Raw genomic sequence first — 144,179 nt, 5'->3', positions numbered from 1 at the left:
AGAGTATTTTTGCTTACATAGCTTTCATATTCATGTTCACAGCATAGAACTAAATTTCCATCTAATAAATCAGAAATAAAAAGTTTTCCTCAAAATTCCACTGGTGTTTTGGAGATTAAATAACATGGTCAGGTCAAAATCACAAGAAAATTAATTTAGATTAAAATAAACCCAATTGGATATTTCTTGGGCATTTCTATTTGACATAAAATATAAATCTCACAGCATCTATTGGCAAGACATATGACAGTTATAAGACATGGTCAAGGTGAAATAAGTTTAAATAACCAACCATTCTAACCAATTTGTGTAGGTCAGTGTTCTGTGGTCTGTGTGAGCTTTAAATAAACAGGGATAACTCAGTTGCATTAGATATTCTGTGATTTACAATCTAATTCTCCTGCCACTGCCACAGTTGAAAAAAAGCAGTATTGAAACTGGTGTTCCATTGTATTAAAACAAACAAACAAACCAAACCAACACCAGAGGGAAAGGGACAGAGAAGGAGAGGGGAAGAGGAGTGTGAGTGAGGGGGAGAGAGTGATGGGAGGGAAGAGAACAAGAGGGGAGGAGAGCCTGAGAGACAGGAATGAGCTAATAGCACTTTTTCTCTTAGCAACTCTCCATTTTTTTACCCTTGTCTTGGTATGGTAGAACTAGGATTAGTCAACTTTCAGGACACACTGAAAAACCATTTTCCCCTAAATATTCAATCAAGGCAGCTCTAGCACTTTGAATTTATACTGCTGATGGCAAACATACTGCATTATTGCTATACTTTTTTATTTTAATTTAATTTATTTTAAGTTTATTTAGGTAGATGCTTGTTTTTACATGATTGCACACTGATCAGTTAAATAAACTAAAAAACCAAAATTTTCCTAGAAACTACATTAGAGAACAGCTATCAAGTTAGAGATCATATGATTTTTATAAGTTTGTCAAGAGTTTTAGTATCTTAAACCATTTTGCTAAATATGTGCAAATTTTCCTACGTAGTTGAAAGGTGGTTTGTAATCTCTAACTAATAAAATGCACTAGCATGGTCCTTACCTAAGGAAAGGCTCTCATTCAAATCACAGAAAGAAAAAGAACCGTTTTGGAAAAACTTTGTTCTGCCCTTTCTATTATAATTAGCAAAAGATTCAACCAGATAAGTTAACAGGTATGTTACAAACAAAACAAAACCAAAATCCAAATACAGATCAGAAAAATATCTGAAGCGAATTTTGGTATTTTTTATTTCCATAACATTTGAAATGTAGAACTGAGGCTTAATAACGGAGTATACCTTTATTCTAGCCAGGAAAGCTAGTTCAGAGTAGTAAACCGAGAGAAAAAAATATACCAAGGTCACAACCGAAGTTAGACTTCTGTTCTATCCTGACCACTTGGTTTACATCAAAAAAGGTTAGGAATGGTAGTGTTACTGACTAATATTATTTTTTGTGAATAACTACTCTTTATGGTCATATATAGGGTGCACTGTAGGCAAGTTTGCTGATGACACCGAACTGGGAGGAGTAGCTGACATGTCAGAAGGCTGTGCTGCCATCCAGTGAGACCTGGACAGGCTGGAGAGTTGGGCAGGGAAAAATGTAATGAAATATAACAAGGGCAAGTGTAGAGTCCTGCATCTGGGCAGGAACAACCCCAGGTTCCAGTATAAGTTGTGGAATGACCTGTTAGAGAGTAGTGTGGGGGAAAGGGACCTGGGGGTCCTGGTGGACAACAGGATGACCAGGAGCCAGCACTGTGACCTTGTGGCCAGGAAGGCCAATGGCATTCTGGGGTGTATTAGAAGGGGGGTGGTTAGTAGGTCAAGAGAGGTTCTCCTTCCCCTCTACTCTGCCCTGGTGAGACCTCATCTGGAATATTGTGTCCAGTTCTGGGCCCCTCAGTTCAAGGAGGACAAGGAACTGCTGGAGAGACTCCAGCGCAGAGCCATGAAGATGATGGAGTGGAGCATCTCCCTTATGAGGAAAGGCTGAGGGAGCTGGGTCTCTTTAGCTTGGAGAAGAGGAGACTGGCGGGTGACCTCATTAATGTTTATAAATATATAACGGGTGTCTTGGTGACAACCAATGATAGGACAAGGGGCAATGGGTACAAACTGGAATGCAGGAAGTTCCACTTAAATATGAGAAGAAATTTATTCTCAGTGAGGGTAACAGAACACTGGTACAGGCTGCCCAGGAAGGTTGTGGAGTCTCATTCTCTGGAGACATTCAAAACCTGCCTGGACACCTTCCTGCATAGCCTCATCTAGGTGTTCCTGCTCCAGCAGGGGGATTGGACTAGATGATCTTTCGAGGTCCCTTCCGATCCCTAACATTCTGTGATTCTGTGATATATATACCTCAGTTCTTTGTATGTTCAGCTCACTTCTTATCCACTATTGAATGTTATTTATATAAGGACACAAGAGATATATTAGTTTTCGAAAACACTTGAAGAATATTTAAGGTTTTAGAGAACATTTTGACAGCTCTTTCACAATTTAACACAGGTGTCACATAGGTTTTTATATAATTGCAAAATATCAACCCCACTTTTCTCTCATATGCCAGAAAATTAATTGTTCTCTTAAATCAATTGCTGAGCTATTAAGAAATACGCACATCAAGCAACAACACTGTGGCTGCCTCCTAAACTTAACATACAAATAAGTTAATATGCTACAGTTCTGACACTAATTGCTCTTTATACACAGCTATGCTTTATAAGAAAAACAAACATTATGGATAAATCAGTCTATTTTAATTATTGTTCACTTGTTTTTATGGAAATACAAAGACTATAGCCACTAAACATTAAGTTGATGAGTTCAACCTAGATTTGGTGCACCAAAATGCCAGACTTCTACTTTTTTCTACCCCTTTCATCCTCAGCCATTTTTTGTCTTCCAAAAGATATATATAAGCATATGATAAGGAGAACCTTGAAAGTGTAGAATTCAACTGTGGTGACAGTGGAATCTCTATCTAATGCCTCTGGGCCAATATCAGATGGATCTTTTCCAAGAGGGATCTTACAGTAGGCATCTGCTACAAACCTCAAAACCAAGACAACAGGGCCAACAAAGCAATATTTGGGTCACTTAAACAAGCTTTGGCTCAACAGAACCTAGTTCTTATGTGTAATTTCAACTACTCAGACATTTGCTGGAAGAACAATACAGCAGTTCATATGCCATCCATCAAGTTCCTGGACTACTTCCTTATACAAACGTTAGATGTGCCAATCAGGAATGAGGCACTGCTGGACTTGTTACTCACAAATAAAAAAAAAACCCACTTTGTAATATTTCTGTTAGTGATAGCCTTGGCTGCAGTGATCTCAGTATTTTGGAGTTTGGGATCCTGTTGAGGAGGTTGAAGGTTAGTACTAAGACAAAGGTTTTAGATTTTAGAAGAGCAAACTTCAGCTCACTCAAAGCTCAGTTAGGAGGCATTCTGTGGGAAACTTCCATGGAGGAGATTGGAGTGCTGGGAGTTTTTCAAGGACCCTCTCTTGAAAGCACAAAAATAGTTTATCTCCTTTAAGTGTAATGGAAGTAGATGGATCAAGATACCCCCTTAACTTAAGTGTAAGCTTCTGAGTCTGCTCAAAACCAAAAGAGAAGTGTACCAGAAGTGGAAAATTGGATGAATAACCATTGAGCATTACAAGCGCATTTCCAGAGTATGCAGAGAAGCAGTCAGAAAAGCAAAAGTTCAGCTGGACAGAGATGTCAAAAAACACAAGAAGGAGTTCTTCAGATATGTAAACAACTAGAAGAAATCCAAGGAAAATATTGTCCCACTGCTAAACAGGAAAGATGAATTAGTGCCCAACAGTGCCAAAAAGGCAGAGGTCCTCAACACTTTATTCATCTCTGTCTTTACCAGCATTGTTGGGGCCCAAGCCTTGGGAACAAAAATCTGGCTTGATGCAAACACAGACCAACTGTCAGTTTAGGAAGAGACCCCTACAATTTGATCGTTCCTGGCATTATCTACCTGAGCATGCCAAGAGACATGGCTGACGTTGTTGCGAGGCCACTGCCCATAATCTGAGAAGTTGTGGAGATCAGGGGATGTCCCAGAAGACTGGAAGAAGGCTAATCTCACCCCCATCTACAAGAAAGGCTTAAAAGAGGGTCCAGGAAATCATAAGCACATCAGTCTTACTTCAAGTCCTGAGAAAGTTATGGAATAAATCCTCCTAGGAGTTGTCACAAGTCAAATGAAACACATGATTAGGAAAAGCCAACATGAATTCACGAAGGGCAAATCATGCTTGACAAACCTGATCACCTTCTACAGCAAAGCAACTTGCAGAGTTGATGTGGAGCAAGTGATGGACGTTTGCTACCTGGATTTCTTTAAAGCTTTTGTTATGGTTTCCCATAGCCTCCTCCTAAAAAAAACTGATGCATTATGGTCTAGACAACTGGTCTGTGCAAAAGGTGGTGAACTGGCTGACAGGCCACACCCAGATGGTAGTGATAAATATTTCATTTTCCAGCTGTCAATCTGTCATGACTGCAGTCTCCAGAGCTCTATATTGGACAAAATGCTGTTCCGCATCTTTGTAAGTTATCTGGATAATGGGATCAAGTGTGCCCTGATCAAGTTTGCAGATGATACCAAACTAAAAGGGCAAGTGCACACTTTGGAAGGGAGAGCCACACTGCAGGAAGACCTGGATATGCTGGAGGAGTAGTCTACCAAGAACCTTATGAAGTCCAACAAGGACAAGTGTAAGGTCTTGCACCTGGGAAAACATAATCCAGGAGTGCAGCACAGGCTGGGATCTAACCCACAGGGAAGCAGTTTTGTGGAAAAGACATGGGGGTCCTAGTGGACAAGTGGCTCAATGTGAGTGAACAGTGTGCTGCTGTGGCAAAGACAGACTAGGATGCTGAGTTACATCAACAAGGGCGTCACCAGCAGAGACAAAGAAAGCAAACCTGGAATACTGTGTTCAGTTTTGGTCCCCACTAAGCAAATAAGATGTGGACATGCTGGAGGGGGTCCAAAGAAGGGCCACAAAGATGATCAAAGGGCCGAGAAGCCTGCTGCATGAGGAAAGGCCGAGAGAAATGGGCTTGTTCAATCTGCAGAAAAGAAGGCTTAGGGAGGACCTTATCACCATGTTCCAGTATATAAAGGGTGGTTACAAAGAAGATGGAGACTCCCTTTTTACAAAGAGTCCCATGGAAAAAGTGAAGCATAATGAGTACAAGTTACTCCTTGTGAGACTGTGATTGGACACAATTTTTCATTATAAGAACAATCAGAATAATCTCCCCAACATCAGAGACTTTTAAGGTTCAGCTGGGCAGGGTACAGGGACATTTTGTCTAAACCATGATTTCGCCGAGAAAGGTTGGACTAGATGATCCTTGATGTCCCTTCCAACCTGGTATTTTATGATTCTATGATAAAAGGGCTTGTTAATCTTTCTTTAGACACAGCCAAGTTTGGGGAACTTTACATTTGTTGACTGCTGTAACCCCTATTAATTTATTTGGCAAATCGCCACTTCCAAAGGACACAGTAATTTCCAACTCTTTAAATAACTTATTCAGTAATTAATTTAATGAGTTACTTAATTGCATTGTTTGCTTCTTTGAGAAAGTTGTTGTGACTACTTTCCAGGCTTTTTGTTTCCCTATGTTATATTTTGTATGTGTGTATTACAATGCAGTTCATTCAAAATATTTTTTAATCTTGAATATGTTCAGCTTTTTCCGAGATTTTCCCTATATTTCCACATAATCTCAAGTAAAATATGACTTTCTTCAATAGCCTTAAAAGGGTTTACTCCTAGATTTAGTCTTTATGCCAGGAACCTATCATTATTTATATGAGTTACATTAGTAGTCACATTATATTAACAATTGAAGTAAACAAGTAGAAACCTTTTGGGGAACATAAGACATCACTAGGGCATGGCAACAGTGGAAGTAAGTCAAGCAGCCTGCAATATGTTCTCTTATGTTTTTTGTAAGATAATACAACGAATACAAAACCCCTTTTCCCATGATGTGATGCAAATACATTTCAAGAACATCAGTAATGAAAAGAGTTGGGGTTTTGTTGTTGTTCTTGGTATTACAAAAAGCTAACAACACTGACACAAAACAAAGCCAGCACCCCAGCTATTCCAAAAACATTTAGCTTTGAAGAAGGCAATCTCAACAATAATAACTTAATCAGACAGTCTGGCAGTTTAATACATAAACACAGCTATTACAGTAGAATAAACAAACAAACAAACAAACAAACCAACAACCCAAAGCCCAGTCTTCTCACTCAGTAGGCTGAGTGGTGTCACTCCTGACAGTAATTATATGGTTCTCTGCTACATACAGCACATAATTTTGTGTTTAGTTGATATTTGCAAGTTACGGAAAAGCCAACCCAGCAGCCATAGTTTTGAGTCATACATTTTAATCATTGTTTACCGCAAGCATTTGCAGCTCATATTAATTTTAAAAAAGTGCACAAGCACTACATTCCTAGTCATCACTTTTAATTAAAAAAAAAAAAAGAGCAAAACCAACCAGCCAACCAAAAAACAAAACCAACCAAACAAAAAAGACTCATTAAAGTAACTTTATTTATGCATCTTTATCTTTTTTTCAGTGCTTAGAGTTTGATGATGACCTCCAGCATAGGAAAGAATATCACTCTGGAGATTATATAACAGAAAATCACAAGGATACAAGCCAATGTTAACTGGAAACTCAAGAAGCATAACTGATTTCGCAAGCCAGACAAGGCTGTCTACAAGGCTGCCTACTACCCACTCTCTGAGAGTCTTTACTAAGCCAACAAAATATCACAGTCCAAGAGACCTAAAAATTTGACTGCTTACTCTGAAAATTATACTTTTATGAAATATTCCCATGTACTTCTTTTCTCAATGTGTTCAAACTGTTGCCTACATATTACAAACGAGAATTTCTCAATGCTACTGGGAAAATCAGTGCTATATTCAGATGAGAATTCCAGATCTTTCTTACATAAAAAAAGAACAAAACCACCTAAACCAGAACTGTAGATTAACTTACTGTTAGTGCTGAGAATGTTTAAGAAAGCTCTTTAGCTTCTGAAACAGAAAGAAAATTATGAGAAAGTTAATGTATGCTATAGGTACTCACCTCTCAAATTATGTTTTAACCTCAAATGGTATCAAATTTCAGAACATATGACAATGTCACGTAAAGACTTGTTGACCGGTGTATCATCTTATGTTATAATAACAGGACCTGTAGGTGTTTAGCCTGGAGTCACTAAGAACACCTAGTCTTTGAGTGTTCTGAAAACTTCTCATTTTATAAACTGCTGTCATTTGCATCACAAGTCTGGCAGACAATGGAAGCCATGTTATATTTTACCTGCAGTAAGTATGAATGTCTTGAAGCTAAGCAAGCATGCTTTCTTCCATAACTTTGTTTCCTACAGATGATAGGACAGAAAACATTCAACTTGATTTTCCAGTAGAAATTCTGAAACCAAAAATCTTGGCAAGATTTGGTTCCTTCCTATGTATTCATCAAAACTAAAGAGAGAAAAAAAAAATGCTGATACATTTGACCATTCAAATTATTTGAGAGTACTTGACCTGTGTAGTATTTCCACATGTAATCTATTTCCATTTGTTTACATCTCGAATGAATCTCTTCAGCATTACATTCCTAATGGCTTAAATGTAGGAGGTTTGAAGATTACGTGCTTTAAGAAAAGAGTGAAAATGAAAAGGAAAACACAACTTAATCATTCACTGAGGAAAGGTTACAGGCTGACATTATATGTATCTCTTGTTTTTTTCTCAGTCACCACAGTATCTCTAAAAATAAAGTTAGTAGTTAAAAAACTACAGAAAATTTATGATCAAATGCTTTTGACAGAGTATCAGTATAAGAAAAAGTCTCTATTTACTTATTCAATTAATTTGCTGCCAAGTAACTCCACTGCAGTAGAGATAATTTAAAAATAAAAACATACTATTTTTTGTGATTCAAAACTATGACCAAAAGCTCTAGAAATTAGTATTTTTTTATATCCAAAATACTATTACAGTTACTATTTGCAAAATAAGAGATCTTCTGTACTTGAATGCTCACAATGAATATGATTTGACAGACAAGAAAGGTTACTGCAGAACTGAGGCTGGAAAACACACTGAAATAGGGGCTCAAATGTTTGCTTTTTAGTTTCATGGCTGGAACAGCAAATTGCTAATCTGAGTAAAGCAAAGCAGGAACCCAACCCATGGTCTCTTGATGGGGATTCACATCACTGGGGTATTACAAGGTGACAGAAACACATAGGAAATTTCAGAGTTTATTACTTTTGCAAGGAACAGGTATTGTTTAAGAACATGAGCAACTCCTACTTGAAAATAACCAAGAACAAAATTCCAGTGAAAAGACTTCTTTCCAGATATGCTTGTAATGATATAACTCTCATTTGGCTAATGATGTGGGTCTGATTGGCAGAAATACAGTATTATATAAAATAGCACAGTATGTCTAATATGATCCTGTCTCAGACTGTTATTAACAGATTGCATTTGATTATCAGTATTACTTATCTGAAATTCTGTATTTAATCATATCTACCTCTAGCCTTAGGAACAGTGCATAACACTATTTGGTTTGCAGTGGTAATTTTCAACCTTCCCTTCCCCTCTAACTTTCTCTAGGACCTAGTCTTGGGTGACAGTTTTGTGTGAAAGTTATATTCTTCCTTTCTTCACTTTCTGCATGCTTGAACTTCATTATTTATTCTAATATTTGACATGAATAAGTTCTCAGTTACTTTTAGGTATGAACCATAATAATAAAATGCAACATTGTGAAGAAACTGGTTATTATAACTCCCATTATAAATGCAGGGTGAAAGTTCCTTCATCCTTGCTTCAATTCACATCAGTGTGTAATCCTAATAAGAGGGAGCAAGGGAAATAAAACAAGAAACAAAAAAAAGGAAAAAGGATTCCTTTTAACTAGTGAGCTGGACACAATGTGACTAAGAAAGTGATTTCAGGATGCTGTTTCATAGAAAAATAATTTGGAAGGTAATAGTAGTATAAAACTAAGATACCATCTGAAAAATGACATAGACAATATTCCATTGTATTTTGCTCACCTTCTGATGAAAGTGCTTCCATACTAGATTTCCACAGTGGGAAACTATTTGTTAGTAACCTTATGCAGTGACACAACTAATACCATGGATTTAAATCCTGTATTGATATGCAATGTACCACTGAATCTGTTAAACACATCCAGATTTCAGTTTGGTAACTATTTTTCCTTTCATCCTCTTGGAAGCATAATTGGAAGGTACTAGAAAAAGACTGTAAGTTTTCCTTTCAGTCTTTCAGCTTTCTGCATTTTGCAAATGCAAGCATTCAATCTGAATTATTTAGTTGGCTGCCTGTGTTATAAATTAGAAATATCAAAGCAAAGTAAGGTTATGAAGCTATAAATATGATAGTAGTCTTGAAATATCTAGATAGATATAAAATTTGGATGTCAAGTCTTGCTCTACAGAATATAAAGTCTGTTCTGAAAATGAATATTGCTTACTGGAAACAATTTATAGAACAGTTCGAGTTTTTTGTTCACATATGCCTTGAGGTGTCATGTAACTAACCTTCCTCTGTAGCGTGAGTACTTATTTGACTACAAAATTCATACAGGCTTATGCACAAGCTCAACTAATTCCAGACTAGACATGACTGATGGAGGTCTCCACTTTACTTTTATTTAACTATTTATCCCTCATTCTCTTTCTCAGCAAAAATTTCCATCAGCCCAAGTTTCATGCCATTACTTTAAGTTCTATATAGCCTCCTCTTGTGCTATGTGTTGTTCATTAAGTGGCACAAGACTTCTGGATCTTATGTCAGACAAGTGCCACTGGTAGCAATGACACCTCAGTTAGTTTTATACCACATCCATTTGCTACATTCCTAGACAAAAGGTTTCTGTTCTCCAAAAATCTGTAGTTTCAGTTTTGTTCCAAGAGGAACAAGTGTGTTTTGCATTCGTCATGGAGCGTAAGACTTGGGAAAATAAATTTTTGGAAAAGACTGCTTTTGAATTCTCACTTCAAGAAAGACAACCTTGCTTGAAATCTGGCCCTGCTGAACTCATTGACTTCAGAAGACCAGGATTTTAACCTGTCTTTTAAGAACTGATGTTTCCCCATTAGCTTGTCTCTTTTAGTAGGCTAGTTTCTGAATAAAAATGTGCTTTATCAGAATGCATACATTCTTTCCACGTAGGAGGAAAATGGAGGTCCTTTCTGTATTATACATTTGCATTTAAATTGCTGCTATGGAATATGGGGAACACATTACTAGTTAACTTTTTCTCTTGTATTAAAAATTCATACTATCAATATTCAGTTATTGTGCTTCCTTCACTATTAGTACGGCAGTACAGTGAGTGAATTAGTCATGTTAATAAAATGTGACTGCTCCATAAAAGATAATTATTAAGCAGAAAATAGCAGTTTATCAGTAAAATATTAGCTTTTCCTCCTGATTTTTTAAAAAAATTGATTTGTCACTATAAAAGATTATTCGATAACTTTAATGTCCTCATGTTTTTCTTTATTTATGCTAAAATTGGACAAATATAATTTTTCCCACCTCCCTTTTATGGTTTATTAAGAATATTTAATAGAAGTAACATTTTTACTCATTAGTTATGTATGATCATTGAATGCTGATGTGAACATACAGCTTCGGGTTTATGAAATGAACGAAAATTACTTAAATTACCAGTTCAGTGCATATATTAAGTGGTCATTTTTCATCTTTCCAGTTTCCTGAAACAAAGCTTACATTGGGCACAAGATCAATCTTCACTTATTCTGATTAATATCATCTAGAATTAGGAAGGAACAACACTTTAATAATGTAAATTTAAATTCCAAAGAAAATATTGCTGAGTGATTTTCTTTGTCAACACTTAACGTTTACATGGTTCTTTAGGTGTGTATTTTTTAAAAGTAAGGTAGGGGAGAAAAGACCTTTGACAATACGTTAAAACTAAACAGAAGGGTCACTGTAGACATATCCATTTCTCCATCATTTGTTTTACCATTAACCTTGCACTTAAATTAAGAACCACAGATCAACTAAGAACAGTTAATGTCAATTCTGTGCTTCTTGTGTGTTTCTCCCCTCCTATTTTTTTACCTTTGCTTTGTCAGCTAAAATTCTAGATAAAAATAGTAGTCCAATATTGGCATAAAAATTGTCTTCTGGATCATTAAGCTCATATAGGCTTAAAACACATTGTTTCTCTTGAAATTTAAATGTATTGAATAGCCAATAATTTGAGTTATTATTATTTAAAAACCAATCCAAACCAAACCAAAATCAAAGTCTTCTTCTTCCAAGAGTGTGAAAGTGCTATGAGCAAAATAGACAAGAGAAAGACATTATTTCGTCTGTGGTTTTTGCTTTAGAATGTTTCTTCTTCTGTTCTATTTTCTCCTTGTGTTGGCCACACTTTGACTGACAGGAGTGATTGGTATAAAAATGTAACTAGAGTATTACATCAATCTGCTACCAGTGTTCCCATTTCAAAAACATCTATATTTCTGAAAAAAATGAGTTCTATGTCGTTCAGCTCTTCATTTTAGACATCTTAGTAACAGCTCCTTGTATTAATTTTGAATGGCAGCCTATAATGAAAGGCTACTCCATTTAAATGGAATGGTAAATGTGTTTACCTATGAAATTCATTTAATCATTTTGCAGATGGAACATTTAGTCTTGGGCCACAGGGAAAAGTGATACAGTAAGCATCCATGATTTGGACAGCTGCTGAAATGATGTCTGTTTATTTTAAATGACAAGGCAATTGTTTTGTTCAGAAAACAAACTCCAGAATGCTTTCCGCATCCTGACCCACTGCCCCCCCATGCCCCAATCTTGAGAAACAAATTCATTTTGGCATGCACCAAGAATTTATATTTACCACAGAAAAGCCTATACGATGGTATTGTTTATCTTGCCTCTTGTTCCAGTTCTAGCCCATCCATCTTGCCCTTTTTCTCAGTGCTAGAGACAGATCACCTTCCTCCCTGACTGTAGCAGAAACAGTATCAACCCTAATCCCCTTATATAGTACCAGGTATCTGTTTCTAAGTTTCAGTTTACCATATATTGTGTTTAGGATGGAGACTGTTGTTGAATGCACGCATGTAAAGTTCCGACAAAAGAGGTTGCCTGGAGAAGTTGTGGGGTCTCTGTTGCTGGATACATTCAAAGCATTAACTGGGTAAGCCTCTGAGCAACCACATTTATTCCTGAAGTCAACTGTGTTTTGAGCATAGGGTTGGGTGAGATGTCGTCCTTTTCTTAGGTCCTCTCCAACCTAAATTATTCTGTGATTCCAAAATGCTACTGAAACTTCCCTGGAATATTTAGGTCTGACTAGAACATAAAACTTCAGATTTTCTTTCTGCTGAAGAAGTAATGATTTCTCTGCTACAACTTGCCCATATGTCATATCTTCTGATAAGAGCACTAGCCCTAGACTCCCTGCTGCAATACTAAAAGAAAAAAACAATCCAAATCAAACCAAAACTGAAATCCAATCAATGAACTAACCAAAAAGACCCCAATAAAATAAAATAAGAAACCCCCAAAGATAAAATAAAATAAATAAGTACAACTACTGATTCCATGCATTTTACATTACAATGCAAACAAATAATCTGGTATTAACTTCGCTACTGTAGAGACCTTTTTGGTTCCTGACATAAAAATATGGGGGGGGGAAAAAAAAAGCTAATGAAAATTATTAATACACAAATAAAAGGAATGAAGGAATCAGAGTTCTGTTTTTTTTGACTAACTATGAAAAGATAGGAATAGACGCATGCCCAGATAATGATGCTGGCTTCTGGAGGTGGTGACATACAGGAAAGGAGAAAACCAGAACAAAGAAATAAATTTATCTTATCGGTGCTTGCATGTGCCAGCCTGGTCTTGAACCTGGATACTAGAAAGGACTTTCTGATTTGGTTCCAGACTGCACATAGTTTCTGGAAGTGGTATGAGTCTAATTAATCGATTATAGAAGCCAATAGAATTTGAAATGATGAATCGGGCTCTTCAGAAAAAAAAAAAAGTATCAATAACCAATACTATTTTATGTCATAACAGAAAAATATAGAAGTTCTAACAAACCCACAAAATTTCTGTGGCTGCAGATCAACCTTAGATCTACAGATTTATATTGCCAAACTTTGAACTTGCAGAGTCATAAAGCAATGTATTTGAATAGACAAGGCTCTCAAAGTGAACTAACAAACTGATGTGTTAGAGCAATGAGACTAAAATCCATTTATTGGAAATACTATTTCCTAGAACAAAGAAAAGAAGAAGACATGAATAATCAAACTGTCCTATATGGAATAAATATTGAACTTGGAAATCTTAAACACAAAAGCAAGATAAGTATGAACTTCTAGCAGTTTAGATACAGTAAGTATGAATTTTTATGCCATAAACTGAAAAGCAACATTGACTTTATATGCAATGAGCAGATTTACATAAAACTAATGAGCTACAAAAATTAAGTTTGGAAAGCTCAGACAGTGTGAACTGCAGCTGAGTCTTGGCAACTAAAACCACAGTATTTAATGCTTTATGAGGGATTTAATAAAAACCAACCAAACAAATGTAATAATCCTAAAGCAGAAATCACTGTTAAAAAGGGGGAAGGAAAAAAAATACTGCATTAAATTACATGATGTATTAAATGTAGAACATGAAGAAATAACAACAGTTCCTGAGATCTAAATATTTCTTCATTCTAAGGACTTAAATGGGAATACAAAAGCACCCTGGAATTTACTGAAAATACTATATAATGCAATGTCATGTTTTTATGTCAAACAAGGTGTCACTAAAAAGAACCACTAAGTATTAGGAATATGAAATACATATGTATCACATTACTTGGGCAAGCCTATTAAATGTGAAAGTGTCATAATCCATGAAATCATTGGAAATAACTAGAATAACTCTGTGCAAATGTAAATTTCAGTTCAAAAAGTTTTGTTATAGCCAGGACCTTTTTTTTTTCCTTGTAATTTATAATTCAAAAAAGCAGACCATAAAACATTGATGGATTGAGACCTCTTACCTTGAGCAGGAGATAATTCTTTGGTGGCAATTCATTATCCTTAAAGGTTTGAAAAGATATTCTGTTTTTAGGGAGGCCTGTTGTATACATTACATATAGGTGAATTATTTCAGAGGTTAGAAGTCAGGTTGTAAAAGATCTAGATTCAATCCTTCTCTGTCTAAATGGATTTGAACCCATGTTTTCCACTTAATGGAACTCTCAGTTACAAAATAAATGGCTAAGTAAAGTAAAATTGATAGACTATGTGTCAAAATAGTTTGCTTCTGTAATGAATAAATTAAACTCCAAGGCAAGAGTAAACAGGAATTTCATGGCTAATGTTACTCATCTAAGAGGACAGATTCATTGATGCTGTCTTTCATGAGGACTGTCTCACTGTTTCACACAAAATTATTATTTGAATATAAATAAACAGAAATAGATAATGGACTTCAAGTCTGCTCTCTCTTTTCTAAAAGTCTATTTTTAAAACTGATTTTTTCTTACAAATAAACTCAAATATATCTGGTAAAACAAATGCTTCAATTAGTTTGATGCAAGAATGAAGCATCTATGGTAATAAACTTTTCTCATCAAAATGACTGTGGAAAGGAAATTAGGAATCAGAATAGAGACTAGGCTAAACATTAGAAGTTTAAAAATTAGTTTTATTAATTGACAAGGGAAAAAGCCCATTAGGAAAATATATTAACAAATTGCTTTGGCGGCTTGGACTGAATGGATGCTGCGCATATACACTATAAGATACATTATTGCACAAACTTAAAGGGTAATTATGCTTTACTCTTCTTAGACAGAATTATGCAGATATTCAGTGAGAAGTTTTCTTAAGAACAGAAAAAAAAAATCATTCTTATGCTCCTACTTTTGATAAGAAATATTTCATTGGAAGTACTTAGAATATATTTTGAATCAATTACAGTCCATATACTTTTAAAAAGTGTGTTTATCAGAAACTGGTTCTGGTTGGTAACCATTAAATTTTTCTTATTTTCTTTCTTCGGTCATTTATGTCATCATAACCATAAATGTTTACATTTCAATAATTATAGGAAAAAAAGGATGCATCTGTAGGCATGACACACGCATTATCTTTGACTGGTTGAGTAGTTGTATACATTTGACAGCATTGTCAAATTATGTCTCTGGTTTTCTTTATTGTTTTTGATAGACATGAGAATGTTGGCATTCAGTTTAGCCTTACAAATACAGGTAGTTATTATCAGCTAGACAACTGCTAGTTAGTAACTGTTAGTTTCAAGCTGGAGCCAGCTGGTATTCAGCTAGAGATGCTTAGTAATGTGAGAAATTACTCTCACAAACAAAACACATTAATCTTCTCTAATAGCTGGATTCAAGCCTTTTTAAGTGGAATGCTACTGTCTTCTGGGAAATGTGTTTCTTGCAAATTATGATAAAAACAATGTATGTATTTCTAAGTAAAACAAAAGTTATCAAACATCAATATTATTACTTTTATTTGCTTTACGCTGGCATTTTCTGCCATTTACAAGCACATTGGTTACTTCCTTATATAACCTATATGTTCTATTTACAGAATATACATGAACATTCAGGTTTTCTTTACATTTCATGAATTTAATTTCAAAACTTAAATCTTAAAAAAAAGTTCATATGTAAATTTACTTTTTTTCAAGATAGAACATCTCTATTATTCTTCATAACTCATTAGAAGTATACTGTTTTTTCCAAAGCTGCTAAATGCTTTTTTGATCAATTGCAAAGAAGATACAGCATTTGTAGGATCAGACACAATAAATACTGCCAACTGTAGAACAGCAGTGAATATAAATTAAAAAATTACTGAAACAATTCAGCTTGATCATTGTGTTTCTGTATAGTTCACAGAAACATAACAGAGAGTCTAAACCCATGAGTTCCTGAAATGCTTTTTCTCCATGCAATTCTAAAAAAATACATAAACACTTTGATACATAAAAGATAATTAAATGATGAGAGGAATTAAAGGAGACACTCATTAACTATACAAGGGAATGTGAAAAGTTCTTATTATCAGACTGAGTAGTGCTGATGTAAATGCTGCCTCACTGCAACAATGATTTCAAATAATTTTGTTTTATTTTAGAAATAACATTAAGATTTAATGTACAACCTGATTATTTGTTCATAAGGCTTGACTAAGTCTGATTTTTATTTTAATCCCTTTTTGACATAAAGAACTTAGGCGGTAGACCATGGAGTTTTTCTTTATGCATTCTTCCGAGACAATTTGTGCAATAAAGTTGGAAAAATGTTTATTAAAAAAAATAAAAAATAGAAAACACAATTGCAAAATGATAGAAAGAGAAGTTTCTTCCTTGCTGAGATTTCTGCTAAATGGGTTTCAAAGCCTCTGTTAGTCATAAATCTTTGTCTACAGATAGAGGTTTGTAACAAATACTAAACAGGACCATCATGCACATGTATAAATCTATGCTCATCTACTAAACACAGCCATAAACTTTGAAGATCAAACATATAATATCTTGGGCTGCAACAAAAAGAGGGTGATAAATAGATTGAGGAAGGTGATTCTGCCCCTCTGCACTGTTCTACTGAGACCCCACCTGGAACACTGCATCCAGCTCTGGAGTCCTCAGTACAGAAAAGACATGGACCTGTTGGACAGAATCCAGAGAAGGGCCACCAAGACGATCAGAGGAATGGAACACCGCTCTTGTGAGGACAGGCTGAGAGAGCTGGGGTTGTTCAGCCTGGAGAAGGCTCCTGGGAGAATTGTTGTGGCCTTTCAGTACTTAAAAGGGGCCTATAATAAAGATGGGGACAGACTTTTTAGCGGGGCCTCTTGCAATAGGACAAGGGCTAATGATTTTAAATTATAAGAGGGAAGATTCAGGCTAGACATGAAGAAGAAATTTTTTACAGTGAAGGTGGTGAAACACTGGAACAAGTTGACCAGAGAGGTAGTAGATGCCCCATCCTTGGTAACAATCAAGGCCAGGCTGGACGGGGCTCTGAGCGACCTGATCTAGTTGAAGATGTCCCTGCTCATTGCAGAGGTGTTGGACTAGATGACCCTTAAGGATCCCTTCCAACCCAAACTATTAAATGATACTGTGATTCTATATTCAGTTAAAATCTGCTCTATTTTATACTAGCATTAAAGGCAAAGAATTTTGAAAGGCAAACTATTCAATACTCTATTCTCGCCTTAAATAATCAACATCTGCAGACTCGTAACAGTCTACTGAATGTGCAAAATGTTTGATTAATTTTTAGAATATTTTGTTTCTTATTATTCTACTCCAGTTCTTTTTTACCTGACTTTTTTCATGAGAGGTTTTACCTCATCTATGATTTTTGATTGTAATAACACCAATGCACAGCAGCATGAACCCATTTTTCAGTATAACTAAAACTGGATATCAGGTCTAGATCACTAAAGACAATATGTTATAAAACTTATACTTCTGTGAAGAGAAGTCAAATCACATTTGTGTAATGATTTCTTCCTTAAAATCCTACCTGAGAGTAGGACTGAGAATGAATACAGAATTTAAAGGCAACAGGAACACCCATAGCTTTCAAACATTCTGATACATAGTATTACTCTAAGGTAGTACAGGTTATTTTGGCAGTGTCTATCTAAGTTATTTCAAGTTTTCTGTAAAATTATTTAGTAGCAAATTATTACATAAAAGTGTAATATATACATGCTAACATACAAACACTTGCCTTCTTATCCTGCCCTGCAAAATTTTGTCATACATACTGAGTAAAAAAATAAGCTTTAAATAAGCATATCTAAGTTTTCTCTTTTAAAAATTTCCATCCATGAAAATATAAATACTATTTCGGAAGTCTGGCTTCAAGTCACAACTGCTGTCTTTGTAGAAATTTCAGAAAACAATAATAAACTTGATCACAACATTTATTACACATAAGAGAGCGTGAAACACAGCAAGTTGAACCATTTTTATAAGATTCGTCTTAAAATTTTATGGAGATCAAATGGCTGTATGGGCAGGATTTCAAAAGTCAGACTCAAAATATGTGAAGATACAGGGGTAACAATCTAGTGAGAAAGAGTACATCAAATGAGAACAGTAAATTTTACTGAAGTTCAGAATTATCTCACAGAGGAAGCAGCATACTACTCAGTGCTTACAGGTGCGTTTCATGGACTCTGACCCTGATCTCAAGGAAGAACAATATTTTAGAACACACATAAAAATATATAAATGGTTGGCTATTAAAAAACAGACTAGTTGGCAGAACAGTGTCCTAATGAGAAAATGGGAATAAAAATGTTTCTGGATAATTTATTATCAGCATCCTTTTTAAAATGAGATAGAATGCCTGGAGAGATACAGAGTCTACTCCTTGACCTTGCTGAGATATGTCATATAAACAGCTGAAGCACAAAGTGCAATCTCAAAGGAAACAAATAACATATTTATGATTTACTTGACTTCATTTACTAGAAAAATGGTTAGCTAGTGTTATCACCCTACCTTATGAATTAAAGTACTTGGGAAAGTTAGTAAGACCATAATGCACTGAGAGTTATTGATATATATAATCCATAGCCTAGTTAGTATTACAAAGAAGGCTTCTACATTGAGTCAGTGAAAAGTAAATCTAAACCTTGAACACATTTATTTCTTTATTTTTTAATAAAGTGAGCAGAGTTATAGCAAGGAAAGGACACACAGAAAATGTATCCATACAGAGAAACTGAGCCAAAATGAAACTATCAAATGTAATCTAGCCCACCTATCCTTCCTAGACTCATTGTAAACTTGGTATCACAATACAGTACTATTTTTGATTTTTTTTTAATAAATGTATTAGTAATTTAACTATTATTAGAATTTATGTTTTAGTGGAAGATTGAGATTCTTTGTTACAGCTAAGTTACAAGTAGTTACAGACAAATACAACTCAAACTGAAATGAGCCAATCAAAATATTTTTGTGTTCTTGGTGCCAAATGTAGCCAGATTGATCATAGAATCATAAATTATAGAATGTTTTGGGTTGGAAAGGACCTTAAAGATTATCCTATTTCTAGCCCCCTGCCATGGACAGGAACATCTTCCACCAGACCAGGTTGCTAAAAGCCCCATTAACCTCACCTTGAACACTCTCAGAGATGGGGCAGCCACAACTTCTCTGTTCCAGTCCCCTTTAAGTACTGTAAGGCTGCTATAAGATCTCCATGGAGTCTTCTCCAGGCTGAATAATCCCAACTCTTTCAGTTCGTTCTCACAGTAGAGGTGTTTCATCCCTCTGATCATCTTGGTGGCCCTTCTCTGGACCTGCTCTTATAGTTTCATGTCCTTCTTATGTTGGGGGCTCTGGAGCTGAATGCAGTACTTCAGGTGGGGCCTCACCAGAGCAGAGTATAATGGGAGAATCGCCTCCCTTGACCTGACGGTCACACTTCTTTTGATGCAGCCCAGGATACAGTCAGCTTTCTGGGTTGCAAATGCACATTACTGGGTCATGTTGAGTTTATCATCAACCAACACCCCAAAGTCCTTCTCCTCAGGGCTGCTTTCAATACATTCTCTTCCCAGCCTGTATTTGTGCTTGGGATTGCCACAACTCATATTCAGAACCTTGCACCTGGCCTCATAGAACTTCACGATATTCGCAGGGGCCCACCTCTCAAGCTTGTCAAGGTCCCTCTTGATGGCATCCCTTCCATCCAGCATGTTGATCACACCACACAGCTTGGTGTCATTGGCAGCCTTGCTGAGGGTGCACTCAATCCCACTGCCCATGTGGCTGACAAAGACGTTAAGCAGTGCCAGTTCCAATACCAATCCCTGAGGAATGCCACTCATCACTGGTCTCCAGTTGGACATTGAGTCATCGACCGCAACTCTTGAGTGCAAACATCTAGACATTAAAGAAAGATGCACAATAGTACAATACTGCTTTTACCTAAGCAAATCCACATAGGTGAAATACCCTAGGTACATCTAAATGAAAAAGAAAGGCTTATTTGGAATGGTCCTTAATCATAGTTTAAGTATATTCTCATTAATCAGACTATATGTGTTACTCAGCATTACATTTGACAAATTTAAATCACTCTTTGAGTGAGTTCTGCGTCTTTTGCTGCAAATGTTGCATGTGTTTCCACTTGCTTAAATAAGAAATTTAAGCCTATTGTTTCACAGTCAGAATGAGGTAAAATAGGATTTTTGTCCAGTAGTTTCAAAAACTGAAAAAGACATAATGCTTAGTGAACACCTGAGGAATGTTGTTTAAACTGTGAAATTGTACTTGGTTACAAAGCTGTGAGATATTAATATAAATATAGCAGAACTGAATTTGATAGAACAATCAAAAAATGGATGGGAAAAGAGTCTGTCAGTTCTGCTTAATGTATGTATTTCAGTATAATGAGCACTACCTCTTGAGCTAATTTTGAGGATGAAGAAAGAATACCATTTCTGTGTTGTTGGTGGTGGTTTTTTTTTTTTTTTTTTTAATTATTTTGCCTGCAAGTAGAAGGCACACAGAATTCATTAGGTTTTCTACCAGATGTAGCAGTTTTATCTGGCTTCATTTCCCCATACAGAACAGTCTCACTTTTATGTTTTGACCAAATGTGAATAGGTCCCTAGAAAAACAATGTAGAAGAAAATAATGCTGAGTATATAATAATTATCCAGGTGGTTTCTGCACACAAGTATTCATAAATTTTTCTTCTCATGTCATTATGTGCATATCCTAGAGCTAATATATAACTCATTGTTTTCACAATGGAAATAAATCTTGATAATTTAGACTTTAAAAAGAGAATTTTCTAAGAACCATTCACAACAGTGTTTTGGCACAGTGTTTGGGACATTAGCAGTTGACATGGTATTCACCAGACTCGAACTGGAAGGAGCAGAAAACAAACTCAGTGTAACCAACTTGATGCCCTCTCCTTTCTTGTCTAGATGCAACAGACAAGTTTTCGGTTTAAAAGATGATATGCTCTTGTCTTCATTCCTCAAATTACCTCCCAACAATTAGCATCATGATTCATTAGCCTCTCCAAGTCTGCATGAATGTTACTGGCAATAACTCGTGACACTACTGGTGATGCTGGTGGAAGCAGAAGTCAATTTTTGCCTTTTCTTTATGAATATTCAGTGTACAACAGAGTTCCTCCTACACATAATGCATGTAGGGGATTTCACTGTATACAAAATATATCAAATGGCTCATTTCATTCAAAGCATGTGTGCATCATATCCTGTAAGTTCTTTTCACACTGGAATAACATCTTCATCTTATCAAGGAGGATCTAACTATCATTACAGAAAGTTTATTGCAAGCAAAAGCCACAAAAATGAACCATGTTAGCATAGTCCCTAAGAAATAATAAAATATGTCCCAGACAGATGGTTAAGTCACAGTAAAGGAGTCAAGAGAATAAAACCCTTTAAAAGTGGAGTAATTAAGAAAGCTAAAGATATGTAACTGTCTTTCCTAATCATGACCTTGGGAATCCCTGCAGTCGTACTGTGAATTTCTGAGCGGTTTCAGATAAATGGGTTCTATGTGTATTCTACATATAATTTAATTCCTTATTATAGTGAATCTTCAGCTCCAAGTCACTCTCAATATCTCCTTGAGATCATATTTAGAAATACACTAATTTACATTGATTGCATCAACTAAATGTTAAAGTTAAACCTGAAGACTTTTGGTGGGGTACATACTTTACGATTTGTAATGATGTATGATGTTAAGAGGGTAAAAATTAAAAAATATATAAATATACAGAAACTGGAAAAGCTGATAAGTACTCTGATGTGATGGTCTCCAAATCACTTGAGATATTCATCAGAACTCAGCCTTCAAATCCAAAAATTTCAGATCTCTGTATATCTTCATGTGAACACAGAAATATGAGAACATAGGAATCTCACTGTTGTTGAAATTAGCTTAAAGCTAAGGGTCTATTTACAGTCAAACAGTGAAGACTAAACAGTAAACCCTTCAAAACAGTATCATTAGTATCTGGTAAAAATCTGAATACTAAGTGAAAATTCTTTTTTGATACCTGTGACAGAGGTTAGAGGAGGAAGAATGGGAATTCTTCAAGGACTCTGAAAAGGCTATTTCTAAGATAACATTAAAAGCTATGAGATCAAGGCTTTCACTAAGTCTAGAATTAGTTCCAGTAAGGTTTGCAATAATTATAAGTATTAATACTTTTGCAAGAACTTTGTTAGTCTATGCTTAAATGTATTTTTTTCTGCACATAGAGAGATTGATTTCCTGTACTCTCATTTCTTTACATGATTATTCTGGATATTGCTTTCCCATAATATTTCAGGCTAGACCTACAGCACAATTTTCTTATTTTGCATCTGTTGTTCCTAACTGCAATTATGAAAGGAGTTAAGCAAGCCAGTAGCAATGCATTTTGGAACATAAGTTATTTTGATCATAAAAAGTGTTTTGTTTCTTCTGCCTTGTTTTATGTTTTGTGTTTTGTTGTTGTTATGTTGCTGGTTTTGTTGGGTTTTGTTGTTGTTATTGTTATGTTGTTGCTGCTGTTGTTGTTTTGTTTTGTTTATTTTTTCCCCAGATGAAATAAATGTTATTTGATGGCAAGATGATTCATTTAAGTTTCTCTACAAAGTACACCATCCTTAATTCAGTTGGGTTGCAGGACTAGAAGTGGTGTCTGTTACGGTGGTAATGCATTTGACAGTATATCAACAGAGGTCCCAAACAGACTTTAATATATTAAAAGTGTAACAAACTAATGAGACTCTAAGATCCTCAAGACCCGCACTGTGTCTAGTTCTGTTTAGAGACAGATTCTTAGCAATAATATGAACATGAGTATGCTGAATTGCTACAAATAAAAAATACTGGTTTAACTATAAGAACATTTAATATACAACCCGTACAACAGAAACACAGGTTCCTCAAATATGAAGGCTACTTAGCAATGTAGGGAATAAAAAATACTGAGCTGTATTGAAAGTGTACATAACTGTAGTTATGTAGAACACAAATCCAATTTGGAAGAAGGCCAGGGAAACATAAGACAAATTCTGCTGTCTGTTACGGTCATATAATCTGACTAAAATAAATCGTCAGAGTTTGGCTCAACACAAGCTAAATCCTTTGAGTCATGGGACTTAATCACTGCAAGTGGTCAGGACCTTGGATCTGTGTTTCTTTTAAAGAAGGAGTAGATATTTAATAGATTATCTTTAAACAACTGACTCTCATAGAAACACTCCTGATCTCCTAAACAGTAAGAAAATTCCTACTGTCACACAAACTGTATACCACAATGAGCATATATTAAAACAATCTACCTTGTGGAAATGGTTGAACAAAAATAAATACATCTAGTCAGTTTTTTGTTAGTATTTGTCTTAATATGTAAGGGGTGTAAAGTTTCAATGGCCTTCAAAATAGTGAAAAATAGAAATATAAATCTGTAAAGATTTTACTATTAGGTCTTGGAAGGTTTACTCAGAAAATATTGAGCTAAATATTAGGGTATTATTTCTTGAGGCATGAAGGACATTATCACTTATTTTCAGGAAAAGCAGTTAATAACAGAAACAGTACCAATTCATTTTTCCACCCATAACAAGATCTGACTGTGTAATGCAAACTATTTAGATTCTTCCAGCTAGAGACATTCTTTTTTTTTTTTTTCTTCCTTCGCAGGAACAATAATGCTCCTAAGAGCCTTGTGGATGGCCAAATAGTCAGCTAACAGCATTACTGATTAAAATCAAATGCTGTTAAGTAATGCCAAAGACCACTCAATCATTTCTTATGTTTGGATATCGTCTTCTAAATTTCCCTTTTATTATAATCAAGTATGTGCAGAGAAGTTCCTGCGGAACTTGTTATGCAGACTCAGAGTCACCTAGAATGCTATATGGCAAGTTGAGCTAATCAGAAGGTAACTGTTAATTTTTCTGTTACTTCTACGAAGTTTTTAATATTGTTTTCCTTCCAAATTACTGTGATTTTTCTTTTTTTCTTCCTACTTTTTTACTTCCCAACAGTATTAAGATGGACATCCAAGGTACTTTCTCCAGCCCTCCTTCAGAAGAAGCATATCTTTCCACTCTAGACAGTCCAAAGAATCCTTAAAGTAATTTTTCGAGGGGAAGGGAGGGATTAGGGACCTCACTGTCTGCTCATCCAGTCCAAACATCAATAGCTTCTCTACAAGGATCTTGCAGGAGACAGTGTCAAAAGCTATCCTGCAGTCAGAGTAGACAATATCCACTGCTCTCTCCTCATCTGCCACATTAACCAGGTTTCTGGCCTCTTTTCCCTCCAGGGCATGATCCCATGAAACTCTACCAAGATGATCCTTGAAGAGGCCAAAATCTGCTCTCCTGAAATCCAGCACTATGATCTTGCTTTGTGTCCTTCTCCCTCCTCTCGGGATCCTGAACTCCATCACCTTATGGGCTTCAGTCTTCACAGTCCCAATGAGTCCTCCTTGTTTGTTCATCTGTGGTACAGCAGAGGCCAACGTCTCCTCATTGGTTCCTCTGTTGCTTGGGTCAGGAAATTGTCAGTGGTGCCCTCCAGGAATCTCCTGGATTGCTTGTGCCCTGCTGTGCTGTCCCTCCAGCAGATATCGGGGTGGCTGAAGTCTCCCATGAAGACCAGAGCCTCTGAACATGAGGCTGCTTCTACCTGTATGGAGAAGACCTTATCCACTTGTTCATTTAATATCCCTAAAGCAAGATCTTACCAGATCTCATTTTCCATCCATAGATCTATTGCTCTTGTCCTGCTGCTTCTCAGTTTATAAAGTCCTACACACTTTGTCTGTGATATACTCTTTATTTCTCTATTCCTCACCATCCCAACTGCCAGTTTTCAGATTAAGTGTAAAGAGTCTCATTCTTCACTGAGATTAAACTCAGTAAAGATGATGCTTTAACATACCTCCTATCTTTGAAAGACTTAAATCAGTTCAGCTACTTCCATGAAGCACAAATCTCACTGCATCCTTAATTGCAGATTACTGTCAGAAAATACATGAGACAGGCTCAACGTAACTCTTGACATTTTCATTCTTTACACATTTTTATTGGTTAAAGTGAAAAAAAAATATTTAACACAAAAACTTTTGGAATGATGTAAACATATTTCCAAAATGACTATGTGAATAAAACACCCCAATTAATTACTCATTAACAAGACAGACTGTAAGACTATAAAGCATAGAGACCAAATGACAATTCATGTTAAAAATATAAATTATTTAATGAAGCAGTATCCTACAACGCCCTAGCAGTATTATAAAATACTAGTGTTTCTGATTTTACTTATTGACAGAAAAGTTTTTTTGCAGCGAAATTCTCTTCATTTCTTACCAGCTCCTCATTATCTTGTTTTGGCAATAAAATATCCTATTCATTTGTAAATAACTGCTTTTTCTTACACTTTGTTCAGCAGGTATACTTTACTTGCATAAGTGTGTTTATACAGCAAATAATATTTGATGTACATTTTTAAAGGAGTATCTCTTTCTCAGCTCTCAAAAGAAAAATATAGTTTTCCCAACTCAGCATAAGAAAGTTCACCTACAACTACATGATTAGAATCTAAAAATTTATAACCATAGGAAAAAAAGAAAAAATACTCCATTGTACAGGAAGGTGTTACAATAATGAGCTATTACCTTGTTGGAAACATTATTTGCAGCAATATCTAGAGCTGTACATAAACATAGTTTCACACACAAAACTTAAGTGCTGCATATTGTTACCACACATTATAAAATGCATTTCATTTGAGAATAACAAATCTAAAGAAAAAATGCACCCCTTTATCCTTGAGATTGGAGAGTTTACAATCAAGTCACTGACAACTGTGTTTGGAATCACACTTATCCCAGAAAAGCCTTGATCACTTCAATGATTCATGTCTTAAATAGTACAAAAAATAATGAGAAATTCTGACAACATCTCAGATTGCTGCATTAACCTGCATAAATCAGATTAAGTATTATCAGCATGTCAAATACGCCTTCAAAACACGCTAGGTTAGGTGGTGGCTATATAAATGTACTTCTAAGAGGGCCAGTGAAATTTAATATACACCATATAGTAAAACACAGTCGGAAAGACTGAGAACTTCCCATCTTCCTATGAATATGAGAATCCTATGAATATGAGAATCCAGATACATTGCATGTATCTGGATACACAAGATAATTTCCTGTCAATGAAAAAAAGAAAATAATAAACTACTTTTGTGGTGTGTTAAAGATATATTGCCTGTAGTGTTAAGTACAATTCTTTTGTGCAATGTACATTAACACTGAAAATACTGTAGTTAAGTGCTATCTAAAGAAACTTACCACTTAGTCTTCTCCTTGTATTCCTACGACTCAGATTTAAAGTGAAAATAGGACCTTTATACTTTTGCTAAATCACTGATAAACTGCTGCATTAGGGAAAAGAACACAAGTAAAAATGTGATAATTTCCCTAAAAATACAAGGCATCTCTCCCTTTATATAAGAGTTTTTTTTAAAGCAATAAGAGAAAAAATATTGGTCCATTACTGGAGGCTTTTTTCCTTTGTTCTACTTATTACCCCAGAAAGACTGAGAAAGAAGACTATGTGTCAGGGAATTCAGTAGGTAAACAACATTATGGACTTGAAATCTGTCTTTTCCACACAACAAAAGATGTTCAAGATGAGGTGGAGTTTTATAAAATCTCCTTACAATACTGTAACTCGTATATTTGAATAAAGGAAGTTAAATTATTTTGTATTAATTCCTTACATAAATCCTTTCATGACACTTCTAGAAAATGTGACAATTAATTTCAGAGTCACAGAAGTGTAGAGGTTGAAAGGCAGCTCGGGAGATGGTCTAGTCTGGCTGCCTCAAAATACTTTTGATCATACACTTTTATCAGTAAAAAACGTTTGAGCAGGCACTCCCAGTATATGTATATTTGTTTATCATGAACACCTGTACGTTATTGATACTGTACACAAATTATTGATAAACATTACAGAGACATGACTCCTACTGCATTCTGCAGTCAGTGTCTTTTCTCTGGAAAAAAAACCACTACTGTCTGTATCTCAATAGTCAATGATTACCCAGATTCTTAAATAGCTTGTAGCCTGTGGCAGTTAAAGTTATGAACAGTTCCATGTGTGCAGTTAATCTACAAGCAAACTCTTGGGTAACCTGTTAAAGCAGAGGTGCGGTTCAGATCAAGATTAAAGTTGATAACGAACAAGCAAGCTATAGTACATATTTCCATTTTTCCAGCTAAAACAGGGCAACTGAAGTTTTTAAACAGAAATATATATGTAGAAAGAGATTGAACTTAAAAACAAACAAATAAATAAATAAAAACACAACCCCCAAAAACCTAGAAATGACCACCATCCTGTGTTTTCCTATTATTCCTACCATTCCTATCTTTCTTTGAGATCTGTTTGCTAGGGTCTGGTTTTCAGGTGTATTTGCCTATCAGAGGGTTAGCTACAGGATATCAAAAACCTTCCAAAAAAAGTTCAAGAAAAACCCCCACTTATTCTTCAGGATAAGGGAAGAACATATTTTTTTAGTTCACCTTCATATGAGTTTTTTACATGCTGCGCTATTTTTAAGGGTCATATTTTTTGATAAGAAAATATTTATCCTTACACACTTCTATACAGGAAAAACTCAAAGGCGCCTGGTGGGAAGAGGTCTTTACACTGTATCATGACTATGATTACAGAAAGGCCTTTTATAGGTTTCAAAATGTAGCTAGCGGTTCATCTCTGTCTGCAGATTTCCATGAATTTAGAAGAGGTAACTTCCATGCACTTTGGGAGGAAGAGTGAACCTTGAAATGAAATGTAATAATGCAAGTCCAGCCACTTTGTAGAGGATGGGAAAGATGGCTACTTTCATGATCAAAGAATACTTCACTAACAAAAAAAAAAAAAAAAAACCAAACAAACAACAAACAAACAAACAAACAAACAAACAAAAAATCTTTACTCTGAGACTGGTGAGAAAGCATTTTTTAAGCCAGATTATTTTCAGAAAGAGGACAAACAGAGAAGAACGAAGAATGTGTACCTTGCACAAAGAGTTTTAAAGGCAAAGATTAATCTCTCATAACATCTCTTTTGAAGGATGTATAAAATTAAATATTCAAGGGGATCTTAAACCTGCATTTAAAGAAACTGCAGTTATAGTTAATTAACAAAGGTGCATTATTTCTGCCCAATATAATTTTCTAGATACCAAACTCTAGTTTAATTCCCATTTCATTAATAATTTTACTTTATAACTCCTTCAGTCCCCTTCAAAGTAAATAATTCTGAGGAGACCTGAGCAAAAATCAACTTATTTTAATTAATACTAACATGACTGTTGAAACTTAGTTAATTATATTTTAAAACATGTATTAGTATTCTACCATCAAGCAATGCAGTGTTTTACAAATTACTCTGTCATAGTCTCAATGACGTATACAAACATTGACAAAAATTTTGAAATGTATCAATACACACACTGCGAGATAGGAAAGCAAACAAATGTATAGAAGAGAGACATAGGAAGAACAGTATCAACAATGGATTAGACTGATTCTTGTCTGAATTCAGAGTATAATGCTTGATTGATTTCCAATAAATATATCAATCTTATAAATTAAGAGTATTACTTTTTCATTTGTCAGTTAACTGCTTCTGACAAAATAGTATACTGCTTGTCACTTCTACTTTGATCTATCTCAACTTCTGACTGATTTAGCTCCCTAAGACTTCCTAAGGATTCTCAATATTTCAACTTCCATTTCATGCTGTTCTACTTCTTTGTTTGCATACATCAGTTGTGCTACTTTTTCTTGATATTGGAGCCACTTTAACTTAAGAACAGAAAAAAATACAACTGAGACTCCAAGACCTTATCCAAAGTAATGCCAAAAAATTTGCCTACTGCTGGGAAAAAAAAGAAAAAAGAAAGAAAAAAAAAAAACAAAACCAAACAAACAAACCCACTTTGTAATACTTCCCAGCATGTATGGACATGTACACTGTATAATGGTACATAAATGAAATATGTATTGAATTTTTATAAATCTGTAGCTGACCACAGTTGCTTTATTTTCTAGGATAAAACATTCAGAGACAAAGACTCAGGTATTATTTAAAGAGATTCCTACTTCATTTATACTAATGAAGTTTATTTATACTAACAAATATGTTTTTGTATTTGAAATGTAAGCAATAGCCAGAGACCATTTGGAAAAGGGAATGAGAATTAAAACAAACAAACAAAAAACAAACAAACGTAAACTAAGAAAACAACAACAAGAAACCCACACACAAAACAACACTACAACACTGTGACATATTTGAAGCTTGTGAAAATTGTCAAAGGTCACTGCCACAGTTTATCACAGCATGTGATTCCAGACACTGACAAAGAAAGAATAGTCTTTTCAGCAGAAAGATTATAGAACTGTCTGGGTATAACTATTATCTTGTGCTTTCCTACCAATCCTGTGCACAGTCTGCTATTTCCTCCTAAGGTCTAACGTTGTATATGTACATGAGACAATACCATACCTCCCTTGTGATAAAGTTGGCACTTTTAGTCAATGCAGGTAGGGAAATTATAACCGGGCTTATTTTATATCTTTAGTTTCTAAAGCTAGAGCATATAACCAACTTTTAAAAGAAGGAAAAGCAATACAGCCTATATATGTGTGAAAGGTACTTAAACCATGTTTCTTGTTGTCTTAGTGCTTAATACTATTAGACTACAGTGTAGAGCTGTTACACTCTGGTAAGAGCAAACAGAAAAAGTAATCATTACCATGAACAACTGAGAATATAAATAAAATTAAACTTGACTGAAAATAAAATCTGAAGAAAACTGGCCCATTAGCTGCAAAGTTGAACAATTGTTGTTGACTACCATACTGTTCATTTTTCTTAGTATTAAAAAATGAATGATTTTGTAAAATAAATGGTCCATAATTCCTATATCCACCATCTATTACTGCAATTTTCAGCTCCTGTAGTTTCCAAATGGTTAACAATATGTCAGAATGGCATTTGTAATGACAGAATTGAATAAAATTTGTTTTGAGGCTCTAAGTGCAGTCAGCTAATAATTTTTAGACCTTGTACACTCATACTTCATCCACTATGTTTATTTTGCATGTGTGACTTACTAAATAACAGAATTTTTCAGAGCCACATCCACTTTAGGATTAAATGAACTGTACCCTAAAATAGCCCATTCCACTAATTTAAGTGAAATGACTTTCATTATTTGTATCCAAAGTTGCATTTGAAGCCTGAGCTGTATTCATGCAGGCAAAGAACTTGCAGACAGAAGGAAAGAGAAAATGAATATTTCTATTCAGTTAAAAGTGACTGAGAAATACTGCTGTTATGGTGTAAGATAGTAAATGGCTTTACTAAATGTTAATACATTCTATTTTTCAGTTAATTGTTACCCGCCCACATCCACAAGATCAAGGTTATGCAACCCGTGTCCTTTCTGAGCTAAGGCATAAAAACATTCACCCTCCTTCAGACAGCAGACCCTTACTAACAGAAATAGGTTACTGCATCTATGACTTCCAAAGCTGGCAAGATTCACTACAGATACTTGAGTTTGCAGGCTCTTTTCCTGCTGGGGGACTTCAGACACCATGACATCTACTGCAAAAATACCATGGTGAATTGTCCAATAGTCTCCTGGAAGGCATTGAAGCAAAATTCTTAAACCAGGTAATAAAGAGCCCTTCCAGAGGGGATGTGATACTGGACCTGCTAGCCCCCAATGCAAGTGAGCTATCAGCGATGTCAAGACTGGAGGCAGTCTGGGCTGCAATGATCATTCACTCATGAAGTTCACAGTCCTGAGGGTTGTGGGACAGGAAAAGAGTAAAGTCAGGACCCTGAATTTAAAAAAAAAATTCCAGCTCTTCAAGGAGTTGGTCAGTATGACCCCCTGGGAGACCACTCTCAGGGACAAGGGAACAGAACAGAGCTGGCAGATCATTAAGGACACTTTCCACAGAGCAGAAAAGATCTCTATTCTCAGGTGTAAGAAATCAGGAAGAGAAGGCGAGAGGTCAGCATGGCTGAGTTGAGACCTCCTGTTCAAACTGAAGGGCAAAAAGGAAATGCACAGGCAGTGGAAGCAACGATAGATATTCTGGAAAGAATATAAGGACACTGCCCAATTTTGCAGGGATGGGGTCAGGAAGGCCATGGCGCCGCTGAAACTATACTTGGCAAAGGATATGAAGAACAATAATGGCTTCTACAGGTATGTCAACCAGAAAACCAAAAAGTCAAACAAAACATACTCCCCTGATGAATGAGACTGGGAAACTGGTAAAAAAGGACTAGGAGAATGCTGAAGTACTCAATGGCTTATTTGCCCCTGTTTTCACTGTCAAGCTCTCTTTCCACACTTCTTGAGTGGATGAATAGCAAGGCAGGGACTAGGGGAGCAAAGTCTCTCCCGCTGTCAGAGAAGATCAGGTTTGTGACCACTTGAGGAACTTGAACGTATATAAATCTATGAGACCTGATGAGATGAATCCCAGAGTCCTGAGGTAACTGGCTGATATAGCTGTCAAGCCACTCTCCATGATATTTGAGAACTCATGGCAGTCAGGTGAAGTCCCTGGTGATTGGAAAAAGGGAAGCATCACACCCATTTTAAAAAAGGGTAGAAAGAGAACCCCAGGAACTACCAACCTGTCAGTCTCATTTCTGTGCCTGGGAAGATCATGGAACAGATCTTCCTAGAAGCTATGCTAAGTCACATGGAGCACAGGGAGGTGATTCGGGACAGACTGCATGACTTCACCATGGGCAAGTCCTGCCTGACCAGCCTAGTGGCCTTCTATGATGGAGTGACTACATCAGTGGACAAGGGAAGAGCTATGGTTCTCCCATAACATCCTTCTCTCTTATCTGGAGATGTATGGATTTGATGGGTGGACTGATCAATGGAAGAGGAATTGGCTGGATAATCACATCCAAAGAGTACTGGTCACCAGCTAAATGTCCAGATGGAGATTTGTGACAAATGTTGTCCATCAAGGGTCTCTACTGGGACCAGTACTGTTTAATATCTTCATCAATGACACAGACAGCACCCTCAGCAAGTCTGCAGATGACACCAAGCTTTGTGGCTGACAGAAATGAGAGACAGGATACCATCCAGAGGGACATGGACAAGCTCACTGGGCTCATGTGAACCTCATGAGGTTCAATAAGGCCAAGTGCAAGGTACTTCACCAGGGTCAGGGTAACCTCCAGCATCAATATGGGCTAGGGGATGAAAGGATGGATATAAGCTCTTTGGAGAAGGAATTGGTGGTACTGTTGGATGAAAAGCTGGACATGAGCTGGCAGTGTGATCTTGCAGCCCAGGAGGCCAATTGTATCTTGGACTGCATTAAAAGAAGCGTGGCCAGCAGATTGAGGGAAGTGATTCTGCCCCTCTGCTCTGCTCAGGTGAGGCCCCACCTGGAGTACTGCATCCAGCTTTGGAGTCCGCAGTACAGGAAAGTTATGGACCTGTTAGGGAGAGACCAGAGGAGCACCACAAAAAAAGATCAGAAGGATGGAACACCTCTCCTATGAGGAAAGGCTGAGAGAGTTGGGGTTGTTCAGCCTGGAGAAGAGAAGGTTCCAGGGCAACCTTATTATAACACTTCAGTACTTAAAGGGGGTTTATAAGAAAGATGGGGATGAATTTTTTAGCATGACCTGTTGTGATATTACAAGGGGTAATGTTTTAAAACAAAAAGAGGGTAGTATTAAACTAGATCTAAGGAAGACATTTTTTACAATGAGGGTGGTAAACCACTGGAATAGGTTGCCCGCAGAGGTGGTAGATGCCCCATCCCTGGAAACATTCGAGTCCAGGTTGGATGGGGCTCTGAGCAACCTGATCTAGTTGAAGATGTCCCTGCTCATTGCTTGGGGGTTGGATTAGATGACCTTTGAAGTTACCTTTCAACTCAAACTATTCTATGACTCTAAAATACTTATGTCCTATTCTCTGACAGAACCAGAAAGCACCTTAGGGATAAGTGTCCGTAAAAATCGTGATTAAGTAAAGAGCCTTGCGGAAAACTAGTATATAAAATTTCAGTCTGTAATTTCTGAATGTAAACAGGCACATAATTTTAAAATAAAGTTTTAATTACTTTATGGGCCTGTATTTTATTTGCTGAGAATTAGTTCAACTGCTATAAACATGGCATTAATGTGCCTGAAACAGGTTATAGTTTTCTGTAAATCAGTTCTGCATTCTGTATCAATTAATTCAAGACTATTGACTAGATCAGGATAACTGTCTTTACTTATAAAGTAAACTAGAAAAGTATTTTACATAGATGCTGTGAATGTCATGAGACCATGAAGAATCACAGGAAATCAAATAAGTATTGATCCTAGATCATCGCTTATCAGAAAAGCAACCATAAATGAGCATCTATTCAGGTTCTTCAACTAAAGCCAGATAAATAAGATTTCCTTAGTAGCTGTTTATTTCTGGGGTGACTGAAATAAAAGATTTTTCTGAGAGTGATAGTACTTGGCCTTTTCTTTGTAAGTCATTCCCAAAAGAGAGGAAGTAGGGAAAGAATTGAGTATTGACATGCAGTGACACTATTTATCCAAACTAAAGTGTTTCAGTCCTACAAACACATGGCAATCTAATTTTAGAAGTGATAGCTGAAGAAAGAAACAGAAATGATCTCACAACATGGCTCTAATTTTCAATCTGGCAATTACACCAAAACCACTTTTATCAGTTCAGTAGCACAAGTTTTGCCAAGGTTTTGTGCAATGCGGACTATACTGAATATACTAGGTGTGTCAAGACACTCCAGAAACACTGCCTTTTGCTGCCTCCTTTTGCTTCACAGATGCGAGACTCAATCATATCAGTTTAGATTGTGAGATAATGAGCCATCCTGATAGCCTTAGGTGTGTTATCTCCTAACTTTTCTAATATCCTTTTGTCACAGAAAGCTGGCTGTTTACATGACATGATAAAACAGTAATTAATATTAAGAAGCCAACACAAAAAGAATATGACTATAGCTAAGCCATGAAGTGAAACCGATTTTTGTTTTAAAATAATGGACAAAACAACAGCAACAAAACTGACTGCTGTTTACAGTTATCTCTATCACAACTCTCCATGGCACAAACAGGGGTTGCAAAGAAATCTGTCTGGGAATGCGTGAATGCAAACACTCCGTGTGTGTGTGCATGTGTATGTATGCACATGCATGTGCTTGTGTGTAACCATGCAATAGAACAAGAGAAGCAACAACATAGGAATAAAACAGCAAGGTCTGTATTACAGTATGCACACATCAGAATACAGTAATTTCATTTTGAACTGTATAATTCTTTGTAAGAGAAAGTGCAAATCTTTACACAGATACTTATTTCAAATCAGTCATTACTCAAAAGCTGTCAAAATATCAGCATCAATAGTTCAGCTCTGCTGCATTTAGCTGTAATGTTTGAAAATGTTTCTGCTATCTCTGACCCTCTCATGTTTTGGTGTCTACCCCCACAACAGAATTTGAAGGAAAAAATACATGCCTATGTTTGACTCCTCTAATTCATAATTTAATTGTTAATGATGTTGGTGAGAATTTGAACTTTTATGCTACTTTGTGACCTTAAGGGGTTCAGGCAAAAGTGCTAATTCCTCTCAGGCCACCTGTACTGCAGATAAAGGCACTAGCATATTGAGCTAACACAGATTCATTGAATCACCTCTGCACACTTGCAGTATTTCTCCTAACCCTACAAAACATCCACCATCACTGTTACAGTGGAGATCGTATTTTATGTTTAGGTCAGCTTTACAGTGGTCAGAATATTCTGTGATACCAGAAAGTACATGTCATACATACTGGAAGAGTCCCCTAAAAGAGGAAAGAACAACACAGTAAGGGAACTTACTTTTTTTTTTTTTTTTTTTTTTTTTAAACAGACATAACAGTGAATTTGATACATTGTAATTTTACAAGTGCTGCACACCATGGGCCCCTGACTGAGAGCTTAGCTACTACAACAATAAAGTAAATACTCACTTGGAAGTACATCTTTGTCTCACTGATCTGCAGTTAGCAATTGGCCTTTTAGATTAATTATTAAGTATCTATTAATAAATATTCTCATATGAGTATGAAATGGAGAATACAACAGAGCTAAAAACACCACAATAAATTTAAAGTTCGCATGTAAGTATTACAGATATAACTACATCCAATATATGAAATGATAACAAAATTGAGAGTTTTCACTAATGAAATGCCATTCCAAATTTGAAATATAACTCCTAACATCAAGCATCAGGAAGCAAAAGATGAAATTAATCTATTACAGAAGTATCAGCTGTTGCCTTGGACAACTTTCCTGGAAATCTAAGAAACCTACAAAATCTAACCTATCATCTCCTAATAAAGCAGAATCAGTGACCTTTTTTAACATCTGCTACTTTTCAATATCACACATGCCATAACGTAAGTCTGCACCTCAGGCTACGGGCAACTGTGAAAAAGTTGAAAAAAACTTATACAGAATGTTCTAATGGGAAGAATACAACATCATAACACCTTTCTGTGTTGTGTGATGAGTATCATAATTTCCATTTATCAGCCAAAAAAATTCCTCCTTGAAGATGAAGTAATAATTTTATTTTCAGAAGGAGAAAGAAAGGCCTTCTTTGAGGTTCAAAGAAGTCACATTTTGACAGTAGTCTTTATTTCGGCCAAGAAATTGAGAAACTACTAATTCAATTAATGAAGTTTGAAATCAACCGTACTTTAAGTATTTGCCCAAAGTACAGTTTATAGTTAGTTTACAGAGAGTGATTCAGAACTTGGTTACAAAAGAGAAGTGAGACAGTAACGTCTACTATAATAACAAGATATATTGGGGTATGTCCTTTTTAAAATTTATTTTTATTTGGCTGTTATATACAGACATTATGCTGCTGGTTTTGGTTGGTTGTTTTTTTGTTTTGTTTTGTTTTGTTTTTTTTTAACATCCATTGCTGGATTCAACAGAAATAATCAATGTTGATCTTCCTTGTTCACTTCATTCTCTTTCTAAGAGTAAATGGTAACATAAGAGGGATGTTTGCCTTTTGTCTTATTTCCACTCATGTTTTTTTTTTCTTCCTCTACTCTGGCTAATTTTTGGTAGTTTTTAACTGCTATACTTTAAAAGCTGAATAAACAGTAGACAAGGTCATAGGAAATTTAAATTTATATAATTCATAAATGTCGTTTTTATAAAGATGTTTAAGTTATTTTTGGTTTTGACATGATTAGGGACAAAACTGGATGAAATATATGACATTCAAAAACCTTTCTCTGACAGAAAAGGTAATAATTTTTTTTTTTTTTTTTGAGAGAGTTTGGTAAAAGGTAAGAGAACGATCCAGACATCTAACTAAAAAAATATGTTTGCAGTAGAACTGAAAGTTATGTATGGGAGCACACAGAGTTGGATCATCAGAAATGTGCTTTTTGACTAACATGATTATGTCAGACCCATATGATAAAAGGAGTACCATCTGCAGTTATAACTGTATATTTATGACATTTTTCAGGGTAAAACTGTTTGCAGGTAAAAAAGAATGCTTTGTTCAACAATTGTAGTGGAAATCTACTTTCAAAACTGTGTCCTGCTTGACTGCATTGTGCTGATAACCTTGCTACACTCCAGCTGGGTTTAATAGGGGACATGTACAGGAACAGTTATTCTTCCATGGAAACAAGTTGACTCAAGTGCAGAATGTGCTAACGCCATAATCAAATCTGTTCATTTGAAAATGAATTAGACACAACAACCATAAGCCAAAAAGAAGCACTTGACAGGAAAAAAAAAAAAAACAACACCCCAGCAGACAAAGCATTATGAAGAATACTGAAGTACCTTTGGGCTCAGTGTTATCGTATTCTAACTTTAGCCAAGAATACCAGCATACATGAACTTCATTAAGAGACAGTTCAGGCACTAAAAAAAACCCAACAACAAAACTCAAAAAAGTAGTAAAAATTCTCTTCAAGACTTTTTTTTTTTTTACCCACTCTCCCACCATTATTATGAAATAGATTTGTTTGCATTTAGAATTACATTTATCTTATTTTCTATCTGATTTTAGAAAACCTACAGTAAAAATTCCAGAAGTGTTGGCAGAAGGAATCAAGAGAGCTAATCAGTAAAAAGTGATAACATGCTACTCACCTATCATCAAAACATTTTTTTTTAAAGAATGAATAAAACAAAGAAAAAAACATGTCAAATGAACTCACATTTTAACAGCTTACTAATATTTGCAAAGGGAGCATAGACATACTGAAGTTTTATTTGATAATTAATCTAACTTCAGCCCAAGTTTCAGTTCATACTTTGTGAAACTATCAAGCTGCTCAAGGAGATTCCCAAAGTACATCTTTTAATTGGAAGAGATCATGTTATTCGTCAGCTTCAAAATGAGAAAAAGTATGCAAGACTGAAATTCCTGAAGAGAAAGGGAAATAGGAGTTTAACCATCAAGGACTAGGAAAGAATAGGAAAGAATAGTTGAATGCAGTATTTCCAACAGATTTATTTTTACAAAAATTATACCAAGAAAATAACTGCTATTATTCATTAATTAATTGCATAGTACCACTGTTTTAAAAATGCTATTTAAATCCATACTCTCAAATGCTTAGTCCTGTATCTGACTTTATATTTGTTCTTGATTTCTGTCCTTTCAAGTTAATTCCTCATTCTGTAATTTTACAGAACTCAAAAATCAATACAATATTTTTCAAGTAGCTTCCTCAGTATTGTCTTCCATTTGCTCAGATATTTTCCTGTATCATTTCCCATTCTAACAGTACATGCTACAAAAGCAAAAAATCTCACATACTGTCTTTATATGCATTAACTCAGCAACAAATATATCCAGTGTTGCCTCTCAGCTGTATAATGACCATATTAGTTTCCTCATTTTCTATTCATTGCTGCTTTACATGGTCAAATTTACACTAAATTAGTGATAGTGACATATAGGATCACAAAAAGTGCCATGCTGAAGTAAGTTTCCATCCATTCTTTCTGTGTGTCTGGTTCTTGCCAGTGATGTATCATAAACACAATGTTAATCTGTAATAGCTGCTAGGTTGGGGCTCTGCAACCATTTTTGTTACTGATCACAGATGCTAAAAAGGTCTCAAGTAGTTCAGTTGCCATGTTATATTCAGGTATTTTTTCCTAAGAATATAGTTCTCTTGTCACAGCAGGAACTTTTAATTCAGATGTTGTAGTACACTATGCCCCCTCTCTTGTGACAGTACTGCTTTGATTCCTTAATCAGAAAGTAAAGTATTCTGCATGAATTCTTTAATGACATTCAGGGTTTAAAGAAATGCTATTTTTAAAGATATGCTTTCTTAGAGCCTTATCACACAGCAACTTAAGATAACTGTAATGGTTTAAGTTCCTTTAGACTATGAACTCTGGGTAAGTTCTTACTGCCAAAATCCTTCTAGGGTTTAGAAGGACTTCACCAAAAGTCCTTAATCTTCCAAATTCTGAATTGTCCACTAATATTTAATTTAATTAATTTAATTTAATTTAATTTAATTTAATTTAATTTAATTTAATTTTATTTTATTTTATTTATTTTAATTTAATTTTATTTAATTTTATTTAATTTAATTTTATTTTATTTTATTTTATTTTATTTTATTTTATTTTATTTTATTTTATTATTTATCTTTTTAAATCTGGATAGTCAGTTCAATGTTCTACAACTCCAGTAAATTTACCTTCATGTAGATTTTAAAATCACAAGATTGTTCAGAACTTCATGCCATTATCAGGGTGTGCAGTTCTGCAAGTATGGTGGGGTATTCTGCTTGTATCTCTGATAAACTTTTCTAAAAACTCCAAATGAAGGATGTGATCCAGCCAGAAGGTACCAAAATTCTCAAAAGCCAATAACCTAGATTTGCACTCTTAAAGGGAACTTGCACACTTTCTTTTGAAAGTTATAGCTGGATAATATTTCTTCAGACCTTTGATTTACAGTTTGAGGAATCAAGTTTAAATGTTACCTTCAGTATGTGAAAAGCAATGCAAATTAGATAGGACTAATACAGTCAGACTAAGTCATTCACTAAGACATGTTTAGTGACACATACCTGTAATTGTAATGCCTTTTTTTAACATGGTCCATAACTATTTAGAGGTCCCCAGGAAATACTGTAACCTCCAGGAGAAATAATATGGTCCACTTCTTGAAATGGTTCTGCTGGCATATTTTTATGCCACAGCACACTACTGTAATTTCCCACATTTTATCCAGGATCGCTGTGATTGTTACCACATCTGTTGTGGCCCAGCACTGCTCTGAGTAAGGTTTTTGCCCTGAATAATGGAGTCAGGAGGAATGAAGTATCTTTTTATATGTCATTACCATGAGAACTGTGCAATATCTCTACACTTTATTTCTGGAATTGATCTAGACCAGCCTAAGGAGTGACAGAATTGTTATTACCTGTTGCATCAATACTACAAGTTCATGCTTGCCTTGCTTCAAGCACTCCATCAGGGTGCTGCTAATGTAAAGGCCTGTTATTAAATATCTTGTGTACAGAGGATAGAATCTGCCTTCACAATAATCACTGTTCAAATTCAGAATCTACTAGCCCAGAATTCACACTTTTCCTGCTGAAACTAGGAACTCACACTTAAAATGCATTAAATTATAAGATAATGGTCACATGTTTGGCCAGACTGCACCAGAAGAAAACATTTTTTGCATCTGTGACCCTTTTACCTGGAGGTGAAGTAACCGGTATTTTCTCCATCAAATTTGCTCTCTTTCAGTTATGGTGTTGCTAGATTTTGATGCATTGGGACTTTAGATGAAGAGAGAAAGTAAAAAAAAAAATCACTGACCCTAAAGAAACAGAACAAAATCACAGGGCTTTCAGCCAAACTCTTGAGAGTCCACAAAGCTTCCTTAGTTTTTCCTGATGGCCTCTACCACAAGTCAGTTTTTAGGAAGTTTTCCACTAGGTGTCACATCTTACTTTACATTCATGGACAACAGGCCTATGCCCTCAAAAGAGTCAACAAAATTGCTCTAAAGTGACTAGTATACTACTTGCCTACTTCACAGTAGAATATACACTTTCTAATTCTTAAACAAATGGACTTCTTAGGGCAAGAATCTGGAGCAGTATCTACTTAAGCCATAAATACTCTTTGGCTGACTTCTGCACGTTGTGTGTTCTTTCTTCACAAAGTAAGAGAAGTAAAGGTAGTTAAAGGGCTCTTACACTTTAGTAAATAACTGCCTACCCAATGAGCTAGGCAATGGCTCAAAGCAAGCAATTACTGAGAGGCACAGGCTAGGGAATGTGTAGTATGTGAGAGCACACATGGAGTTGGGTGCTAGTGCAAGATCGGGCAACTCATTACTAGTTTATGTCAGTAAGGTCAGGTGTGGGATTTGGAAATACAACTCATTTTGCTATCATGAGTTAGGTGATAGCAGAATGTAGGGACTGTGGGTGTTGGAGACATAGCTCTGCCTATTGATGCCCCAACCTTGCTGAGTCAGGTACTGCTATGTTTACCAAGTGTCAGCAGTGCCTGTTGCTAATTGTATTACCTGAAATACAGAAAGTGTTAACCAACCCACCACAGATGCAAAAAATAAATACTGTTCAAGAAGAAATAACAAATCAGCTTTTAAAATTCATTGTTCCAGAAACCTATTATACATTATGTAGATTTTAATTATAACAGTTTTCCATTCTCCATATTTCACGTTTCTTTGTGGTTATAAATTCAAAATATACAGGAACTTTGATAAAGTAAGCCAGTTCAAGTTTACTTTTTTTTTTTTTTTTTTTGTGTTAGGTTCTCCAGCACTTTATAGCTTACAAAAAAGTGACCTGAATTTCAGGATATTTCCACATTCATTGAGCTGTAATATTTTAAGACCAGTGAGTTTATTACTTTACTTCCATAAATGATTTCCTAATACCCAAAGAGGCTATAGAAAAAGTATGCAACTGCTACAGATAGTGCTAGTCTACAAACCCTTCCCTTTTAGTGCCTTAAAAACAGATAGTAAATGGACTTGCCTATACCAGTACTCTGAGACCACCCTCTGTGGACAAAATTAACTGCGTAGTCTTAGTATTATTTCATCTACTTGCTTTTGTGCTTTGAAACTAAATGTTTTTCAACTCTCACTTTTAGTTAAATAAATAATCAGTCTAGTTAATTCTGAACACATTCATTTACTGTTTTGATCTTCACTATACATCACTTTATATCACAAGAATATATATGTACTCTTGAGCAAACAATTTTCTTGATTTTGCTCTCCAACCCCATTTTGATGTTAATGCTAACATGTAGCCCCCACATTGACCTTGTACACAGTGGTGTAATCAGGAATAAATTCTTGTAATAATAAATGTTCATCAAACCTGATGTTTTCCTATTCAGACAGAAAACTTCCTGAATGCAGATGACTGAGTAGTGAAAAAATAATATACAGAACCTGCAGACTAAAATACTAATTGATCAGAAAAGACAGAGGGGACCTTGAATATCCAAGCACTTGGTGAAGTTAAAGCAAGGAGGAGAAGGAACATAACATAAGTGACTGAAGTTTTAATTATCATATGTCAAAGGACATTTGAAAGTGGACAGGAAAAAAATCCATAAGAATAAAGTTTTTTTTCAAAGTCTTGCATATCTCCAGACAGCAAGTAGTGGAATAGTCTCATGGGATTGGAAATGTGGTCAAGATGTTCTGGAAGATCACAGATATTCTCTGGGAGACAGAAGAGGAAGGACATGATCAACAAACTGAAAAATGAAAAATGTATCATGAAGTCTGCATCTGTTACATCTTATTTTATCACACTAAGGAAAGCTTGAACAGATATACCCCCTCTCCCACTATTTGGAAAGTAGGAAAGGTAACAAATGAATAGGTACTTACAATCCTCATCTTAGACTCAGTCCCTGAGATTTTTATAGCCGGTAACTTCTCTCACCCTCTGATACAATGCACATAACGGCATTATATGAGTTCATCTCTTCAGATAAGCTAAAGTAGCTATTGGTCATGTAAGTCCTTGTAACCATTTTCTACTCTTCTGTACAGCTACTCACAGTGCATAGACCCATCAAATTGCAAAAATTAATTTTCCTTTAGTTTTCTAAAGTACCGTATAAAATATTGCATAGTAAATTAGACAGAAAATTTTAACATAATGTACATAGAAAGTCAGAGTACAGAGAAAGGTCTAGCTTTACCAAACTAGAGAAAATATTGTTTGTTTTAGAGGAAAAGAAAAGCAAAGAAATATTTTAATCTCTGCTATAAATTTTCATCAGTTTATGAAATCTTTTATTATGCCTAGAGATTCCCCAGCAGCCTGAAATGAAATGACCTACCTCTGAGGTGCTATTAGGATAAGAATAACTTACAGAATAAGCTTTGCAAGACACATACAATCAGTCATTTTTACTATTATAACCAAGACAAATTCCCATTAGAAACTATGCTACACTTAAAAGCATCTATTTTAAATTTTTATATACTTGGTGTGCCCAATATAGCAGCACTGTGTCTCAAATTGCTTTTGTAAATCTAATTGATTTAATAAATTCACACTTAAATTGCTATTCAATTACTTACTCTTCTCTTCAGCAATTTTACAATCTTGAGCATATAGCAGAACAAGAATATAATTAAAGGGCTTATTCATTAAAGAAGTAGTTCTCTGCTGGTAGGTCATCTGTGTTTTTCTCAAGATATTCAAGCTACACCACTTCTCTGTAAAAAGGTTGTAATGGAAAACTGGAAAATTATAAATAATTGGTAATACACAGAAGGATACATACCTCATCATGTAGTGAGAATAGAGAGTTTTTATTTACCTCATATGAACATATAGATTCATTACAGATTCATTCATAACTTTTACTAAGTGTATATCTGTAGCTGACTAGGTCTATATATATTTTTCCATTTTTTAAAACATAATTTTCAGCTTTAAAAGGGCAACAGATTTCATAGAATTATGTATATGAATTGTGTATAGCTAAAATCAAGCTGTGAATCTCATCTCTGCATATGCATCAGAAACAAAAGGTAAAGTTCCTCACAGCCATTTACATGTCACACAGGTGAATTGCTTAAAAGCCAAACAAACCAGTGGGCCAGTTACATGGTAGAGATCACAAGACAATGAAGTGTTGGTATGAAAGTGTGTAGAGGTAGTGGATATTAGTATCTCACGTTTCTCTCTGGTACTATGGACTCATTGCACCTAGAGGCCCTAGGGGCAATACTTTTTGTTCATAACAAACTAACAACGTAGGAAAGTATCGTCCATTTTGATTGATGGGGAATCTGAAGCAGGAAACTATTACCTGCCTTCTTCAAGCCTGTAAAAACCTGAACATACAGCACAGATCAATTAATCATGAGGACAGTGCTTTGATCAAGACCACCACATCCTCTTCTTTTTTTTTTTTTTTCATGAAGAAACCTTTTTCAGCTTGAAGCTGCAATAAATCTTGCTTAAGTGAGATGTTACTCCTCTGAGCAAAGCCAGATTGTTATTTCTCACAAGCAAACAGTCTGCTTGCTCTGCAATTCCAACTTTCTGCTTAGCATTGCTTAGAGTGTTTTCCCAAAAAAATCTCTGCTACCTAAAGTAAATATGGAGAAGGAAACACTGGCACTCCTGACTATGGGCTAAGCAAACTTCCAAAGAACAGCTTGACTCTGCTAGTAGTTGGTGGATAAAATAATTCAGCTTTTCCCTCCTTTGCACTTGTCAAGAAAGTTTGTATATTATATGTTCTACTATTTAGATATTCATACACAGATAAATACTTGATACTGCTCTCTGCATTTGACTATATACATTTTCTTTTAATGTGATATTTACAGTGCTTAAAGATTTCAGTTAGATCCAGAAAGAGAAAAATTTTAAAAGCCCCACACACGGAATACTACTTTTTCCTCTTAATACATGCAGGTAATAATCTTGTTGATTTCCATGAGCCCTGAATTAGAGCATTCACTCTCTAAATGTGATCAATCCAAAATAAAATCAACTCTGAAGTAAGAATTCTACAAAATTATTACAATTGCATTCACTGCAATTTTAATAGTGAAATACAGACTAGTAAAAAAATATCAGAATATTTTGTTAGAGCTCTCTGAACGCATTTCAGATATATATAATAATTCAGAATATATAATAATTCTCTAACTAACATATATCCTTCTTTCTTTAAGCTAATATTCCCTAAAATAAAAACTAAAGCAAATAGCAAATTTAACTTTTACCTAAATAAAACTGCTTAGGAGTATTAAGAGCTTTTTTTTTTGTTTTGAATCACTTCACAAACAGTACAGACACTTACACAAAGTCTGTATTTTAGACCAGTAAGAGATTTAATGCTACAGTTTTTAAGCTTGGGTTTGACCAAAACTGGGTGTTTGAATCATACCTGACTTCTGCACGAAGTTTTTATACCATAAATATGCTTTGGAAAGTGATGGGTTCAGGGGTTTCATATGTTATTATAAAGGAAATGTTTATTATCTTCGACGGTATCTGTTATCTTGACATTTTGATGTACCAGTTGTTTGTTGTTTTTTTTTTTCCAGACCAAACAAGTTAAATTTTGATATGATCTTGTCTGACAGTTAAATACATCTTACAAAAGGATTAGTGAGGCTATGAGGAACGATGCCTCTGCTCTATAGAGTTTTAACTGGATCATACCCATGCACTGAAATCTGGACTACTTGTATATAGGATACCATGCTTTTAATATTTTTTTTTTGTTTTCTGGAAGTTGTTGTGCTTAATTGGTAACATAATAATATAATAATTATAAAATCATATATTTTCTAATAGTATCTAAGCAACCCAGACAAAAATATAGAAATATGCTGTCACTCTTGCTTGGAATCTTCCTTACAGAAGACAATTCCACAAGCTTTTTATTACTGTTTGTTATGTTTTATCCTTTTTTTACTTACCTAAGAAAATTATTTTCTTGTCTAGAATAGAATATGAAGTCACCTGCATACACATATGTACTTTTTTGCACCCTTGTCCCCACAAACCTTTATAAACCAGAAAATGAGTACGTCAAAATGTTAAAGAGAAAAATAATAAAAAAATATTCCTAAAACATCAGCATCTTTTTAATCTCAGACATACTTCATTGTCTTTTGCTACCTTCATGAACAAATAATTTCAGTATTATGAAGATGACAAATTCCTGTTTTGAATAAGGTGAAACCCTAAAATAGTGACTCACAATTTTTCTTCTTAAAACAAGGAACTAAGAGCTTACATACAGAAGAGGAATGTGGTTTCTTATCAGAAAGAGCCATTTAGCTAGGACTCAAACTGCTAAGTCATTTTAGGTCAAAGCAAAACATTTTAATCATCACTCAACAAATTGATTAGCAGTCAGCAGTGACTGAGGAACTCAGTGATCTTTTTGCTTGAAACACCGTTTAGTAATTGGACTCCCTCTCATTTTACAAATCTCATCAATCATGAGAACCATGATGAAAGCTCATTTTCGTTTCTTCTCACATAGAAAGTATTACACCATTACATTCCATTGAGCTTCTGCCAAGTAAATGTGACTGTGTGGAAACATATGTGCAACAGCCGAAAAAGTGAGATATAAGCATTAATAATTCTGTAGCCAGAGCCTGAGTATCCAACAGTCCACACTTACTTCAAGCATTCCTTTTTTTAGTCCCTGCTTTTCCCACTGAAAAGAACAGATAACCAAATGTGAGAAAAAATGCCCAATGTTACTTTTCAGATATATCATCCACAAAGCACAGACCTTCTAAAGTTAGTAATTGCTGCTGCAGTCTGCAGTTTTGTCAGCAACATCTCACACTTGATTGTTTCCATGGTAACCAACAAAATAAAGGAACTGTTGATATTCTGCTGTTATCTGTTGCCAACAGAATTTTAGTATATTTCATTTATTTCTTTATTCTATCCACATCCAAAACCTAATTGATTGAGGTTAAAAAGAACTTCTGGCATTGTAAGAGCTGTTTTCTGGTGCTGACTCCTCAAACAATCTTCACCCAAGAGTGGGAGATGGAGAACAAAGCACTACTGAGTGTTGTACTGGAATCAAACATTTTTTTCTTTATATAAGCATTAAGAGGTGTTTGGAACAAGGGGCTCATGTCTCCCCTACAGCCATGATGTCTAAAGCAAAATAAATGCTATGTATGGATGTAATTCTCATGTAATCCACTTACACAGAGCACAAACTGTCACAGAGTAAATCACGCTATGATGGTTTTTATATTTCATCCCCTGCAGTCCCTCCCTTTCAAATGCACAGAAACCTGCTTCATATAAAAAAAAAAAAAAAAAAAAAAAAAAAGACTAATTGGACACTTTATAATTAAAAAGAAGAGGAGATAAAACCAGATTGCATTAGCCAAGGCTCAAAGTGATGGGTATACTAGTTAATTATTTTTGCACAGCTATGTTAAGGACCAAACATATTTCTATGAATAGAGGAATTAGTCCACTGTTCTATGGATTATTTGCTCTTTAACTTCTCTTATCTTCCATGGGACATGTACTGGATAACAAACAGTACATACTGTGATTAATCCAGAATTTATATGCAATGCTGACCAGGAGGTCAGCTACTACCAGAGGTTACAAATATTGTCAGATTTTGTCTGTTTTCTTTACTCATTCCCACTGAGGAACAGAAAAAAAAAAGAAATTTGAGTCTTTTTCCTCTTGCAGGCAAGATGATTTTCACAAATTCTGTAGGAACCCGGTTCTCAGGAAGCATTTATCATTTGGTTTAATCATTTAACTGTTATTGACCAACAGGTTCAAAAGTTATGGGGAGGAAAATGTAGATACCTGTAGCTTTACTGTCATTACTCAGCAAAGCAAACAAAAAAAAAAAAAAAAAAAAGAAAGAAAATACTGTGGTGACAAATGAATGTGCGGTGAATAAATTAAAAATCTCAGCAGATTGTTCAGTTGATGAAAACATACCAGGATCTAGGGAGAAACTGATACACCTAGGATAGATAAATGGTGGAGGTGAAATGGTGGAGCAGCACAGAACCATTTATCTTCTTGCAGGATGGCTGTGACAACTAATCAGCAGTAGACATCTGCTGCTGCTTAGCAATAGATGGAAAGCTTGTTTCTGACCAAATCAAGAGAGCCATCTGTTAGTAGGGCAGTATTCTTCAGGCTTTCACAACTCTAACAATGTTATATTTTGCTTTTCCATCTATTCAACGTTTTGTTGTAATACTCCTCTGAATGGCACCTGAAAATGTCTGAAGAGTTTCCGAATCGCATCTGATACTATGGAAAGATGATCCTCTCCACAGTTTTTTTAATTGCTGTCATATACAAGATTATATTAGCTTCCGGTCTTTGATTTTAGTAGCTGTACTTAGTTGTAGAATATTTTTTTCAATATTACAATATATCCTTACTTTTGCAGAACAGAATATAGATAAATTTTAAGAGTTCATTTACCAATGCTAAATCAAAGGCTTGCTGAATTATTCAGCTTCATTTCCTCATGTCAATCTTTGCCATTTTATCAAAGTTTTTATATTTTCAGCATGATCAATATGCAGAATCCCAATGAATTCAGTATAGTTCTTATAAGTTAAAAGTCACAGATTCCAGCTTTAAGCTTTATTGGTACTTCAAATAGTTTTATATATCACTTTGAGTATTTAAATGTTGCTTTTAAATCAAAATTATGAAAATAAGGAAATATTTTTATAAATAAAATTCAGTTAAGAATCAAGATTTTTTTAAAATGCCTCTTTGCTTAGGAGAACTGTCAGTGAAGGCTAGCTAAGCAAAACTTAGGTGAAAACCAAAATATAATAATTTGAGAATCTATCTTGTTCAGTTAGTTGCGGACTCCCTGCTAATTCATGTTATAAGGTTATTCAGGGAGAATTTGTTTACTTAAGCCAAAAGAAAAGATATAGAAACTTCAAATCTAAGAGTCATCTATTGAAATACAGCATGCTAAAATGCAACTGAATGTAGAAGTTTTACTGATGATACCCAGTATGATTAAAGTTCTCAAAATGAAAATTCTTCTCCTGATTTCTTCAATATTTACTTTGACAGAACATAAAGATGTACATGTTTATGGCAGTTCCTCATACCAAAGGATCCACCATTCTTTTGCACTATTTTTCTTTGATTTCTTATACTAGTACTCAGAGAAGAATCACAGTGATTAAAAAATTTACCTATCATGAAAAGGACTGTAGCAGCACCTAGAATTACCTACACAACCAGAAGTTTAATGCTTAAAAAAAATCACTACCTTGCAGCCGCCTGCTGAGTTTATTGCAGTTACTTACAGTATAGCATATCAACACTAAATCAAGCCAAGAATCTTCTTTTCACTTTTATTCCTACTTCATTCATAGTAATATCTTCTTTGCAATTTATTACCTTTGAATGATCTCTCAGTTACAGTTGCCAGATTGTGTAAAATCAAAATTAGTACCAGTAAAGCACAGAGCACTAAACATAATCTCAAAGACAAGCTTTATTGGTGTGGGTATTGTTTCAATCCTTATTCAGATATTATATCTTGGAACTACTGTATATACAGGAAATAGTGCAAATTATTTAGCACTACTCATCTAAAAACTAATGTTGGCTATTAATTATTACTGATAAAGATCAAATTCTGAACAATGATGAACTGAATATTTTACCTTCTGAGTGTATCTCTTAGGCCCTCTGTGTTCTGATGTTAATTTGGGAAGTTCTACCTAACTTTGCAATCAGTTTTATGAGATAAAGATATTCAATAATCAGAATTTGAGGTTTTATGAAAGATTAATTTGTGCTGAATGAATGATGTCCTTTAGATACAGCAAACAGTCTCTGTTGATCCTTTAGGCCATTCATTAACTTTTACAGAAAGACGTTTTCTGTAAGGAGGATTTATACATTGTTAAAGCTTAATCCAGGGCTTCTTTTCTAAATAACCACTTCATTAATAATTGACAATGAATAATATTCAACACACAGCCACTTTAAGGGGCAATTCCCTCAATAAAATTATTGTGTGAGGGAGGCATAGGAGACATACTGTTACAGAGTTCAGCTAGGAGTTCTCCTCTTAAACCTCAGATAACTTCAGAAGTTTGGAGACACCTCTGCAATGTGATTCTGTCTTTCAAAACTATGTGTGAAAAATTATATCACATTGAGGCCATACAGATATTTATGGTAAATACTGTTGTGACCTCCCACTAATGCCTCCTATTGAGGACTATCATTGCTTTCATACTTGGCCAGGAGCAAATAAAGAATAGAGAATTTTTAGAGTACTTTGAAAAAAAAAAACCCACCACACGGCAAATAGTCTATTTATTGATGTAATTTATGTGCCTTCCTCTCACAACACTTGAAAACTCTCCAGGGCAGGTATAAAAGGCAAAAAATACAGCATACATCAAAACCTTCCATATATTGATTGTCAGTTTGGTAGATGCAGTAAATAAAAATCTCGTTTTATCATATAGTTTACTGTTCTTAAGGCACTTAATTCTTCAAAATATCATTAATTACTTCAAATAATTATTTCTTTTAACTCTCTGAGGCATTTTCAACATCATTAACAGATGCATCAAAAAAGACTAAGAAAAATCAGGGAGCAGGAAAAATATTTACTCAGCATTATTGTCTATCCAGAAATTTGCAAAAAAGGAGTTTAAGAAACTGATTCTACAAACCTTCTTTGTTTAGAACAATGTCTCTGAGCAGAACCACTAACCTCTAAACTGGGTCAAAAAGCAGTTGCCTGTATTGCTTGTATTTTAGCAAATATGTCTACATTGGGATTGATTTGAAGCTAAGACTCTCCTGACTATATCCGACTTTTGTTATATAAGGGCAGGTCTCCATAGATGTAAAATGCCAAATAAGAAATTCTGCTTCCCAGGCATGAAGTATACCTTGACAACACCATTACACGGCTATCAAGTTTACTGATGCAAACATTGTAAAAATTTTGAGTCCCTTTTACTATTAAAAATCACACAAGTAACCATTATGATTTGTTTGTTTAACAGTTCTTCAGGTCTGTTGTCAATAATTGTCAGAGAATAACAGGAACAAACAACAGAAATTCATATACAATCATCTGATTCACAGAAACAGAAAATAAAAGCAGCAAATGTAGCTTTTAAGACTGCAATACAGACATTTATAGCTGTATAGTGATCCATACCTGGAAGTTTGAACAAGCAGAATCCGTCAAATATGACCTAAGTCACAGCATTGTCTTAGTTCAATGCATCAAATGCTTAGATTTTCAAGATAAAAGAATTACTGTCCTCTCTGCTCAGAAGACATAAAGAACTGTCAGTTTACTTAATAAAAAAATTATTGAATTTTAATGAGTCAGAAAGAGAAACTGGGGAAAGAATTTGCAATTGTTACAACCATCCACTAAGGAAACAGTTCAAAAAGGCAATTCAAAGACTATTTTTAAACCTACTAATACATACACAATGAAATGACATCCTTCTTTTCTTGATTTTTCTGATAATTCTCTGTTAAAAAAAAAAAAAAAAGTAAATATTGTCCAAAGGTTTAAATCCTTTCAAAGCCATTAGAACAGAGCCGAAAATACTAGTCAAGGCTTTCTTGCTAAACATTTTTGTTTGTTTTCCACATTTATAGATGAGCACTCAAAAGATTGAACTTTCAAGGTAAACATGTCCTTTAGACCTTTTTCTTCAGCCTCAATCCTAGCAAATTCCTTGGCAAGTAGTGTCCTGAAAATATCTTATGAATTAAGTTGTTTCTGATCAAATGAGACTTTCCTGTTACTCCCAAGCTAATCAATAGCTCTTCCAGGTATCAGCTGAACTACTTTCTAGATTTGATAGGCTGTCACATGATCAGATTCTGCTGAGATGTGGTGTAAACAGCTATGTATGGGTTTAAACAGGCTACCATCAAAAGAACCCACAAAACTCAAGCTATTCAGTCATAGATATTTCCACCATTGTAGCAAAATTTTTCATTCAGCTCCCTATGTTCCTTAGGCAGAAGGATACAAGTAAATGCTATTAGAATCTGGAATAAATTATTCTAGAGCAAGGGAAGAGACAAACCTTTTTTTTTGTTTGTTTTGGTTTGTTTTGCTCTCAGTTAGGAGCTGGGAAAGTAAAAAATGAAAAAGGCAAACTGTTCCACTGAAGCTGTTTAGTTTCACAATATCACTAGAGATATCACTTTCCCTCACTTGTCTAAAATGAAAAATTAAAAAGGAAAAATGGTCATTGAGTGAGGCTGTAGAATGTCAAGACTTGCATCTTTTAAAGAACAGGAGTGTGCTCAGAAGTTTCCCTCTGGCATTCTCTATTGAATTTTACTTCACTTTCATTTTTTCCAATATTAAATTTTTATTAGTCTTTCTCTCCCAAATACTCTTAAGCTATTGATAATGAAGCTGACACGACTGGATTTGGAACATTCAGCTAAATACAACAAAAATTACACTGTAGAATGGCTACAACTGCCTGCAGTCAAGCTTCCAACAAACCTTTCTCCCATTAAGTACAAAAAAGTAAACAAACAAAAGGCAGAAAACCAAACAAAACAAAAAAAAGCAAGCAAACCAACCAAACAAACAAAATCAACACAAATGAAAAAAATCTACACAGTAGAGGGTGTCTACACGGAATAGGTTTCAATGTTTATATCAAGAGTGTGGTGGTGATACTACTACATGTAGTGATTTACCATCACCAGTAGAAGGCCTCAGGTTTTTTATTAACTTGAAAGTGCAGCATTTAAACACTTGTCCTGACCAGAACTGAGTTTAGCTTTGCTATAAAGTCAAGTGACTATTGCCTGTGAATATTTATGGCAAAGTTCTAACAAATTTCCGGTTGATGAGTAACAAACACTATCTCTTTATGTTAAGTGTGGTTGGAGAAGGCTATCATAGAACCTAAACTAATAGCAAAGGGGTAAAGACAGCCACACTTTAGGCTGCAACCAATGAAGGAAAATCAGATAAAGAGATGGTGTTTGAAAACATAAAAAAATAATCCCAAGACAGACTCAAATCTGAGAAGAAAGAAATGCTCACCACCTACCATATACTCATCCATGCAAAGAACTCAGGACACAAACAACATTTTGTAACGCTCTTCTCACCCCATCCCTCTTGAGGGTCACTACTGACCTTAGATACTAGACTGACACCAGAAAGTTGGACAAAACATCAGTGAAAAGGAGTGAAAAACTTGGGTAATTTTGGTACAACAAATTCAACTGTATTGCCACTGAAACTTTTATTTATTATCCAGATATTTTGACCTGGAAATGTTAGCATGTTAGCACCTCTGTCCCTGGAAAAGTAATGGAACAGCTTATCCTTGGTGCCATCTCAAGGCATATCAAGGATAAGAGGGTTATTAGGGGCAGTCAGCATGGCTTTACCAAGAGTAAGTCATGCTTGACCAACCTCATAGCCTTTTATGAGAATGTAACAAGGTGGATGGATGATGGCAGAGCGGTGGATGTGGTCTACCTTGACTTCAGTAAAGCCTTTGACACAGTCTCCCACAGCATCCTCACAGCTAAGTTGAGGAGGTGTGGTCTAGACAATAGAGTAGTGAGGTGGGTTGCAAACTGGCTTAGGGAGAGAAGCCAGAGAGTGGTAGTCAATGGTGCGGAGTCTAGTTGGAGGCCAGTATCTAGTGGAGTGCCCCAAGGGTCAGTGCTGGGGCCAATATTATTCAATATATTCATTAACGACTTGGACGAGGGAATTGAGTGTACTATCAGCAAGTTTGCTGATGACACCAAGCTAGGAGGAGTGGCTGACACGCCGGAGGGCTGTGCTGCCATCCAGCGGGACCTGGACAGGCTGGAGAGCTGGGCAGGGAATAACCTGATGAAATTTAACAAGGACAAGTGTAGAGTCCTGCATCTGGGCAGGAACAACCCCAGGTTCCAGTATAGGTTGGGAGATTACATATTAGAGAGCAGTGTAGGGGAAAGGGACCTGGGGGTCCTGGTGGACAACAGGATGACCATAAGCCAGCACTGTGCCCTTGTGGCCAGGAAGGCCAATGGCATCCTGGGGTGTATTAGAAGGGGGGTGGTTAGTAGATCGAGAGAGGTCCTCCTTCCCCTCTACTCTGCCCTGGTGAGACCACATCTGGAATATTGTGTCCAGTTCTGGGCCCCTCAGTTCAAGAAGGACAGGGAACTGCTGGAGAGGGTCCAGCGTAGGGCAACGAAGATGATTAAGGGAGTGGAGCACCTCCCTTATGAAGAAAGGCTGAGGGAGCTGGGTCTCTTTAGTTTGGAGAAGAGGAGACTAAGGGGGGACCTTATTAATGTTTATAAATATATAAAGGGTGAGTGCCATGAGGATGGAGCCAGACTCTTCTCAGTGGCAAACAATGATAAGACAAGGGGTAATGGGATCAAGCTGGAACACAAGAGGTTCCACTTAAATTTGAGAAGAAACTTCTTCTCAGTGAGGGTGACAGAGCACTGGAACAGGCTGCCCAGGGAGGTTGTGGAGTCTCCTTCTCTGGAGACGTTCAAAACCCGCCTGGACATGTTCCTGTGCGACCTCACCTAGGTGTTCCTGCTCCAGCAGGGGGATTGGACTAGATGATCTTTTGAGGTCCCTTCCAATCCCAAACATACTGTGATACTGTGATACTGTGATCATTGTATCCGAGACAGTAACTGCATATTTGGATTACACAGTTAAGATGTAATATTATCAGCTCTACATGTACAGTGTGTTCCTTTTTCCCCTTATAACTTCAAGTTTTAAGCAGCTCCTGTTTAAATACCATGTAGTGCTGTGCATATAGATGGTTAAATAGCAACCAGGAGTTGTGAGTAAATGGAGTGCTTTGGGAATTGAAACCACTCTGTTCCTGTCCACGTCTATTACTCTGACATAACAGACAACTAGATTTATTCCTTCAAGATAAAACTGCCCATTGTGTTCTGTGATATATAAAGTGTGATTAGACATCTTAAAGAAGCAGTTATTTTTTACTTCAAAGAAAAGAGAGTGACTTGCCTGAAAACTAACTTCTGCTGTCATGTAATTCTTGCCTCCTAGGAATATCTAAATAAGGCCTGCAATTTCTGCAGTAAAGTTGAGAACATATTTTGTTAAAAAATGCTTTTGATCTCATATGTTTTTTAAATGCAATGTTCAAAGTACAGGCAAGATGATGAATACTGTACATAAAAATATGCAAAGGTTTTTATGCTAAGGAGGTATCCTGCCTTCTATTGAAATATCATCAGTAGCTTTTGGATGGTGACCCTCTCTACATGCAACATCTTCCAGAGGCATTATAACATAATATAAAGTGTGGATGAGCTTCTAATATTAGTACCACCATCATATGCACCTCCTAAGTTCAAGACATCCTCATTATGAACACCTTTTTTTTCTGTTTTCTTTCTTTGCCTTATTCTGATACAACTACCACTCCATAACATACATCAATCACTCCAAAAGACACAGAAATAAATTAGGGACTAGTTCAAAAATCATTATGCTCAAAAATAACACCAACAAACTGTAATTTACTCACAGTAGCAAAATTTAAATCTTAAACAGTAACAGTTATTTTTAACTAAAGAATGTGATAAATTAGCATTTAATTATTTCCTCTCTAGTATCTATGCCACTACACTAGTAAAACAAAACCAGCCAATCAACCAACCAAAAAAAACCAACAATGGATCAGCATTTTGAGGAGAATACATTTTTTTTCTCTTCGAGTTTTTTCCTTCCTCTAGCAAGACAGGTTTGTTTGTTTGTTCTGGGTTGGTGTGGGGTTTTTTTTGGTTGGTTGGTTTGTTTTTTTGTTGTTTTGTTCTTGTTGTTGATTTGTTCTGTTTTTTTTTTTTTTTTTTTTTGTGAACAACAGGTCTCTTCAGCAACAAGACAGAAATGTTACGTGACACTGTATAATTTTGATATGTTCCTAAAAGCCATTGAATTAGTGCAGTGTGGTGGAAAGAATTCACAATGAGCAATTTTTCAGAGCACATCTAAGGCCTTCTTGACAATATTACTATTTTGATCTTGAAAAAGAAAGTGTGTAGCATTATTCTTCCCTCAGATCACCCAGAAGGTACCTCTGATGCATATGCTATGTAACCAGTGAGGCACTTTTGGCAGCTCTCTTGAGCAATTTACCTGAGGACTATTCTAAAGCATCATCATTTTCCTGCCAACTTCAGTTGGTGTCATCAAGGGAATTATGCTAAGTTTGGCAGCAGGATAGGGTAAAAGGGTATGAAAATGCAATACATAGTAAAAGTATAATAGTTTAAAGGTGGAAGTCTTACGGCATTCTTGATTTCTGAAGGCTACGTGGAGAAAGATAGTACCACTTCATGAAAGTTTCTAGTTGGTATATATACTTTCCTATCACTTCAAATACATATTTCTCATACCAAAATTCCTCTTTGCCCATGCTAAGGGTCAATATTTCCCCTTCTCAATGGGAATTCTTTGATCAACCATTCAAGTTTTGCTCAACTATTTCCTACCATGCTAATGACATGCTTTCTACCTTATGTATAAATAGTGGAAATCAGTGATCTTGACAGGCAAAAATATATAAATGTGTTTAAAGTCTGGATAAAGTTATTGACACAATGTTACGGTAACTACTGGCCCCAAACTATGTGAATGTGCTGATTCAGTGAAGACCTTAATAGATGTAAAAAAATGGAAATTTTAGAAAAATTGAATTAATAATAGAAGTGTATTTTGTTTGTGTAAATGGGATTTTTAAAGATATGTAGGACACTGGATAGCCTTCAGTTTGACACTCAGCATCAACAATTTGTAGCTATTTCAGGTCATGTAAGACAGCAGACTACTCTGGATTCTTTATTTCTTGAGAAAGCACAGTGGCTAGGTAATAACTACATTTATAAAAACCTAGTAGTCTCCATTCTCTGTATTCTCTAGACTACATTAAAACCAAAGCACTAGCAACAACTATGGTGTTACCAAATCCTTGTTCAGTGAGCATGCTGAAAGTTCACTTTTATTTTAGAAAGAGAATAATTTTAATTATGCTTCTTATTTGTTAAGTAGGGAATACAAACAAATCTTTTATCTGAAATAAAGTATAATCATACCACACAGATGCTGATGACCTTAACACAAAGCATCAAGAAACTAATACTGACAAATCTGATTTCCTTCTCTGGAGACTGTTTACAGCATATTTATATTTAATTACTTCATATTACTCATTATTATCTGGCATAATGAAAGATAATGCAAAGGCAACTATTGCATAAGATGTTTCTAAAAAGGTAAATCTGCTTGCAAATTCAATTTTTTTTAATAAATCATTTAAATAAGAAAGCCTCCAAATAAGAAACAGACTATATTACCACATAATTAAAAAAAAAAAAAAAAAAAATTGAGTGAAAGCTTATATTTACTTTGAGAAATATTAAAAAATGTCACCATGTCATAGGTGGCATTTCTAAATATCAATTTAGCTGATTTTATAAAACACAAATCATATTTCTCCAGAGCAAACTGAACAAACACCCTAGTACAAGAGAAATTCCTTAGTCTGGCAGCACTGTTTAAGAATAAGAAAAATATAAATTTTGATAATTTTTTCCGCACTTCAAAGACGGATATTAAATACTCCAACCTACATGCACATCCGATCTGGACTTTATCAGCCTACCCACACTAGTCCAAAACCACAGTTTACTAGTCTATACACAGAACACTCATTTTATTGCAGATACTCAATACCAGAATTTATAAGAAGTCTTGTGCTAGAAGAACTATGCATCAGGTAGGAGATTGCCCTATTCAGAGTTCATAAACAACATCTGTCAAGGATTTTTGATGAATGATTCTAATATTATGCTGATTTACTGCTTGAAGCTGTAGCAAAGTGAATTCACATCAGTATACCTGAGTTTCAGAACATGCCATGAATTGGATGCTTCAGGCTTTTTCTACAATTCTCCATGATTACAAAACAGGATTTTTTTATATTTAAATATATATATTTTTATCAAAACAAACTATATGTACTACTTTATGCAACAGGGCTATATTCTATCAATTGTTTTCTCTGTCACTCATATCAAATGCTTTAGGTTAAAAAAAAATCCTAAAGTTCTGTACTTTCCATGTCTCACTCATTATCAGGAAAGCTATTTAGTGACTTTATACCTTCCGTTTAGGAATTTTGAGATATGCTTTCAAGCAAAACAGAAGCCATGTCATTTGTCAGAGTAATCTTCAAGAGCACACATTTATTATTTTTTAACTCCAGTCTGCCTTTCCTTTCCTTTCCTTTCCTTTCCTTTCCTTTCCTTTCCTTTCCTTTCCTTTCCTTTCCTTTCCTTTCCTTTCCTTTCCTTTCCTTTCCTTTCCTTTCCTTTCCTTTCCTTTCCTTTCCTTTCCTCTCCCTTTCCTTTCCTTTCCTTTCCTTTCCTTTCCTTTCCTTTCCTTTCCTTTCCTTTCCTTTCCTTTCCTTTCTTTCCTTTCCTTTCCTTTCCTTTCCTTTCCTTTCCTTTCCTTTCCTTTCCTTTCCTTTCCTTTCCTTTCCTTTCCTTTCCTTTCCTTTCCTTTCCTTTCCTTTCCTTTCCTTTCCTCTCCCTTTCCTTTCCTTTCCTCTCCCTTTCCTTTCCTTTCCTCTCCCTTTCCTTTCCTTTCCTTTCCTTTCCTTTCCTTTCCTTTCCTTTCCTTTCCTTTCCTTTCCTTTCCTTTCCTTTCCTTTCCTTTCCTTTCCTTTCCTTTCCTTTCCTTTCCTTTCCTTTCCTTTCCTTTCCTTTCCTTTCCTTTCCTTTCCTTTCCTTTCCTTTCCTTTCCTTTCCTTTCCTTTCCTTTCCTTTCCTTTCCTTGTTCTCATGTGAGATTTCAGTCACCCTGACATCTGCTGAGTGGGCAACACAGCTAAGCACACACAATCCAGGAGGCTCCTACAGATCGTTGATGACAACTTTTTGACACAGATGGTGGAGGAGCCAACGAGGAGAGGCATGCTGCTGGACCTTATCCTAATAAACCAAGAAGAACTGGTTGGAGATGTCATGGTTGGGGGCATCCTTGGCTGAAGCAACCATGAGATGGTGGAGTACAGGATCCTGTGTGGATGAAGCAGCACAATAAGTAGGACTAAAACCATGGACTTCAGCAAGGCAAACTTTGACCTCTTCAAGGTCCTGCTTGGAAGAATCCAATGGCATAGGGCTCTAGAAGTTACTAGGGTCCAAGCAATCTGGCTAATATTCAAACATCATTTCCTCCAAGCCCAGGACCAATGCATTCCTATGAGGAAGAAATCAAGTAAAGGATGTAAGAGGCCAGCATGGATGAGTAAGGAACTCCAGACAAAACTCAGGTGGAAGAAGAATTTTCACGAAATGTGGAAAAAGGGACAGACCACTTTGGAGGAATATAAGGAGGCTGTTAGACTATGCAAGAATGTGGTGAGGAAGGCCGAGGTTCACTTGGAAGCAAATCTGGCCAGGGATGTAAAGGACAACTAGGGCTTCTTCAAGTACATCAGCAGCAAAAAGAATGCTAGAGAAAATGTAGGTCCACTGCTGAATGAGAAGAGCGCCCTGGTGTGGATGATACAGAGAAGGCAGAGTTACTGAATGCCTTCTTTGCTTCTGTATTTACTGCTAAGATTGACCCCTACGTATCCTAGAACCTTGAGGTAGAAAAGTCTGGTAAAAGGAAGACTTTCCCTTGGTTGAGGAGGATAAGGTTAGAGATAATTTAGACAAACTGGACATTCACAAATCTATGGGCTCCAATGGGATGCACACATGAGGCTGAGAGAGTTGGCAGATGTTATTGCTAAACTGCTCTCCATCACCTTTGAAAGGTCTTGGAGAACAGGAGAGGTGCCTGAGGACTGGAAGAAAGCCAATGTCACTCCAGTCTTCAAAAAGGGTAAGAAGGACAACCCAGGAAACTGCAGTCCAGTTGGCCTCACCTTCATCCCTGGAAAAGTGATGGAACAACTTATTCTAGATGTCATCTCCAAGTGTGTGGAGGAAAAGAAGGTCATCAGGAGTAGTCAGCATGGGTTCACCAAAGGGAAATCATGTTTGACTAACCTGATAGGCTTCTATGATGGTATGACTGGCTGGGTAGACAAGGTAAGAGGAGCCGATGTTGTCTACCTTGACTTCAGCAAGGCACTGTCTCTCACAGCCTCCTCATAGGCAAGTTCAGGAAGTGTGGGCTAGATGAATGCACAGTGAGATGGATCATGAACTGGCTGGATGGCAGAGCTCAGGGGGTTGTGATCAACGGTAGTGTCTGTTTGGAGGCCTGTAGTTAGTGGGGTTCCCCCAGGGGTCAGTATTAGGTCCAGTCCCATTCAACCTGCTCATCAATGACCTGGATGAAGAGACCGAGTGCACCCTCAGCAAGTTTGCTGATGAATATGAGGAGAAACTTCTTTACTTTGAGGGTTACAGAGCACTGGAACAGGCTGCCCAGAGAGGTTGTGGAGTCTCCTTCTCTGGAGACATTCAAAACCCACCTGGACAGATTCCTCTGCAATCTGCTCTGGGTGTACCTGCTTTAGCAGGGGGGTTGGACTAGATGATCTCCAGAGGTCACTTCCAACCCTAATCATCCTGTGATTCTGTGATTCACTGCAGTCATGTGGGTAATGAAAATGAGAAATTATTTCCATATCAACAATATTTAAAATGCTAAACTGTACTACCTCCCTTCCAGGAAAGAGAGAGATACTTATGAATTACAGTTTAAAGGAAAGTGATAATACATGCCACGTAGTTTTATATAAAGATACAGATAAACAGAAACACACAGTATGTATAGAGAATTATACATATCTACATCTTGTCATTTAAAGCATGTAATGTTAAGACTTGTATTTACAAGCGTGATTATTACTGACACACAAACTTGGAGAAATGAAGACAGCATAAATTTTGAAAAATATATAATACAGCCTTCTTACAGCCTAATCCTAGAGGTGTATCAACAAAAGAGTAATATTGAGAATTCCAGCAGAGTTTCAGAGCATCCACAAAGCTCGTAAAATAATAAATATTTCAAATAAGGGGAATTATGGAACTACTGATGATCTCACCATCAAAAATGAAGTGTCCAGGTTGCTTTTATGCTCTGTACAGTGCTAAATAATATGTTTACTCTTGTGTCCTTTGCTACAGAACGCTGTAATTTTTTAGTAGTGTGCTATGGGAACAATAATTCTATTTGTACAGACTTTTTGGAACACGGTTTAGCACTCAATTCTAGTGATGCACAGAGGCAGCAGCTACCATAGAAGTCCAGTGGGACAGACCTTATTCAAAGACCTGATATGATCAAGTCATCTATCAGAGCTGACTGTAATAACACTGTAATTATTTGAATTCATATGAATCCACACTAATTTTTCAAATGCATAAATCTTCCAAATAAAAAGAGGAGGCACAGTCCCTATCACACAAAGGCTGATAGTCTAAGACCCAGTTAGCAAAGACCTTCCTGTTTCCTTCACCTTGAGGAAGCTGTTAGGATAACCAACTAAGTTCTTCCCGTCTTTTTTTTTTTTTTTTTTTAGTAACTGCACTCAGAGGCCATTATAGTGAATTTAGGTGTGTTGATATGATACAAGTTTTGAAGCCATTTTAAGGCAAAGTATGAAAGTTGGGGTACCTTGGCAGCATGTTCTATCATACAGCAGGATAACTAATAACTAGTACAACTAAGAGAGGACAGTTAGGCAAGCTTGCAAAATCTCAACGAGATGAAAAATAATCCAATAATTAAATCTTGCTATGATAAACAAATTTAAAAGTGTTCCACTTATATACACCAACATCAGAACAGAACTGAACTAAAGCACTGAAGTGTCTTCATGCAGTTTAAAATAACAAAAAGGACTGCATGAATTGAACTATAACACTAAGCTTATCTCCCAAGTATTGCTAAAAAAATGATACAAATGCCTCTGTTCTGCCAGTAACACTTCAGACAGTCCAGCTATTGACCTTAAAAGTCCAGTTTTCAGACTTAACCATTACTTTATCTTCTTTTACAAAAAACAAAATCAAAATGTGGAAGTCAAGTCTGCCATCACCACTACAAATGAATTTATATTTCAATCTAGTTTTACTGCCAAAACTTTAAGGTATATCTTTAAAAGCAAAAAAGGGATCTTTAAGTTGGAATGCAATGTCCATCATGAATCTAAACTGTTATTTTCTGAAGAGTTCAAAGGAGGAAAAAGAGAGCCCAGCTGAATGAAGTAAGCACAGAGAATGGAAATCAAACTGTTATTCCAAACACTAGCTGCTCCTTTTCACAAATTATTTATTATGTTTCAGGTTAATGCTGTTTTCAAATCTGTAGGATTAAAACTATTTATTTAAGAGGCTTGGTAGTGTGGCAATTAAGCACCACCAGCCTTCAAAACAATGACAATGAAAGACAAAAATTTGCCAGTTTATGTTCAAATAAGCCAAAGGACTTGAGTGGGAAATTGTTCATAAGTCTTTCATGTGAAAAGCTATACAATGAAAGATGAAGAAAAATAACATACACATGATATTCAGAGTAGCTTGACTGTTAGACTGTTCAGGCTGAATAAGAAGTGAACACCTCAATCGCACCCGTGTTGATTTATTACATGTGGAAAGCAGCAACAAAATAGTCTTAAGAGGATCTACCCCAGACTAGATAAAAGCTCAGATTTCCTATTTCTTAGGATATTTAATTATAGGACCTTAGGTTCTTTCTCTTCATAGCATATTTTCCTCAAAACTTTGGATTTATTGAGTTGATATTTTCTAAATCATAAAGACTATTCTTAAACATAAAAACATTTAAGAAATCTCAATAAGGCCAAGAGGAAAAAATAAAAAGTTTAGTCTCAACACAATCATCAGTTTCTGAAACAAACAGAAGCGTCAATAGCTTTCTTCACCTAATGCCTGCATACAGATTGATTTTTCAGAAGGCAGGCTATTATGTATGTGTGAGTACCGTGACCTTTCAGATTTTATCAACAATATTCTTCATGTAAATTGATCCATCTTATACCACTGAAGCCAGGGACGCAGAACTGCCAAAAGCATTGACTTCCACTTAGTTAGCTGGAAATGTAACCTCTCATGAAAAAGCAGCTTCTTCAATCATGGTGTGTGGCTCTGTATGTCATGTGATGAAATGTAAACGTCTGAGACAATTGAGAACTGCAGATACCTTTACATCTAGTAATCATAAAACCACAAGAGTGTGAATGTAGAGTAACCAATTTAAACTTAATCAGTTCTAGGCCATTACACTTGATAAAAGGTATTTCCACTCAGCTATACAAGAGCCCATTACAATCGTTTCCATTTGAAGGTCAGCAATCACCAGTATTGACCTTCAACAGGACATAAAAGTTGATAATCAATGAATTTATCAGAAAACCAACGATCACAAAATAATTCTAAAAAACAGATCATGCTTAATCATTCTGAAGACAAAAGTAACTTAATATTTTGGTGAATTAGACTAGACCAGGTTGAACCTCTCCTTGTTTTAGTGCTTTGTAGCCTCTTAGCCATACTTAATGCTCATATTGTCATTTGGTACTAAATGAGGAACATCAGGGCTCTAAGGGAATCCTACTTTCTCCACTTCCTGAGGTTTGGTTGCCTGGGCTCAGGGATCATTTAGAGATAGTATACTTGAGGGCATGCCTCTGTTCCCCTCTTAGAAAGGATCTTAAGAAAGGTCTTCCAGAAAGCCTCCACCAGACCTACTCTGCTTTTCTTCTTCAGGGACTGTGGGACTGGGAAAAGTCTGTACCCTTCCTGGTTTAGGTATTGTGCTTGGCTCCTGACTCACCTTTCCTTAGCGAACGGATACCTCCCTGATGTATTGAGGTAGAGGTCAACACACTGATTTTAACAGTGATACCAAAATTAAAGTAGTACAACATACGAGGAATTTTCAATTCCAGATACTTATAGCCACAAAATATCTATACAACATTGGCAAAAAAAAAGCAGTTTCTCTGGAATAATCACCTGCTCAGTTACAAAGACCTCTTGCAAAGACTACAATGATAGAAAAATACTTTCTACACAGCTTTCATAAAGGTGTCTACAACCTTGCTCATGCAGGATATATAATGGTGCAAAATACAGTACATTATTCAGTACTAAAGAAACGAAATCTCCTTCCAAGATGGTTGCCTCTCATTTATATTAAACATTTTGTAATGTGACAATGTGACTGGAAGCGTTCCTGCTCCAGCAGGGGGATTGGACTAGATGATCTTTTGAGGTCCCTTCCAATCCCAAACATACTGTGATACTGTAATAAATCTCCTTGGTAGGATGCATGGCTTGAAGTAACTAACCAGACAATGTCAACTATCTGGAAGAAGCACCCCCCCGCCCCACCAACATAAAAAAAATAAAAAAAAAAAGGCAAAAAGAAAGTGAATCACTGAGTGAAAAAATGTGTGTTACTCTTGTCATTTAACCCCAGCTGGCAACCAAGCACCACACAGCCACTCCCTACCCAGTAGGATGAGGAAGACAATCAAAAAAAAAATCACAGGTTAAGATAAAGACAGTTTATCACAGTATCACACAGTATCACAGTATGTTTGGGATTGGAAGGGACCTCAAAAGATCATCTAGTCCAATCCCCTTGCTGGAGCAGGAACGCCTAGGTGAGGTCGCACAGGAACATGTCCAGGCGGGTTTTGAATGTCTCCAGAGAAGGAGACTCCACAACCCTAGGCAGCCTGTTCCAGTGCTCTGTCACCCTCACTGAGAAGAAGTTTTTTCTCAAATTTAGGTGGAACCTCTTGTGTTCCAGCTTGATCCCATTACCCCTTGTCCTATCATTGTTTGCCACCGAGAAGAGCCTGGCTCCGTCCTCATGGCACTCACCCTTTATATATTTATAAGCATTAATAAGGTCACCCCTCAGTCTCCTCCAAACTAAAGAGACTCAGCTCCCTCAGCTTTTCTTCATAAGGGAGGTGCTCCACTCCCTTAATCATCTTGGTTGCCCTGTGCTGGACCCTCTTCAGCAGTTCCCTGTCCTTCTTGAACTGAGGGGCCCAGAACTGGACACAATATTCCAGATGGGGTCTCACCAGGGCAGAGTAGAGGGGAAGGAGGACCTCTCTCGATCTACTAACCACCCCCCTTCTAATACACCCCAGGATGCCATTGGCCTTCCTGGCCACAAGGGCACAGTGCTGGCTCATGGTCATCCTGTTGTCCACCCAGGTCCCTTTCCCCTACACTGCTCTCTAATATGTAATTTCCCAACCTATACTGGAACCTGGGGTTGTTCCTGCCCAGATGCAGGACTCTACACTTGCCCTTGTTAAATTTCATTAGGTTATTCCCCGCCCAACTCTCCAGCCTGTCCAGGTCCCGCTGCATGGCAGCACAGTCTTCTGGCGTGTCAGCCACTCCTCCCAGCTTAGTATCATCAGCAAACTTGCTGATAGTACACTCTATTCCCTCGTCTAAATCATTAATGAATATATTGAATAATATTGGCCCCAGTACTGACCCTGAGGCACTCCACCAGATACTGGCCTCCAACTAGACTCCCCGCCATTGACTACCACTCTCTGGCTTCTCTCCTTAAGCCAGTTTGCAACCCACCTCACTACTCTATTGTCTAGACCACACCTCCTCAACTTAGCTGTGAGGATGCTGTGGGAGACTGTGTCAAAGGCTTTACTGAAGTCAAGGTAGACCACATCCACCGCTCTGCCATCATCCATCCACCTTGTTACATTCTCATAAAAGGCTATGAGGTTGGTCAAGCATGACTTACTCTTGGTAAAGCCATGCTGACTGCCCCTAATAACCCTCTTATCCTTGATATGCCTTGAGATGGCACCAAGGATAAGCTGTTACATTACTTTTCCAGGGACAGAGGTGAGTTTAATTGGATAGCAAAGGAAGAGAAAATAGTAATAATCAGAATAATAATAAAAGAATATACAAGTGATGCACAATGCACTTTCTCGTCACCCACTGACCGATACCCAGCCCATTGCCAAGCAGCAATTGCCTCTGGCCAGCTTCCCCCAAGTTTATATACTGAGCATCACATCATATGGTATGGAATATCTCTTCGGCCAGTTTGGTCAGTTGTCTGGGCTGTGTCCCCTCCCAGTTTTTGTGTATTCCCCACCTTTTCATTGGCTGGCCACTATAAGACGCTGAAAGTCCTTGACAGCTTAGTAACAACTAAAACATCAGTACATTATCAAACATTATTCTTATTCTAAATCCAAATCACAGCACCATACCCGCTACTAGGAAGAAAATTAACTCTATCGCACCTGAAACCAGGGCAGTTACACAAGCTGAAGAAAGTACGTTACAGAAATCACCGCAAATGTCTCAATTAGAAACTGAACCAACCAGTATTCATTTTGGTATCTAAGGTTTCTTGCTAGGTTTCTTGATTGATATTTCTGTGAAACAGAAGGAAATATAATGGTTAATATACTTTACTTTCCTCTGCAATTATGTTACAGGTCAACACAGATTAAGAATGTCTTGGAATTGTTTTTATAATATACCCACTTTTCAACCATAATTAAACAAAGAGATAAGAAATATTAAATATTCTTCACTTATAAGAAAAACAAAGTAATTTCTTCTGCAATGCTGCTGCATTAAGAAAGGCATATGTAGGGTACAACGTTGTCTTTTAAAGAACCACCCTTATAATCATAAAGTATTTGATGAAATTCTGGTCAAAGCATCTTAAAACAAAGAAACAAATAAAAAACAAACAACAACAAAACATCAAAAAAATATCTTATATCAAAAATCATTTTTCTTCCTCTCAAATTTTCTGAAACAGAGAAAGACAGAGAGGTCAATATCACTAAATTGAGAAGAGCAGAGCATACAGGAAGTGACAGGGTCAGACAAGAAGTGTTCAGCTCCATAAATGAATATTTATACCATTTGGGAGCTTTCTGGCTTCAATGTACACAATCAACAAAGGTTGGTTTTAAGCAATCTCTTGACAAAATCACCGTATCTAATAATAAAATAAAAGGTGTTATTTCTGTTGTCTCCTTTGGCACAAGGCTGATTTTTTTTTTTTTTTTTTTCTAATTCTTAAGCATTGGGGTGTTTTTTTGGTTGTTGGTTTGTTTGTTTGTTTTAATAAAGATTCTATGAAGAAATATACCCTCTGAAAAACATGGAAATAAAAATGTTAGTATAATGAAAAGACAATCCTTTGTAACTAACAGTATAAACAGAATTACATGGATTAAGTGACTTCAATATGAACTCAAATGAGCACAAAAGGCAAGTGTTGAACCAAATTCAGACGACTTCCAATTAGATTATTCTCTCCACATACTGGCATAAATAAACAAAAACACACACAGGCACGAACAAACAAACAAACAAAAAATCACCACACATTATGGAGCTTTACACAGAGACATGTCTTTCACACAACCTCAGCTAAAAGGCAAGTTTAGGCAGTTCAGGGAGAGCTGAGCCCAGGGTCTCCTCAGTTAACATAGTAACACAAGATAGGTGTCCTGAAAGTTCTAATGTATGCGTAGCACATCAAGACAAAGCACAAGGTATTCCAGGCATCTACTGCTGGCTGTTTAAATAACTCAGATTTCCAACATTGATGAGAAATATCAAAAAATACAATTCAAACCTGTGTATATGTATTTTTAAGAGGGGTACTGCTGAAGAGCAATCCCTTCCTGTCTTTTTCCAAGAAGGTTAAAAGATGCCCAAAACTGAAGCTTGAATTCCTGAACTAACCTCTCTTGTTGTATTTACTTATTTTATTTTATTTTATTTTATTTTATTTTATTTTATTTTATTTTATTTTATTTTATTTATTTTATTTTTTTTCTTAAAAAGGAATTTGCCAACAAGTGAATTTGAAAGTCTGCTACTTCAAAGAAGTCACAAGGTAACCAGAAGAACTCATTTCAAATATTCAGCATTAGTAAGCAGTACCTTGTTAACTAAAATAGGCTTACAGATATTCCACATAGGGCCAGAGTTGCTACCTAGCTGAAAAGACTAGTCACTGAAACTGTCAGATTTGACAGGCTGAATTTAAAGGAATTAAACGTGAACTGACCATCAACACACTTGGATGCATACATCCCCATTTACAAACTGACAACTTAATCATGAGACAAAATAAGAAAAAAAAAAAAAAAGGAAAAATTCCTGACCTCCTATCAACAGCAACAATGTCAAGTGTAAAGTTTATATTTCAGAAATTAATATAATAATAAAATAATGGGGGGGGGGGGCGGGGGCAGGAATGGAAATGGCATTAGAATCATAAAATCGTTTCGGTTGGAAAAAACCTTCAAGATCATCAAGTTAACGGTAAACCTAACACTGCCACAAAAATAAGTCAGTGACTGCCACATCTACAGTCTTTTAAACACCTCCAGGGATCATGACTCTGACACTTTCCTGAGCCTGCTCCAAAGCTCGATAACCCTCTCAGCGGAGAAATTTTTCCTAATGTCCAAACTAAAACTACCCTGGTGCAGATTGAGGCCATTTCCTCTCAACCTGTTATTAAGGAATTGAAGAAGATCTAATTTTAATTTCATCACAGATTTTAGGGAATAGACTTAAAACACATTCAAGTCTAAGAATAGGACAGAAATAGTTGAGGAAATTCCTCATATGTGTATTCTGGAGTGGAGTCAAGTATATTTATTTCATAAAGGGAACTATGTAAAATATTGTATTGTATGGTATTTTATAACTAGTTGTTCGCAAAGGGGAGAAAGAAAATATATTAAAATCTGGCAGTCTTTTTGTAAAGTTATGGTAAGACAGGCCAAATAGGATGTGAGGAACGACTTGCAGAAGTTATAAAAACTATTATTAATCCTTTTCCTAACAAATTGACAGCAAGAAACCTGATGGCCTGTTGATAATTACACAACCAATATGGAAAATGAAGGAAATGATAGCTACTTGAATTACTTCTATATTTACATAAGAGAAGCATGGAAATAATATTGTACCCCATATATATCAAAAGATCTGTCTCAAATGGAACACTATCATGAAACAGATAAAATGGGTAGTTAAAAAACCTGGGAACGGATACCAGTCATAAAAGTATTCAGAAGGCCAAGAAAACAGCTAGCATGATAATAATTTTTAGAATACTTCAAGAAGTGACCAAAAAAAAAAAAAAAAAAAAAGCAAACTAATATTTGTAACAGGAAAAGTGACATTCTTAATTACAAATTAATTACGAATATGATTACATATGGACAAATATGATAAATTGAAGAAGAATCAAATAAATTTTTGTACAAGAAAACTTAGGTCTTACAAATCCATTTCAGTTTTCTAAACAAGTCAAGAAATTTACTCTGCTGGGTCAGAGGTCTAGGCAGGCCTTCAAAAGGCATTTAGCAAAGGCCTTCCACAATGTTTCTTATAGAAACCTACCTGAATTTGAATAAGAAAAGGCCCTCACATGCTGGAATATCTAGTTATTAAATTAGGAAAAAAATAAGTGAAATGGGACATGAAGAGAGGAATAAATTATCAGTTTCCATGCTGTAGAAAGGTCATATTAGTAGACACTCAAAGGGAACCATGTTTGGCTTTTGCCACAGAAGAAGAAAAATCAAAATTATTTAAGAAGTTAGGTAATTACAAACAGGAACAAAGAGACTAGGGCATTAAAAGTAGTAAAGGCCTTCAATACTTAGTGACACAAAAGTGAAAAAAATATAAAGTAATGCAAATCAAAACACAGTTCTGATTCTACTAATAGAGATGCAGCTCTATGTTTATAATTATCTCTAAAAATGAGATCTTACAATCATAAAAGGCACCCGTATTTAAAAATACCAGCATTTTATTTTTAAAATATATTGTGCAATAGCTGTAAAAAAGTAAACAGAAGATTAAGAGTTATCAAGAAAATAATATTAAGCATATTAGAAAATATAATTTTTCCAGTCATACATTAATATCTTCAGTAGTGTATTTCTGTTTACTCTTGTGTTCACCCCCATCACACATTCCCCAATTATATAAGTTTGAAACTGGAAAGTCAGAGGAATAATAAGTGACTGATAGTAAGGAATTGATGGTGTATATGATACTTTACTCAGAGGAATAATAAGTGACTGATAGTAAGGAATTGATGGTGTATATGATACTTTACTCAGAGGGGAAAGAGAAACTGAATTGGCATATAGGATTCTTGGATGGATGAAGTGAAGGAAGAGGGAACTGAATTAATTTTCTATTCCAATATCATGAAATTGCAGATGTAGATTCAAAGCAAACAACATAAATAGTTCACCTAATGTATAGCTATATTTATTATACTCCATGGCAGGCCATAGTGAATGTTAAATGTTTATATGTGTTCAAAAAATGATTGAAAAAAAACACAGAAGAGATACTCAGTAACAAGTATTAGAGTTGAAAAACAGCAGCCAGCCTCATTCTGCAACTTTCTAGGTAATAAATTGCCAAGAAGCCATCACAGTGCTCTGGGAAAGCATTTTTCGTCTGATCTTAGGAAGCCTTCCATACATATCCATTTTTGGTCAGTGTCAGAAATGGGATAGAGTGCTATATGAACTTTTGTTCTGATGGCATGCAAGCACTCTCACGCTATTCAGCAAAAAAAAAAAAAAACACAAAAACAATAGAGCTGGCATTTAAAAGCAAGCTTCCCCGACTGAGCAGAAAAAAAGGGAGAGGTAGTGTAATGAAGTCAATAAGTTAAAATTTTCTTTTTTCCTTTATTTTTTTTATTCAAGCATTCTTACCTTTGACAAGCTATATGTAAAAAAATTTAAGAAGGGGAAAATAAACAACAAAAAAACCCAATAACAATACACACACATAAAACAAATTTTAAACCAACAAACAAGAAACAAAAACCAACACAAAACTGGCTTCCTAAGTTTCATAGGAAAGAAAAGGTGAAATACCTTTATTTCTGAAATGTAACAACTCTCTCATTGTTATAAATATGTAATTTAATTTACTGCTTAATGAAAACCATGAGGGGAGACATTGCATTTTGTAAACTTCTCTAATTGCAAGAATGATAGTCAAATGGGTGTTAATGTCCAATATGCATTTCAAGACATTCAGTCTGTTACAAATAACCTCCAGTGACTTTAAGATAAAAGACAACACTGACAAATTCACTCTAAAAAGAAGAAAGTATTCTAACTAGTATAGGTAATGCTTTTTACAATTCCATGAAAAATTGCAGGTTTCGTCATTTTGGTCTCCTCACTGAGGTTGAGGTTGAATGACTGAAAAGATGTACTCCAACTAGGCCTTCTGTTATTTTATTATTAGAATATATCCCTTCATAAACTATTATATTAAGATATTCATTATGTTAAACCTATTTTTTTGAAAGCTACAGGCCAATATAAATATGTGCCCTTAAGTGAAATAAAAATCTTGTCCTAATTAAGAAAAATACAATACAGAGTAGCTGAATATACACGCATGTCAGCAAAACCTATAGGTTTTCTGGTTTTATGATTGCTATAAAATGTGTAATTCAAAATTTTTATACAATCTTTGAAAATCTTATCACTACAATTTACAGACCCATTCAAGAATTAGAAAATAGGAGATAAAATATTAAACTTAAATGAAAAATTTGAAGCATACCATTAGTCACATGCAAATGACAAACTTGTTTTTAAATCTAGTCTTTGACTTCCATCTTCCTCTTGACATGAATTCTGAATTAAATATTTTTGAAACTGGAAACCATTTGGTGAGGAAGTATTAAACATCTGAGTGTTGATCTATGACAGTTTGTAATCTAGTAATTTTTTTCCTTGTTCTTATTAAAAATGAGCGGAAATTGCAAGAGGAAATGAACACATCTGCAAAACTATCTTTTTATTTGTTTTTAGCTCTACACTTTAGTGAGTTTTGTAAGGACTTTAAATGAGCATTTCACCAGAAGAGTAATGAGGAAAAAAAACCCTTATAAAACCAACAGTATCCCAGGTGGTAATTCTGACAAAACATATTGCACTTTAAAAATCTGTTAAGAGAGCGAATTGTGCAGCCAGTACTGCTTTACCTTCACGATAACCAGCCCCAGAGGTTTGCATTGAAACAAAGATAATTCTCCATTGGATGAACATTGCTAAATGAAGTAGCAAAGTGTTTAGCAACAATTCCATAATTATGTCTTCCCTCGAGTTCTGATGAAGAGCAAAACATACATTAAAAACTCAATCCAAGAGATCTGTGACACAAAACCAGGAATGAAGCAGTTAGTATAAGTCCTTACTATTCAAGATTCACTCACATCATCTGGACAAATTTTAATATTCCTCCTCTGTACTGTGGTGCCTCCTCAAACCTCTGGCAGACCACATGCATTCAGACACAGGGTAGACAGATTGCTGTCTACTGTGATTGCTGTTGACATGGAAACAATTTACATCTCTGTTTGCATTTTAGCCACATTTGCACCAGTGAGTCAGCACAGCAGAAATCGGTAAGTAGACCAAAGCAGCAGAGGCTGAGGTCAATACACAAACACAAGGTCCTAGGTTTTGCCTACTCCTGTGTCCCTTAATTCACGTGCAGTATGAGGCCAACCCAAAACTGTAATTGGCCCAGCCCTATCCACTCCTTTAGGGCTTGGAGCAAGGACTTTGAATATCTGAAGCAGAGCTTCCAATGTAGTTTCCTTAAGAAAGAATTAAGTGTGCACAAAATCACTCTGAACTACAGCAATACCAACTAACAGATGAAGAAGGTATCTGCCTTAAAGATGCATTACTTCTTTGAGGCAAAATGTTAAGGTATATTAATGCAGCTGCAATGTTTGTCACTTTATCTCCTTCCATTTATTTTTCTTAACCACTTAAATTTTATTCCACAACTGTACTTGTAAAAACTGTTCTAGTTAATTATTTGTGATGAGTTTCTGTGGAGCTTAGAGTAATAAGGCTCTCTCTTGTCAAGTTTTCTACTGTTGTGCGTTAACTTTGGCTGGGTCCCTCACCTCAGCAGGATGGGGGATGAAAATGAGAAACCTCATAGGTCAAGATAAAGACAGTTTAATGAAAAAAACAAAGGCCACATGTGGAAGCAAAGCAAAACAAGTAAACAAACAAAACCCAACTCATAAACAGAGATGCGTTCTCTACTTCCCACTAGCAGAGAATGTCCAGCCCCTTCCCAGGAAGCAGGGTCTTTGGAAGCACAGCCTTGGTACACATATAAGTTGCTTTGGAAGATAAACATCTTAACAACAAATATCTGCACCACACAACCTTCTCCCCTCCAGTACTCTTAGTTTTTATTGCTGAGCATAACATCACATGGTACAGACTACCCCTTTGATAAGTTTCAGTCAATTGTCTTGGTTGTTTCCTATCCAAACCTCTTGTCCACTCCTAGCCTACCAGCCTTTGAGAAGGAGGTTGGAGGGACAGTCTTGATGCTGTGCAATCACCGCTCAGCAAATGCCAAAACACCTGTACATTATCAAGCCCATTCTAGCAACAAGTGCAAGTCACAGCACTGTGTGGGCTGCTGTGAGCAAAGATAACTCCATCCCAGCCAGACCCAGTACATCTGCATTCAAGTAAACAGTAAACAGATGGAACAAATAAAAATGAATAAACTTTACAATGATCCAAATATTTCTAGGAAGAATAAAATACAGTATGAACAATGTTTTTATTTGCCTGTATTGAATATTTTATGTTATTTTTCTTAGCAAAAAAAGAAAAGCATTTAATACTACAGTTGAAAAAACTGTACCTGAGATTTTTGTTATATATGTGTTTCGTATACCACATAAAATGTTTGTTATTAAGATGTGATTTGATCCAACACCTTCTCATCCAAAGAGCTGACATTTAAGTAGTGGTAATCCATTAAAACACAGCAGGCACCAGAAACAAAGAGGTCTGATATATACAGCAATCTTTAAAAAACCGTCTGTTCCTAACTGGAGATGAAAAATAGCTGACAATATTTTTCTCTGAATCATGAAGAAACAGAACCTTATGATGCTGCAAGTTTAAAACCTGGTATTTCATAGAATCATAGAATGGCTTGGGTTAGAATATAACTTAAAGATGTTCTAGTTCCTACTCCCCTACCATGGGCAAGGAACCTTCCACTAGACCAGGTTGCTCAAAGTCCCATCCAGCTTGGCCTTGAACACTCCCAGGGAAGGGGCTCTCACAGTTTCTCTGGACAGCCTGTTCCAGTGCCTCACCAACCTCACGGTGAAGAATTTCTTCCTTATATCTAATCTAAATCCATCTACTTCCAGTTTAAAGCCATTACCCCTTGTCCTATTACTACATGCCCTTATAAAAAGTCCTTCTCCAGTTTTCTTGTAGGTCCTCTTTAGGTACTGTAAGGCTACTATAAGGTCTACCTGGAGCCTTTTCTTCTCCAGACCAAAAAAAACCAACTCTTTCAGCCTGTCTTCATAGGAGAGGTGCTCCAGCCCTCTCATCATCTTCATGGCCCTCCTCTGGACTCACTCAAATAGGTTCATGTCCTTCTTATCTTGGTGGCCCTGTAGCTGAATGCAGTACTCGAGGTGGGGCCTCACTGGAGCAGAGTATAACGAGAAAATCACATTCCTCAACCTGCTGGTCACACTTCTTTTGATGGACCCCAGCATACAGTTGGCTTTCTGGTCCTCAAGCTCACATTGCTGGGCCATGTTGAGCTTCTCATCAACCAAGACCCCCAAGTCTTTCTCCTCAGGGCTGTTTTCCATCCATTCTCCACCCAGCCAGTATTTGTGCTTGGGATTGCCCCGCCCCACATGCAGGACCTTGCACTTGATGTTGTTGAACTTCATGAGGATCACACAGGCCCACCTCTCAAGCCTGTCAAGGTCCCTCTGAATTGCATGCCTTCCATCCAGCTTGTTGACCACACCACACAGCTTGGTGTTATCAGCAAACTTGCTAAGGGTACACTCAGTCCCACTATCCATGTCACCAACAAAGATGTTAAACAGCACTGGTCTGATGCTGGAGGAATGCCACTTGTCACTGTTTTCCACTTGGACATTGAGCTGTTGACCAAAACTGTGTGACCATCCATCCAATTCCTTATCCACCAAGTGGTCCAACCATTGACTCCAGGTCTCCAATTTAGAAACAAGGATGTCATGCAGGACAGTGTAAAATGTTTTGCAGAAGTCCAGGCAGATGATGTCAGTTGCTCTTCTCTTATCCACCAACACTGTAATCCCGTCGTAGAAGGACACCCAGTTTATGAGGCATGATTTGCTCCTAGTGAAATGATGTTTGCTGTCACCAGTAACCTCTTATTTTCCCTGTGTCTTAGCATAGTTTCCAGGAGGGGGGTCACCCCATTTGGAGTCAACCCACCACAAACATGCTGTCTAGAGAGCTTGTGCTGTCCTCAAGGTTTTGAGACTACGCTGGGCAAAGCCTTGAGCAACTTGGCTGACCTCAGAGCTGAGCTTGCTTTGAACAGGAGGTTGGACTTAAGACCTCTTGAGGTCCATTCCAGCCTGACTTGTTCTGTGATTTTATGATTTGCAGTTCTTGTAAATCAGAGATAGAAACAGCTGGAAACAAATCATTTCCCACCCTAGTCTTTGGGTCATAACTGACCAGTCCACCAGAAGATGGATTACAAGGTTTCAGTTCACACTAAAATACAATTTTTAATTTTCTCTTTTGAACTGATAATCAACAGTTTTGAAGACAATCTCATCGTATAATCATCTGCTATGAAAGGGCAAACACTTCACAGGCTCCTTATCCTTTATGATAAAGAAGCAGAGATGACTGAGGTCCATCTCCACCTTTCAACTTTGATAATAAGTTGTGTCAGTTAGAGGCTCGATACTAACAGATAGAGTTGATGCTAACAGAGTTGATCACAGATGCCTAATATTCTCTGCAAATAACATTTTAAAGAACCAACAAACAAACAAACAAAACCCAGCACAGCCATATGACTAAAAGATATTTGAAATACAGTAACATGCCTTAGTAGATGAGCATCTTTCTAGACATATCTCCAACCTCAGATTACTTGCATTACCTGCTGATATGATATGGTATGATATGATGTGAAATATGATATGATATGATATGATATGATAAATACTAGTAAAGGAAAATCTAAAACAGGCATTTGTTTTGTCAAGTATTTTAGAAAGGTAAGCTATATGTGTGAACTTCAGGTTGCTGTTCCTGAGCCATCACAGAAGTTTAGAAAAATCATATAATAACATTCTAAAGCAGATCTCAAATGCAGAATCTCTCTCTCTCTTAATCGTTTCCAAGATTACCCCAAATCTGGTCCTAATGACATGACTCACACTGCCATTATTCAACAGTATATACATATAAATGACATTAAGGTGTTTTGGTTTTATTTTGTTGGTGGTGGTGGCGGGGTTTTTTTGGTTGGTTGGTTGGGTTTTTTTTGTTACTTGTTTGTTTGGTTTTGGTTTGGTTTGTTTTTTTTTTCCCAGCAAATAATAATGTTACTTTTTCTCACTGCCCAACTTGTAACATCAAGAATGTATATTTACTGACTGGTTAGGGTTTTTTTTGTTGGGTTTGTCTTGGTTTAGGTTGTTTTGGTTTTTTTCATGTGTTTTCTTTCGCTTTCTTTCTTTCTCTCACACAGTTTTCAGATTCTCAATGAAAGTGGGAGTCTTCTGGATTACTACTTAATTATTGGCATAGAAAACCATAAATTAAAGGAAAAATCCACAACTAAGAATCTCTGAAAAGTTTGTCACACCTTTTAAAGCAGTACAATAAGGTTTAAAATTGAACAGATATTTAAGAGAATAAAAAATCAGAAATAAGGCTCTTTCTTCAGTTCTTTCTTCCCTACAAAGAGACGCAATATTCAGCAAGACAGAGAAATGATTTATCTCAGAGGGTTTTTTTTACTTTGACCTTCATGACAACCCTGCAGCTACTCAAGCTTGCATAATTTCTTCTGTTCCTCCCAGTCCTCTTGCTCCCTAATCTTGTCAGACTTGTCTTTTCCACCTGATCCTTTTAAAAATGAAAAGATATGTCTTTCTGTTTCTGTACACTACAGAAATTCGAAGTCACTGTGTTCAAATTGTTCAGGTCCGAGATGCAGACAGGACTGTTCTTGCACAACACTTGTTTTAGCGACACATTTTGACATTATGAAATATTAATTCTTTTGCAGAATGCTCCCCAAGTAATCAAACTAAGGAGTGCACATCCCTTATTTTTAACCAGCAGCTTACTTTGTGCATTTTGTTGATCATAATTCACTTTAGTTAGTGTTGCTTTATTTTTCATCTCCAGAAGTCCCTGAATTTCTTTTACCTGCAACTTCATTCTTCTGTTCTCTTCTTCCAAATTTTGCTTTTCTGCTTCATGTCTCTCTCTCTTTCCCCATTCAGAGGTATTCTCAAACTGCAGTCTTTCCAGCTGGAAAGGGTTTGGGTGGGAGGACAAACAACCAATAGAAAGAAAAAGAAAGAGGAATGACATGACTTAAAAAACCTATTCTTTATGGTCTGATACTAATAGCCTGATCTCAGAGTAAGGTGGACGTCTTAGAAATCAGTCCAAGATATAAGTTTTCCATATTTCATAAAGTTAAGTACTTGAATTTGAAAATGAAAAAAAGCCAGGGCAGTAAATGGTTCATTAATTGTACCTTTTCAAAAATAAAGCATAGGCAATATTTTAATATAGTAATAGGTAACCAAATCTTATTTATTTCTCTGCTGTTTATAGACCAATAGTATTAAAAAATCATAAAATACATTGTTTTAAATAACATTGAGACTGATTTTGGTCTAACAGTGGCAAAGTTCACATTTTATTCCTCAAAAGGTAAAAAATCAGAACTTTTTGAGTTATAGTCTGTTTGCACTTTAGAAGGACTATAATGAATATTCATTAAACTGAAGAAATTGTAAAGTATGTCTTCAATATTAGAAACTTCTATCCTAACAGCCAGAGGAAGGATTTTCAAGTTTTCACACTACTGTCTTTCTTGAGGTAACAATAATAGTCTTTAGGCAAATATTCTTTTTTATTGCCAATGATGTAATCTTAATTTAGGAATTCATTTATCTAATCCACACATAGGAGGATTAAATATATCAACAAAAAGACACATTACAAAGTCATACAAAAAATTGTCTGACAACAGTTTTTATTTACTGTTCAGAGACAATTAGACAGAGGAGGTTTTGTCAAGAATGTATGAAATATTCCTCAGATTTCAAAAGGAAAATCAGTAACATGAATTTATTTTTATAGCACAAAACAGGTATGAACAGGTATTTATCAGAAGATTATTACTGACAAGTACTTACTATTAACAAGTTATTAATAACTGGTACTTGTGCAAAGATTAGAAGAGATTAAGAAAGATTAAAAACTGATTAAAAACTGAAAAAAATACTATCTCAACTGAGATGAAAACAAGAAGAAAGATGCTAACACATAGAAGTAAAAATTTTAAGAACGGTACAATTTTCAGTTCTGTGAGAACTAAAATCAATTCTTTGATAAAAGTAGAGACTGACAATAGTGCAAGGCACTCCTTGACTGAAGAAACAGGTTTATCTGTGCCAACAATGTTTTAGAAAGAGCCAGAGAGGTGTACTTTTTCAGATATTGGTTACTTTTATTTTAAAATCAATTTCTGACAATTAAAAGCTACTGAACATGAAGCAAAGTGAATGAGGTATTACAGGATCACAGAAACATAATTCAGACCCTGTGAATTGTAACAGTGTCAAATGAAATAGTAAACTTGTCTGTTTATATGTCATTTCTGAACAAATAAAAACAACTAGAAAGTTGAAGAGGCTCATTCAGAATTTCAGAGGAAAAGTAGAAATGCTTTTTGAGTTTCTCTCTTAAGGACAAATAACATATTCAATGGAAAATACAAGTGATTTTTTACCAAAAATGATATTTTTCAAGATATTTCTCTAGCTAGTATTCTACATATTATAAACTAAAGGATTCCCCAAAAGAAAGGTGGTCACTGGACCAGGCTCAAGGAGTGTCTGGATAAGGCTCTTAGTCACGTGGTTTAGCTTTAAGCAGTCCTACAAGGAGCAGGGAGTTGGACTTGATGATCCTTGTGAGTCCTTTCCAGCTTGGGATATTCTATGATTCTATGATTCTGAATACAGACGATGAGTACCAACCACTTCACTTAAACAGTCAGTTGTCAAAAAGGTAAAAACTGAATGGACTATGTTTAAAGACACTTTATTCTACCAACAAAAGACACTTTCTCAGCCTGTTCCTTGTCATCATGGATTATTTGCTCTCCTTAAAAAAAGAAAACAACAAAAACAAAAAATTAACAACTGTCCTCTCCACCCCAACAGCACTCCTAAAACCTAGGCCAGTCTTAACATCATGATACTGTTGAAGGGCACTGTTTGGAAAGAACTCTCAAACAGTTCTTAAAACTGAAATGGGACTTTGATCTAAGATTAGGCAAACTAGCAAGTAAGAAAGAAAGTAATATATTTATTTCATACTCTGTATCATATTGGCAGACTAACTGGAAGTCAATTTTAAATTTTAAACAATTATGCTATTCAGCAGTTGCCTTTTCATTATGGACTTGTTCTTGTATGAAAAGATTTCACACTACAAATCTACAAGCTTTGGGGGTTGTATATCTGGGTAAAATACAACATGTATTTTATATTCATGCTACCTCACAGTCTTTAGTGGTTATTTACCAAGCTAAATTCCTTAAAATGTGATAAATACCTGTACTGAGATTAAACAGGGCATCAGGGAAGAATAATTTTGTAACCTTATTTTTGGGGTTCTTTTGTGTTTTGTTTTGTTTTGGTTTTTTTTCATGTTGTACCCACTGGTGATAGAATACAAGATATTAACACCAGTGCACAAGACAGTGTTAGATGCTCGCTTGTTCCTATTGAGATCTTTAAACTCTACCCACTGAATTTCTGTGTAATAACTGGAAACAAAGGGATCACATAGCTCTATTTAGAACCAAATCTTTTTTCTTTCCCTTCCATCCGCCCAAATTGTGCAGATTTATAGCTGTTCAAATACCATCTGCTGGACTACCATCACAAAAAATACTTATTTTTCTAAATTAATATGCAGGTATAATGTCTTACAAGTACCCATGAAAGTTCTGGAACGTGAAAAAGCCCTATGTTCTTCTAAAGCAAGACATGACTAAAATTCTAAGCCTGAAATTTCACCTTTTCAGAGTGATGACACTAATCAATACCAATTCATTTTCATCAGGCTTCAAGTGGAGAGAAATCACAAAGCCATCCAAGGTTAAATTTCAGTCAGGCAATTAAGCACAAGATGACTACCAAACCAAGATCTGATGTCAAAGATAGATTTACTTACCTCTGTGTCTGTAAAATTTCAATTCATTGCACCCAAGATGTCTACAAGCTCAAATAATGATAAACGTAAATGTTTAATACACCAAGTACTTAAATAACTTTATATTAAAAATACTGACTTGTACAAAATCATGAATAGACAACTTTAGTATAATTTATTTTATTAGAAATCATTGCTCAGTAAAGTCCTATAACTCATTCTCTGAAATACTAATTTTCAATAATCAGTGTAATCAGTGTTGCTTTCTTGTTCATTGGAGTCCTCCCAAATTATACCTTATGCTTAATCCAAATAACACTTTCATATAATGCTTTCATAGGAAGTATTTGCTCTCTTTTCCCTCTCTCGTCAATGTGCGGGGGGAAAAAAAAAAAAAAAAAGTGTAGTGCCAGATCCCGACTTTCAAATTTTAAGTCAGAACACCAACTTCATAAAGTTGTCATGGGTAATTTTGTCACTCCCAGCTAAAAAGATCAGCTTTCTCTTGAGTAGACAGAATTTGTCTCCCACATCTGTGCAATGCATTCCTAATGCTACCTACACCCCAAAACCCCTGTCAGGGCCCTTCCAGCTTCCAGAGCCCAGCTGGCAGCACCCAAGGCCAGTTGACTGATATGAGCTGTTGTAAAGAGCTGGAAGAAGGCTCAGGAGAGAGAAGTCTCTCTTTACTTCAGGGCTGCTTTTAATTTGAATATTCCAGACCCCAACCTTGATGGAGCTATTATATGTTGCAAATATTTGCATTTAAAATTAACAGGAGAGGTTCACACGAGTGTAATACAGATCACAGAAAACAGCTTTGATATCCCTATTGTTTTCTGAGGAACACAGGTGTTCCTGAACTGACTAGTCTCATCTTTTTCTGTGAACTTTTAAACATATTTTATCTTGAATCAAAATTATGTCTCATATTATACATTTTAACTAATTTAGTGGAAAACTGAAATATTGCTATTAAAAGGGCCATAAAGAATATTTTTTAAGTATGAAAATAACTGAAAATAATTGAATAATTATTTGTTGGTAACATATTTGTTAATTAATCTACCTAAATTAAAGAAGGATGCACACATTTATTTTCATTGAGACTTGAACAATATTATTTTACACTATTTTTTGTTAATTTTTATGTTCTATGTTAGTAGATAATCTAATCAAGTCATTACAACCTTTAAGCAGGATACTAATCATTTTTTACTTGATCATATTTTCAAAACTATTTAAGCACCTACTAACTCTCCAAGTAGTATGGGTACTGCATTTATCAGGTGTGAGAAATATTTCCTATGTAAGTTCAACTACTTCTTCCATGAATTAGTTTCACTCTATTAATTTAATTAGGAACTAAAACATTTTAATGGTTTACTGATTGTTCATATAGAAGCAACAGTATGTTCACTACAAAGGCCTCAGAGAACTTGTGAGTGTAAAGTACTAATACAGCTTGTAGTTGTGCATTTGAATCCATAAACAAAGCAAGCTGCATCCATTATACATAATAATTTATTTACAGTGAGTCAGAAGTTATAATGTTACATTCTCTTGCTGTTCACCTTATTTCAAAGATGAACTACAGATATTCACAATGGTAATGTCCCACTCAAGAATCAGAGTACTGTATTTCTAATCAAAGATGGAGGTTCATTCCAATAAAACACACAAACACTTTGGGAAGTTGCTTCTCTGTCATTCATGCAGCTGTCACAAAATGAGTAAGGAAATTAAAGCAAAGCAAAAATCTTGTCTGAAGTGAAGTTAGGAAGAACGAACAAAATTAAATATTTTATGATCTCTTTAATGTAATTTTGTGCTAAAAATATTGCAGGGTTATGTTCTTTCAGAATGCAAGTCTGCTTATGCCTTTTTGAAATACTGTAAGAAGGGTCTTTTGTAGCTTGGTGCTTCAGCTTCCAGAAAAGATTAAATGCAATGACTAAAGACCATGTTAGGTGTTAAGTCAGTGTTCTGGTTTTGTTAAAAACAAGACAAGTTTCTCTTTCAGTGAATTTTTCCTTCAGTTAAGCCCTTCTTAGTAACTGCACTTTTCTGAAGTTGGATACATGTTTTGGTAGACATAGCAATGGAATGCAAGGTCGTTGATAAGGATTCACATCCTGTAAGTGAGAGGGGCAAGGAGGAGCAAGCTGAACAGGTGACTAAAACTGACCAACTCAGTATTCCATCCCATTCACAGGACACTTAATATAAAAGTGGGAGAACATGAGGGTCTCGTCCCTTTTTTCCCTTCTCCAACTATGGCCGACATCTGGGAGGGACCCTGCCTGCCGTCCCTGCAAATCTGAGGCCTAGTGACAGACCCTGCATCCTTGAATCCAGTTCTGTTTTGCTGCAGAGTCCAACCCAGGACTTCCGGGTTCCTGCCCTGCTGCTGCTGGAGCAGTTCTGAGCTGCCAGGAATTTCTACATTGGTTTTGTATATTTTGTATTATTTTATCTATTTTATTAGTAGCACTAGCAAAACTTTTTTAATTCTTTCTAATTTGCAAGTCCTCTCTCTTTTTGCCTCTCTTTGCCCTCCTATTGTCCTTATTTAGTGAGGAGCTGGGGCTGAGGGAGGGTGGTGGGGAGGGGGTTAACAAAGCATATGCCATGGTTTATTGTCACCCTGCAATCAAACCTTTACAGTCAGATATTTGAGAAGGTATTCCTCTCACTATAACAAAGCGAAAAAAACAAACTAAAGCAAAAAACTTCGGGAATCTGTTTCTCTCTAGAAACAAGATTTGGAGTGTTGTTTCTTTCTCAGTTGAAAATCTCACCAACCTTATTTTCCAGTTATGTGCTCCCCACCTTTAGGGAAAGTAACTTCTTCAATTAAAACAAAAACAACAACCAAGATAAGAAAAAAACACAACCAACCAACCAACAGCAAAACAACAACAACAACAACAACAAACTCCACAAGAGTAGTTACATATATTGACGGGGTCTGTAGAGCATTTCATAACTCTACAACTAGAGCTGCTCTGTGAGGGATGCATTCCCCATCACTGAGCTTGAATGACCCTTGGGATCTTTTGATCTACTCAATGCTACACAGTTTCAAAAGGCTGAAAACCACCTCATCCATCGTACTGTAACTTGTACAGATCCATTTTCCTTTCCACTACACAGCCAGAGAAAACAAGCGTTGTGAGACCTAGTACAGCAAGATGAGGAAAACAGCTAGAGGAGCTTTTCTGTATAAGAAAGCTGATACTATATTGAAAATGCAACACAAGGCAAACATTCAAAGAGTGTTAGCTGTTTTGAATGGACCAAATGAAATTTTGTAGGTATATATATATTTGTATAAAACACCTACATGTATGTGTATACACATAGACATGTTCCTGTGTTTCTTTCAGGGGAACCTGGCATTTTTTTTAATCCTCCCCTTCATTACATGGAAAAAAAAAATCCTTTAAATTAATCTATTAATATTGCTGCATTAAAGTCTTCTGTCTACTTTCACTTTTCACACAAAAGTATTTCACAGGAACAGTAATTCTTATATTTAATTTTGAAATTTATTACTGCAACTTCAGTTAAAAAATGCAAATGATACCTATCTCACATCTACAGTGAGAAGAATTTCGGGGTTTTTTTTCCCCATGTAAAATATACATTGTGATATGCATATACAAAAATGTTTTAGATGTTCCCTGCTGGAACTACAGATTCTGATTTATAAAGGGACTGAAAGCCTAAGAAACAATTTTCAACTTCATGTGATGTGCGAAAGAATCTCAGGATGTTTCATTTTTCTTTCAAATATGAATATTTTCTCTCCAGAAAATGTCTCCGCAGACTCACGATAAATTTTATTTTTCAATAGAAAGACCAGAATAATGGTGGAGGTACAGAGCAAGGTCAAGGTACTGTCAGTGAAGTGGATAATTGCTAAGGTGAATGGTGGAAATGAAGTATAGTGTACTGACCTTTTGAATCTGGATAATTGCATCTTAGAGCTAACTTACACCATTTTATGACTAATATAAAATACAGAGGCTCTGAGAAAAACAGACACAGTAAAAGGAACTCCTCCTGGTACAGTTGATTAGCTGGAAAATCTTAATGCTGTAGTTCAGTTTAAGACAACAAAGCAGTGGCTAAGGCTCAAAAAGTTTTATTGAAACTAGATTTTTCTCCTTCCCTTCAGTAAAAGGAAGATGAAGTAGGATGGAGGATATCAATTAAACTGCCCATCCATTTTTAATGGAAGTAATGGCAGCAAAAAAAAAGGACAAGGAAGAACAGACATAACAGTTAATATGATTTCAGATGGAAAACAAAATTTTCCACACATCTCTCAGGAGCAAAGGAGATTAAGAAAGCAGCAATTTTTGTTGGTTTTAGAGCAAAGTTTTGTTAGCTTCCTATACAATTTCAGAAAAGGTAGGAAAGTGTACTTAGAGAGTTATGATCTCCAGACAGAAGACAAGCATTATAGTGAAAAGCTGTAGTTTTGATTTGATCTGACAAGCAACAATAACATAAACAAAAAATGTCAATTCAACCAAAAATTTTCTCTGCAAAAGTTTTTTTCTTTCACAAAGCTGACACTTTTTAACAACTTTTTCAGAGAAAAATTCTCCAAACATCTTAAATAAAAGTTGTCCATACAAGATACTTCACATTACATACAAGGTCTTTTATGCAGCAAAACTGCCTGAAAACAGAAAAGTTTAACTTATGTATTTACAATCCGAACCTTACTGAACCACATTAAAACATAAACTTCTGATGCTATTTGTCTTCACACTAATAAGCTGCAGGCAAAACAGATATGGCCTATGGACTTCTGACACAGAGAAGCAAGAATTCCTGTTTAAATAATGAAAAAGAAACTCTGGCAGCCTCACTCAAATATCTGTAAAACATCTGTATCACCTTACACAAATGAAAAATGAAAATTCAGAATCAATATGCTTTTTTGTGCCTGTAATGACTGCACAGAGCTTTTTTGGGTTTTAAAGCAGGATGAATGAATACACATTTTCAAGATTTCTCATGTCTTCACTATGCTGTGTTTGGAGGTCATTTCCACTCATCCATGCTACAAATTATTCTACAAACTTGAAGCAAGAGACAGTCTGAACTCAAAATTAAGTGAGTCACAGGTTGATTATGAATTAGGGGTCACATCACCCTCCAAAAAAAGAAAACTTGTTGAAATAATGATACAGCTTCATAAAGAAAGTAATGAATTTGACTCTTACTGATCTTGTCACTACCGTCACTTACAAAACTCAGCACAAGAAAGCTCTTTGTTTCCGAAGCAAATGTTTCTTTTCTGTAACTCAGACAGAAATTCTATATCTTAAAAAAGTAATATCCAATGACCTTTTCAAAGCCAGAGCCAAGAACTCAACAGGTGTGCAGTTTTGTCAGCCATCTTCCAAGTCCTTGCACATTGACAAGAAATGTGAGGATGGAGAATCTGCCATTTCACAGTGGTACTTCTCTTTGTTATGAGATGTCATCACCTTGAATTCATTGCAGCTGCTAAAAGGAATGGCAAAAGTGCGATTCCTTGAATATGATACCTAGCTAGATTGATTCAAATGAATTAAAAAAACAAGCTCTGCCAGAGGAGTCTACCATCAAGCAGAAGCATCATATTTCTTCATTAAGAGTGCATTGTGAAACAACATTACAATGTGTCACATAATACTAGGTATGAAGCTCTTTTATCAAGGGTCTAAAAGACACAGCATCAAACTGTTAAAGATATTTTTTGGGGGACACAGTGGGGGAGTAGGGTGGGTGGGTTATTTAGTATTTTGTTATGAGATTTCTACTGCTAGAAGTCTGTAAGAGCTTGGTGACAACTACAAAAGCTCCTGGGTCTGAAAGGAAACCCATCAGCTTGCCTGCTTCCAAGTCCAGTATTGCTGGCAAGCAAAACTATTACTCACCATGTGTGACACTAGGCACTTCTGCAACGATTATTTACAATGTATGTGACTGTTTCTAGAATTCTCTTCCTTTTTCATCCAAAAGAAGTAATCAAAGACTACCAGATCCATAGCAGCCCTTCCACAGGAAAGGGAAGACAAATGTTGGCTAACTTTTTATCTGACAAGTACTTCAATATTCAATAAAGGGAAAAACAAATTTACTCTGCTTTTTTTCTTATTGTGAGCAAGTCTGCCAAGAACACCATTTAGTCCATCAGAAAATATACTGAAATCATGATAAATGTTAATATGCCTGACAATATCTTGAGACACCAACCCTGCAACAAATTGAGCTTTTTAATGAATGCTTATAATCATAATGATGCATGCATCTGAGTACTAGCATGTTTAGTAATCAAATATTTCTTACTTCTGGTACTACACAAATGTTTAAGTCTGCTGCAAGCTGATATCATTACACTATGTTGACATTAAAAGTTGCTAATTTACTGGAATTTATTTTCCTCTTTCCCACCTGCACACAGAGAAAACGCTTTTATGTTTATGAGTAATTTATCACAAGGGGTTTTATGCTGGAATATAAGTTGTCCATAGAGAGATAAAAAAGTTGAATGCTGGAACTTTACAACAATCACAAATAACATATGCAGAGAGGCAAAAACAGGTTCAAGAAAAGGAAAATGCTGGGAGTGAGGTAGGGAAATTTGTCCTTGATCACCTGTTCAGAAGAATCTACTATGCATTCAAGGCAAAAAGTTTTTATGCAAATGAGTATCAGAGGGAATTATCCATGCCTGTCCAAAGTTCTACTTTCAGCAATTATCTGAAAATTAAAAGCCTCAAACTACTTTTGCCTGTCTAAACTTTGAGATCAGTAATGAAAATACCAACACATTATGCACTCATTTTTATGGTCAAATTATGAAGTGTTTTTATGTTTTATCTTATTCTAAACAGAAGAGTTATTTACAGATTTCATGTGTAAAAAAATAAGGAAGATGACTAAACAAATACTGAAAGCTTCTTATTGTATGCTAGCTGACTTCACCATAATCAGAATTCATAAAGAGACTGAGACTAGAGGAATATGCAAACTGTCAGTATCTACCAAGTTGTACAGTACTACTTATTTCACATTTTCACACATTAATAACAAGCTATTACAAAAAATTTCTAAGAAACCAGTTAGAACTAGGAAGGACTGTTAGAATAAAGATATATGAACATATGCTATAGATAAAGTATCTGATAGCTGTAAGATGTAAGGACAATACTGCCAAGTAGATATTATTCTAGGTTTGCCAGAAAAGCATGTATGTTTGAATGAATACTTAAAAACAAATAAAAGTATTATTATTTTTTCTGATACATCTTGTGACTATTTTAGCTGTCACTTCTCCTGTATAATGTCTGTTTTCATATTTACACATATTTACACCCCTCAGAGCCTTATTATCCCAGGTTCCCCCTGATTCAGTATAACATTAAATAAATTTTAAATACTGTATCCCCACTGGCCCCCAAAATAGATTTTACGATTGATGGAGAAGAACAGATAACCTGTCAGGTAAGCTATAATTAGAGTTGCGATTTAAAACTGAAGGGAACCAGTTGGTTTCCTTCTGAAATCTAGGTCTACCAAATGAAATTAAAAGGAAAAAAAAAAAAAATCTGCCTTACTTACACCTATAGCAGAAGTCTGCGCCCCTACTATCTTCAGGCTGAAAAAAGCTCTACAATAACAATATTTGCCAGTGCCCAAAAATTGGTGGTAACCAGATCGACTGAAAGGTCTCCTATCAGAAACTGAAAATACATCTTACATAGGCAATACACTGCAGTGTTTAAGTAATTACAATTACTGAGTAAAAGCTTTTGTACAAGTATATTTCATTTTGCAGCTAAACCCAATGAGCCTTAACAAAACTAGATCCACGGAAAAGCACCTACAGTCTTTTCAGGACACAGTAGCCACATAAAGCTGTGGTGCTTAATTCTATATCCTTATTCATAAGGGTCTGAAAGATAGTATCCTGAAGTATACTATACTATCTAGAAGTCCTTTTTAGCAATAAACAAACAAATAAATAAATTCTGCCGCAAGGATTCAGGATCCCTGTAATTCTAATTGTATCTCTTCAGTCTTTCTCTAATAGCTGGTGATCAGTATGTAAAAGTGTGGGAAGACGACATTTTTCAACTGCAATATCAATATACTTTTTTCTGAAATAAGTAAGCTTGATGAAGTGCTGCTTACAGTTCATTAGTGTATGTAATCAGAAGCTACAGAGTAACAAAGTATTGATACAAAGCACCTGTGTACCTACCCCTACATTAACATGAAAATCAGCTTTGTGGAAGACCAAGTGTTATTAAAAGGAGATTTAATTAAATTAAACAAATTAAATGAAAAACAAACAAATGAAAGACCACAAAACAACAAAGGTTCCCATTTGACTTTTTTGTTTTGTTTACTTTCTCATATACTGTCACAGAGGCACCCCAAAAGTCAATTCCAGGCGGACAACAAGTTCCAAAACAAACTTTATTCTAGCCAGAAAAGTGTAGCTAATACACTGCTAGAAACAGCCTTTATACAATTATTTGGCACTCCGACAACATACAATATAGGTTCGGATATCAGCTGAGGAGATTATTGGGGTACAACAACATGAGAATAATGAGGATCCACAACGTGCACTCATACACTCACAAGAAACAAAACCAGAGGCCTCTCACTTCAGGGTAGCCACAAGAAATAATCACTTGCCTGGGTTAGGTGAGAGCTCACACTTGCCTGGGTTGAGCAAGGACTCGTTCAAGGATATATCCAGCAAATAACCACTCACCCAAAAGAGGGGATGAGGCACTCTTAATCCCAGGAAATCTCCTAAAATTGTGTCCCAGTCTAAGGGGAGGGCTCCAGTTCACAGACCCACTGCTCCAAGAATACCACTCTAAGGGGGTCTTTGGCATTTTATGGCCTGGTCAGATCTGGCTGTGGGCATTACAACATGGTCCAGAAGCTTCTCAGCTTCTCTACGCATCTTCTTTGTTGAGGACCCTGTCAATCGACTGAGGGTCCCACCCCTCCTGCCCCCCAAGCTGGGTGGAGGTGAAGTCACCGTGTCCCAGAGTAGGGGAGGATGTGACCATCAGCACCTTTGTGCCACCCTAGATGTGGATATTGGGACAGGCACAACGGGGCACAAAAGGTGCTAAGGAGCCATTAACTGCCCTATTGAAGGCCCCAGATGTCAGGGGGATGTGCAACTGCCACATGCATTAAAAAAAAAAAAAGAAAAAAAAAGAAAAAAAAGCTATCTGTAGATAAAAGATACTGAAATCTGAAATTAACATTCACACTGTATGGAAAAATTGCACATCTCCTGTCCTTTATTTTAGTTAGTGTATCCAGGGGAAAAAGGATTATGACATGCTTTCTTATAGCTGCATAACATTAAAGAATTTTTCCAGATAAGAATACTGAGGACTGAAGTCTCATATAAGAAAACAGTTCTGTTGAGATATAAGCCAAATGGCAAACCATTTGTAGCCTGTCTTGGAAACTGAAGGGCTTTTACCCATGGTTTAAAGAGAACAAATACATAAATGCTTCACTCAATTTTGTAGCCAGGTGATATATCAAACTTGTCCATGTGTCCTGATCAACTAAGTTACTAATGCACATGAAAAATGAACTATGTACTTTATTAATCTTTCAGAAGAGGACTCAGCAATCTATAGTTCAAGACACAAACTTCATACATTACCAATCCCGACGAACACCTGTCATTTTTTTGGTAAGTGTACTATGTTTCAGCTGACAGAAGACAGAGACAAAACTGATTCCTTGGTCACATATATATATTAAAACATACACTTGATTATTATGAGCACTAATGCATCATCTATATGTAAATTTAATCAGTGACAGTAACAGATAACAGTAAAAACTAAACATGACCATCTTTATCCACCTTACAAAACAAAACACAATATCAGCCTCATCTCAGTGTTCATTCTCAGTGCAGTTTTGTCTCATATTTGCCAATATAAATATTTCAATATTTTATCACCATTCCTGGTTGGAGAGCTCTCATATTGTATGCCTGTTTGCAGTCAAAAAGGTAGCAGTCCATATATTCGCACACCTCAAAATAGAATATTTGTGTAAGAACTGTTCTTGAATTTTATCGTCAATATTGATATTGACTGAGTTCCTAAGTGACCTAGGTGAAATAATCACTGTGAGTACATTCTCCAGGTTGGAGTTGAAAGTATTCTGTTTTCAATCTCCTCTTGAATATCAGGGAACTTTGTCAGGGATTATTGGGGGACTCATGGGAACCTTCTGAGAAATTGTGGGTGCATGCTGCTGCAACATGAAGAGCCACTGAAGTATCTGTTCCCTCACTATCAGACTCCTGGACCCAGACAGAGCTTCAGAAGGAGGATGCAGCTCTGCAAGTGTCAGGCTGCAGGGAGTCCCTTGAGCCTCTTGCTGGGCACATGGTCTCCAAGCCTGCCTAAGGTGTGCAGTTGTCAAGGGGCTGTGTTTCCTTGTGAAAGAGCTTTGGGAAGAGGCCACCAGACTGCACAGCATCAAAGAGGATGAGAAACATGGACCAGAACTTCTCCGAGACCTTGCAGATTCAAGAGCCTGGACCTTGAACTGTAGAGGAAGGGGCAGGAAGAGCCTAGGCCTATATGAAGCTGGAAAGTAGAAATTCCCATAACGATGAATAGTGGAAGATGGTGAATTCTCACACTAGGAAGAAAGTTCATGCCCCACCAGGTAACTTGTACTTTCAGAATAGGTTCACTGCCCCTGTGGTTGATGAGAAGTCTGTCTGGTGGGTGAGCCTGAGCCACTTAAGATCACTAGAAGGAAAAGGTGAATAATAGCAATAGGAGACTCCCAGCTGCAGGGCACGGGGACACCCGCCTGTTGATGTGACTTGTCAGACGGAGGTTTGCTGCATCTTAGATAGAATGAATGCCCCCACAAGAAAAATGAAAATCTGTATTTCTAAATTAAACAAAATCTCTATGGAATATTCTGTTCCTCCTACATTTTGACAAATTTGCTATAACATTTTACATTTTTAAAGCAGGTTAAATAATATCTCTCAGTTACAAATGTCCTATCTATTAAGATACTGGGAAACATCCTGAGTTTTTCCTCATTTTTCCCATAAAATAAACATGATAAGTAAGACATATTTACTTACTGAATAAAATTAACAAAATTATCAAGAATAAATTGTCCATCAAGTAATTTGTTCCTTTAAAATGTATATTGTTGTTTTTTGAAGAAAATACTCATATTTTCTCATTCTATATTTGCCCAGCCTATACATACATATATAATTTTATGTAGACATACCAGTTAGCCTTATACCTATATTACATTAAGGGCAACAGTACAGGCACTGAAAGGTTTTATTACTTGAAGAAAAAATAGAGCATATCTTACCAATGACAATGTTCTGTCTTCTCTTTTTCATTCTGCAAATAGCATTCTAGAATCACAGAACAGCTGAGGTTGGAAGGGAGCTCCAGAGGTCATCTGGTTCAAATACCCTGGCTCAAGCAACACCATCCAGAGCTGGTTGCCGAGGTCCACATCCAGAAGGCATTTGAGTTTCTCCAGTGTGGGAGATTCAGCAGCTTCTCTGGGAAACCTATGCCAGTGTTCCATCAGTCTCACAGTATAAAAGTGTTCCTTGGTGTTCAGAGAGAACCTTCTGTGTTTTGGTTTGTGTCCATGGCCTTTGATCCCGTCACTGAGCACCACTGAAAAAAGCCTGACTCCATCTTCTCTACAACTTCCCTTCAAGTCTTCACAAACATTTGTAAGATCCCCCTGGAGCCTTGCCTTCACCAGACTAAACAGTGCCATCAGCCTTTCATCATATGAAAGGTGCTCAGGTCCCTTTGTCATCTTAGGGACCCTTGCTCGACTCTGCCCAGAACTGGACCCTGCCCAGAACTGGACCCAGTACTCCAGGTGTGGCCTCCCTAGTGCTGAGCAGAAAGGAAGGATCACTTCCCTCAAACCTGCTGACAACGCTCCCCATAATGTGGCCCAAGATACCATTAACATTCTTTGCCACAAGGGTGTATTACTGATTAATGTTCAAATTTCATTTAATATTCTCTATTTTTTTTCTTCACTCTGCCCCCAACAACATTACTAGGCTTTCTCTTTTGGTCAAATATAATTTTATTTTCCAGCTCTGACTGTGACTAAGACCCCTACCTCTGGCCCACACCACAAAGGCCCTTACTGTTCAAATCTCTTGATTGTCCTAACTTTCCTTGGGGAACTCAATTTCAGCCCCATTCTAACACCACCCCTAAGCTTTATCTTCTGTTCAATCCTAACCTGAGCTTCTGGCTCAAACTGGGACAAAGAACTACACCTCCAGAACTTCTGTCAGCATCACTCACAACCTCACTTGCTCTGTGTTTTGCAGTTTGGATACTCTTCAGATATATTGCCCTCCTACTTCCTATGGCTTTGCTGTATTTTAAATGTAATGCTCATGCTATAAAATACGCCAACAACTACATTAAAGGTCACATTGGCCTTACTTGGCTGCACCAAAAGGTTGCTACACTAGTTCATTTCAGTAATTTGACTCTGCAAATTTACTATGTGGCTTAAGAATGTCCCCATTTGCTATGGTCCTCAGGCTATCCAATATTAACTTTCTACTTGTGATACAGTCTAGGATACTTCTTCATACTAGTCACTTCTAAAGGATTCCCAGTTCCTTGAAATTGTTCATAAGTCACTTTTCATTCCATCTTGTACGGATCTGGAGAGAGTGACCCTCAGAGTAATTCTTAACTGCAGAATCTGAAGTTGAAGCCTTGGTTCTCATGACAGAAAAGGTTATATTTTTAATAATGACAGAGAACCTCAGGTTCAAGTACTTCCCTTAATTAGAAAAGACACTGAATCTAAACTCCTTCTGAAGTACTGGACATCTATTTGTAACATACTTTTTAATGCAAGGTCTTCAAATTATCAGTTTTCTGTTATGTGTAGCAAAATACCGATGCCTAGATAAGCATGATAATCATGACCTTATATAAAAATGGCTTGTACAAAATGCCCATTTGCTAGATTTCTACATGCAAGTGATACTTGAGATGGGATAATAATGACTTAGTTCTGAAACTGAATTTCGTTTTTTGCCTGAAGCTGAACATAATAATTATAGTTACAAGGAAGACCAATCTAAATGAACAGTATAGAGTGGCTTTGGTGAATTTAAAGTGTTTTTTAATCTCAGTCAAGAAAAGAATTCACATTTCAGCTAATCCCTTGGAGGATATTGCTTGAAATTTAGAAAAGACACACATCAACCAAAACTCTCAAAACCTGACAAGCCATCACTCCTCTGGAGAATGAGAACTCCGGTGTGCTAACAAGTGCATAGATGCTTTTGCTACTGTGCACGGAGAGGTTCAATTTTTAATGCAGGGACTAAACAAGTAAAAATCTCCATATTAATTAACAATAAAGTAATCTAGGAAATGTACCTGAAATTAATTTCTTAAAAAAAAAAAAAAAATCACACCTTAATGTTTATATTTCACTACTGAGCAATGGAAAACTGGAGTTCTTGACATTCACACCAAAAGAGTTGGTTTGTTTTATAAACAGTAGCATGCTTTTCTTGCAGTTGATTGGATTATGACAGAACACAACAGTGGTTCTGAAAGGTTCAATACTATACATTTTGCTTTATATTTCAAAAGAAGATATAAAAGGCCTCTGCTGATAACTCTTTTTTTTATGACACTTGAAATCTTTTATTAAACTCTGCTTATTTCCCTTTTCATCTAGGTATAATCACAATGGCAAGATGAAGTTGCCCAGATTAAGAGTTTTTATTATCTGAAATTAGTCCACCTCTGTTACTAGTGCTATTATCACAGGGAGGGCAAGGGAGGAGGGTGTGGCTTTTTGGATTTTTTTCCTTCACAAACCAAATACAACAAACTTCTTCCCACAATAAGAAACACAGGCTACCACCTCAGAGGGCTGAGACTGACTATGAGTAGAAATACATATACAGACTGTATTTGAAGCAAATATAAGTTATTATTCTATGCAAAAGGATGTATGATCAAATTGTTAGTCTTAACTTGCAGAACAATGATAATTTTTAAAAACTGGATTTTTACAGATATACAGCATAGAAATTTAATTGCAGTCCAGACTATAACAGCCTGCCTAACTTTGCTTCAAGTAGTTACCTATTGCTGTGTGTTTGGTAATGTTATTAGTTATTATTAGTAACTAATTCAGGAACTAGAATAAGCCATGACCCATTCTAATAAACACTGTAAAAGGAAGATGACAATATTTACTTAAAAAAAATACAAGGATTTATCAAAAGATGATGACTGCAGAAAATCACCTGAAAACTAAACTAAACAGTGCAATGGGTAACCTCTCTCTCTTTTTCTTTTTTTTTTAAAGGGGTTTTTGCCATATAGAAGGTCAGCACCTCTCTGTTTCCAACTGTTTTCTAAACCAAACTTTCATCCTGACTTTATATTGCTGTATTGAGCCAAATGTATGGATAAATAAAGAGCTGTAACAAAACAGTAAATCAAAAGTGATCAGTATGACTGGAAGCACTCAAAGCAAGTTCAAATTGTCATCAGTCTCAAGAACTTCCTAGACTGTATCAGAACACTGTTCAACCCAAATTACCAGAAATTATTAAATTAATAATATTAAAGACATTACAAGAATGCTAATTGATAAGCATAGAAAATCTAAGTAAAATTATCTCAGTTTACAGTACACTTTTTGATGTAATTGCTAATGAATCATGCCAACAATACATCAAACCCGACAGCAATAGTCAAAGCACTCTACATTTGTCAAGAACTATGTAAGATCACTTATCTTACAGATGAGGACTGTTGACTTTTCAAATTATTAGTTAAGTGGTGCTGGGAATAGGATGTTTGTTGTAATTGTAAATCTCTAAAAACAAATACATCTTAGATAACTAGAATACTAAATAGTGTGAAGCTACACCAGAATTTGTAATCATTACTTTCCTGTAGGCAAAACAATCCATACCAACATACTTATTAAAATTTGCAAGTCTATTTGGACATAATGTTAAATTTTCAGGAAAATCAGGATTGCATGAAAGTTTCTTGATGAATACCAGACTATTATATCAACATTAATTTAAGTGTAGGTAATTCATACTATATACCAGATATCAAAAACTTGCCATGTTCTGGTTCAATGAGCTTTCTCTTTACACAACAGCCTATGCTAAAAGGGACAGATTAAACCAGTATTTAAGCTTACTTTCTCTTCTGAACCAAAAGTTCAACAGGATCCAAGAAATGCAGAAGCTGACTTTATTCAATTAAATTTAAAGCATTATGTTGCTTAGACTCCAGATAAATATGGTATAGAACGTTACCTCCACCCAGGTCTTCTTTCAGAATATGAACCTGAAATATACAGTCAGTTGATCTAAATCAGTAATTACGTAAAGGTTATTTCTATAGCTCAAGGGCCTGCTGATGAGTGCCTGTAGAAATAGTACTAGTTTTCGGCACAGTTTACATGACACCTCTTCTGTTTTATCTGAATCATCCTACAATAATATATTAACTTGGTGTTTTGAAGTTACAAATGTCCCTGAAGAATAATCTGGCACAGTTTTTAATCACTTGTTACTACAATTTAAATTAGGAACTGATCCAAAGTTAATTGACATCAGCAGATTTCTCATTGACTTCAGGATATCACTGGTGTTATTGCTCAAACAAATAGGCAGCACAACACTGATGTTAACAAGGAAAGTTTCTTACCGTATCCAAACAAAACACTCATTAATTTTTCCTAAGATTGAATCCTTTGTTTGAAAGTAATCTGAAAATGTAATGCTACAGTGCAAAGGCACTTACTTCACTGCCAAACTGTTCTCTTTAAGCATGAAGACCAAAGAGGAAAATTCTTATTACTTAGTAAACAGGAAAAAAAAAAAAAAAAAGTGGGAGAGAAAAAAAAAAAAAAAGGAAAAAAAAAGCTGATTCTCTTCTTATCCTACCTCCCATGAAAGTACTACTTCTTTGTTCTGGAATCAATACACTCTCTTGTATACACTGCAGTGAAGTCAAAAGACAATTCCATTTCAGCAGCCAAAATTAAACAGTAAATCTGACTTCTTATGCCTCACACACAAGTTACAAGTTAGGAAGCACAATCACCTATTCATTCTGAAAGATGTATGAATATAACCATATCCTAGATGACAGGCATGAAGCTACATCTATTCTACCACTAAATGTTTAGGAACTTTCTTTCTTTCATAGAACATGACAGGATCCTTTAAAAACAAGATGCTTCATTCCAGTTGCCCATGTTTTCTCCTCCAAAAATGCAAAAAATTACTCAATCCATTTGCCATATAGTAAATCTGAAACTCTAGATTACTACTGAGCAATGGTTTTCACAAGTATTCATCCCTTGCATAGACTTACAACTCAATACAGAGAGATATTCCCAACAGTCCTGCTGACTTCGCAATGGAAACTTCAGAAGTACAAAGGTGTTATATATCGGGTAAATAAAGTACCATTTACGCATTTCTCATTTACATTATGAGAAGAGCTTGCAAGGTGACAGGATTAGTTTCCATGGTCTGCAGATTTGACTGAAAGCGAGTTAATTTTCTTCATACAGTTACAAACCTTTCTTTTTTTTGTAGCTAGTATGGTCATTGTTTGGATTAAGTTTGAGAACAGGAGGATAAACACCCTGGGACTTACTTAATGTTTTTCTTCAAATAACTTTCCAGTGTCTTTGAGTTGAAACAAACACAATGTAAGAGCTTGTTGTTATCTTAGTTGTTGTCTGAGCCAAGGTCTTTCTGAGCTCTCTGCCCACAGGTGTGAGGCAGCCAGGAAGGGGGACACAGATGGGGCAGACCTTGTCCAGACCGATCAATAAGAATATCCCATGCGATTAGCATCATACTTCATATTTAAGGGGAGTCAGGTTTTCCAGCTAGGGAGACAGAGACCCATTCCAGTTGTGCTGTGTTTTAGTTGACTTCCATTCAGGAGCTCCTTTTGTTTGGCCTTTGCCATCCTGCTGTTTTGCAGTGGCCTCTGGTCCTTTCTGTCTTTTTCTCTCTTCCCCCAGGATCACCTGTTTGGGACCAGGGTGCTCCCTCTCTTCCTGAGAATAGCTGCTCAGTGCGGAAGGACTTAGTGAGGAATTGCATTGAGTATCTTTTATTGTATATTCTATTTTTTTTGTATATTGGTATATTAGTGTTATTTGGCTGTCTTATTAAACTGTGTTTATCTCAATCAACAAGCTTCTCCCTTCCTTTTTGATTCTCTCCCCTATTTAGCGAGGGGGAAGGGGTGAAGTGGGCAAGTGGCTATTGTGATTAGATTGCTAGCTCAGGTTTGTTTTGGTTTTTTTTTTTTTTTAGTAGGAAGCTCAAATGTCATGCCTAGAAAAGAGCATTTTATTTCCAAACATTAAGTAAAAGAAAGATCTAAGGCTATTTTCCTGATTAAATATCCCCCCAAATTAGTTTTTGTTGTTGTTGTTTTTTCTTTAGTGACACATTGCTATCCTTATTTAGATAAGGATAGACAAAAAACAATTACATCATTAGGTACAAAATACTTGTATCTTTAATTCAATGTCTTTAACATGTCAGGCATTAAATTCAATTTTGTACATTCTAACACTTCTTACATGTCATTCATTACAGGTTTATTTGTTTTTTAAAGAAACTGCTTACTTTAGACCAAGTTGTTTTTATGTGAATGAATAACAACTAAGTCTACTAGCAGAAATATTTACTTAAACAAGAAAATAAGTGAATACTCAAACATAATCCTGAAAAGCAAATTCAGAATATTTATACATATTCCATAAAATATTTTAGGGGTGATTTTTGTTAAAATATACACTGTAAAAAATTCATTTCTGTACAGGGCCATATGGTGAACTGAACACACAAATATGTTATTAACAATTAGTTTTCTCATCATTTTGGACTTCTCCATCTAAGCTATGAAAAACTGTTTTTCCTAAAAATGCAATGCCAACCTCTAGGACAAAGATTGCATATATACAAGTATGTGTTATATTCCTCCCTTGTCTTCAAAACATTTCCTCACCAGTTTATACCTTCTGCTGGTGGCAGACCAGCAGGCCAAACGATCCTCTACAAATGTTACAGCTTTGGTGTGGTATGCTTTTCATAGAAAAGCAATATGCACAGATAAGTTTCAGTATGCACACATATCGTTCTTCTAAAGTTATTTCCTCACAGAAATGAGTTTTCATCTTTCAGTTGTAACAGAATGCCACTGAATAAACATTCTTGGTCTTGGTCTGTATTTTCATTGCCAAACACGTAACTAAGATGCAGGAAATATTGGCAAGTACAACTCAATACAGTTTAAATATCTTGTTAGAAGCTAATATAAGGAAAAAAAAAAGTCAATGAAACAGATTTTTCCAGCACTTTCCAAATTACATTTGTAGGAAAATAGGCAAGCAAATGGAACCTTGATGCTATGCACCACCACAAATTATACTTTCTGTTAGACAGGAAAAACATTCACATTAAGTATATAATTTAAAGTGATAACACTAAATATGAACTGGTATCTGTTTTACAAAAACAATGGAAAAAATAGTTAATGCTTTACAAGAATTCTTGCTTAAGCAATGCTCTAGAATTCTTTCCTTGTTCTCATACTATCTGTAAGCCATTGTAATTTAGACATGAAAATGAAATGTGTATATCTAAAGTAATTTTTCAGTACTTTTATCAAACCACAAGTCAAATGTTTGGTATCATCAGCTTTCTGTTTCACTCAGTCTGAAAATCACACCACCCTCTCAAACAAAGGAAGGATTGAGCCCAGTAAGGAACATTCCAAATTCTAGATCTAATCTAAAAATAATGAGATTTTACCACAGGATAATTAACAACACTGGGCTTCCACTCTATTAAGTCATTCGAGTTCTCAAGTAATTCAGGTATTGTTTTCAGAAAATTGCCCAACAATATTTGAAAATTCTGATATCAAATGTTACAAAGATTCCTTTAGCTCACTGAGACAGACTACTGGCTATTCTGTAGCTTATAAAATCATCAAAAAATAATTTTTTGGGACACCATTTTATTCCTATGATAGCTATGCAAAGTATGCAATATTTCTGTGTATCTCAGGTTGTAATTAAACAGAGCAAATCACAGTATCCAGTATAGCCACTAAGGCTACTGTTTTATATCTGGTAATTTTTATGATTTCTGCAGGATTCAGGGGACAATCAGAATGCATTTTTAGGTTCAAGCAAACAGTATGTGACAGAATAGATGTTCCTACTACATGTCTCTAAATTTCCTGTAAGATTATCAGAGTATCACTATTTCTAATTTGTGTACATACTAAATAAATGAAAACAGCAATTACAGGCAAGCAGATCTGTAGCATCTTCACACTATAATGTAATTTCACAATAAACATTTCTGGAAAATGTGAATGTGGAAATAATACAGAATCTTTAACAGGAACTAACTGTTAACAACCTGGGTCTCCAAAAATGCTGTCCCATTAAAGAAAAAAAAAAAAAAAAAACAAAAAAAAAACATTTGAATGTCTACAGTAAGAATAGAAGACTTGGGACATGCAGAGGCCTCACTTGCTTCAGTGGAGTTTCCTTCACTTGGGTAACAACAAACAGGAAATTGTTACAGTTCTCTTAAAGAAAGTAATGCACCTAAGTAACAACATATAGATTTCAACGATATACAGGGTAGAACATCTATACACTGAGAACAGAAAACACGTGTTCTAAAAGATGTTGAAAGATATTTCCTCTGCTCTCTGCTTAAAGATACAAAATGTTAATTTAGCGTGTGTTCCTTTTCATCTGATGATACTTCTCTTGATACTGACATTCAAACAGGCTTTAAGTACCAATTATTGTAATTTTTGCCTCTTATTCCACATACTGGGCTATGAATTTCTCTCATTTCCAACACAGAGAGCAATGTACAATAAGGCCACATTCTGTACCTCAGCTATCAGAAAATTATTTTAAACAACACAGAAGTCACTGCCTGTAGAGGCATTTGTAAGTCTACAGTGCACACCAGTGGAATATAGCAGTATATGCATTTTTTCACTGTTCTCATTATAACGTAAAATTGCTTTGTAAATAGTCCATCTTATTTAACTTTTAAAGCACTAAAAAAGCACAAACTTCAGAAATTATTAAGTCAGATATAAAATGTTGAGAAAGATTTGCAAAGAATTTAAACAAGAATGTTTTATTGCGTATGTTATAAGATTAAATTAGCGTTCTAAAACCTACAACTTTAACAGTCTTGAGAACTATAGTTCTGTGTTTACAAACATCAGGGCAACACACCAAAGATTTACTCTGTTTTATGAAGAGTCCAAAGACCTAACTAGTTGAACTCAGATATACTTTTTGTGTCTCACAGACTGTAAAGTTAGTTAATTGATCTGTAAACTAAGCTGTATCTGACAAAACTGGATAGCCCATTTCCAGGGACATTCAACTAGAAATGTAATTGATGTCAAAATTTTCTTGTTCTTCTTTTCTTAGTTTTTCTTACAAAGATTACTTTTAAAAACAATTTTATCTGATGTCAACACCCTTTATTTATTTAATGGTTTTACAGACTTAATCTTCGCCTTTCTGTGGATTCTCATGCAAACACAACAACCATGTATGTATAATTTTGTACTGAGCATTTGCTTTGCCTTCTTTAAGAACAACCAAGTGTTTTACAGTTGTTAATAGATTATTTGTAATATATGTGAAAAGCAAGGCATAGGAAATATTAATTGACTTAGTATCCCACTAAGAGTTGCAAGCTCTCCTAGAAGTGAACTTTTTTAACTAGACAGTACATACAAAATGATTTTGACAGCTAAGAAATGTAGACATATATATCTTAGTTTAAGATGTGATCTTATGGACCAAATATTGTGTAACAACCTCACAAATAGGTCTCTCCAGAAGTCCCAAATGTATCTAGTGATCTCTAATACTGACAGTATTGTCAGGTCACAAATTCACAATAATTTGTAAGACTGGCTTTAGATAGTACAACATAGTTTTTCTACAATAAACACAATATCTAATGTAGGGACACTGCACTTCTCTTCCTCTTTGCTCCCTGGGAAAATATTTGGTGGACAAAGCCTTAATTTACTAGTTCTCTAAAGAAAGCCAAGACACATTTTTCACCATGTAGTCACCCAGGTAAGGTAAAATACAAACCCTAATCCAGGGGTGTGAAACTCATTTTCACCGGGTGCCACATCAGCCTCGCCATTGCCTTCAAAGTGATGAATGTAATTTTAGGACTGTATGCAGTATACTTTGAATTACACCTGTCCCTTTGAAGGCAACCTAATCTCTAGTGAGGAGGTAATCTTTGAGAAGAGCAGCCAATCAGGACTTGGTTTGAAACTGCTCTAGTGAAAGAATACTTGAAAGTAAAAAAAGGCCAGAGGAAGCTAAATGAATGAGAAATTCTGAGTGTCCTTAGAAAAACAGAATAGTGTGCAGTAAAAAGAGACAACATTTGACTGCTTGCAAATAAACAGAGTGCTGTTAAACATTAATCAAGATTTGAACAATAAGCTTCTTATTGTTAACCTTAGCTTCTTACCTCACTATTTAGTGGGAGAGTAGAATTTTTATAACAGAAAAAGAAAAAATCTGCTTCAACACTAAATGTAACTTCCTGTTCTATCTGCTAAAATGGCCTAATTTATGACCTAAACAGGACAAATTCCATGTAATGCTCATAGTTGTGACAAACATAAATTGTCCCTTTAAAACTTTTTTTTAATTAATTCAATACCTTGAAAACTTATTTACATTTTCCAAATTGATGCAGAATTAATCATTTTTTGCATCAATTTTAAGAAAGGTTATCATCAAGATCACCAAGGCTTTTCATATTTAGTTTGTTCCAAGCTAAGTGAATACTTGTCTTTTAACAGAAAGTAATTAGTTACTGGAAGCATTAATAGTGAAATCTTGGCAGCTGTGAAGCATCTAACTTTACACAAAATTTCTGACTTCCAAAATGCTAGCAGACCTAACCATTGCTAACTTGCAAACCGCCACTTGCCACTTGCAAACTTAACATTTTTTAACGCATTCCCAGTGGGGCTGTCAAGTGATCTACCAAAGAAAATAGCAGATTAATTTATTCATAACTGAAACTGAAAACTCCTAGTCAAGGATATGAAAAGAATCCAGAGATCACAGTATCACAGTATGTTTGGGATTGGAAGGGACCTCAAAAGATCATCTAGTCCAATCCCCCAATGATAATGATTAATCTGTTATAAATCTAGAAATTCCTTTGTAATTTAATATCACAAGTATGTATATGAATCATATTCCATGCTTAGCCTAGTACATGTCTGTGCTTTTCTTAATTTCACTTTCAATATTTTTCCTGTCAAAAACCTTGTGTGGTGTTCCAGTAACCACTTCTCAACAGTAATATATAGTAAGTGACATTCACACACTCATTACCAACACACAAGATCTGTTTTTTTCAATAAAGAAAAAATTTTCACTTACAAAAGACCCCACAGATGTAAGTAATTTCGTTCACATTAGTCATATTCATCAAGACCAATGTTTTCCTGTAATTTAAAAACTAGATGTATGTGTCCTATAAATTCTGAAAACAAACAGAATGCTCAAAATGTCACTTCCTGTTAGCAATTAAAGCAATTCAGCACGTTCCCCCCAAAAAAACCCACCACCACATATATATGTGCATATACATGCATATATGTAAAAATTGGAATCTATCCATCTACAAGCTCTTCTCAGCAGATTTTTACTTCTTAGTGTTCTATTCCTGCTGACAGTGCCATAAAACATAAAGACTACATTTCTTAATCAAAACAATTAACTAAATCTAGACTTCCTCTGTTGTGCAGAAGCATGACAAGCTAAAATCCTACTTAATGACCAAGCAGAAAATAAAGAACTAAAAACTGAAGGAACTCAAATATGACAGATAAATGTTGATTTGTTGCTGTGGATATTAATCTATAAAGGAAATTCCATTTCTGTATGCACCATCTTATAACTAGAACTTGGAATTTAATAGACTACTTGTAAAGTCTTCCAAAATGTGAAAAGAAAGCTAATTAATTTTCCTGGATTATTTCCAAATCTGAGATGTGACATTTATAGGAAATTTTAAATTCTATATCTATATTTAGTTGTACAGATACATACTTCGAGGTTTTTTTTTTTGATCTAAGAGGTCCTCAACCCATCGTTCTGAAAGCTAAATCCTGAAATCTGCAATGCAAATATTTCTTAGTATTCTACTCATGAACCTGGATTGAAATGAACATTTATTTTCTAACACTGTTCCTACATAACCAGATCATGTTCTTAAATTACTCCCTTCTTTGCTTGTCTCCTGTATAGAAGTATATTGCTTTCTTGCATCAAGAACTCCACCAGAAGTTCTCTGCTAAGCTAAATCTGTCTCCTGACACATTTACCTGCTACCCTGAGTATTAGGACAGACCTTTGTTACACTTGGAAGATGCTGCACTTCAAGACTTAATAGCTTTGGTGAACTCCTTTACCAGTCAGAGCTGCCTCTCATGGGATCCTATCCAACAGTTCCCTGACTAAGCCAGCATCCTGTTTTCCTTAGATTCTGTGTCTGTACGGTGCTGCTTGCCTTTCTCACTTCCCTCAGGATGACAAACACCACTATTTCAAAGTTAGTATGGACAAGGACGTTATTCATTATCACATCCCCAACTAGTTTTTTTTTTATACTAGTCAAGAGCAGACGCAGCTATGCATCACCACTGATTGGTTCATTTAATATCTACAAGAAATTATTGTTGAAGCCCTTCAGAAATCTCTTTGATTGCAGCAGCCAAATTGTTTTTCTAGCAAGTGTGCAGTCAGTCCCCCATTAGAACCAGGATCTGCAACTTAGAAACTTGAGTTCTTTAAAGACTTTATTTGCTTCCTCATCAGGTGGCCTCTAACAAACTCACACATCAATGTCACACTTACTGGCCTCTCCTCTGATGCTAAGCCACAAGTTTCCATCCCTCAGGAGAGCTCAGAAGGTCTGACTGCTTATAGAGTTGAGGGTAACTTCCATCCTTTTAGCCCCTCCTTCCTAGTCTTTCCTGAAGTCCTTCACAGGACTCCAGTTGTGTGAACTTAGCACAATATCTTAATCGCTCCAACAATACTGTAGTTCCGTAGCCACACATGGCTCTAATTCTTCCTACTTGTTTCCCAGGATGTGTGCATTTCTGTACCAACACTTGAGGTACAAGTCCCTTCACCTTGTTTTGTCATTCATGAAGTCTTGTTCCTGTCAGCTCTGTAGTTCCTATGAGAGCTTTCTACCTCTGAACATCACTCATCACCTTACTGTGGGCTGTAATCCCCCACTTCCATCATTCTTCTTTCAAAGCTTTCCTCACTAGGTTGGCCAGTTTGTTGGATCAAGGAGGCAACACCTGGGCCCCTGTGACCTCAAGCCCAGAGCTGTGTGGTCATTCCCAATATGCCCTCAGGAGTATTGCTGGTGCCTATGTGCATGAGCAGCAGGGAACAGTAGTCAAAGGACTGGGCAGACCTTAGCAATCTCTCTGAAACATTCTGGATCCAAGCCCACAGCAAGCAATGTAACTCTCAAAAAGGTAAGTGGGGAACACAGGAGTTTCTGTCCCCATAGGACGGAGTCTCTCTCTCACTTTTTCCTCCTGAGTGCACGGTTCAGGTTAAAGCTGGCTCTGATGACTCCTCAATCATAGATTTATTCTCCTGTGCTACTGTTGAACTTATTCTGCAACTGGGGATCTGTATGTGGAAAAAGAGCTATGCTCCAGTTGCTGGAGATCATAGGTTTCCAGGCTTTCTACTACAGGATTCTATTTACCTCACAAGTAATCTCAGTCTCTGGTTGCCCCTCCTATGTGGTTCAGACCCTCTTACCTCTGGGGGCCCTGGGAAGGTCCTCTTAGTCTCCCCTTTGTCTTCCCTGGGCCTGCCCAGCCTGTTCGCTTCTTCCTGCAGCTGAAAAGTGGAAACATATTTCCTCAACCAGCATGCATATACTGTAGGCATGGACACCCACTACTATTGTTGATATGTCTTATACTGCCATCAGCACATTTCCAGCCCCCTCCCACATGCAAACCACTGGACAAGCCACCACTCCTTACAGATGCAGTGCAGGACCTGTGCATGAGACCTGGCACCTGCCAAACTGTCACCCCCACCATGCCCACTTGGTAGCCCAGGGACAACATTCTCACAGTGATGGGCCTTTCCCATACATCTGATTACCCCACATGGGTCCCTTCTGCCTGAAAACAAGCCCAGCTGGACCCTAACCATGGTTCACTGTATATAGAATCATAGAACCATTTTGGTTGGAAAAGACCTTTAAGATCATTGAGTCCAGCCATTAAACTAGTGCTGCCAAGTCCACCTCTAAACCATATGCCTAAGAACCTCATCTATGCAACATCTACATTGGGGCCACCACCCTCATTACACACAGGGATAGAGCACCAGCCCCTGCCTCCTCCAGCCAGTCCCTTCCTGTGAGACAATGGCGTCACCCTAGTGCCACCCTTGCAGCTCTCCAGCACCAGTGCCACCATAGCAGCACGTGACCCCTACACCAGGGCTGGGCTTCTCCACCCACCCTTGGCAGGACCCTCTGCATGAGCCTATGGGGAAAAATAGTTGAAAAATGGTTGATTTATCACTTTGATAAACCCTAGGTATGATTTTACTCTTAGTTACAACCCAAGAAAACAGAAGTCTGAATTTTGTTTCTTACTCCATGCTAACATACCTGTTTCAGGCTTTCCAGCTTGGTTTGTCTCAGTTCTTCATATTTCCATTTCCAAAGAAATAATTCATTTTCTGTCTTTTCCATTTCTCTTTCCAGAAAAGCATTCATTCTGAAAAAGTATTTTAAAAGTCAGCATTATATATTTTTGAAGGTGACAACAGACAAATTACTTTGAATTTCCTTTTCATAGCTTGCTATATTTTGCTGCCTTTATCAATCATATATCTGTTTTTTATTGAAAACCTATATTGTCATTATATAACTATTCCAAGAGATTTACCAAAAATAATAGCAAAAGAGATGAAAGAAATCCAGTAGTACAGAATTTAAATTTTACATGAAATAAAATTTGGGGATAAACTGAAGAAAATTTGAAAATGGACTTCAGTTAAGGATTCAAGTTGCCTAACACATGGTGAGTTAGTGAAGATCCTCAGAGAAAAGGCACTGTATCACTTTTATTTGGATACAGACAGAAGATTATTTTAAACACACGGAATGTATACAGTATGTCGACAGTACGGAAACCAAAGATGCTATAGATATTTCATGTTTCCAAAAATAATTGTTCATGAAAGGAAATACTAGAATAAATTTAGGAAAATTTATTATTTAGCTCAGAGGTATTACACCGTCATTAAGCATTTGCCTCTGGAATGCTATTTGAGCATAAAGTCTATTATTACATTTAGGAAAAATATTTAAGATACACAATCCAGTAAGAGCAAAAAATGATTCCTTGGACAAAGGTATTCTATTATGAAACAATGAATTTTGATATTTACTTTTACTCCTCTTCTAGCCAATTAAAATGTTTTCAGCCATTCAGAAAATATTGAAAGAAATATGAAGCAGGAGAGGCACTACAGATGTTCTTGTCTTTGAGACCAATTAAAAACTCATTTATTTCTTCACAGGAAACACTATTAGCCAAGTTGCAAAGACAAGAATGAATTTCTCATAATTTCTCTTTATGAAATTCCTCCATAATTTCATTTTAAATTTGTGTAACACATGTCTCATTTTGCAATTTTGCAACAAAATAGAATTTGGAACACAATTAAAAGTGAATGAAAAAATTCTTAATTATAGATAAAAGCTTTCAAGTTATATTTCTAACATTTCTATGAAATTAAATCACAGTTTAAAATTCTGGAATATTCCATTAGCTATAAACTTAAACATAGGTATACAGCCCATAAAGTGAGGATGCTGAAAAAATGTTAAATCTGCAAAACAGTAAAACCACATAAATACTATTACGCTGGGAGATGAAAATTTTACATTTTGTAGGTCTTGTGATAATGGAAGTATTAAGGGCTACTATACCAGAAAAGACAAAAATATTGAAATAGCAGAAAAGAAATTTGTAATACTGGTAATGAAAGAAGTTGTTATATGCCACCGTAGTTATTTTCTATTCTGAGGCTAATAGAATTTCTCAATCTCTTTACTAAAGATATTATTGCCAGGCTGACTATAGCTGCATTCTGAGAATATTTTGTTTAAAATTTACCTTCCACAACAACTTTGTTAACTTTAATGAATTAAAGCAAAGTGGTGAGGTGTGTCTGGGGCATGTCTGTGCAGCATACGGCAGGCCTGCGCAGAGATACCAACAGTTACCACTGACTGGCCTGGCTCAGGTCCTGGAAGCAATGTCAGCTACATTAATGAAACGATTCACTTGAGTGAAGTATCATCTTGTTCTCTCTTCTTTTACAACTAAACCTAATGCTCTTGAACCAGGGATCTCTTTTTTCTGCATAGATACAGCACACAGCAGAGATTACTTTAATAAACACCTATGGCTCCCATAACATTATGGTAATAAAATAAACATCATCAATCACAAAGCAAAGTGGAGCAAGATGACTTCTGATATATGTAAAGAATCTAAGATAGGCATATCAACTGGATAGTTTTTCTTATAAGATAATGGGATATCTCAGTGGAACGGTGTTATGACTTCATCAGGGAACTAAAAGAAGAATTAAAAGGGATGTTTAATACAGTAGGAAGCGAAAGCATGAAAAATGACATTTTAATACTTTGAATAATAGTTTCTTGACTTTACTGAATACATTGAAGTCCTTAGAAATGGTCTAATTTGAAAAGGAAAAGAGGAATGTCCAGTATGTAGTGCTTACTTAGAAGATACTGCTTTTATTTTATGTTACAGCTCAGATACCTCTGATGTTACTAAATGAAACAGATCATCCTGACTACATGAAGTTTGCTATTTAAATAAATAAAACAAAGAGTGGAATAAATAACATAGCAGAGATTGGTGAAGCAGCTTACTACTACTTAAACGAAAGATCAAGATCAGAGCATTTTTAATGGATCTTGTAGTAATCTATTTTAACTCATTGTCTAATTAAATCACAGAATTACACAGAATGGTTGAGGTTGGAAGGAACCTTTGGAGGTCATCTGGCCCACTCCTCCTCCCCTAATTAAAGCAGGGTCATCTAGAGCTGGTTGCTCAGGTCCATGTCCAGAAGGCTTTTGAATGTCTTCAAGGATGCAGACTTGGCAACTTGTCTGGGCAACCTATGCCAGTGTTTGTTCACTCTCACAGTAAAAAGGTCATTTTTGATGCTCACATAGAGCCTCCTGTTTCCGTTGCTTAAGTCTACCCATCCAGTCCTAAGCAATTCCTCTGTGATATTGTCAATTACCAGTGTAGTTTGTGGATGTTTGGTTCTAGACCAAAGACAGACTTTTTCAAAAGGGAACAAATTAAGATCTTGAAACTAGACATTTAGATGAGACCATTGATCCAAAAGATGAGTAAAGATAGCTATTTTAGGCAAATGATTCTTCAAAGTGTTGAACAAGTCATAAGGTCTTTAATTCCCCTTTATGTCATGGGACCTCAAATGTGCATTTGATATAAAACATGGTGTATAATAGAGGATTTTGGTGTCTGATTTTACATTGTGGATCCCACCCCGAAGTTCTCTGAAAGTCAAAACATAAACTTTAAGGTCTTTTTATTTATTTTTTTATAAGAGCTCCTTTCTTTATATATTTTTCAAAGCCTGCTCCCTGGCTTCAGGTTGAGTTTACTGAAGACAGCTTTAAACAGAATGCAAAAAGCATAGGTCTTCTCAAGGTGAAGAAACAAAACATCTTATAAAGAGACTTGTCAGGTAACCAGGAGTAAGTCCAAACACTGGATCTGCATGAGCTAACTTGACTTTGGAGGGGATGTGGCCACAGTTCTGGAGAACTGAATGTTAACCAAAAAACTGTTGAGAAATCCTGTGCTATATGACTAAGATTATACTCACTGCCAAGGTAACCTTTGGCCTTGGGGTTCAAGCTGTCTGTGATCCAAGCTTGCTTTTGATGCAGAACAGCTGTGTGTCCTTGGCTCAAGTTTACTGGGAAAATTGCTAAGTTGTGAGGAAGAAGCTGTGAGAAAGTACTTAAGCAAGAGCCATGCAAGATAAGAAAAGTAAAAATGCAAACGGGTGAGATTCTTGAGATAGTCTTTATTAGCAGCCATTGGATCCAGGGGTAAAAATGAACATGTATAAAACCCTAAGAGGAAAAACTGGGAGTATGAAGGTGGAGACTCAGCAGAAGAAGCGCCATTCCATCAAGCAGTGCAGATCAGCTCTTTTTGAGCTGGCAAGTGACAGCCTGCCCAACAAAGACTCATAGGCTGTCTCAACAAAATGGTGCCTACATTAATGCTTATCCTAGTAACATTATTTCTAACTATTTATTGTGTGCACTGGCAAAAATAATTGCTTCGTACTTTTAAGTTGCATACTTTCTGCTTACAGAACGTCTTTGAACATGGGAAGTGTTGCCCAAAGTGACCTACAGAGGGGGCTGTTACACCGGTACCCACTGTTACATGGAAATGACTGCTCTGTGAGCATTTGCTGCCTGAGGGTGGCACCGCCATGTGTTGCACTGGGTAGACATGCCCCAGCTCTTACCATGTGCCAGTAAATTTATTACCGTATACCATAGTCAGTATATATCTAGGAATAAATGGCCGATTCTGTCTCTCTGAAGCATAGTCACAAATTGGCTAGAGAAGCACATGGATAGACAAACCAAAAGCAGGAGGTATAACCAACATTTATTTTATCTGAGAAGTGACTAAAAAATAAGAGTTGAAAAATTATCCTCTTTCTAAAAGTAAAGTTTTATATAGACATGTATCTATACTGTGATCACTGTTGAAAAATGAAGTACCTAGGACTCTAAATATTTCAGCCAGAGGAGAATGGATATGTGAGGCATGAGGTTTTTAACTCACATGAAATACCATTACAAGCTGGAAAATTTAGGCTTTTTGGGATTTTTGCATCTAAATTCTTTTTAATGAGATAAAACATTCTTCTGGTTATCTGCTGCAATATAATTCAAATAAAGGATTATTGGGATTATTGTATGTTTTCTACAGCTATCTAATTCATATAACAGAACACAGTAAATACTAGTTAAGAATTTAAAGGGTTTTGTGTGTTTTGGCTTTTTTTTTTTTTTTTTTTTTTTTACTTTGGACTTGTGGCATCTACAGGACAATTGTGAAAAAAATGTGACTGGAAACAAATTCTAAACTGAAACTGTTGGATGTATTTGCAACAGATGGGGCATTTTCTTCCTTTTAATTTTCTAATTAACTTCAGCTGGTTTTGAAGTTACAGTCACATAGTGCTTGAATTCTCCTGCTACATCCATCATACGTCACAAACTATGTGTTCCCTTGGAAAGCCTTTTTGGTGTCATTCAGTCTTGCTAAATACCGATCATCTATATGAAACATCAAGGAATTCCTACCAACACAGAGATCACATGCTGGAATATAGTGTATAATCAACATATGAATATTTTTAGGCCACCAAAATGCACATTTACTCTTTATGTGAGGTAAATTTGATATGATACAACAAGCGTACAATACGTGCATTATTCTCCTCTGTTACCTGCTTTTGACGTAGGCCTTACTACAGGTGAAGAGGTTAAGATAAACAGCATTTTGCAACTGCATTCATGTGCTTTTAATTAAAAAATGGCCTTAGTCATTCTGCACTTAGACTCTTTCAAAGTCTGCTGCTAGAGTATACGAAAATTTATTAAAATGTACAATGCACGCCAGTAACTGAGTATAACACACATTAGAGATCACTGGATTGATAAAAAATCACTAGTAAGTATATTTTTTTTTATTTGTTGTACATTTTTAACAGTTCTGTGTGGAGCATTTCTTATTTAAATGACAGAAAAGCCACATACTATTTTTAAATGTTTACAAAACATGGAAACATTGATTTTCAATACTTTTAAGCAAGAAAAAAAATCCTTATACTGAAATTTCTCTCTAAATTTTTATCAAAGCCTTGTAAATAGCAATTAATAAAGCTTAGAAATGAGAACATATGAGTTATGAATGCAAACATCACCATATCTGGTTTAGAAAGTGTCTTAAAAACTTCTGTTTTTAATAGAGATTTCCCCAGGTAAGGTATTTTTTTCACACAGAATCACAGAATCAACTGGGTTGGTTGCACTTACTCTCTTTCCTTCTGTAAGATTTTCTGCATCTCTGCCAAATGTGAGCGCAAGACATATATTAAATCGTTCTCTATTGTCTTAGCTGAATTATCCAAACTTTTTTCAGGTTCCTCCAAAGAGATGTTGGGAATTCCATTGAAAAAGGAATCAGGAGGCTTTGGAGTGATTTTTTTACTGTGATTTCCTTCGTCTTTGATTAACTCTACATCCTGAGAAAACAGAAAATATGACATCCAAGAAAAACATAAATGAAAGGAAAATTCTAACATAACTTCAGCAGGGCCTACCAAGGCTCTTCTAGACATTTAAGCCATGAAGGAGAAAAAAAGGAATAAGTAACATCTTGTACAGTTGCATTGTGTATGGACAGAATGTGCAAAAAAGTCATTGTAGTTGGATCACTGTCATTTTGTAATGTCTCACAACTGTTACGACAGCCTTGATATCCAAAATATTTCTAATGGATCTTTATTAAATAAATAGATTCCAATTATCATTATTTGTCTATAGCTACAGAGAAGACAGAATCTAGAACTAACAAAACCAGTAATACAATTTATGCATACAAGAAACTGTACATTAAGAACTCTTAAACTTCAAAAGTCATGTTGAAGCAGGTGATGGACTTACACAAGTTTTTTACAAAGTTACCTCTGCAACATACCAATTTGAATCCCATTAGAAACCAAGGGCACTATAGTATCTCTTTTGAAGATACATGTTTTGCATACAAAATATAAGCATAACTTAAAATATTAGAAAACATCATTTAAAAATAAACTATAGCTTAATTAGGAGACTGAATATCTCATATAAACACTAATTTTCTTTAGAAATGTATTTAAATTTTATAATCTCTAATGAATTGTGTTTAAAAGCTAATCTCATTTTAGCAGATTACCAACAGTTTTATTTCATGTCACTCTGTCCTTTCATGTTTTTAAAAGAATACCTGAAATTTACATCAGAAAACCTCAGCACCTCCTGAAAAGATAAGACTTTTCCATTCATATTTAAAGTTTCAGTTTTCATTAAATTATTTTATACTAAGGAGAAAGATAAACAGTTAAAATAGATTTGCCTTCCTATGGCCCATTTGTCTGCCCAAAAATATGAAAGGCATGCTTTTTTTTTTTTTTGCCAAATTTATTCTCACTGCTAACACTATGGTAGTTTTCTTTTCAGAATTCACAGGAATATAATATAATTTATGTGCATTACTGAGTGAGTGAATATTCTGGACAGTATACATTTAGGACTAAGATCATGATAATTTTCATCGAACTGAAGTAAAAAATATCCTACAACCTACAATGTAGGAAAAAAAAAAAATCCTACAACGTAGGAAAAGTAATTCCTACCTCTACAGTGACAGCTATCTGTCAGACAAATAACAAGTATAGTTTTTACATGGTGCTGTCTATGATGACTATATAAAGCAGGACAAGGCACAGACTTAAAACTGGTAAAACATGAGCAAATAGTTTCATTTTGATGAATTAGTTCTTTTGTATAGAACTAGGAGCCAGCCATATTTAGCCATGCCCAAACTTGATTGTTAATTCTGCTTAACAACTTAATTGCACTCCTCACCAAATAAAAATCTTGCCACTTTGCAGAAGAATTTGCCTCACCTCTTCCCTCATTTCAGAGGCTTTGTAAAGGGAGACTTATACTGTTTTTAGAAGCTGGGAACCTACATTTCTTTTTTTCAAGGCTAAAAAGAAAAATAAAAGAAAAATAAAGGTAGACAAAACATGGAGAATTCAGACAACAGAGCTAATCTGTTATCTTAAAACATTAGAGTCAGAACAATACTCTTAAGTTATTTACCATTCTTTACCTTCTTTGTGTATTCTGTTCCAGGAATCCTGTTGGTTTTGCTCAGTACTTCCAGAGGTTCTTGTTCCAGAAATGTTAACTGGTTTAGGTCTTTTTTAATATAAGATAATTCTGGGCAACTGAATTCTGTTTTCCAAGTAGCTACCTTTTCTACATTTTCCTTCTCACTTACTAAAACTTGATTTATTTTTTTAAGCATACTCAGTTCTTTTGCAACACTGTCTAATTTGATTCTCAGTTGTCGTGCTTCCTCTCGGGCTTTATTTCTTTCTGCTCTAACTTTGCTCCATTTTTCCCTCCAGTTGGCAGTACAATCTGACCACCAACGCATGGTCTTCTCCATTTGGGCAGCTCTGGCTTTGACTTCTTCCAGCTCCTGAATTCTTACTGCTTCAAAAATTTCCCAGTCACTGCTGTAATTTTTATACATATATGGGTAATGAGATGAACATGGGTAGAAACTCTGAGATGACAGATATGAATTACACAGATGGCCAACTGGTAAGCAATCCCCAGCTAATTTATTAGGTTGTCTTGTTTGGGTCCCCAAAACCTGCATCTCTTCCATTAGTTTCTGAACAGAGTTTAAATTTGGGTTTGATTCACAAACTAACTTCACTCCTAAAACAAAAGACAAAGAAAAACATTAATTTATCTTCCATCAAATTATATGAATAAGCTGAAACAGTAGTTTATTTTACATCTAATGACATAAACATAATAATACGGTTAATGTTTTAGAAATTTGCTCCATCCAGAAGAAATAGCTATCAAAATATATTTTATGCATTACTTTTTGAGTACACCAGGAACAGACACAACTATTACTTGACTAGGAATTGCTAACAAGGAGAAAAACAAAATGAAACAAACTCCTAAAAATTATGCTACTCCAGTAGAAAACTAAATTGTTTAAATAAAAAAAAATAGCTTCTATATTCCAATGTCCATCTGTAAAAAAATCATGTTTATGTTAGAGCAACTAGTGTTAGCACCTGTAGTTGAAATGTAGAATGCAGTAAACAAAATACTGAAGAGCAGATAGTCTTAGCATTGTGATTCAGTCCTGTTTCATTTCAGCTGAAGGTTTTGGTTCCCGTTTCTCTGCTGTTTCCAACTTTCCAGTGCTTTCTAGGACATTTATTTACTATTTGTTAGAACAGTTCTGGAGAACAGTTGTAGTCAAGTATGGATGTGAGAGAAGGAAAAAGGACAGTAAATAACTCCAACTCCCTTCATAATCACTGTCTGGTATAGCATGGCCAACCCCCACAACAGCACTACACAGATGTGGAATAGCCATTGCCAAAGCTTGATCGAGGTCCAGTCTTTTTCTTATTGCTCAACCCACTTCCAGAAATTCTTGAGATAAAAAAAATGCATTCTTGTAAGTTTGTAGGACAAAGTCCTAGGGTGAAAAAAAACCAAAACCAAAACCCAACCAAATCAGAACTCCACCAATTCTTTTGTTTAGCAATAAGGGTAACTTACTCAAGAAAAACTGTGACACCTATGAAGGTACATTGTATTTATATTGGTAAAAAATATCATTTAACTCATAACTGATCATAAATAATATTAAACATCGATGAAGTAGATACAGCAGGTTAATGACTATAACAATAGACCTTGCCTGTGTTGTACTCTTTGACAGAAGTCAAATAGCAAATCAATACATGCTTAAATTTCCCTATTTGTAAAACAAGGATAATTTACAGTTTGAAACAGTTATTGAAAAAGCACTGTCCAAAAAATGAGGCACTGTTTTCGCTAAGTGTGCTTTCGTTTTTTCTTGTGTTTTTTTTTTTTTTTTTTTTTTTTTTCTTTTCAAATAGAAAGACAGCACTGAGGGGCCTACACCTGAATCCATAATTGTTGTACTGGAAATACAGCTTTGAAGTATATTCATATTTCACTGTGTAGAAACACATGCAAACTTTCTTTGGTCAGGTAGTCTGTCTTCACCTTGATATATGTATAAATTATTAGTAGCTTTCATTGTTTGCAGACGGAATGTCTCATTCTGTCTCCTTTGCACAAAATGTAAACAATCAAATATTGTACAGAGGTAGTGATGAAGCCAAATTCTCAAAAACAAAAGAATGAAACATAACTGGACCCCATGATTCGCTGAAGGCTTTTAAGATCTCTGTTTCATCCATGGGACTTTTTCTCTGCAGTTCATGTTAGAAATTTTATCATTTACTAAAAACAGAGGTGTACAAAAGTGCAATGTTTCTTTGAAGTCTTTTAGATTTATTTTTTGATTAGTCAGCAAGGTACAGTGGTGGCCTCATAATTTAAGAAACGCCTTGTAATTTAACATTACTTTTAGGACCAGAGAGAACATGAGTATATATGTAATATGGGAAGCATGATTCATTACTTATTCTGATTTCATTAATTTGATAATAACCTCAAGAAAAAAACCTAAACACACTATGGTTCTAACTTTGTTGAATTTCCATTCCATTTTAGAGTGAAACATCCACAGGTCTTCTGCATACAGCCCTGGTTTAACTGAAGTAAAAAGATGTTTTCCCATTGACATTAATGAAAGCAGGATTTTCTGCTTTGCAGAAGTGCTGTACTGCACAGCTGCTGAGAAGACATCCCCTCCTTTTTCACACATGCATCTACATGTTCTTGACTAGGTAGATTTCCTCTTAGTAAAAGCAGTTAAATAATCAGATCAAACAGATGTAACATTCACAGCTAGTACTTTTTTAACTTCACTAGAGATGGCATTTAATTTATATAACTAGTAGAATTACCTAAGTAATATCCAGAGAGCAACAGCCAAGCATTTATGAACAAAGTAAAACAATTTATATATTGTATACAAGATTATACTTCAAACACTGTATTTGACTTCATTATATGAAACTGAAAGAGAACTATGTATTTCATTGATGACTAGAGAAAATTTGCCCTCCTCTGCAAGAAAGGCTTGGGCAGGAACCTCTTTTTGGCTAAAGTGAGGTTTTGCTTATAAACCTCCTTTCCTGGCCAAAAACTACAATGTATCATGCTGACCCATTATGGTTAACCTACCTGTCAGGTTAATCAACCTCTATGACCATGCATGATGAAAGCAAATGAACTACCCCTTTAAACTGCCACAATTTGTTTTTATTTATTTATTTATTTATTTATTTATTTGTTTATTTATTTATTTAAAAATCCTAGAACACCTAGAATTGGAACTTTTAATGTAGTGTTTACATTTTCTGCAGATTTTTTTCACATTTTCATTTGATCAGAAATCTAATAAATTCTTGTGAGTGTTAAAGCATATCGATAATAGCATCAAGGATGAATATTCTTATGCATCTAGTTTAACATCCATACCTGAATACAGCAGCTCTGTTCCTACAGAGTTGTAGAGCAACTCTGATAAAAATGGTGATAGGAATTCTATTTCAGCTGTGAATAAGAGTTGTGCTTATTTCTATTTTAAAAATAAATAAATAAAAATCCTTGAAAGGAAGCAAATATTTTTAAAAAAATTAAAAGTGTTGATTAATATAAAAGTGCCTGAAATGGTCAGAATCTCACAGTTCCAGAGGGATGATTAATATAGGCTTTTTTTTCTTTTTCCAACTTCAGTCTGATCTTTCATGTTCTCAAAAATACTGAACTGATGAAATAATAACAAGTTTCACTGAAAACTGTCGTAATACTGAATCGGTTTTTACTGAACCTTTAATCATCCCTGTAGTTACAGAGATACTTTAAAAATAAATTCTCTGGTGTATGACCACCTCATAGTAAAGTAACTCACTGTAAAACATCACATATTTACATTGAACTTTGAAAACTCTCATCTATCTGTATATTGCCAGTCTGTTCAAGAGGGGAACCAGAACATTTTCTAAGTTTTATGTTAATGATAACCAAGACAAGAAAGCTATGTGTTAATATTGTTACAGGTACAGACCTCTAAACATCAAAAATTTCACAAGTCTGAAAACTAAGGAAAAAAAACCAACCTGCCTGCAGCTAGTTTTAAAGTTGCTAGCTTGAGTTTGCAGCAGCAGACTAGCTAGCATAGCAGATGAAGCTCAGTGATGGTTATTACTTAATAAGAGATTATTGGATGGAAGATAAGATAAAGTTAGGGAACCAGATGAAAGCGAGGATTTTCTGTCTGATGAAACCTTCTGATAGTTTCACTCTTAACAATTGAGGAACAATACAGTAATACAGAATACCTTTTAGAGTAGTTTTTCTTCAATGAATAATCCCAAATAAGTATGCACAAAATATAGGAAGCAACATTCATTTTGTTATGTGAGTGGTGTGGGGATAGTATGAGAGAAAGAGAGAAGGAGATCTAGTGGCTCTCAGAGAAAAAAGAAGTTGCAGACATTCGGCAAACACTACGAGGAATATAGCTCTAAACCATATTTCATTATATTGCAAGCTTTGCTTATTTACCTAATGATCCTAAACACCAATAAGAAAAAGAAGAGCTCTTTATTTATTCTTACAGGCTATTATTGTGGGCAGAGAGAAATGTACTAAACCTTGGTGGCGCAGTTAACAAAATTACCAGGAGAGAAAAGATTTATTTCACTTCCCCCACATTAACACTTGCTCACTGAACTCAGTTTTTTTCAGTGAGTTCGGTAGCTACATCAGCAACTTGAGGATAATATCTCAAAATTCTTTTAATAATTGCATGACTTAATCTTTAGTTACATGCCTTTTAATTAATAAGACTTTGGCCAAACATTTTTAAAGGGATTTTGTATCTTTACATAAAATATATGTTTTATATTAAGCCAGTTAATTTTCTTTTGTCTAATCTATATAAATAATAGGACAAAATGAAGCATTAAAGCTACACATGTGCTTTTGTAATTGGTACTGGAAACTCAGAACTTTCCATGATATTGCTGCAGCTGTGCCTTCAATCAACAAACCCCTATACAGGAAGAAGACTTTGAGAAGATGCCCAGGGGTGATGGGCTCATTATGGAAAGAATATAGAGAGTGACAGACTGTCACTTGCTGAAAATTTGGCTGTTTACAAAGGACTGCTCACTACTGAGTCATCAACTCAGGAAAGGGAGATCAAGATATGTGTGCCTATTCCTGTTGTAACGCTCATTTTAACTAGTAAGACATAGCCTTTAGAGGTTCTACCCACTGGCTAGAAAATTTCAGCAGGCTGTGAGGAGAGTATGCTTGGTGGTAAAAGGTCTGGCAAAACATATTGTAGATTCATGTCATTTTTGTCAAACAATGGTACAGCATGTCACTGACATCTTACCACCTTCAGGGAAGGTAAACTAATCTGGAAACTTAGTATATAGATTATTTTGATTGCTTAGAACAAACACCTGGAGGGTGGAAAGACATCCTTACAGGAGCAGAAATAGTGGTATAGGGAATCTGCACCCTGCCTATGGCAAGACTGGTCTCATAAACGATGCTGCTTTAAGTTGATGGTTTGCTACTTTTGCCTTACCCAGAGAAATACAGTCTTATAGCAGATAACATTTTAAGAATAAAGTAGTACAAGCTTAGTGTGGTTCAAACGTTGTATAGTGGATTTTCCACCTACTATATCAACCTCAAAGTAATGAGACAGTAGACCAATGGAATGGACTACTAAACCACAGATATACAAGAGTGAATCTATTAACACTTTAAATGGGGATCTGACTTGTGGGAACTTTTAAGTTGGCTACACAAGTGACAAATCCCCTTGGGAAGTACCATAGATAAGGGATTCATATCAGTAGCTGCTCAAATTCCTGTTAGAACAGAAGTAAAACCCACCTGAAATCCATTAAAAGAGACTGCAGTTAAACATCCAATTCAGGGGTTATCTGGGTCACTCTCCTTTACAAAGAAAAAGGAGTATGGTATGCTGTAGACACTAAAGGGAGTGAGTTAACAATAACTGAGATTTGGATTATGTCCAAGACCTGAGCGTCTTCTCTTGCAGAAAAATATGGCCTCACCATATCACCGTGGCAACACTGAGAACCGGAACGAATACGCGAAACTTGTCTCTAACGGACTCTGCCTTTTAACATTGCCCATGGAAAAACTCAGGTATTGCAGATCAGTCATAAACCACATTTAAAACAATTTACAGGAGGAATACCATCTTAACACCACAAGGACAAGTACTGACAGTAGATAATAATGTTACATTAACGCTAAGATCTAAAGTTAACCTGAATTTACCAATATGTAATAACACTGGACGTGAAGTTGTACGTGGTTGTGACAAGACTGAAATGGGTACTACAGACATGTAAGACAAGTAATCATACACTAGTAGTCACCAATAATTACACTAGCTCTAAACAATGAGAAAATAATATATGGCATTTTTTTTTATAAACACTCTAATAATCGCTGGGCAAGTCAATGTAGATGGACAAAATTAAGATACCATTTGTTCCTGATTGTGTATCTTAAAAAAAAAAATCCAGATAAGTTATTAATAAAAGTATCCCTCCCTTCATGCAATTCCATGATTTACAGGAGCCTATGATTATGGCTCCAAAATCAGTGACAATGAATGTACATTTGAACTTAACCAATATGTACACTACTGCCTGGAATAAAAATTGTACTGATTATAGTGACCCTCTTTAAAACCGGTGGCTACAAAGTCATAGACCACTAGGACACAGAACTAAAAGAGGTATTATTTAAACTCTGTTGGGTGAAATTGGTATGAGAACTAAATTAATTTGATACTGAAACACTAGCAAATAAATTGTCAGTATTAGAAGAAACTGAAGCTAGTGTAATCAGAATGACCTGGAAAATGCTTAGAAGAAAGAGAAGTCAAAATGTGATAATAATGAACACATAGCTCATACTAAAAGCTGATGTATGCTGAGAGCAGTGCCATCATGTTGAAGTGAGAGCAACACGTACTTAGAACACAGTGAACAGGAAGAGACAAGGGCTGATATCACTTGCAGCTGCCATCATCCTGCATCTTTGCAAAGTAACTGCTGAGCAGCTTCTTCAGAATCTGCTAATTTGTAGAAATTCTACAGACCATACTTGCGAGCTGAAAAGTATAAATATGTCAGCTTACTCCTAAAGTTTTCGAAGCAGATTCAACAGCAACCAGACTACTGAGGCTTTTGTGCTTGCCAGCATGATACAGGGGACAACCCCACCATGACAGAGGAGGAAGAAAGAGCACTCTCACCAGCAGCTCAGTAACTATTCTGCTAATAGACAAGTTACGAATTAGAAAATGTGTGACTTAGAGAGTTCATGAATTAATGAAATAATGAATTAGCAAATTAATGTGTTGGGCTAGTCTGTACAAAAAGTATTCAGCTATTGTTTGTTGTCTTTTTATGTTTTGGTGTTTTATTTATTTATTTCTTTTTAATGAGCTCATTAAATAAAGTTTAAGTTACAGAATACATTGTACTGTAAACTTGAGAGATCCAAACAGATCATGACAACACATACAGATTATCATACTTCTGGAGTCTGGATCTAATCATGGTCTCTGTTAGCAGGTTAAGAAAATTGTTATTTTAGAACTGAAAATTAGAAGATAGTGATTTCAAGGTTTTCAGTGCACATCCAAAGATCATTCAGTTAATTTTTTCCACAGCTATAGAACATGACAATATTAAACCATATGGTATATTTTAAAGTTGTTTATGTTGTTTCCAAACATCATATTCCTAACATGTGTCATAACTAAAAAATCAGCCAAAAATGTCCTGAAGAGACAAACAATGCAAATTATTTCCTTCCTGTTAAGATTTATGTGACCATTTTTTTCCCCTGTTTGCACTTCTCTAGCTACATTCCTTTTTAATATCAAAATATCAATACAAGTCCAATTTCTTTCCTAAAACTGCTTTATTTATTTCTCATGTCCGGTAATTAAAAACAGTTTTGCTGTGAAACTAATGAAATATAAAGTCATGTTTCTAACTTCACAAAGAGAAGTGTTTGTGAGGTCTCATTTTGCTTATTGTCCAGCTATGAAACCTGTGAAGTGCCTGAAAGAAACATGTTTTCTCACTGTATCAGTTTGGAAAGTCTTGTCTGTTAAGTGTCTCTTTGAGATCAAATGAAATCACAGCCACAATTCATTAATGCCCTGACCCATAACATAAAAATCATGCAACTCTTCTGTAACCTATCCTCAGCTTGAACTTTTGAAGTGTAAGAGACAATGTCAGGCCTAAATCTTAATTTTAAAGTTTCTCAATTTTTGAAGTTCATAATGGATAGGATTAAAACTCAGATGTTTTACCAAAAAAAAAAAAAAAAAGTACAAAAGTGAGGGAGAAGAAACTAAAAATGTTATTTACATTGGCGGAGAAGAAGCAGTAAAGCCAGAAGTGCTGAGTAAAGTCGTCTACATTTCCTATAGGTCTGGCCAAATGTAAAACCTTGGGAAAACTGAATATCACTATTTTCCTTATTATTCTCTTATGGTATAAACACATTCACCTTGAAAGTAAATAAATAAATTTAATGTCAGGAGAGGTTAAAAAATTCCAGAGAGTAATAGGAGTAGGATGAAATCTAAGCAAGTACTTGTTAGTAGAATCTGTGCAAAAATGGAGTCAGATCCCAATTCTGCATTAATCACCACTAGATGAAGGAATAATATGACAGAGAGAAAGAAGGCTAAAGAAGAGACCCAAGTTTCAGCTTGGCCTTCTATTGAAAAATTCAGAAACAAAGTTTTTTAACTACTCTATTAATACTAAAAATTTCAGAAAGTAGCTTCAGGAAAAATAGTTCTGTGGGGAAAATTGCATTTTACGACCATAGAAAAGATTGTGACTGAGAAGGTGTTTCTCAAGTACCTCTAGAAAGTGTATTACCATATTAGCAGTCCATTTTTAGCTAAATTCACAGGAGGGGAGGTAAAGGATGACAGTAACTGAAAGGCAATAAAACATAGAGGAATTAGTAAGTGAAAGGAGTAATTGGGAACGGCTGAATCTTTTTCCGTTTTAGTCAGAAGCAAGACAGGTTTATCCAGAAACTAAAAGAAAATAAAGCAATTGTCATAACACTGAAATAAGTGTTGCATACTACACAACAATATTATGTATACTGCTATTCGATATTCCAGTATTCATGGTAAGAAAAATTCTCCAGCTGCAGAGGAGGAATTCTTTCTATTGTTAATAGCAGCTTGCTTCTCCCAGAGGTTTTAATAATTCATATGAAGACATGTAGGGTAAAATTATATATATGTATGTAGTTAATGACTTCACAAAAAGAAATGTGAAGTAGGTCTGAGTGGCCCGCAGGCTGGCCACACTAGTCACATTGCCAGTTTATGCTCACATGCTGTCTTTCCCCAAAACATACTCCAGTTCTTTGAAATCAGGTTTACAATTCCAAGTGGAAGTGGTCCTGCCCATTTTAGAGAAATTAAAATCTCTAGTCTGACAGCAATTCTTTTCGAAAAAAAAGAATGCCATATAGTAGCCCTGAGTAATCTGTTCTGTGCAGGGGGGCTGGATTAGATGATGACTAGACGTTCCCTCTAACCTCAGCCATTCCATGATTCTCTGAGCTGTGTGTGCCTATTTCTCCAATTTTTAACAGCCAGGAAACAAGAAGAAATCTAGATCACAAATTTTGAATCCCTGAATACATAACTTTTACCCAAATGGTTCACACAACACCTTATAAGTAGAGAAGTGCCATAAGAAATAAGGTCATTTTGTGACAACGCTGAATTGCTTTAGAAGTGGCAATTCTGCATTGTTCCATAGAACTGTACAGTATATCCACGTTTTTGACTTCTGTAAGTCTTTCAGTTAATGTTTTTAAAAATCAAGTAATTTAATGATGTAGGTAATTTTTAATAGGAAGAATATATGAATGTCTTGATTTATTAGATAAATTCATTAGATTAGAAGAGAGGAGATTCAGGCTAGACATGAGGAAGAAATTTTTTACAACGAGGGTGGTAAAATACTGCAACAGATTGCCCAGAGAGGTGGTAGATGCCCCATCACTGGAGACATCTAAGGCCAGGCTGGACGAGGCTCTGAGCAACCTGATCTAGTTGGAGATGTCCCTGCTCATTGCAGGGGGGTTGGACTAGATGACCTTCGAAGATCCCTTCCAACCCAAATGATTCCATGATTCCATGTTCCTTTTGTTTTTCATGTAAACAAATCACAGTCTAGAACTTCGTTCTAACCAACTTGATTCTTGAAATTTTAAAAAACGTTAGTGGATTATGTGAAAAAAGCACTGTTTTCAATGTGGCATATTTTAAGTAATGATTTATTAATTAGATACTTCTAAATAACAAAATATTGGTATTCAGTTATATGAAGTAGCATTAGAATTCCCTGACACAGTTACGGAAAAAATAAACACATGTTGTGTTCTTAAGAATTCAGTGACATATGGAAAGGATTTTCTCTGAACTACATTCCCATTTAATTAATTTTCACAGTAATGATTGAAAGGTAAAGCCAGAATATCTGCTTGAAGAATGAAGAACCTGCCAACTTATGCATCAAATGCATATATTCTAGAAACAAACACAGTTTTAAAATATCTTGAGATGTGAAACCTGATTGTGTATTAACACTAAATTAAACTGGGGAACTTTCCCACTTCTTCTATTGTAAGTCCCTGCTTCTTGTTTCTGGGAGCTAGAGGATTAGAAATGCTGATATTAAAATAAATAAATAAATAAATAAAAACAACCAAAGATTTGTTCTTAAAATAAGTTTGCAGAAAGCAAGAGATACTCAACATCTACTACTCACACAACAGATAATGCTTGAATCTGTAAATGAGTTTAAGTATTTAAAGTTTGGGATAATTTCATGCTTGGCTACTTTTCAACCAAGCAACAACTAGCAAGACAGACACTGGATGTATGTAAAACCAGAGATTTAATTATTTAAGCATAAGCAAAATTTTAAGAAAAGTCTAAGTAAGTACTACAATGCAGACCTACTCTGAAAACATAGACTGTTACACTCTGTTTCACATAACTCACTTTTTCTTGACTTTGAGAGGTAACCAGATTGTTTGTTCAGATCTGCAAGACAAATCCTTGTGAAAGATTACTCCTTTTTCCATCTTTAGATAATTCTCTTTCTTTCTGAGAAAAGATCTACGGTATATGCATTTTTCTCAGGGATGTACTTGGTTTCTGATAGAGGTGTGATGTCCCACAATTTTCTTCTGTCTCTCTTCATCACTTCCAAAGCTAATTGAATTAGGAGCAAACTAATGGTTTTATTTCCACTATGAGTTGGGTCATGATATAGCAATATGGAAAAGCACAAGGAAAAAGAAGAATGTGTATGAACCTCGTCACAGAAACTGTGAATATGCAGAGCGCTGTGTGTGAAGAAAGTGGCAAACAAGATAATCAAGCATTTCCAGATACTTCCCAGGCTGAAGGTCAATTCTAAGCTCAGGTGGAATCAATTCAGGAAAGATATATCTCTAATAGCAACAACTAGTGACTTGCAGGAAACATTCAATTCTCCATGAAGTTCCACAAAATTTTATATTTGGACTGATGCTTTTATTGAAACTATTGCTATTACTGTGATTCCTGTAACCATGCAGAATTATATATTTCTCTCAATGTGTGAATGGCTTCTGTAAAATATATTGGAAACTTTTCTATGCCAATAGGAGAATTTGACCACAGAAGCAGTCAAACTAGCATGGCTAAAAGTTTTGAAGAACTGAGTTTGTTGTTTGTGTTTGTTTGTTTGTTTGTTTGTTTTTCCATAGAGTAAAAGCACAGCTAGGAAAAAAGACTTTGTTATTTTAAGTTACAATAATCTATAAGGTGCCCACAATTAAAAGCAGTAACTAAGGACAGGAACTCTTTCACAGTGTTATCTTACACTATTGTTGCCAATGGTGGTCTTAGAGGTTCTTGCTCAAAATGAAATCCTATGATTCTCTTTGCCAAAGGATGCACCAGAAGAGAACTTAGTCCACTTCTTTGTGGTTCTATGTACTGCTTTTCCTTTTACCATTTTTCCCTATGTCTAAATATTTATTCTAAAATAAAATCCTGTTCATTGTTTCAATTTCTTTTCAAACACATGAATATGTTTTATAGAATATTATACAAATTATATACCTACTGTACACATACACATTCATTAAAAAGACAGCTTGGAAGGTAGTCATAGATTACAACAAATTTAAAGACTAAACACTGCCACTTTCAATAAATTCTAAGCAGTTTCAATACTTCAAAATGAGAACTAGCATTATATACTCTTTGTGATTTAGGTCTACTGCACAAGTCATTGCATATCATTGCAATATCTTCAAAGATCTTTTACACAGATAAGCTAGTGTTTCTTCACGTCTTTGAAGTTATATTAGAACCCTCAGGATCAAATATGGGTAACACAAATATTTATACACAGAGATGTTGTCATTTACTACCCATAAGGCCAAAAGAAGCTCTGAAGTACTGCTATAATTTACAGTAACTTTGTTTCCCCAAGAATGTTTTGTTTGATTACAAACCTTCATAATATATCAACTATAATTTTTATACATTTGAGTCTGTACAATTGTTACATATTTCTCAGCCACTACACTTGAAAAAAAAAAAAAAAAGTTGTATAATCAGATCATGCAGGGGGAGAGGGGACCATTTATGAAACAAAAAACTTTCCCAGAAAATCTCAAACAGAACTAGGCATTGAGCAGAAGCCAAGACAAGCTTAATCCAATTTAACTAGCTATCTGTGGCATTTGAGACACAACAGTTTGGTTAGCTGGCTCCCCTTTGAGGTTACATATTACTTCTTATTAGAATACGACCAATGAAAAAAGAGACAAAATCAACTTTCTAGGTTATTACGATAAGTATGAACTGTCAACGTTTTAGATCTTTTCAGGGTAAGCAACTTACAAACAGGTCTACAAAACCCAGTGTAAACTTCTGGACTAAGCAGGCAGCCAACTCACCTGAGTTCTAATCTAATCTCATTGATTCTATGTGGAGACTGGTAATCTACTGTGAAATACCTTTATTGTCTGAATGATGCTCTGTATGATCATTAGAAAAGACAGGCTATGATTAATAACTTCAATTCATACCAACTGCAGAGTATATTTAAACTAAGGCAATGTTAATTCATATGAATGAATTCGTATCAGTTAAAGGTCTGGTCTGATAGGCAACTCCTGAGTAGTGCAGAGAGATTTTTTAGAACAATAGTAATCTGTTCTCAAACTTGAAACAGGTAATTGCTTCAGAAGACTATAGTTCACATTAGTTCAGTATACCGAAACACTATCTTTTTTAATGCTTACACCTAATGATGCAAATTAATGCTTTGTGCAATTTATGAAACACCAAGGCATCTTGTTTTTCAGACATAATGAGATTTCCCCTTAATCACATTAAAATGGTTTCTAATTTTTTCTTTTTTTCAGCAGTTCCACAGTTGAGGCAAAGAATAAAGTGCATGAGTCCTACTCCCCTGTTTCCACAGAAAGCAGATTAAGTTAGTTTCAGGGAAAGTTTAATGGGACAAACATTTTTTACCCCACGCTGAAATGAACAGCAGTGCTAACAATGCCATAGCCCCTTTATTGGAGACATGTAGACTGAGCAGCTTCTTACACTCCTTGGCTCAGTTGTGACAGAACCAGTTGTCAGTTAAACAACAGAGAATCTCAAAAGACTCCACACAGAGTTGTCAGTGTGTTATTACAGGAGACACAGCTCAGCCAGTACACACATGTGCTGTCTTGCTTATACTGACTGACAGCCCTTTGGAAGGACACTGAGAAACATCTTTCATAGATTTGCTCTGACCTTCCCAGAAAGAGAGAAGGCTCCAGAAATATACGGGAATAATATCCAAGACATACATCATCCACAAGTATAGATCTGCCTTTGAGCATATCATTCATAATTGGTTTCAGAAGTCATTTTAAAATTTGCAAGCATTAAATCCAGTTGTAAGTTAAAGTCAAAAAGGAAAGAAAACTAAAACCATTTCATTCGGCTGTTCACTTTCAGCCAGGGTGTTTGTTAATTAATTTATCTAAAACATAAATATTTGTAAATAACCTTTAAATAAGCATACAGTACACCATTTAGACCAAAGCCCACTGTATCACATCAGGTCCTTATTAGTGTCCATTCTCAGCCATTACCACCATTAGGACTCTAGTATTTGATGTTTTATCTATTTATATTTAAAATCCAAATTAATCTCTTTATGAGAGCCTCATACTGGGTACAGTGAAAATTTAAGATGCTCAGTTACTCCCAAATGGCACTGAAGACTTGAAAGATCTGTGAGGTTTTTTTGTTCTCACATTTTTGAGATTGGGCTATACATCATATCAGCGGGGCTCCTTTCAGTTTCAAAGGGAAGTTGAAAAAGGCAACTGAAGACTTCTTTAACCATTCAGAAAAGTGCTTTACTGAACAAGAATTAGGTCAGACACAATGCTAAAACATGTCCATCCAAACAGAAGAGGTCACTTAAATGTATAGAGAAGCTCCATTATTTAAACAAAAATCATCACAAGTTTATTTTCCAGATTTTATACCACATTTCTAACAAATCTTTATATGTTACTCAGTTGGAAAGTGACTTTGCACTGGATAGCTTTTCTTTCATTTATAAGCTTTTTTGCTTCCTAACAGAACACTGACTTTTTTCTTTTTCTAATTTCCATATGTGAAGATGTAATGGTATATCTGTGAAAAACCTCATTTTTTAATCCCTGCTTATATTCTGAGAAGTTCTTCAACTTTTAAAAATTCTTGACAATATCTTAAAATCATATGCTTTATGATATAAGAGATTAAGAATTGTCTTGTTATAGTTGAAAACATTTAGGATATATTTCTATTCAAAACTTGACCCAATTTTGAAAGTAATTTCATAACACTGGGAGTAGGGATAATTAATCACATATCTGATGCATAGCTTCAGACCAAGACACAAAATATTTTAATGCTTTTTAGGACACAAAACAATTTTTCTTCTAAACACCTCTTGGAGTCAATCCGGAAAGAAGAGATTTTCTCACCCACATAAGCAGATTAGTAAGAATGATCATGAATATTTTGTATTGTCTGGGTCAGAGCCTACCCACTTGGCTCGTTCAACTACTTTGATATAGTTGTATGAGAATTAACAGTCCTGTTGTGCAGAAATGCACTCAGTTTTATCAGAATAGTTTTAGAACACATTTCTTCTATAATTAAGTCTTTGAAGAATATTCTTTTAAAAAAGATTTCTTCTCGGACATTGATATGTAATTATTCTTAATTGTGCTTCACAAATGTAGTATTTTAATGCCATCTTATGTCTTTCAACAGTTCAAGGATTGGGATTTAATTTCAAGTGTGGCATTTAATGAGGTAAGATAGCATCCTGTGATGACTCCAACTCCACTAAGTATTCTTTGAGGGAAATGTACTTAAGAAGTAATTAATATTTTCATGTAAGCCTTGGTTCTATACTTACTAGAGTGTTCACACAAAATAATACCATGTGTTATATCCTGGAGATCACTGAAATGCATACAGAAGCATCTGAATTCTCTCAGTGCCCACAGTAGGCCAATTAATAGTCCCACCAAAGGAGAAGAAATTAATTGTATAAGTAATTGTTACTCAGTGTGGCTCCTTCCACATATTTTGTTTTCAATATTGTCCTTCAGATAGAAGGGAAGTTGGCAACATTTAACTTTTGTGGGTATCTATGTTGGTGAAAGAAAAAAAACACCACCCACAAAAAAACAACCAACCAACCAACCAAAACACCAAAACACAAAAACCCAAACCAACCCAACTAAAAAAACAACCATAGCTGTCCCCCTGCCAGAAAAAGAACAAACAGTAAGAGCTTTCATGGCACTTCCTCCCTGAGTGTAACAACTTGGAAAAACCCAATAATGATCCCTACAAATGGAATTGACTATTAATAACAATGAAAGTGTTGTTTAGACACTGATTTTCCTGTTTTGGTAGTTATATAGAAGCATACCAGACAAAAATGTAACTCCAATAAAGATCTCCTTTTTTCAGAATGCAAGTAAATCTTTTAAATTAAAGCAGCCCTTACAAAATCATGAGATTAATGTTCTGTTTTCAATCACCATTGTAACTCACTGAGTTAAGTAGAGTGGAAGATTCAAATTCAAGAAAGAAGTGAAGAGTAAGAACAAGGAAGCTAAAGAAAAAAAAATACTTAAAGAGCATGGACACTGAGAATTTATAGGAATATAAGTTATAAATCAATCCATGTTAAGAAACCAAAACACACAAACTTAAATTGAGGATTTTGATATTACTCAAAAGTTTGTTGTTATTCATTCTTCTCTTTTCTCCATTTTGCTAAAATATAGTTTAATATAAATGCAAATAAAGTACACATCTCTGTTTTCCATAGGACTTCCTGTAAAACTACTGTTTCCAAATATATTTTGCTTGGGATACTTCCATCATAGAAAGATAGTTGCCTTTAGATCCACTGGCAACTACTTACAAGATGAATCACATTTATAGAGCTCAAAATGCACCATTATCAGTCCCACAGTCTTCTCAGTTAAAATAATTATAACAACATTAGTAACAACACTTCACACATATGTAGATGATTTACTGGCATAGAAGGGACAGTTACCTGCCTCCTTAGGGAGACACATTTCATGTTTCACAGTTCTGTTGGGACAGAAACATTCATGCTTGTGCAAATTTTTTTCTCTCTTTTTTCTCTTTTTTTTTCCTAAATACCTTGATGAAACTGTTAGTGATGTACAGCAGGACATGTCTACTAAGCAACCTGGAAAGCTTGTATCCACCACAGTGTCCTGTATTCTGTTTATTGATGCTGGAATGTTCAGTAGGTTGTTTGCATTTGTCGAAGTGGATGAAAACAAACCCAGTAATGAAAAGCTGCAATACACACTTCAGAGAACAGTTCCAACTAATGTACTTTGAATGTCAATATTAGAATTTTTTTCCCTTAGAATTCTGCTTGTACTGTTGTAGGGAGTTCTTCATTTATTAGCAAATGGTATAAGTATTTGATATAGCATAAAGGCAAAAAAGGTAGAAAGCAGTATTTAAATAAATAATATACACTTAATTGTAAGAATATTTGATAGGCTACAAAAATACAGCTAGCTAAATTAAAATTTGCAGTGGTAGTTTTTCTTGACAATATTGCTTTAAATGACCATATGTTCTTGCCAAATTTGTACACTTTAAATTATTCCAAGATCTACTCCTCTTGGTGTTGAAGTCAATGACAGTGTTTTCAGTCTGTTCATTACCAACTGCTTTAGAGCATTCATTTTCTAACAATTTATTTCTCAGGTCTACCTGATTTTAACATCAATACTTTAAGGTGAAGAAGTGGCCTCAATTCAAAACTGGTTACATGCAAATACATAAAAATGACAGAGGTCATCTTCTACATTTTTCACTAACCTCCCCTTCTCTGAGAGGTTTCATGACAAAGTGATATGACTAGTTTTATTAGTGATACCTAATATATCAAGGAAATCCTTATAACTTCATTATGTTATGCAAAGAATTGCATTCAGAAACTCAAAACCCCCCTAAATTTACTAACATAGGTAATCTAAAAGAAAATCTATGCTTTTAGCAAAAGGATTATTTATAGCAGACTCTGCTTCACAGAATGGTTGTAAGAATCAGTGAGAACTAAGATAAAAAGCAGCTATCTGGATAGTCAGTAGGCAGCCTGTTAGTACTATTTGTTATATATACTTATTAAACTCATCAACATTACTTTTGAAATTTGACTCTTGATTCTCATTAGCAATGGATCATCCATACAGTCTCACACCATCTGGGATATTTGCCTTTCAAATAATGACAAACTAAATATCTTTGTCCAGTGTTGAGAAATCATAGTATGAATTAATTATATTTCATTGCATTAAAGTAGTATCATATAGATAAGAACACACTTTTTTCTTATCCTTGCATCAGATATTTTCTGAAGGAAGTTAAGAATTTACAACCCATTGGTGGAGTTTATGAAACTAGTAACACTAAAAAACCTGCTTGCTAACAGAAAAAAGAAAGATGAACTGCTACCAACTCATAACTGTTCTCATGACACTGACTCTGACTAAGTTACCAAAGCTTTACTGATTTATCCAGTTGCAGATGCATTACACATTATAGTGATTTTAAAACGTTTTCTGTATTGAAAAAGTATAATCCTTATATTAATTTCTAAATAAAAAAAATAAGAAATAACTATTTAACAAACTGCCACTTTGAAAATTTTGAAAACTTACCTGGTTATGGTAAGTAAGGATCCTACTACATCTGAAAAACAAGCTATGTTTAATGGGGTGTTAGAATTAATACTACCCGATAGCAGCAAAAAGGACAGAAGAGAAAAATTTAGCTGGATCTAACTTAGCCACATACTTCAAATACTATGTGTTTTCTCATCCTCAATACTTTTGGTAGGTATTTCAGATTGTTTTCCTCCTTACTATCAGCATGATAGTAACCTATACTTTGTCCCTGAAGAGAAATATAAAAATTAAACAGTAAACCCACAAGCTTAAGACCCCTTACCCTCTGGGTTTGCTGAGCTCCTCTTGCTTCTCAATGCTACAGACACATGTATAAACAACAGAATTTCCTGCATCCTTTTCTCATCTGCACTTCTCTGGGACTTGGCCAACAGGGTTATTTACAGCATTAAGGCCACTCCACAGTAACTTGAAAAAGTTTCTCATTGGTCAGGCTTTATAAAAACTAAAACCATATTTTTTTTAAAGCACAAGACATTTATCCAAAATAAAACTTTCTGCCACACTGTTCTTCACTAAGTATTGCTTTATGCAGTTTTTTATTTCTGCTTCTCTTTCTAAACTGAAGACTGTGATCTCAGTCCCTGAAATGTTATGTAGAAGCTTAAATTAATTATTCTAACCACAGTAGTTATGTACAGGCACTCATCTTTTCCAGGTTGTGTGGATTCTTATGCTGCTACTTGCTCTTAGTATACCTCCAGACTTTCAAATATCCCATAATAAGACTAGTTTTTCCCTCTGCATGACTGTATATCATCTAGCTACTACATGCATTTTCATAATTGATGCACTAATTAGCCAGATGCTGTTGGACATTATTATGAATAGTGGTAGCATTTTAGATTTTCAGAGATATGAAAAGAACATGGTGAAGAAAGGTAAAAAAATATGGATTTTGAAAAGAACATTTCTGAATTTTTTCATTAAAGTTTTAAGTTATCATATTAAAATAGTAGGTAAGAAATATTTCTTTAACTAATATAAGCTCAAACACTTTTTGTAAGTGACATGTGACAAAGCATGACACTCCTGTTCCAAGACTGATATCCCAAGCCACCGACATGGTAGGTCCTTGAGACATAAAACTGATATAGATACAGCTGGAATGATTTGCCATAGCTCTGAAAAGCTAAAGAATTCTAATTAAAAAAACCTCATAATGTACAGAATACTGACAATTACTATGTCATGATCTCAGACTGAAAAGTCAGATTTCCTTACTCATAGCTTTAAGGAATATATCTCTACTTCCCCACTAGCATCGCACCAACCTTTATCAGCAGTATAGCAGGTAGTCTTTTCATTGTGAATAGTAACTATGGCTACAGGACTATTCACTTAAATAAGGGCATTGTTTGATACCAGGATATAATTTTTAGAATTTATTTTAAGGAAATGAACAAGCAGAAGCTTACACTCCCCTCAATTACATGGGTATTCTATGACTCTCAAAACATATTCCAGTGCCAGGAGACAAAAGACATTCAGTAAAAAAGCTGAAAAAAAAAACCTCAAGACATTTCTATAAAAGAAAACAAACAAACCCCACAAACAAGCAAACCACAATCAAACCAAAGAAAAAAAAAACCTCAAACAAACAAAAAACCAAGCCACACAAAACAATTCCAAAGTAAATTAAAAAACAAACAAACAAAAACAAATCCCAAGTCTATATTAAATTAAAAGCAACAAAAAATCCCAACAAACCCCAAATCCGAACAATAAAAGAATAAGACAACAGCTCCTTTATGCATCTTCCATGGTTTCTTGAAAAACTATATATATCTCATCTCCCACTAGAATACTCTCTGGCTACATTCCATTATCCCTACTGTAGGAAATCAATTCACATTTTAAAAATCAAGTTATGTACACATCATAAGTTACATGGTATGGTATTCCTTTGTAACTAATCACATTTCAACTCATCATGAGATATATAACTCATTTTCTACCATTGTTTGCTCATTGCAGTCTCTCAATGCATCCAAGAAGCCTGTTCCCTTGCCCATACTCAAACAAATTTTTAGTTTCTAGAGAAACTGATGTACATTCATCTTATCTGATAGGAAGCTAAGTAAAATTGATCACAACTGAAAATATCTCCACAAGTGAAGATCTGTAACAGAGAAGTTAACATTCTTTTTTTTTTTTTTAAGTGTCAGTACACTATGTGAAGGAAGTATTACTGTTGGAAGCACTGCTAAGTATATGTTGAATTCTTTGCCATGGGTATATTAAAAATCCCCAAAGCTTCTTTTTTAGTGCTTTTCTCCTGGACATCCATTTTTAAAAAAAGGATGACTGCTATTAACTACTTTTGGGGAAGGCAAACGATAGTTTTCAGGGAAAAAGGCACAAAACAGAGCTATGCATAACAGACCAACAGTAAAGCTATAACCAAAACTCTATTTGGTGCTATTCTGTTACACTCCTTCATGATGCCACTCCTTCATGACGCTAAGGAACTACTAGGAAAAGTACTACGAGGTACTATTGGGGAAAGGTAGCAAGGAACCTGACAAACCTGTAGTGCTAGATATGATAATCAACTTTAAAGGTTTATTGAAATTAATAAGTGGAATAGTTAGGTATTTTTATATTTTCACTCGTGAATTTAATCTTCCTTTTCAGTCTCATTTGACCTTGATGTTAGGCATAGCACCAATAATTACAGAACAGATGTTGCCAACATGCAAGCTTGCTAACACATGACATTCACATAAGGAACTAAATTGTCTTCCTAGAGATCTTCAGGTACATAAAGAATTCTTACTAAGTTCACACTAAGAACACTCATGTGTTCATCAGGAAAATGATTTTTGTAAGAAAACTGTACCGAGAAAATATGATAAGGACTGTAGGCAGCATCAATAATCAGGAACGATACGTGGTGTTAGCTGTCAACTGGACTTTGCAGCCCTGACTAGTGTGGGATAGATTCCCTTCACTTTGAGTACATTTGAACTTTGGCAGCATGCATGGCCTGCTTTTCCAAGATTCACAGAGAAGTATTAACAACATAAAAGCCAAATTTTGAATTTTTTAACGTCAAGACCTATCCCTTTGAGATCACAAAGGAAAAGACCCAGTCTTTTCATGATTACTGAGCCAAAAAGGATCATTTAAATTTGGCTCAGAGGAGGAAGTTAGAGCAAGTCATTTTTCAAAACACACAAGTTAACAGTATTTACTATATTGATGCAATTTCCTCAGCAGATATAAGAAATCATGTCACATTACTGTTCAAGCCAAAAACAATAAAGCACTTCAAGCACAAATAACAATAAATCAGAACATCCCTATTAACTAAATTGGAAAATAGGGAGGGTACGAAGCACTGAAATTGTAACCTTTGAAACTAGGTTTCCTCAAGTATTTTCAAAAAACACATAAATATGCTAGATTGCTTGTGTTGATGAAACTAATTTTTAATCTTATTATAATTTCATATTACTCCACACAATTTTACAAAAGTGTTTGTTTGTTTGTGGCTTTTTTAATCGCAAGAAGAAAGCTCAGTTATTTCAACTACTTCTGATTTTATTCCCGGGATCTCCTGACCAGTTGATGCTTATTTTTAAAAGAAGTTATGGTATTTGCAAGAGGATAACACTACAGCAATTTTAATATGAGAAATAAAAGTAAAAATGCAGGAATTGTTTGCCTTTTATGGTATTCATATTATTTTCTACCGAATGACTACAGAAACATTTCCCCTTTCCATACATTATAAATAAGTCACCATAATAGTTTCCAAATGAAGTCTCAACAAAAATATCATTAAAATTTTCTGGTACATCTGATGCAGAAAATACTAATAAAACTTCATAATTTATATTTGTGATTACAGTTTACTGTTGAAAGAATGTAATGTTGAAATAGCAGCAACATACTTTACAAGAATTTTAAATGGAATCAAATTAAGAATATATTAAGCAGTTTCTTTTTATGAAGGAAAAAATATTGTTTCTAGCTTGATATGTCAATATGAAAAACTAAAAAGAGTTGAGTCAAAGAGATATGGTTCTTTTTGCTCTTCATTGTAACCAGAGTGTATAGAGAGGCCACCTTGCCAAACCTTGTATTCACTGCACACAGGTGTGATGCTGCTGTGAATTCTTGTGTCTTCAGCATTTTAAGTGACAAAATTTGGCAAGATTGAAGGTTCTATGTTATTAATAAAAAGAATGTTTTCAGTTAGGTTTCTTCATATGTGGAGACTTAATCTGTAACTATTTCAGAAAAGAAACTATCATAATTAGGTCTTTAAATCAGCAGATTACAAATAACACCCAAGTGAAGATGTGTTCCTGATTTTTTCCTGTAGTCCAACATCAGCTGCATACAGACATAAGACAGGTAGTGTCTTAGCATTCCTTACAGTTCAACATTAGTTAGAAACCATAAAAAGCATGAATGTATTTAAAAACTTGCTCCACACTCCTGTAATGACTTTGATTAGGTCAGTTGTCCTTATCCAGGACTAAATAAAAATTAGAACCCAGATCACATTTATGTTTAGAAAGCCAAAAATTAGTCTGTTTTTTTTGTTTGTTTGTTTTCAATAGGATTGATGTATTTTTTTTCTAATTTTTCATACATAAATAATAACTACAGCAATATAATACTTTTATCTTTCTGCAGTTTTCTTTACTCAAGGAACCACTGAAGCATGACCAAAAATGTACTTCTTTTGGATAATTCAATAAACAATTTTAGTTAATAAGTAATTTCTCAGCAGCCTAATGAGAAACACAGGAATCTTTTCTTGCAAGCCTTTACTCTATTGTTTGTTAACCTACCTGTTATTGTTGTAAAAATTAATCACAGCTTCAAAACAAACATTGTTAATCACCCATTATATACAGCATAAGAAAGTAACACAAAGAGATATGCAAACTACTTCCAACGGTATTACTGGAGGGTACTAAAAACAAGCAAACAAAAATGCATTGGTCTGGGCAGAATGTCAGGCAAATGTCTTGAATTAAAGTTTTCAGTTACGACAGCAGAAACAGTGTTTGTGGGTGTACTTGTATGTTACAAATAAGCTGCAAAGTACTACACCATACCATGCACTAGAACTGGTTATAAAACAGAGGAGCTGGTATTAATCTAAACACATGGATCTTTATTATAGCATAAAAATACCCTCTCATTAAAACTACTAAGCACAATTCATCTGGCTCTTTCCATGTAGTCTCACAGCCATTTCTATTACAAACACTTCGAAGTTTACCTTTCAGCCACAGTCTGAACAGGTGAATACCCACGAAGACAGCATGACACACAACTAAGGGTCAAGATTGTTGTGAATGTCTTGCATCTGAAATAACCCACAGTTCTTGAAATACACCTTTTTTAGAAAAACTCTTCCAAATAATCCCTAAGGAATAAGGAGCCCTTAGTAAAATAAGCCATTCTAACTGGACTTGAGAGTCCTGTAACAAATATGAAGGTGGCTCTGATGGATCAGCCTGAGAAGTACATCCATTTCCCACTACTGAGATTAGTATTCAGTTGACTGAATTTTATTTTGAATGCTAACGTTCACTGGGAGCATATCAATAGGAATCCTAAATCCAGTTTAAACTTTATTTTCCATATTAATGAGACTAGAGCTTTGGTCATCTTGTTTTATGACTTCTTTACTGAAATGGAAAAGGGCATTGCTTATTACCTGCATTCTGGTCTTGTCAGGGACTTATGTGTCTTTGTCATTTCTAAAGGAGTACTGCAGACTTGTGTGTATACATTAAAAATATTTATTCTCTCATTTAACACTTTAGTTTACATTTTAACTTCTTCAACTTTTTAAATAGCAAACTGGTCAGCACAATCTTGTACAGTTTCAGAGTATTCTCTTACTAATATATTATGCTTAATCCAATTGTTTCTTTCTATTCTTAGTGACTTTCCATCATACTAAAAAACAGGAATACCAAGCAGAAATGAAAGGATGAACCTTTCCAATATCCAAGATCCTATCACAGATAAACAAAAGAAATACATTCTGGACTGTTTAACTTGACCCAATTTGATGGCTAGTATTTCTTATGAACAAGAAGAAAAGGACGGGAAAGCAAGAGAGAAACAGAATAAAAATTGTTTTTGTGGAAACTTTGCTCATTAATGCAATTCAGATAGATATTGATAGCTACAAGAATCATTTTCAAAAATCTAAAGTGTTAGTAAATTATTCTTTCATTCTAATATTTGGGATAGTTACGGTGGGAATAGCATATGGAAAGGGGGGGGGGAACAAAAGCAAACCAACCAAATTTAAGTACAAGTAAGGATCCCTTCACACTTACAGCAGCATCTTTATTTGTATTCTAAAAAAAAAATAGTTTTGTCTTACAGTGCAAGCATCCACTCGGAAAGTATTCTTTAGTGAGACTTTTCCAGTTCTTGTTCTGCTAAATCTCCACTCCATTCCTTGCCTAAAGGAAATCAGTGCTGCAATTGAAAGAGATCACTTTCTAACACAAAAGGAGTTCTGTTCTCCAGCCCTCATAATTTAGCTACGAAGACTCAGCTTTAATAATCACTAAAAACTGTGCTGTTATAAATCAAAAACATGCGGTAAAAATATGGATTTGGAATGAGAAGAAATATGTGGGCAAATTCAAATATCAGAATTAGAAACAGAAACCATCAATAAACTAATTTAGTAACTGTCATGGTTTAACCCCAGCTGGCAATTAAGGCCCATACAACCGCTTTCTTACTCCTCACCCTGGTGGGATGGGGGAGAGAATCAAAAGAGTAAAAGTGAGAAAACTCGTGGGTTGAGGTAAATACAGTTTAATAAGTAAAGCAAAAGCCACACACCCAAGCAAAGCAAAACAAGGGATTCATTCACTATGTCCCACAGCAGGCAGGTGTTCAGCCATCTCCAGGGCAGCAGGGCTCCAGCATGTGTAACACTTACCTGGGAAAACAAACATCATAACCCCAAACATCCATCCCTTCCTTTTTCTTCCACCAAAATATATACTGAGCATGCAATCATATGGTATTGAATATCCCTTTGGCCAGTTTGGGTCAGCTGTCCTGTCTGTGCTCCCTCCCAGGTTCCTGTGCACCTGGCACAGCATGAGAAGCTGAAAAGCTGAAAAAGCTGAAAAGCCCTTAGCAACAACTAAAATATCAGTGTATTATCAACACTATTCTCACTCTAAATCAAAAACACAGCACTGTACCAGTTACTAGGAAAAAACCTAACTCTATCTCAGCCAAAACCAGGACAGTAACTCAAGCATACATAGATTGCTGATAGATTTATATTTAATATGAGTGGTGGCTACCATCAGCTTGTCACAGTGATTAGCCTTAAATCTTTTAGTGCCTCATGAGTTCTACTGATCTACAAACAGGGACTGAAAACTCCTGTTCCTGCATATGACAACCCCACAGTTCACACCATTGTGTCTGAAGGCATTGTCCAGTCTCTTCTGGAACACTGTCAGGCTTGGGGCTGTGACTGCCTCCCTGGGGAGCCTGTTTCAGTGCTCCACCACCCTCTGGGTGAAGAACCTTTTCCTAATGTCCAACCTAAATCTCCCCTGGCACATCTTCCTGCCATTCCCTTAGGTTCTGTCATCGGTCTCTAAAGAAAAGAGTTCAACACCTGCCCCTCCTCCTCCCCTTGTGTAGCTGTAGCTGTAGCCGTGATGAGGTCTCCTCTTAGTCTCCAGGCTGAACAAATCAAGTGACTTTAGCTGCTCCTCATATGGCTTCCTCTCCAAACCCTTCAGCAACTTCATAGCCCTCTTCTGGACACTCTCCAGTAGCTTAATATCTCTTTTTATACTGTGGCACCCGGAACTGCACACAGTACTTCACTTTGGCTTTAGCACGTGATGTCAGGTTGTTTAACATCAACTACATTATTTTGGTTTTAAACCCGTCTTTTTTATGTGTACCAACATCTAGCTAATAATCCATGAACTCTGTTGTATATATCTAAAAGTGATTGTAATTTGACCTGTTAGTCTTTAGTTATTATTTTTTCCAGTTTCAAAATCACATAGAGTTAGAATATGTCTTACATGTGTACAGGTGGTTTGTGGCCTACAATGCCAAGCTATACTATTTCTGCATTAAGGATGGGATATTAAAGATTGGATAGCACTTTCAGAGCACACTTAGTTTATATCATTTAAAAGATTATTATCTTCCAAAGTTTGAGCAAATTCTGAGCAATATGTGGAAATGGGTTTATGAGATTTAATTAGCAACAAGAAGGATAGAGAAACTGGAAAAACCACCACTTTCAGCAGATTATAATCTTGATATCTGATTTTCATGATGAATGACAACACCTGCTTTGGTATTCGCTTTTACTTCATTTCCTGTTGTGGTTGTCCCTGGGGAGCTGTGTGGGGACAAAGGCAATGTCTAATACAAAATGTTAACCACCTGTGCAAATCTTGTCTTTACTACTCAATATTTATGCATTTGTGTATTTTATAATTCTCCTAATATATCTATGTGTCAATTGTCATACTAACGTCACTTACATCACTAAAATCACAAACAAATTGAGGTGGGTAAAAGTCAACAAAATACAGAATAGGTTATCTAATATTAGACAGGACAAGGTTACAGTCAGGCTTTCTCTGTGTGCTCCTTCAGGTAGACTACCACTAAATTTAGAAGTTATTCTGGTATCTCTTTTTTCCCCTTGTAAGCACCTAACCACAGTTATCTCAGATTTTTCTTCTGCTAATAATATTAATATAATAGAATAGGAGAAATGGAGAATTTTAATAGAAACAGCAAATAACGCAGTTTAAAGAGGATTTATGTTATCTATACAAAACTGTGCTGAAATTAAGCAAATGTTTGTTTAAATAAAATCTGCATCTATTATGACACAAATAATTTGCAAGCTTGCAAAACTGAACTATATTGAGTTATGGAAACAACTAGAACTTTTGGTAATTTTTTTTATTTATATTATTTTTAATATAATATTTAAAATAACTATTTTCCTATCTAGTTACCTTTATTTGTTTGGTCTGATAGTGACCAAACATTCTATAGGAAACACTTGCTTCTGGCACAATAATTGTGCTGATGTAGTCTTTGTTTCTAAATCCAATAAGGTATGAAACCATAGATACAGATTCTGACAAGGAAACATTTGCTATAGTTACAGTAAATCACAGAATCACAGAATGTTAGGGATTGGAAGGGACCTCAAAAGATCATCTAGTCCATCTAGTCCTGCTGGAGCGAGAACACCTAGATGAGGCTACACAGGAATGTGTCCAGGTGAGTTTTTAATGTCTCCAGAGTAGGAGACTCCAGAGGCCCTCTGGGCAGCCTGTTCCAGTGCTCTGTCACCCTCAATGAGAAGAAGTCTCTTCTTAAATTTAAGTGGAACCTCTTGCGTTCCAGCTTGAACCCACCACTCCTTGTCCTACCATTGGTTGTCATCGAGAAGAGCCTGGCTCCATCCTCGTGACATTCACCCTTTATATATTTATAAACATTAATGAAGTCACCCCTCAGTCTCCTCCAAACTAAAGAGACCCAGCTCCCTCAGCCTTTCCTCATAAGGGAGGTGCTCCACTCCCTTAATCATCTTTGTGGCTCTGCGCTGGACTCTCTCCAGTAGTTCCTTGTCCTCCTTGAACTGAGGGGCCCAGAACTGGACACAATATTCTAGATGTGGTCTCACCAGGGCAGAGTAGAGGGGAAGGAGAATCTCTCAGCCTACTAACCACCCCCCTTCTAATACACCCCAGGATGCCATTGGCCTTCTTGACCACAAGGGCACAGTGCTGGCTCATGGTCATCCTGCTGTCCACCAGGACCCCCAGGTCCCTTTCCCCTACACTGCTCTCTAATAGGTCATTCCCAAACTTATACTGGAACCTGGGGTTGTTCCTGCTCAGATGGAAGACTCTACACTTTCCCTTGTTATATTTCATTAAATTTTTCCCTGCCCAACTCTCCAGCCTGTCCAGGTCTCGCTGGATGGCAGCACAGCCTTCTGGCATGTCAGGCACTCCTAGTTTGGTGTCATCAGCAAACTTGCTGATAGTACACTCATCCAAATACTACACCCTCATCCAAATAATTGATGAATATATTGAATAATATTGGCCCCAGTACTGACCCCTGAGGCACTCCACTAAATACAGGCCTCCAGCTAGACTCCAGCCCACTGACTACGACTCTCTGGCTTCTCTCCTTCAGCCAGTTCGCAGTCCATCTCACTACCTGATCACCCAGACCACACTTCCTCAGTTTAGCTGTGAGGATGCTGTGGGAGACTGTGTCAAATACTTTACTGAGGTCAAGGTAGACCACATCCACCTCTCTGCCATCATCTATCCACCATGTTATGTCCTCATAAAAGGTGATGAGGTTGGTCAAGCACAACTTTCCCTTGGTGAAGCCATGCTGACTGCCCCTAATGACCTCTTATCCTTGATATGCCCTGAGATGGCACCAAGGATAAGTTGTTCCATCACTTTCCCAGGGATGGAGGTGAGGCTGACCAGGTCTATAGTTAACTGGGTCCTCCTTCTTGCCCTTTTTGAAGACTGGCAAAGATGATGGAGAGTGGCCTAGCAATAACTTCAGACAGCTTCCACAGCACCCGTGGGTGCATCCCATCCGGACCATGGATTTATGGATGTCCAGATTGCCTAATTGCTCCCTAACCCAGTCCTCATCAACTAAGGCGAACTCCTCCATTGTCCTGACTTCCTCTGGGGCCTCAGAGGTACGGGGCTCCTCAGGACAGCCTCTGGCAGAGTAGACAGAGACAAAGAAGGTGTTCAGTAACTCTGCCTTCTCTGTATCTTCTGTCACCAGGGCACCCACCTCGTTCATCAGTGGGCCTACATTGCCTCTGGTGTTAGTTTTATCTGCCATGTATTTGAAAAAGCTCACTCTGTTGTTCTTGACCCCTCTCACCAGGTTTAATTCTAAGGAGGCCTTAGCTTTCCTAGTTGCCTCCCTATATCCCCTGACAACAGCCTTATATTCTTCCCAAAAAATGATGGCTCTTGTCACCATGGCAAAATACAAAGAGAAAAAATGTTGCAAAAGGAAAATTTTTTAACTTCCCGATGAAATGGACTCAGCAGCAAAAATGTTCATTTTCAGATGGTTTTTGCTCAATTATATGTCTTCTTTCCAGGAGAGATACATGTTTCCAGGTAGTTAGAAACATACTCTGTTTCAACTTGACTCTGTGTGGTTACTGTATAGGAAAAGATTAAATCAGCTCCTATATCAGTTTTATCAAAACTTTTTATGGTTTAGTTAAGAGAGACCTGATTGGAGCTGACTAGTGAAGCTGAGACAAAGGTACAGGCACATAGGCTTAAGAATAACCTGTTTCAAATGAAGCATATCAAGGAAATATTGATAAGCATTTAAGAAACTTTGTAAATTATTTATCCATAATGATGTCAATAAGACTTAAAAATTAGTAACGATGTTTTGCTGTTCTGTGGAACGCTATGTACCTTATGCACTGTGAGTCAGACTACAGTATGAAACCTCAGCATTACTATATGATCATACAAAACATTAGTACTGTCAAAATAAGCTTAAAAATCAAATAACATAAAATGAATAAGCCAGAACTCTTGCCCAGTTTGCAGAAATGAACAGTGTGAGCAGACACTGAAGACGAAAGATGAACAGTCTTAATCATCAAATTCCACCCAGCCTGAACCTGTCGTGAGACTGGGAGAATATAGAGTTATTTGAATAATAATTCAACACGTGTTGTAAAGCACAATAGTTATGGGAACTGTTTCAGCAGATTTTAGCTGAGGTGTATCATGCCTGTGTAAGAAATAGCAGATCTTAGTTCTTTGTCCACAGGTCTTAGCAAGAAAACCCATATCTCTACAAAGCAGATTTCAACAAAAGCAAAAGTATCATTATTCTCATATTTCCATAGAGAAAATAGGTGGAAAGTGTTTTACTTTTTCATACTTAGTTAGCTAAAGTATGAAAGTTATTTGACTTTATCATATTTTAGCATCTGAGCTGCAGAACCATGAAAAAAAAAAGTCCTGAGCATCACTGCAGCAGTACTAACCGGTATATATCACCTCCCTCATAGTTAAATTTCACCTGCTCTTTGAACTGATACTAATTTATTCACTATGAGACTGTAACATTCCTTTTGGACATCCTGTGCCTTGATGTGTGTAGGACTTTTTACCACTAATCTTTGAATACAGTTTTGTGCAGGGCATCAGGACACCACAGGGGCTAGGAGGGTGGTGGGAGCTCTGCAGGCGTCCCATCAATGCAGGGAGTGGCAGCCAGGGCCCTGCCCCGGCCAGGAGCAGGGCAGCAGGGGGCACCGGTGCAGCCCCAGTCCCAGGCATGGGGCACCTCTCTGGGGATGGGCTGAGGCTGGGACATGGACCTGGCTCTGGGGTCCCATGGCTGGGCAGAGCAGGGCTGTGGGGGGCTGGAGACTGGCCTGGCTGGGGTGTTGCTGGGACAGGGGCTGGTGGGCCCAGGGGACTGCAGTGGTGTCATGGGATGTGGGCAGGGTGGAGGGGCCCTGGGGGTGGGCTGGGACAGACAGGGCTGGTGGTGCCTTAGGGCCATAACACAAGGCATCCAATGATGTCTCTTTTCCCAGTTCAGTCAGTATTGGATATTTTAAAACAAATCAATATAGAACAAAAATGTATTACAGAAGTCAACTTAATTACATCTATGAATCTGAAAGATATAATTAGCTTTGATAGTTATC

The 144,179-nt window shown here is 35.8% G+C and overlaps 1 protein-coding gene across 1 annotated transcript; it reads right to left on the bottom strand.

Moving 5' to 3' along the window:
* Positions 1–73,937: 73,937 nt before the first annotated feature.
* On the bottom strand, positions 73,938–131,718 carry CCDC102B (coiled-coil domain containing 102B; the record flags this gene model as incomplete). Its single annotated transcript, XM_082044567.1, has 6 exons — positions 131,685–131,718; positions 113,100–113,719; positions 111,257–111,465; positions 105,713–105,821; positions 76,662–76,875; positions 73,938–74,656 (listed from the first exon to the last, which is right to left on the bottom strand). The coding sequence occupies exons 2-6, from the start codon at positions 113,664–113,666 to the stop codon at positions 73,938–73,940; spliced, it is 1,818 nt and encodes a 605-aa protein (XP_081900693.1). The 5' UTR covers positions 113,667–113,719; positions 131,685–131,718.
* Between the last annotated feature and the right edge of the window lie 12,461 nt (positions 131,719–144,179).

The sequence above is a fragment of the Streptopelia decaocto genome (genome assembly GCF_964273445.1).
Source record: "Streptopelia decaocto genome assembly, chromosome: 2".
NCBI lineage: Eukaryota > Metazoa > Chordata > Aves > Columbiformes > Columbidae > Streptopelia > Streptopelia decaocto.
The sequence above is the reverse complement of the archived record's forward strand: the minus strand, read 5'-3'. Positions and strand labels throughout refer to the sequence as shown.